Genomic DNA, 121,896 nt, shown 5'->3' with positions numbered 1-121,896 from the left:
CAGGGACAAAATTTTCTGTTTAAAAAGTATCTAGCTAAAGCATGCCTTTAGCTATCAGCTGTGCTCTTAAAAACCTGCAGCTACTACTACTGTATCATACAGCACCATACCAAATGACAAAAATCAACAATATGAATAATAATAATCATTTTTGAATATTCATTCGCTCACATTTTTCTTGCTCAGTAGTCATAGTTTATTACTCTGATTACTCAAAAGTCTTTGTTAATATTAATAATAACAACAATGATATTTTTTAGTTTCAACAAGATTCGTTTGGGCTACCTGGAAAGATCTTTACGATTTCACAGTCTCCGGTTGATTTGATTTATTTTGCTTTCTCGTTGTAGCGTTAGACTTCGACAATGACCTTACAGACTATGCATTTAGACGAGAGGGAGATGTTTTACTGCTTTTCTGTAATAACTCGTTTGCCTGTTATACACGCTAGACAGCACTTTGTGGGCTGTTTGAGCGGCGCCGCTCCGGGTTTTAATGGTGGAGCGACTTTCAGCACCCTGGATAGCCACCGGGCTCGGCTGTGGCACCAGCTGCATTCCCGGCCCCATTAACTCAGCGAAGCGACGCAGTTTGGAAATCTCAGCAAGTGCGTTCTAAACAGGCTTTAGATTCGTTACGCTGAGCTTTAATTTTCTTGGAAAAGCGCCGAATGAAAAGACGAGAATTAAATAATAACTTCAATAAATTGCACGTCAATATACTTGCAAAATATAAAGAGGACATGAATCATACCACGGCACCGTATTCCAGATGGGGATATTTGCAGTGAAAATGTAAAAATTAGGGAACTGATATAATGGCTTTATAATTGCACAACTTCTCCTCCCCTTTATGATTGCCAGGTCTAATTCGCTGCTCCTCTTAGTCCTGGAGTAGATGAAAGAATTGTAAGAGCTGAAACCAGCCTAAGTGTGACAAGGTTATTTGAACGTCTATCCAGTTTTATGCTGGAATGGCGTCATCCATCACCGACTCACCCAGGCTAAATGAGACAACATCGATTTTCAAATCTACTCCGAACAATCCAGTGGGGTCACTATGGAGAACGAGCAGATTAAATGAGTGTAAAATGTACAGAGAGAGAAAAGAAAACGGAGAGGAATGATAGAGCAGAACTAAGATTTAAAATGACATAATTTCCTTTATTGAAATAACACATTCTCTACAAAGATTGCATACTGTGTACAGATACACAAAACTTTGGTGGAATAAGTCCTTAAAGAACACAACTCTCGACAAAATAATTCTAGTAGGTGTAAGTGTGCTCAGAACAATAATGATGATTGTTGGTAGAAATCTGTGGTACAACAACCTTAGCTCTCACATATATAAACACACACACATATACACACAAACAGGGCCTGCAGTTCAGATTTCCCGGGTCAAACTAACACGTGGCCAACACGTCACACATAGATCAGCACCTCGGACAGCGGCGCCTGTCAATACGCAGCAAAACTGGCTATTTTTCCCTCACGGAAAGAAGGATAGGAAGAAATATATTCGTTATAAGTAAGAGCGAAAACAACGACTACATTTTAGAAACAGATCATTCTTAAATTAGCATGATATTCTGGAACAAGGAGCGGCATCGGTCCGCTCTCAAAGTCATCCATTTCAGCGAGGCAACAATACTATTGGTTTTGCTCTTAAATATTGTAACCACAATTAATATTCCTTTAATTGTCTTCAGTTTGAATGTAAGGCACATCGGCGTCATTATGCCGCTCTGATGTAGGAATTCGCTGCATTCCTTGTTTGGGTGCAACATCTTCCCATTGTATGTTGTGCAGGACCATTGCAGAACGAAAAAAAATCATGATGGATATTCGATGCAAAAGGGATATGCGTTTTTTTGCTCATTGTCTATGTCTCATCCGATCCGATTTAAAATGCGAACACGTTGGATTGTGAATCGGGTCTCGGCGGTGTTCGGAGAGGGGACGGTGTGGGACGGATACTCAGTAGATCCACCAGAAAAAAATACAGAAAGGAACAGAGAAGAATCACCATGATCTAATAGCCGGGATGCTACTCAGAGACAAACAAAGGAGAGACGATCTGAATTACGTTTAATTCCAACTCTATTTATTCCTCAACGCTTTGGAGTATGGTACTGGAAACGACACCCAGATATGGCTGTGTGGATCTACTGATAACGTGGTATTGTCTGTTTTTTAAGTGCCATTTTATATTTTCCTTGTTCCTCTGTCGCTCACTCTCTCACTTGCTCCCTCTCTCGCTGTCTTCTGGTTTGGATAGCAGAATACGGAACTGCCAATGCAAACCTAGGGCAGTGCATTCTAAAACCAATATTTAGAGCGTTACCGTGGGCAACAGGCTCTAAAATATTAGTAAGCTACTTTATGATTATCATTATTATTAGTGCATTGAGAACCTGAGATCGCGCCTCTGTGTTATTTTTGGGCAGTCGATTGATATTGAAAAAGAGTCTGTCCGTTCATGGGGTAAAAGCGTGTGCCCGTTCCTCCACACTGGTTTATACAAATGCCATCAGTTGAACTACCGAACGTGTTCCTTCCCTTATGACCTCTTTTTGAATATTTATTGACCGACTTTTTTCTTGCTCAGTAGTAATACTTTTCTATTACTCTTGATATTTTGTTCTTGCGATGATCCCGTAAGACAACAGCATCTACTTGTTCCCCTTTGGTAGTCGCCGTCGTCGTAATAATAATAATAATAATAATAATAATAATAATAATAATAATACCAATAATAATAGTCGAAAAAAACTGCATCTGAAATATTAAGATCATTTAACCCGTCTTGTCATTTTTTTTTCAGTCTAGCCCCTATATGCATATGTAGTCAATGATGTTTAAGTATCGGATCCGCATGTTTTTCAACGAACTGAAAGTACTGGTTTTGATGCGGTCCGGTACTAGACGGCCTGACACTGACATAGACCCAGATAGACGAACAACCATGAGAGGACTCGGTATGGGCGGCTGCGGATGGCCGCCTTTTAGTGACTGCTCTTCCCGGGACGATGAAGAGGAGTACTACGGGACAGACCCTCGGCCGCGGAGCCTAGCTTTCGAGGAGAAGGACCCGAAGCTGCAAGCTGGCCTAGATGCTGTATCGCTCACCAGCAGTACGGAGAGCAGCATTCGCACGCCTCAGTGCCGGATCTGTTTCCAGGGTCCCGAGCAGGTAATGTTCCTTTCCCTTGTTTACACCCGCGACTCCTCTATTCGCTGCTCCGCAAGACTACCCTCGTCACGATTCTCTGCAGTCTGTTTTCATGTCAATTGCATGCTATGTTTAGTGAAATTATATAGTATATTTAGTGTTTATTGAACACTCCAAATGACACGTCGGGTTATATGTATGTGCACACTTAAAGACAAAGACACGCGTAGCCACGTAGGCAAACCTGTACAGTTCAATCGGTCTCTGTGATGTCAATATGCTAACAACTGATACAAATGTACAGCAGGAGTAGACGACTGTTAAGCGCCTGATATAATCGCTTGAAACACAGACTCGTTATATTACTGTTTTGCTGAGCATTTTGTTTCGCGCTATTGTTTGTTTTGCCATTATTTCAACACACATTCTTGTGTTCTCATTTTATTCGAGCCCATGGTGACGGTGATCTGCATTGCAATCGAATAAGTCTACGTCTGTACGCACTATATAGGCTACTAACCAGACAGTTATTGGTGTGAAGACAATAGCTTTACTTGTTTTTATTAGGCTCTCGCTCAAACTAAGGGACCCTATTGTCGAACCTCTCCTGTCTGCCATAGCCTAGTCAGAGGCAGCAGCAGTGCAGTAGTGAACATCGGGAGAGGGATCCGTTTCCAGTTTAACTCCCTTCAGTTTGTCTTTTCATCCACGCCATACTGCCAGACACCCATTGCTTCCGACACCCACCCAGTCCCTTCGTTCCTGCTGTGGGTTGAATATGGATGAAATGTAATGCGCCGATCAGCTAAGTTGACAGGAGGCTAAACGCTGGCAGCTATAAGCATGTCAGTGGCGTTTATCGTCGCCGGCTTGAAAAAAAAAGAAAGAAAGAAAAACAAGAACAATGCCCACGAGACTAATCGGGCTCCGCGCGCTCCTCGTTTGCCCATTTGCCACAGTGGCTTCCCGATTGCGCGGGAAGGCTGATCTCTGCTGTAGTAGAAAAGCAGGCTATAGTCTAATCAATCGATAATAGAGCAAACGAGTCGTCGAAGGAATGGCTATCAGTAATGTTAGGTTGTTTTCAGCAGTTCTCTTTGTGGGTGAATGCCGGACTCATTAGTTTAATAATATGCGTTAGCTAGAGAGTCGCAGTTATCACTTCCAAAAATCCCAGTTTACTCTGAGGGTTCATCGTCTCTTGTATGCGAAAACATATGAGAGAACGCCCCACCCTGGTCTACTTATTTCATATTTTACGCTGTACACATTGTCAGTTGCTGGGCAATGCAGTGCAACTTCAACAGATTTTTGTATAGCTGTTCCATCATTTATAATGATAGCTGAGACCAGAGTTCAAATTTGTATCCAATTATACTGGTTAATTGTGTGTGTTCTTTTCAATGCACTCGCTTTTAGTGTTATCTATTATTTATCTGCTTAGCAAACACCCTTATCCAGAGAAGCTTTCATACCTCATATTTCACATACTTACCAGTTATACAGCATAACATTGAAGTAATTGGGGTTACATGCCGTGCTCAAAAGGGCCACCAGCAAACAGAACCTGCAACCTCACTACGAGTAGTTTGTTGATCCCTGCACCACATCACTGCCCCTTGGCATGATACCTATCCATTACAATTCATTGCTTTTGTTTCTTTGAATATACATTGTCATCGACTCCATGTGTTTACATCTGCAGTCCTCTGTGTGTTGTGATCTTTGTCTTATGCTTCTTCTTATTATTTTTTCTTTATAAATATAGTCTTATTGTTATCATTGCTTGTATTTAGCATTATTGTGTCCTGAAAACAAGTAATGTAGAAATGTTCACTCTTTCCTTAGTATACCCATCAAACTAATTTATCAGGTTACAAGCTCTGAGCCCTTAAAAACTCATAGCACTTTAGCACCATAGTTTACTATAAAATCTGTAAAACAACCATATACCTGTCCTATTTGTCTATGGAAGCAAGGATCTCCACACTTGTACCTCACGTAATATGCTGAAACACAAAAAGAGGACCATTGTGCCTACAAAATATGTCCTCATTCATGACTTTCGACCTTTGCTAAGGTGAAATTAGGAGCCATTAACTCTCTATTATTATAGCAGTGAAACTACAGGCAATTACTCTTGATACCGTAGAGGAAAAATCCATTCATGCATTCAATACTAATTTGTGCAGCAATAATGAAAATGCTTGCTCTTGGATTTTTGCTAGATATCCTTTTGACATCAACCACATTTTCTTTAGTTATTTTCTGTTATCCTGAGTTCTTAGCACAGCTGGTGTAAATGCACAGATACTGTGGAGACCTTTATTTGTGAAGTTCTTAATGAAAATGGGCTCTCAGATGTAAATAGGCTGACTCTCCTTTTGAATGTCCAGTGTTGACTGAGACACAGTCCCCTTCCATTGGCCCCTTCAAAATTTTGGTCAATATTCCCTGTTGATGTTCATCTCTATGTATTTAAAGAGTATTGTGCTGTCAACAGTCACATCTAGTAATTCCCTGGTTGCATTTACATTATATCTCAGGATAAATGGGGAAAAATAAGGTGTATGGTAACAGTGCAAAGCTCAGTTGCAATTACCAGTGCTTCCCTGAGGGTGTGTAGACTATTACATAGAACCAAAAAGCAAAGAAACAATTACAATGTAATGAAGTGATAATAGAGGTGTAAAGTAAATTGATACCGATTTCTTATAAGGAAATCAACCTTGTCCTGAAAAAAAAGCTTGTCAGCATTTTGTCCTGGCTGCCATTGGTATAGTAGTAGCAACACTGTGCCCCCATGTATTTGCATTACCATTACACATAAACAAGGATGCTGGAGTGAATGTATTCAGAGGGGCAATGTATACAGATATTTGCATTTGATTTAGAACATGAAAAAAATTCTACCTGCCCAAAGTGACCCTTACCTCAACATCTTATATCAGGCTCTAGACATAGCACCAATAGCATTGCATAAAAATCCTTAATTCAGAGGTACCCCCAGAGGGTACTTTAAAAGGTTGTGAGGGGTACTTGGAAGGGACAGACATCATAGTGGGGCACTGAAATCGAATCCGTAGGCAGAAAAGGGTACCACTCTACAACAAGTATGTAAACCTCCGCCTTGAAGTAATTTCTGCTTGAGTAACCTGGTGAAACAGCTTCTTTTCTGTCCTGCAAATGTTTCTCCACTTTATGCAAACTGACACCTGCTTGCACCCAGTCAAAGGACAAATCAGTATGTTGGCCACTACGTTCCACCCACTGTCCGCCCACACCGCTACTATTAATGAGAAACACCATGTGGCCTACATCATGTACCGAAGTCTGTGTTTTCAGATTGGCAAAATGCAAGGCTACATCTCGGTTGTTTTTGTGATTTCGTCTTACAAATTGAGTGACAGATGGTTTTGTTGCAATATAGAGTACATATTTCAATAATTGAAGATAAATAAATAAATAAATACATAAATAAATAAGGCTCAGGGAGTTTAAACTGCTCTGTCTAGTACTGGACAGAATTTCAGTCAATATACTCTTAAAGGAGAAAATCTGAAATATGTCTTGAATCTTCAGAACAATGATGTGAAACAGGCCTTTTCTGTGTAGCTGTCATGGATTTTAGCAGGCAGATTCAAAGCTCAGCTTTTTATGGTGTGATGTGCTCAGTGAGCAAACAAGTACAAGTCTTTTAGTTATTATTTATATGAGCACCAGATGCATTTGTCCAGGGCGTGCTTACATGTCTTACATCTTGCAAATTGTTCATTTGTACTTCTAGTTATGTACTGAAGCCATTCAGGTTAAGTGGTTTTCTTCCCTACCTGTGAATATAGCCTGCAATATAACAAGCACAGGCATTTACCATATTATTTTTTTCTCACTGTGAAAATAGTATTAGTTTGCAGAGCCGGGTTGGTTTTAGATATATAGTTGTCTATGGAATGTAAAGAAAGATGATGACAGGCATTCAGGCAGAAGTGCTTCAGATTCATTTTTTTCTTATTTCATGTCAGAGACTCTGACATGACTCTGACCATTCACCAAAGGGATGGATATCATTGGTTAGGTTCCTGTTGTTCTAGCTCCATTAGATGAGGAACACACAGATACTGTGTGCTGTCTACTCTTGTTCAATGTTTTGCAGAGATTTCTCTCCCTTCTCACCTAGGTGTCTGATAAATTCACCACATGTCAAATATCCACGATATCAACTGCACTTCGTAACTCTACCAAATAGCTTTTAGATATACAGAGTAACTACTTTAAAAAATGTCCGTACCACATATATGGTTTTATAGTATATATTGCATAGTTCAAAGCTGCAAACATACTCAACTGGGAGAATGGGAGGAGACAGAGGAGGGGGAGTGCTTCTATGAAAAACTGAGAATATTACAGAAATACCAGCCTCTAATCTATCTGTGAGTCTTTCGTAAGTGATTAAGGATGTACAATTCTGCTGTAGTAAAATTGATCATGACCCATGAAATAATTAATTCATTTGATGAATGTAATGAAAGTAATGGGCATGGTTTGCCTAATTGGTCTACATCGCAGTATCATTTTTGCTTGGGAGCAAATCTTTCAGTCAGCATTTCAATAAATTTGTCAGTAAGAGAGTGTGCTGGCGAAATGTTACACTCATTATTTGTGCAAGTAATGTACCCGTACAGGCGGGCAGAACAATGGCTAGGTCTTTGGTTGGGAGCCAAGCTCTAAAACAGCAGCTGTGCGACAGGACTTTACGGCAGGAACGGATCTGTTGGCTTGACTTGAGCTCATTAGGAAAAAGCTGTAAACGGTGTTGGAACACAGCTGGAAATGACCTTTCTGTCACAGTGAGGAAGCCAGGAATCACAGCGAGATGTTGCTGCCATTGTGTGTGAGTGCACGTTCGAGTATGTGTGTGCATGCGTGTGCACCCGCACGTGTGCTGTGCACGCGTGACTCACTTAAGACCGAAGCAAATGTATGCCAACTTCTTTGCACATTTTGACAGCACATTAGGTAGAAGGTCTGGTGTCCATAGCCATCAGAGAGCGTTCTGACCCAAGGGTCTCATGGAACACTTTGTTTGTGCACAAGATAACAAAGAAAGAGAGTGGAGGAGGGAGATTATGATTGTGCATCGAAGTGCTCAAGAGACAGGTGAGTTTTGAGCTGAAATACAACTTTGGTTTGCTATCAAGCACAGTAAAACCTGCATCAGCTTGTGGAGGCTCTGCTGAATCTTTACTTTTTGCTTTTATCAAGCCTCCACAAACCCACAGCACATCCTGACCCAGATTCTGTACTGTCATACTTTTTAGACTTAAGTAGCCATACTTCCCGCTAGTAGCCAGATGTTTTTTCCTGTCCCAATGAGAAGTTAATGAGGTTATTTTGTTGTCATTTATGAGTAGCATAGCTAAAAGAGTTCTGCTAAAAGTTCAGATGAAGTTCTCTCTAAATCATCCTTGTAGAGCTGCCCGTAGAGCTTTCACTCGAATACACCAACGACGGAAGTGCCCGAGTGGCGAAAGATGGGCGTCTTACCTTTGGCGGAACAAAATTCATTAAATATAACTGTTTTTAATGCATCTGACTCTAAATTTTGTAACTGTTAACGCATTTTAATTTAGTAACCGAATCACTCAAATGCCTCTCTGCTAATCGCTAAGACAGAATGCTTATATATGCAACCGAGGGACTGTAGCCTCTGATCTCGCGTAGTGTTGCTCTATACGGGTTGCAGTCTCTCAGAGATGCATACGTGCCTGTGGCCTGAGCCCGACCTAAAATGGCACTAGTTGTATAGGGGAGGGACTACGGAGTATACCAATAGCATAATGATTCTATAAGCACGTAAATAGCAGTTATCTTACGATATACAGTGATCAGCTGCAGCGAGTAAGACGGACGATGACCATCGAGTTACAATAAATGAATTTATTTGTTACAATGTATGATCATCCCAAATAATGAACAGTAGGCAATGTGATGGAAAAACAGAGTACAACGGAGAGGCAAAGAATAATGAATAGGCTATACGCAAAGTGCGCAGGAGGTCGTGTTAACGAGTCTCCCCGAACTATACCAGTTTCCCCCTTATATACCTGGACATCATGGGGGGGGGGGGGGGGGGGGGGTACGAAGGGGTGCTAGCGGGTGAGGAATGCAAAGATAAGTGCATTCCTCACTGTTAGCTTTTGTGCCACATGTTACAATCTTTATTACGAACCCATCGTACCTCCCTGCTACATACATCATTGACATGCATGTGAAATTAGCTTTCAAATGACGCCAAATATGATTATGTTGCACATGAGAATGACCATATTCAATACTTTTGACAAGAGATGAACAGAGTCCTGAGTGTGGCTGTGCTGTAGGTTGCCTGGCAGCAGACAGAGTCCAGGATGCAGCTGCCCTTAGCGTGACCTGCTGACCAGAGATTAGCGGCAAGGGTTGGACTGCCGCTACCCCCCCGGTTGAGTTGCTTAATAGTCACGCTTGGTGGGTGTTGCATGGTACCTGAGGTATCCAGATAACTATTGCACCCTCCTGACCTCCTGCAAGCCCAGGGGTAAACACTTACATTCCTTTGGGGGGTTTTGCAGGAGATGTGGCCCTGTAAATTGCCCTACATCCTTAACCCTACACTGACCCTAAGCTGGAAGAATTGTATACTATTGTGCAGTCTAAATCATAAATAACTTTCATAAACCCAATCAATTTCAGCACAGGTTGTGTGCAACACCTTGGTTTATAAATCTATTTCAACATGTGCATGTGGAAACAATAGGTTGCACTGGGTGCATGGAGCTGATCAATAATGTATTTGAATTGATTTAGATCAACTCCGGCAGCCACTGTATCAACAGTTATGAAGACCCTTTGCAAGACAATATTTCAACACACTGTCAGTATGTATTTCCTTGTGTTGAAGCATTTAAGCGTTCTTATTTATATATTTTCCAAGGTGTGGATTGTAGTAGTAGTTAGTGCCACGACAGGTGACTGTGTCATCTCCCTGCCGTTTGCTCAATTACCTCCACAAACACAATTAGCTCTTCAGGAGGCATAAAATATTAATCGTAATTAGCTGTCTGTCAAGTGTGTCAGGACCCTGGGGCAAACGCGCAACTCATCTCACAGTGACTCTGCTGGCAAATTGGGGGTCAGACATAGCCTTTGGAGACTCAGTTGAGATGTCCATGAACTGGACTGGGCATATTAGTGCACAGTAAGAAGGTTCATGGTTCATGGATCATTTACATAACTGCTTTTATCAAAACGTTTTAAGGTGCGGTTCCTCTTTTTTTGTTTCCACCATCATATTTTTCTTCCTTCTACAGAATACCTTAATAAAAATAAATTAAAGACATATTTTAGATACTAATAATTGTCTGTTTAGGAAAAACAGAACTAAGATCTTGTTAAACATTATTTTAAGATGATAAAATGACATATGTAATTGCTTTTCTTGTTTTGCTGTGTGTGTGCCTGTGTTCCTCCAAGTCTTGGAATACCTACGAGGGTGGTACGTGTGTTTTCTTACATGTTGTTCTCTCTGGGTTAGGTGTTTGTCAGTTAGTGAATTTATGCATTGGAAAGTGTGTGTGTTTGCTAATTAGTGTGCACATATGTGTTTGTCCTTCAGTAAGTTGTGTTTGCCAGTTAGTGCGTACACTGTATGTTTTGAACATGGAGCAATATCTAGACTTTATATGCACCTAAGAGAATTTATTCAATTTATAGAAATTGAAATCAGTCAAAGAACCATTACACAAAACCACGAGGGTACAGTACACTCTTAGCTAGATTAACAATTTTTGTGGTGATGTGTAAAGATGTATTACCATCTGAATTCCATTTATGTCGATCAATGGCTGTGTTGTCATTATAATCATGCTCCTAAATTTGGACCAAGAGAGGAGATCTGATCTCTTGAGCATGCTCTACAATTTTATTTAAGATCTATATATCCAACCCCTGCTATTACAACACAAGGTCTTCATGGCAGGGAGCTGCATTGTCAGGAGTTATTTCCCCCTTGACATAATGTTACAAGTAGTGGTTATTTTCCTGAACATGTGGTAGAAATGTATTTTTCCACAAAAAACGACTTAATAAATACTTAACTAAATATTCATGAGATGTTAACACTGTATTTGTACATTTTAATATACTCACACATGAAGTACCATATAAATATTCTATATGTGACACATACTGCATGATGGTTTGGGAATGAAATGACAGAGAGATCAGTAAGTAAATGCTCCTTTTCATCCCCTTTGGAACATAAGACCACAGAGAGATTCTGTTTTAGACAGGTGTTCACCAAAGGGCCAACTCCTCCTGAGTACACCACATGAAAACAATATACTGAAATAAGAAAGATGAAAAAAAAAAAACCTTTTTGTCTTTTTCCAAGATCTTGGCCTTACTCCCCCAGCCTCTCTCTCTCTAGTAGCAAATCAGGACTTAATGTCTAAAACACTTACGGCCAGCATTTTTGTGAATTACATAAACATGAATATGAAACCACATTTAAAACTGATATGGATGTTACACATTTCTTTGTTTGGTTTACAAAAAAAAAAAAATTCAGAAATGAAGAATGTATATGAATGTTCAAAAATATATCTAACAGCCAAAGCCTGGTAGCTAAACCTAATCTACTCCCTTTCACAGTCCTAGAAAAGCGAAACAAAAAAGGAAACAAATGCATTTGATGCTGGCTAAACAGGCACTTCAGTAAAGACGGTTCCTTGACAGCTCAACATGCAGACATGTCCATTTACCAGCCCCCATATTTAATTAGTATTTATGCTGATGAATAATAAGAAATTTACGGTATCCATCACAGCAGGTGATACTTTAATTAATCTCTGCCTGTCAGAATTTTAAGAGATACTTTGCCTATATTCTGCAAAATTAGGCACAAAAACGACATGGGTGTTGTTAAGGCTCATGCTGTGGTGTAAAATGAAATAAGAATCACAAGAGTGGACCTTAAACTCTATTTCACACTGCAATGTTGTGCATTTTTTATTTTTCTCTTTTGGATTTTTCAGTCAGCTTGAAATTGTTAACCAGGCCTTTTCATAATGTCTTTGCATCTTGTTTGGGAAGAACCCAAAATCTCAGCTTGCGCTGTCATTCGGATTCCACTAGCAATCCCTCTGAGATTCATTTCTGCTTTCCCAACCCTAGCAGCCAATAAGGAATTCAAATCTTTCAGCGTTTGTAATGATCAGCTGGTTAGTTTCCAACATGTCTGGTCCATCTTCTGCCTTCATCTTCTTCTGTTTTCAATAACATAATTTACATGATACTAAGGTAGTATACCTTTCCTGGCAGATGATTTCCCTCTGTGCTATATTGGTAGCCCACCATCAGAGTGCAAAGACCATCTTTGGATTTCCTCTTGGAGGAATATAATATCCTCTTTTTGATATATGCATGCATTCACATAGAGGATACTACTGCATTCTGCGCTGTACTTTTGAGCCAGAGGTTTAAAAGAGAGGGAGCAAGCAGAAGAGGTGTTGGCACATAGCCTTGATGGTATGCCCTAATGGCAATGGAAGGTACAGGAGGTGTAGGTCTTTGGATGAAACCGTAGCAGATGGCTCTATTTGTTTTAGGCATCTGAGATTCTCCTTCCATGAATAACTGCGGTGAATGCTCGAGGCATTGTCTCTGTGTAACGAGAGTGATATTATATAACTCCAGATACCAATATAATACTCATTGTCATCACCATTGTCAGTCTTTATTTAGCCATCTAGGTCAATGGTGAATAAGTTCTCACATTCCACAACATTGACAATAAAATACCACATACTACACAAAACATGAGCAAGTCAGACCACTGACGTAATGGTGATAATGTAGACGGGAGTTTCAGGTATAACACTGAAATGCTGCAGAGCAAGACTGCCCACTCTTGGGGGATTGGTTGAGCTTGGAGAAGACTGTACAGTTGTCAGGAAAAAGTAGAAAATTTTCCCCCCGAGCGCCACTTTGCCACGCTCGCCTGTGGTGGTCTCTGACGAATGCCACCATGTGGTGGCATTGAAAATCGTTATTTCCGGTGAGTTTCGCCGTGGCGTGTGCGGGAGTGTCTGTGTGTAGCCTCCCTGAGGGGTGCTGCGCTCAGCTGGGGGGGAGTGGCTCACCTCTTCCTCACCAGCCCCACTCCTGAAATCCCCCACACACCCCCACGTCCGCGCAGGAAGCTGAGCTGCTGGATACACCCGACTCACGTCAACCGGGCAGCGCCACGCTGTGCCCCCGCATCGATCTGCCAGCCGTTAATGAAAAACAAATAAAAATTTTGGCCTAGGAGCGAGTTACACTTGGTAATTACTGCACGTGAATGGAAATATATTCCTTTTTTCGTCTATCATAAAAGCAATCGGACCCCCAAAGCCCGTTATTATTTTCACAGCTTTCTTCTAGGGGTCTGGTCAATCAAGCAATAGCAAGCTTTGTTCTGAAATGAAGAAACTGTCACATTTTTTGTCTTTATTTCCTCAATATTTTTCATTGTTCACATCAGCCATCCAAACTCAAAATGTTGAGTCAATTCACCTAATTTTGTGACCAAAATTAATAACAGAGCGCTCCGTGGCTACACGGACTCTAGGCCCTAGCGTCAGTAATATACAACAGACCTTCAGGGTAACCATGTGTATATCTATTGCCCCCTTCTTAAGTAAGAAAAGCAGTGAGAGCTAAATCATGATTCTTGACTGTGGACTGCCATTAGTCAGAAAACTCACCTGTGACTATGCATATCCTATGAAAATATGGCGATGCCATGCCAATGGTGGAAACTTGTTCCTCTCTTGTCACTGGCGATGCAATGCTGACCTTTTGACAGCTGTATATTTGCTCTGCAAGCTGTCTGAAGGTCAGGATCTACATTATACATGACAGATCAGTGGATTGCCTTGCTCCTTAGCAGACAGGCGGTCCTGTGCTCTGCCTTGCTACGAGCCCCGCCCACTGCTCTCTTACATAATTTCCTCCTCAACAGTTCAGTGTCCAAAATGGGTACAAACAAACCCATACAGACACACAAAAGCACACGTATGTTACAGGCATAGAACTACACACAGAGAACTGCATGGAAGCATTCATACAGACATACACACAGGCACATACGCACAGAAATTCATAGACATATACAGACATTCATAGACATATACAGACAAACACATACACACAGAAAAGCACAGATACACATGCATTAAAGAGATGTCATCATCAAGGGAGCATCTGCCTGAATAAAAACAACAGAAAGTGGAGAGGAGGGTCATCAGCACTTTAAGGCACAAATAGGCCAGAATCTGTGGTCATTAGATTACAATAAAAGGGCATTTATTAAAATCCATGCACTTTCTCCTTCTCTCATTGTCAGTTTGCCATCTGATGAGATCAGCAAATTACAAACTCATCTTGCTGTCAGCGTCAAGACTCCCTATAAACTGTCATATCAAAGTCAGTCACCCAAATGTTGATCAAACAGGATTTCTGTAGCAATTTCAGCAAAAATAGAATGATTGAGAAATTATTTTATCTGTTGTTTCAATTTTCGTAAATAAAAAAGTGGTTGCCCAAAGCTGATTTTAATATTCTTTATCCGAACATCTCGGAGCAGGAAGTGGGGCAGAAGGGCTGATAGGAGGTGGAATCCGGAGCTCTTCAAACACTCCAAAATCGTAAGACTTCACCTGCCTGTATATCCCTGCGATGTTTCGTGAAAGAGTTCCCAAAATAAACATTTTGCGATAGTCTGGAGACTTCATCTCCTATCACCATCTCTGTGAAACACTTGTAATGATCTGCTAATTTGTCTAACGTGACCATTTAGCTGAGAAGAATTTGTACAAAAACGTTAATGAATTAATTCAGTAATCAAACAGAACTGGCTCCAACCAGACTGTAATTAATTTGACTGAACTTACCATTTTTAATGGTTCTTTGTAAAATCTCACCTGCTGGTTCGTACTGTGTGGACGCACGCACTTGCTTTTTGTTAATTGATTTGATGCGTAGGATTTGAATTTGTACAGTTAAAATTGGTCTTCAAGCATTTACGTTTTAAATCGAGCAACATTATAAAACACTGAAAGCACAACTGAAAGGTGCTGTGACATTATCTGATGTCACCCCACAACGCCTACAGTAGTCCTTGAATATATCCTTAATTAACTTGCGGCGAAGAAAGGCTGCTTTAATTGAAATGATCACTTCAATCACAAGTCAAATAACCTGTGGTTGCAGATTTAATACAGATTGGTACACGCATCCTTTTTCCTGGGATTGGGAACGCCTGTCGCTGCTGTGAGGGATGACTCACCCCTCGCTGTCATCAGACCCACGGAACAGCCGCGCGAGGTTTGGTGACCAAATAAAGCAGGAGGACGAAGCCCGCCTGCAGTGTCTGCACACACTGCCGTTAACGGAGCTCCCACGGATTCTCGCGGAGCGCCATCTCTACAAACGAGAGACGGACGGTGATGAGGCTTACGGCAAAGCCTGCTTGCAGGGATATACCGGCGAGCTAGCAGTCGTTTAAGACTGTGTGGTTGTAAGCGTGAGGTTTATTTGCAATTGCGGTGGCTTGTTGAGTCTATATCTTAAAAATAGATAAATAAATAATACAATGGGGATTCATTATCACGAGATCATTTCAGGACTTAGACATTATAAATTATTTTGGGATATATTCGAAATATTAAGTTATGTATCTCATAGCCTCAATGATACTGCAGTCTATGTGACAGCGCGAGGATCCGTGCCATCGACTTTATTTATGATGGCTATTAAAATATGGGGCGCCAGGTGTAACAGACCCTTTTCCGTAGACAGAATGCCGTCTGTGCTACGAAACCCATACATTCATTACGAAGCCATGTAACACCGTAACTCATTTTGTCCACGAAGAACACATACGCGTTAGCATTGTGTCCACGAAATATTGAAGAGAGCACACACTTTCGTGTACAGAAAACAAAACGGATGATTCCTGCCGTGCACTGAATTGACCGTTGTGCTTTTCATTTTGTGGACAAAAGGCTGAAGTTCTGTAACTGACGAAAGCAAAACACTGATGTCTACGAAAGTTGAAGCAGCCTTTGCTTTCGTGGACGGAATGCCTTCTATAATGAAAATGAAAAGCTCAACGGTCAATTCAGTGCACGACAAGAATCATCCGTTTTGTTTTCTGTGCACGAAAGTATGTGCTCTCTTCAATATTTCGTGGACACAATGTTTGTGTTTTTAGTGGACAAAACGCGTTACGGTGTTACATGGTTTCGTCATGAATTTATGCGTTTCGTAGCACAGAAGGTATTCTGTCTACGAAAAAAGGTCTGTTACACTTGGCGCCCCATATTAAAATAGGGTTAAGGCAGACTGTGCCCAGCTTATTGGTGCCAAACCAAAGGAAAAGTAGCTCCATATAAATAATCAGCCTTTTAACTTCATGTTTGGCACCAATTACACATAGTCTGTTTTAATTTACAACACACTATTAGAATGTAAGTTATGCCAGCTTTTAAATTTTGTGACTGGACAGATGGTATACCTGCTATTCCATTAATGACCCGGAGAAGGAAGACCTTACAAACCTACACTTCTGAAGAACCTCATCAAACCTTGTTTAAGCACAAATTTTGGATACAGATTCATGCTCCCTTGCAAGAAACAGCCAAACCTGGACCATTTTGTGCTTTCTTTCCTATCTTCCTCTTCTGTTTCTTTTCCATCATAATTTGCCTGCTGCATTACATCATCAAGTATTTCTGCTCACCATTTGTCCCTCCTCACATTTAGCCAATAGCCACATCTCTTCATTATGGCGAGTGAAATGTAACAATGGCACTTGGACTCTAGATATTTCCAAGTTCACAGCTAGTAAGGACGTACACATGTGGTGCTATTTCAGCCAGTGGAAGACCACAGTCTTTGTTACAAGCAAGTATGGACATATCCTGTCTGGCACACTCTATGTCATCAGCAGCATTTTACATTAGTTGAGAAGATTACACCCTGACATTTTTATATAGTTGAGACTTTTATGTGACAATTGGCAGACCACGCTCTGTTCATATATAAAAAGTGGGCCAAGTTACACTTGTTAGTTGAGTTTATGAATGTTGTGAAGCAGTGACTGCGTGGCAAGTGTGAGGTATTGTGGCTGAAATGGCTTTGCATAACTTGGCTTCATTTTTGCATTAGTAATTTTAATGACTCTTCGCTGCTTTGTGAGTAACTTCTTGTTTTCGTACACTAAAAGCATGTTTGTGGAGACTTAACCCTGAAGGAAACACAGTAGTGATCTCATGTTTGACGTGCTTCACACATGCAGAAATATTCCATGAGTGAGATCACCAGCGGATGGGCTGGTGAGCTCCTGAGAGCTGATAAGCTCCTGTATGAGAGTCAGTGAGTGTAAGGCACATAGGTTGTTGAACATTCAATCAAATATTAACTTCATTATTCTATCTCCTTTCTGGTCACAGATTTATTCTCTGCCATTTGTTCTCTTCACAATATACTATACAACCATCCCAGACAGCACAGTAACAGGCACGTGCTCAGGGAGGGGGTGCTAGCGGGGGCTTGAGCCCCTACCCTTTTCGTCCTTAAGTCAAAAGTGCCCTTTCCTGCCAGGTCGACCTTGCTCAGCCGTGCCCTTTTTAAATTTGAGCCCCTGCCCTCCAGAAAGTCTGCGCACAGCCCAGCACAGTAGTATAGTCATACGTGCAAGAAAAATCCATTTTGTTTTCCACGCAGCTCTGCATTCATAGTCCAGATTTCCAATCTATTTCAGCTGTTGCCAGGTTAGCACTCTGTGTAAGTAGATTAGCCATTGCTATATCAGAGAGTGAGGTTTTTAGCGTAACGCTTGCTGTGGAATATAGTTTTATTTGGTGCAATCTCACTCGTCATCACCAGCGCAGTAAAGTCACCTGAAATCCTGTGGACAGAAATGAATGCTAGGTCAACACAGCGTCATCATTCAGAATAAATGGAACTAATATAAGGGTTAACAAGATAAAAAACAAGTATTTTTGGCAGTTACAGCAATTTTATGCAATCCCTTTAGATACACACACAGCGGGGTGCGACATACTTTTCCGTATGCAGTCACAGAGCAGCTTGCTGGCAAGCTAACACAAAATTTTCAGTTATCCACCTATGGTGTGTGCGTACCTCAAAATAAATTATTAATATAGTCAATTTTCCCTCGTTTTTTAAAATGGCAGTGATATGCAGTATCAAGAATACTGGCACATCTTGTTAATACCACAAGATTCTGTGCAGCTTGGAGAGTGAGGGAGCTGCAGGTTTACAATTGAACAAAAAGTCTCACCTTATGAAGGACAGAGACCAAAACTAGCATAGAATGAACACACACATACACACACACACACACACACACATATATATATATATATACATATATATATATATATATATATATATATATATATATATATATATATAAAATGTTTATAAAAGGTCATATTTACAGTGCTCTTTTAGAGCCATTGCTCCATAGTGTTGAATGTCCAGCTATGCAAATTGCACTGGTGTCACTGGTATGGTGTCATTAGTTTACGCACAATGCTGTGGAGAGATGCAAAGCTTTTGTGACAAAAATGTGTTCCCTTTAGATTTTTTTACTGTCGAAACATTGCATTACAATTCCACAGATTTAGCCATTTTGGAAATTCTATTGAATTGTTCACTAAAATTCTTTTCAGTTGTCACTAGAAGTACATTTACCCACCATTTCCGGCACAGGCATCTGCGTTTACAATCATATCAATTCAGCCTGCATGCTTTCAACTGACAGTTGATGCAACTGATTGTCCTCTCCTGCAGGGGGAGCTGCTGAGCCCTTGCCGCTGTGACGGCTCAGTGCGTTGCACTCACCAGCCCTGCCTGATCCGCTGGATCAGTGAGCGTGGGTCCTGGAGTTGCGAGCTCTGCTACTTCAAGTATCAGGTTCTGGCTATTAGTACCAAGAACCCACTACAGGTAACTGACCTCAGCTCTACGGCACCCAACTCGGCACTTAGCCTCACATAAACAAACTGAACACAAACTCAACCAGTGTCTGTTGTGGAATATGACACTGTTGTTTCTGGACAGATTGTCTGTATAATGTATTGTTGTGTCACACCGCGCTTTTTTTGTTTCTACACAGATTGCACTGACACAAAGCATTCTGTCGTATTGACTACACTTGTCTGTGCACCCTACAGCAGCAGTCATCCACAAAAACACATCACTGTGCTGATGGTCCATCCTCTTCTTCCTCCCCCTCCTTCTCTTCCTCCTCCTCCTCCTCCCGGGTCTCAGTGGCAGGCCATCTCCCTCACAGTGATCGAGAAGGTCCAGATTGCCGCCATCATCCTCGGCTCCCTGTTCCTCATCGCCAGTATCTCCTGGCTGGTCTGGTCATCGCTCAGCCCCTCGGCCAAGTGGCAGCGCCAGGACCTGCTCTTCCAGATCTGCTACGGCATGTACGGTTTCATGGACATCGTGTGCATAGGTGAGGAGAAAGACCACATAAGCCCCCACACACATACACACACACATACACACAGGCCAAACACAGTGACCTTGGCACAACCAGGGTACGTCTGCTGCGGGTTCCAAACTAGGGTGCTGCCATCCACACCACACTAGAGTGTATATGATTAGCTTTTCAAGCTCATTAGCATTCAGAGCATTAAACCATTAAACTGTGCATTAGGAAAAGGTGTTACAAATTAAATACAGCTCAATGGCCAGATAGTCTAAACGCAAGGCTGAAACTCGCGTTTGGGTCTGTCCATTTGGCTTTGTGGGTCTGAAAAGTGCATGGATGTTGTTGAATGTTAATGTTCTTATTGCTAATGTTTTTAGCCTCACTCTGTATGGGAATCAGAGTCTCTCAATATTACAGTCTCACTTGAAACTAGAACTGGGGCTGTAATGTTATATTGTGTTATTGTCTACATAGCAATATTCAGTCCTTTCTCTTATATTTTATCATTATTGTCACATAATGTGTACATTTTGTAATCATTTTAGGCTTTTCTCTTTAGTGTCATCTGGGTATTGATTGTGTGAGTTTTTGATTATTTTGGTGTTTTGCTTGCTGCCCAGGGTATTGTCACAATTGCACAAGGCACAAAACAAAATCCGGTTTGATTGATTATTCATTTGCTTAGCCTTAACACTATCATCCAGGATTAAATCTTAAATATAGTTGTTTAGAAAGAGATCTCAGGTCAAACTCCATGTCTCCCTCCCCCCTTCTCTCTCTTTCTCTTTTTCCATCTACCTCTCTTTCTCTCTCTCCTTTCTACTCTCTCTCCCTCTCCCCTACTCCCTCGCTTATTCTACTCACCCTCCCACTCCTTTCACCCTTTTTTCTCTGTCCCTCTTTCTTTCTCCTTCTATCTCTCGCTCTATCTCTGTCTTCCTCATGTATCTTTTCTATCTCCATCTCCATCTCTTCTCAGGCCTTATAATCCATGAGGGTTCATCAGTGTACCGGATCTTCAAGCGCTGGCAAGCCGTCAATCAGCAGTGGAAAGTACTGAACTATGAAAAGGCCAAGGACCTGGGGGACCCAATCAGCTCTAGTGGCAAGGGTGGGGGGCGGGGCTCGCGGAACAACCCCCACAGCTCGGCCAGCGGCGACAGGGGAGGGGGACGAGGCCAGCGTGTTAGGACTATTCTCAACCACCACTGTGGCTATACCATCCTGCACATTCTGAGCCAGCTGCGGCCCAGCGACCACCGGATCAGTGCCACGTCCAACCGAGAGGTTGTCATGAGGGTCACCACCGTATGAGGCTGGGGGTGGAGGGAGTACACCCACGGACTGACAAGCCCAACGGCGCCCCACATTGGCTCCCCCTGTGACATTCATGGCCTGAAAAGTGCATGGAGCGGCAACAGTGAGTCCATAGATGGATATCCTGCTCCTTTTCTTAAAACAATCAGACAAAATGCACATTTTAAGTGCAGATACATGAACAGATTCAAATGAAGAACATAATAATGCTCACAAACAAACAAGCAAACTTCTTAACAAACTAAAGCGCGGGAGATTTTTTTGTCTCCCCACAAGCTAGAATACACAAAGCATTGTCATTTTCTCTTTTGTGCTTCTGTTTTTTTCTTTTATTTTTTATTTTGTACTGTTTTTTTTATTTTATAAGGGAAAACATGTTAAGGGAAATATGAATTGCCTGCCATTAACATAACCCATGTCTTCTGTTTCCTATGAAGCCCCTCCCACTCTCATTGTCCAATATTCTGAAAGTATTAGCAAGGAGAGAATAAACAGGAAGAGGGAGACAGACAGAAAGTGAGGGACTTGAATTATCCCCTGCTCAGAGCAGCTAGGGTGCCCATAAACCAGTACAAATGAAATAAAAAAAATAATTACAAGAGTGGAGCAGGAGGGGGGGTGCAATAAAAGAAATATGAACAATGATAATTGAAATACAAACACAACTAATCTTCTCGGCAATAAAGATTTCTGTACATTTCACAGTGAACCCTGCATGACGTTATAGTCTTATTCCCCTCGTCTTTCTCTCGCTCTCTCTCCCTCTCTGCCTCTTTCTCTCTGTCTCTCTCTCCCTCTCTTTTCTCTTCCTCCTCCTCTAGGGTTCACTCCAGATTTTTTCCATGCATAACTTGCCTGTTTGAATAAACTCTCTATTCCAATGCATGTCTGTGAAACAGGTATGAGAGCACTGGAGCGCAGAAGTGCCCATTGGCAATCACATGTCACATTGATCGAAGTTACTGTGTTTTCCATAACTTATCATCAGAAAAATACAGTTCTGTTGAGCATAAAAGGTATCTCCTTGCCAGACGTACAAAGTGTAACTGTTACCAAATGACACTCAACCAAAGGTGTTTCATGCAAATGGTAAATGATAATAAGTAAATATCAATGCTGTCTTTGGTGAAGTGAGTTCAAATATACATTATCTGCACATGGAGATTCTCTCTTCAGAGGCTGATCCATTGTGTCCAGTTCTTTTGCCATGTTGTGTCAAGTGGCAGCTGAGAAAAGAAAACGTCTATGCGATGTAAGGGGATTGCCTATCTGCATTTGGGCATTATTGGCTATTGAAAGGGCAACCCAAAGGCAAATGCTATGCCAAAGAACATATACATGTGTTTATATGCAAGTACTTTGTGTAGTTACTGTATGAACACACTGCTTTATATTAAGAAATGGCAGCATGCATTATTTTTTCTGTCAAAAGTCATAATTTTGAGGATCATTATTGGAGGTCATCAATGGGTACAAACCCAGGTGGTCATCACTGGGTTTATGAGTAACCCTAAAATTGAAAATGGCACCCAAGCAAACCTGACAGAGTGGACCAAGCCTTATGTTCTATAGTCTCTGTACTGAACCCTTTCCACAATAATTCCAGTACACATCCTGTATATGGCACAGATACAAGGAGTTAGACAGCTGTTGGCTCTATCCACTTAACAAGGTCATTTATTCCAATACCATGAAGTAAAATATCTCATTCAGAACTGCTCTCACAGCAATGTTTCCAAACACACAGAGGAGTGCAGAGACTCTGATGACCAGTAGAGGGGAGTAAAGTATATTCTTCATTTAGACAGGCGCTGTACTATTTCTTTTATTAATCTCTTGCAAACAATATACAGACAATAATATATCTTTTTACATTGAGTTGATTTTAGGGCCATTTCTGTGTTCATTTTCACCTGTGGTGCTTAATCTCTGTGAATAGACGACCATAGTAGACATGGCAAATGGTATTAAAACATATGCAATCCAACAGTTCATCTATCCTTGATAAATGAGTTTACAAGACGTGTTAAATGCTGCAAAACAGATACCTGGTACACTGCATTAAACTGAACAATTTCCATTATGTTGACCAGTACGACAAGAAGCAATGACTCACCTGATTATCTTTTGAGTATGACATAATCTTGCAAACGCTGGTCATTAATATTGATACTGAGCAGAGGTGGAAAACCCCGGCTTCAGAAAGTAAAAGTCCTACCATGTATTTATTCTAGCCATTCACTAAACAAGGTGATTTCACTAATTAGCCCCTCTACCTGGCTGAAGAGTTGTGCTAATTAAATTCAGCTGGTGTAGTGCATGGGTGGAACAAATACGTGGCAGGACTTTTACTTTCTGAAACCGGGGTTTTCCACCTCTGATACTGAGGACCATCACCACTGATACTTAAGCCAATTTATACTGAAAACCCAACTGTCACAACAGAAACCTACTGTGGCTTGTTGAGTACTTTTTCCAACAAGTAACTGACAGCCAAAATGCAACAAATTTCTACTTTTCGGATTAACCAGCCCAGATACTTAATTCACTCTCCATCATGTACAGCACATTGTCATTGTGTAAAATTTGGATTGGGCCAATGATGCATTCAAATTCATGAAGGGATTTTAGGATTCTTTTTATGTATTAAGCAGATTTTTAAAATTAACATAAAACTCATAAGGGATTTGAAATGTCATGTTACACTGTCATGTTGCTGTGGTTGCAGAGGATATGGAAATGTACTGTATATGAATGATCGTAATATGTTGTTTACTGAATGAATCACTGCCAGCATGCTGCATTGACTTGCCCTAAGTAGCATTCTAGAACATTACAGCAACATTTCAGCAAAGGTTGCAAAGGCAATGCTGCAGTGTCAAGTGAATGTTATGTGTTGGTCAAGTAGCAGGTGGTGATACTAAACACTAGCCTGTCAGACACCTGCAGTGGGTCAAAGTGACTAAATGTGAATATCAGCACACTTATTCAGGACTTCGGGCTGTAAATAGCAGTTGGCCAAACATCTGCCTGCTCAAAATAGCTGACCGTCTTCTAGCCGCTCTCTTCCTGCAGACCGCTTCAGGTCAATGGGAAAGAACAGGAAAGAACATCTTCCCACAAAAGGTATTGCAGTTAATCTAACTTGAATTTACATGTGCTTATCCCATTAGCAAAGGTTTGTTAACATGGGACATCATTTTACACCATGACTCATGGACAAGAAGATTTGGTCTGGCATCTTTATGTGCCCAGAATGACTCACCAGAATTTACTCATGAAAATTAATCTTCTGGGGCAGACTTCCCAGAGGTTCACCAGGATTCATATACCACCCTGACGACTGCCCTTGTAATGCAGACGTGCTTTCTCTGTCTCCTCACAGGTTATTTCTCTTTAACAAACCGCAATAATGAATGGCAATTATAATTGCAATTATGAGGCAATCCTTTCTTGGATCTGAAAGTGAGTCAGGGTAACCTGCCTCAACCACCACTACAGATGTGTGGCAGTCGCGGTGAAGCACAGCCATTTTGTGCCAGGATTCTCACCACACATAGCTGCCATCTCTTTCTGCCCTCCGCTTAAAAAAGGTGGTCTTTTTTTGACTGAACTTTAAATGTGGAGAATCATCAGCTAAGCATGGCCACACATGGGGAGCTGGATGAGAATCAACAGCATGGATGGGACGGGGCCCTCATATGCCCCCTCCAAGCTGCTGTGGGAGGTGAGGGAGCCGTGCTCTGTGCAGCGTTTTTACATCATTTGATATACATAATTTATTTGCTTTGCTGGCGCTCTTATCCAAGGAGTCTTGCATATTTTTACATATTGCCCATTTTGCACAGCATGATATTTACTGAAATTCAGGTCAGGCTCCCTACTCAAGAGTACAAAGACAACGTTCCCGTCTGAGATTCTGACCCATGATTCTCTGGTGACAAATCAGTATTATTAATCCCTGTGCCACACTGCCACCCTGCTCTGATACTCTAATGAACTGGTGAGTAATTGCATGAGTGAATTTAGACACACACACATGCACACAAACATGCAGATAAGCCATAGCAGGGGGCAAGGTGTCTGGATAGATAGATGTGAGATAATGGGAGGGGTGAGGATGCAGAGGGGCCTATATTTGTGAATGTAGGTTACTGATGTGCACTGGCTGCAAACTCAGCAGTAATCTGGAGCATGCTGCAGTGGGCTGGAGGGAAACGTATCGCAGAAAGACCCATGTGAAACAGGTAGTGAGTGTCATCACCCTCCCTCAGCTCCACACAGAAGTCCAGTGATGAGTGAATTTTGAGATAATCTGGAGATCATGTTCCCAGAAAGCGATTTCTCATGACAATGCTCCCTGCACAAGTAGCAACATCAGCTACAAATAAGCCAGCTATACTTTTTCAAAAGAGGAAAGTTTGTTGATGGATATTTATTGTTCTGTTCCAAATGAAATAGCATGGTGTACAAAACCTGTTAAAATTAGAGAGCGATTTAGAGTTTTATTCACACATTTCTTCATTTGAACATATATCTCTTTGGGACAATTTCCATCTTCCAAAACAGTGCCCTCTAATGATTTTAAGATTATTTATCTTTTCATGGTGACACTGTAAGATTAACTTCACCCATAAAAAGCTCACATTTTGTCCACAATGTTCATTGTATTCACTGTGTGCTGAATGTACAATGTTCACAATAACGATTTCTGTTTTGTTCTTCCTGCAAGGGACTACAATTTGTTATAAAAGCAATCTGGACCTTTTCTGATATATGTGTGGTTTTACACAAATAGTATAATAAGAGGAAGTAGCAAGAATGTCTTCTCATTTGTGGACAGATGTGACATCTTTTCTGGATAGTGCTTGCCTATGATGTTTGTAGCCAGACCTTGTTATGATGAGTGTAAAAAATATACTGCATGTCTGATGAGGACCAAGGCCAAAAACTACATGCACCTTGAGCTAGATGTTCAACTGCACAGTGGCACAAATTGCAAGGGGACACAGACATTGTCCACCATTGGCAGTCCAAGTGAGAGTTTAGGGAATGGACACTTAGAATGATAATGCTACTGAACACGTTTTGTATGCTTAATGCGCCTGCCTGTTTAATTAATGTTGACCTGTCCGCAGCTGAATCATTTAACTCGGTTGTGTCGTTTGTGGTTGTGCCTGTGCGCACCTCACATTTAAACAGATGCACGTTTGCTCTCGCCAGTGTTGTAGCTCAAATGGAACATGAACAGGGTTAAATGCGGCTGGCAGAATTTTCACCATAAACACCCGGAAACAATAGGTGACGCAGTGCCATGAGCGGTGAGTCAGAGCAATTGACCGAGAGAGACTTAACTGGGACATGAGAATACATGTGTCATGACTAGAAATCCACAGCCAGGGAACAAGATAGGGGTGCTGTATGTACTGACTTTTCTAACCTCTTGATGTTTTCTTCAAGCACAATAAAAAAGTTCCATATGGATAATACTTGAGACAAACCATTCATTGTTTCACACTAACGGCGTACGCAGTGGCGGAACAACTTTACAAAGGGCCCTGGGGCAGAAATTGGTCAAGGGCCTCCCGGCCCCAACCCCGCCTATGCCAGTGACAAGAGTGGAGTGCAAAACCATAGGCCAATATTAAACAGTTAATCATCTATTCTCATTATAGTTTAGGCTATAATTCCTAATGCCAACCCTCCCCATTAATCCGGGCTTGGGACCGGCACCTAGTTGAGCTGGCTTGCTCCCTAAGAGGCTGGGTTAGGCTAAACTATATACATTACAAAATTTTGAGCCCCACCCTGATGAAGTAGTATACCTGGCAAGAGCTATATAAATAGCGGATCACCGCTTATTGATTTGTCAGTGGGAGAAGAAAGAGCACTGATCGTAAGGACGCAGCCTGGAATGTGCATTAAAGGGGGCCCACATCGGGGCCATGAAGGGCCCCCCGCAACTCAGGAGGGGCCCGGGCCCAGGGGCAACTGCCCCGCCTGCCCCGCCTATAGCTCCGCCCCTGGGCGTACGTGTGTGCCCGTTTTAGATAAGCCGCTTTTAGTGATTACCAGTTCGCGAAGTTGGCAGGTTAACAAAAGAGCCAGTTCCTTCTCGTAACGGCTATGCCGAGCGTTACAAATCACTTCCTCTCCTAAAGTGACGCGGACGTCAGACCAGCTGTGCCGCAAATAAAGCTGGCATAATTAAGCACCAGCGAATTCTCCATACCTTTATACCCCCTCCATTCTGCGCTCGCACTTAGCGTTCAATCAGCTTCACCGCTCTGTTCCAGCCCTACTGCAGTGGTGTACTTGAACCGTTCTTTGACGAGCTACTGCAGGGTCTTTCATTATGTATGGGGACACAGTAAAGGAGATCTCAATTAGAAAGTTAATTGGAATGCCAACAAGAACAATGAGGGCAGTGTCGATAACTTCAGCTGTACTCACACAAGCTGGAGTTCTTTGCTGAACATGAATAAGAGTTCCGTCTGTGAGATAAAGTGACGTCTGAAGTTCTTAGTTTTCAGTGGAGCCTTCATACGCACTCATTGATGTCGTATTGATTGGCAGCTTGCCATAGACCATAACATCGGTGACAGAGTTACGCAAATGCTGTGGTCGTGTTTAACCGTGTCATTTCTGAGCAGATTCACTAAATCACAGATTCACAGTGTGTTTCTAGTGAATTGGCCGAGTTATCGGGTTGTGCCTATCCCGTGCAGAATGTTTCCCGAAAACACGTCCACTTCTGGCTTCTGAACGCGACGCTACCATGACACGTCACCTCTTGCTCTTCCAACTCCACTGATAGGAGAAGGTGTGGATCAGCTGTCCATGCTCATTCACGAAATCTTATACCATGGGTTGGGCCACATTATATTGAGGAGCTAGAGGCAATAACATCTCTGTTGCTTCATCCCACACAGTCTCTCTCCGCATTGTAGGGAAATTCATTTGCTTTTACTTGCTAATGGTGCTTTTCTCAGTCACGGAAATAGCTGTTCACCATCATATCTGAATAACAATTCTGCTCCACTGCACACCCCCACCCCCTACACGAGCCCATCTGTTTGTATATTAGTAACTCCGTGTGCCAAACTTTCGCCTTCCGCTTGGTCAGTCCAGAGAGAACGGCATGAAAATCAACAACTCCTCAGATTTTGCCCATTTCTATCCAGAACACACCAGGGAACAAACATTACGGATGTAGTCCTAAATTTACTCTGACGCTCTCTTATCTAGAATCAGGACTGTCACGAGAACACTAATGTGCGTGGAATCATTTTATCAGTTACAAAATAACGTTTTCGTTGATAGATGGTAGGGGCTATATTAGTTGCTATTTCGTGCAGGTATCAAGTGTCAGTATAATTATAACAAAAATGTACAAAAAGATGTATCGGAGTGCATTCTAGGTTGAGTGCATGCTGAACAATAATAACGACCACATCCACTACACGTAACTATTATTTTACCCATCGTTTTGAAATTCGAAGGATAATGCTCTGGCAATACGCCTATTCAGCTGGAGTGTCCAGAGTGCACTTTCTGCGGTCTGAGAGTGGAACGCTTGGAATTTACGAACGGCAATTCTGATAGCGCACAGAGCACACTCGGGCACTTAGAGGGTGTGGGTTTATAAAATTAAAAAGTGGGGTGATTACAATAACCTCACTCCATTCCCGCTTTCCTATCATATGAGAGTGCAGTTGATATAAGGATGTTATAAAGGACTCTTCTGAAAACTAATGCCATAGTCTCTCGATGTCATGTTATATATACATATATGTGTGTCTGTGTGTGTGTGTGTGTGTGTGTGTGTGTGTGTGTGTGAGAGAGAGAGAGAGAGAGAGAGAGCGCATTCAGCATAGTAATGACACATAAAAAGTGTCTCTGAGAAGTGAGGTTTACCTCCTAGCTCAGGCAGCTCTAAATGAAATTGTCACATGAAAGGATTTACACCAGTTGTTCTAATAGTAACAGAACAACATTAGAGGTAAGACATAGGACCTACAGGAATATAAGGAAATGGATAATCATGGGAATTATGATGTGATTATGAAAATATAACAATGATGGTCATGATCATAGGCTACTTAAGCCATTTTCTGTGGTCCAGATATATAATAATTACTACAGTAAGTATTCAATATAAAGAAACTGGTATCTAAGAATAAAACATTGCACCTTATTTAGCAAATCCTCAAAAAATGCTTTTATGTTAAGTGAATGAATCCGAAATTGAAAACTCTAAGTGCACACAGCAGGAAAATTAGAGGTCAGGAGAACTGGAGAGGTACAATTTGTTTAGTAGTGAGTCATCAGTATGCCATGGAAATAAGCATGCTCCTTCATTCTGCCACATTCTAACACTCACAGAACCGAGGAGCGATGCTAGACAGGTTCAATCAAGAAATGGTTTGATTGAATGAAGTGGCTGTGTGTCTAACTGAAACAAAAGCCTGCAAACTCTGTAGCCCTCCTGGACCAAGGCTAAGAGGCCCTGCAAAATCCGAAGCCCTCCAGGACCAGGGTTAAGCTGCCCTGGAGACACCGTGGCCCTCCAGGGCCAGGGCAGAGCAATCCTGCATTGGATTTAGAGACAGAGGGCGATGTCAGGGATGAGAATGAGATCATTGAGTTGATAGGAGATCAATCTTCCTCGTACATCTGCCTCGTTTTTACTACTGCTTTGAGGGGAGAGACAGGTTTGTAGGAGGGGTGGGGAAAAACAAGCAGTCAGATGTGAGAGGGATCACAGATTACTCTCTGAAAGACTTCAAGAAGCAAGGGAATATTATTTTGACAAAATGATTGGAGAAACCATGAGATGCAAATACATACCTAAAGTAGATATAGCAGACCTCAAATAGAACAAGGTGTCCCTCATCACACTGCTGGCACCATGTGACTTGCTGATGCACCTGCAAATTACTCAGATGCTGTTTGGAAGATGCACCTACTTTCGTGCCTGCCTCCTGGTGCATTGTGGGACTTGTAATGTGAAAAGCAATCACCTTGGCTTGCATACATTTTTGAAGGATTGCATGTCCTGCTTGTACACAAGTCCTGGGCTCAGCTGACCCCAGCTGTTGGTACACCTCTCATGGTTACAAAGGACACTGGGCAGACTGGACTCTCAAGCCTTAGTAGACAGTCAGCCTAGGAGAAGGACAACTCTGATGTAAAACCAGAAGTCCTCACCTGTAGACCAGGTGGATGAAGGAGGCTTACCCTTTAATGGCTGGGAGGGCTCTTGATGGCTACTACAGAAGGGAGACCCCAGTCATCTCAGACCCCCGTACCACTGCACACAGGCATTTCTTCCTCCAAGTCTGTGTGATCACTGGACAGTTGCAGTGTTGCAGTGAGCAGAGCTTGATGTTCAACTGGCATTCACAACTAGCTGGGTAGAAAAAGGGGGAAAAATTATAAAATAGAAAAAGGAAAAAGGAAATCTAAACTGTGTCCTCTTGTTAGGGGTTGTATGAGATCCAAACAAAAATGCTTTCAGAGTATAAAACAGAAAAATATTAAGTCTTGCAAATAAAGGGCTGCTATATTATTTATCTGAAAATGAAACCAATACGCATTTCTTGCTGGTTGATGCTGATGATGTTTGTATGCTGAAAGTGTTTTTGTTAAGGCATCACTTCTTTTGCACACCATGTGATTAAATGTTTATTCAGAATTAATGAACATTAATTGTTCATTGTTCATTAATTCTGTCTCTACTGTAAATTTAGCTGCTGTCACACAGCCAAAAGGCTAATCTCAAAAGATAGGAGCCCTCATCTCACAAATCTGGATGTGACTAAAAATATTGTGAAACCATGTGAAAACAGCTCTTTACAATTCAGATTTAAAGTACTTAATATTTATTTGTCTTAGTAAGAAATAAAAATTCATAATGCCACTTGTGAGATGTGAGGTAGTGAATATTTATATCACTTTATTAAAGGTGGCTTAATTCAGTTATATTTCAGTGTTTGTTTTGCAGATCAAATAAAAGAAACTCATCTTCTGAGATTAAGTGAAATTTTCTGGAAAACCGAGTTGTAGAGAATTAATGTTTAGGGAGAGAGTAGTTGAGTGTGGATGACAATTTGGAGTTCGGCTCAGGGCATATCTTTGCTACAAGGCTTCTCTCTCGTTTTCATCTTCAAAATCAACCCAAACCACAGTGTAATAAAAGTCTGCAGGTTTTGCTAGGTAACTCATATATCACCTGATGCATCTCACTTCCGTGGCATTGCAGGGGAAAAAATCACATGCACTTTCTGTCAGAACAACCTTTTAATGATGATTTATTGAATAAAAAGACGGGTCAACATACATCCACTAGGGGGCACGCTCGTGCAATTTAGTTCAGCACTGTTAGCCAGGTGCACCTCCAGTTGTCAAACATATATTCAAAAGAGCTTCACACAGATACAAGGGCAAGATTTTTTAATGTGTTGATGTGTTGTTTACCTCTACTGCATGATTCAAGAGGCATCTTGTTTTAAATATGATGCCTGCTTCACAGAGCTGCTTGAAGCTCAGAGGCAGTTTGTGTGAGCTGCATGAACATTTTGGAGGGACTGGAGCCCTTGGGAGATCCTATTTTTACTGTTATGTCATACTGATAATAAGCATGTGTGTATGCTCACATACTTAACATGTTATAGAGGGTGATGGTGGTGGGGGGGGGGGGGGGGGGGGGGGGCGCTGGTGTGTAGGTGGGGCTGGCTTTTAGAGGGAGGATTAGGTGCCTGCAGTTTAATTAAACTTAATTACAGAATTCCTGTGTCCTGCTTAGATTAGCAACTTTGGATTTTGGAATTGAGGAGGGAAACTGGTAGGGGCTGGAAGTGTAGGGAGTGGAAAATGCTGCCTGTTTTTAAATGAGCTTCTGTCCGCAGATTACGATTAACACCATTGTCTGCCTGACAGTGAAAGACATGAGACATTGATGCAATAGAGACCTGCTATCCTAAGGTACGTGACTGTTTCTTAACTTCACATAAAATGCATTTACTGAGATTGTCTCTTGGCCTTGGATGTAGTTGAAACTAGAAAGGAAATAGTTTCAGGATTGTATGCTGAAGTATGTCTTTAAAAATGTTAATATGAAAAAAGTTGAATAGCTTTATAATATATAAAATATTATGGCCATTAATTTATCATAGAATATGGCATTTCACAAAAGGTATTGAGTCAGTTGGTGTAGAGAACTAGCCAATTTATCACAGACAATTGCATCTTTTGAATAGTTTTTTAAAATATTTATTTAAAATATTTAAAATACTGCATCCTCTTTTGACTTATTATTGCATATTTGAGTTCACTAACTGCTGCCATATGCATTTCATAAATATGGTAATTATTTTAGAAAATTAGTACTTTGTAAATATGGTAATTATTTTAGTAAATAGTAATGTATATCTGTCTGCCTTTGTTGTCTGTATTGGCTATACTACTGCAAAGGGTAAAAATGTTGATTATAATTTGCCTTCCTACACTTCCTATGGAGGCCTAGTCTTAACTAAGATTAGAGTACATTTATACCAATATTAACAGTCATGTTTTTCAAAATGGACCAAATTGCTGTTGGTTTCATTTTAGCACACAAGTCCAATGACATTTCTGTGTTGTGATCTAGAACTGAGTACATATCTGAGCCCCCCACTCCTCCTCAATGGACAGCTGGTCAGGTCTAGGTCATGTTGCAGGGCAACAAAGTTCGCATCTGTAAGTACTCTCCAATTTTCTTATTAAAGACCATATGTCAGCTGAAAGAAAAAACTGTGATATTTCCATCATTTGAAGATGCAAAACACCAGTTTTTATTCTGTTAATCTTATTATCATCCTTCAATAATAATGTTATTTTTTCAACAATGCCGAGAGAGCAGATATAATGCTGCAGAATGCCTGTGCAGTGTGCACCTCTGATTCACTCTGGAGTGAAGCATGTATGTCATTCTGTATTGTCTTCATAGATAATTAATTCACAGTGAACAAGGGTTGATTTAAACCTAAAACCTTATGATGCTTTTGGACAGGAGGCTGTGATTTCAGACAGGAACAAGCTAATCTGATGTCCCCTCATTCTTTTTGCAGGTACCGAGAGAGGCAACACTCCCTGAATTCTCAGGACTACTGGTGTGAGAGAGACCAAGGCTGCAAGCTCAGCTGTGGGACAGTCCCAGGTTCTAGAAGCAGTGGAATTTTCCAGGGCCCCTGGAGTCAGTCTGATGACCCAATGAAAAATAATTTCCCTTTTTCTTTGGACAGCCGGCCTCGACCCCAGGGGACATCGGAATATCATGAGCGAGAGAGATGGGAGAGGGAAAGAGTAGAGGCAAAGATGAAGAGGTTGCAAAAGGAGTGGGGGAGCAAGGGGAGGGCACAGGTGGAGGAGTGGAGGAAGAGGTGGGAGCCACATGGCCCCTGTCGTCACAGGAAAGATGAAGGGAGGAGTCGGCGGGGAAATGTCGACCCAGGGCGGGAGATCTGGCGCGACCGCCATGAGTACTCATTACTCCAGAAGAGGCATTTGGAGGCTGGGCTGTGGGAGATGCAGGTGAGAGAGAGGGTCCCGCAGTGGGTGGACAGAGAGAGCAGTACGGAACAGCAGGGGGCGCTGTGCCCATCAGGATTGTATCATCGCTGCCACCGAGTTAGACAAGGGGATTGGAGACAGACTTTGACCTCCTACAGCCTGCCTGCAGCTATGACTCTAACTAAACCCTTGAGGAAAGAGGCCAACTGCCAGTGGATGAGGTGTGATCAGCCTCCATCATATGTGCCACCACCACCCTACAGTGCCCCCCATAAGATTCAACCGGGAATGCAGCAGTCTCAGAAATCCACCCTGAGGCGAGCATGAACATCACAGACCCATCATATGACGGTGCTGGGGAACATTGTGTAACTACATGTACTATACACTTTCAGCTGCTGTCATCTTGGAAATGTTTTAAAATAAGGTATATAAAGAATTCCTTTCTGGTGTTTAATGAGTGAATCATTCATTTACATAAAGTTCTATATGTGCCCCTCTGGGGGCATTTAATGAGCATTTAGTTATATTTTTAAATAATACAAAAGAAAAACAATGAACAAGAACAACAAACAGTTAATTACATTGCTCTTTGTCTCATTTCACAGTATCATGTAACACATGAATGGAAACTGAAATTTGAAGCTTGAAGATGCAGTCACTAAGCTACACAAACAAAATAAAAGTGACAGCTTAAAAAAAATCAAAAAATATTTTCAGATGTTCAGAAGGGTACTTTTCTGGAGCAGAAACTGGGAGCACATAAGACAAACCTTAGTATATGGTACAGTAACAGTATATCATACTGGAAGCGATGCCAGACTTGCAGGTTAAAGGTTCAGATAAGTGTAATACTAATGGTATATCCATAAACATGAATTATTTCATCAAATGACCAGATGTGAATAACATCTAAGCAGGATAAGCTGTCTTAAATCAGGACATTGTTCAAGTAACTATGCAATGCTGCTTCTGGTTTCATCACCGGTTTATCTCTGACCACCTTCCTAAAATTCACAGGAATAACAAATAGAAATTCCAGTTTACCCACAATACACTGAAAACCACTGAAAAATAGGAGCCACCCTATGCGACCATAACTTTTTTATACTCCTGAAGAGTGCTGTCAAGTCAGCTACAATCAATACACTGAATCTTCATATTAGCGTTTGCCACCCTGTAAAATGGGACTTTGCCCCCCTTCTGCCAAAACAGAACAGCATTTACAACCGCTCATACATCCTGTTTCAGCACATATGGCACCTAGGCGTTCTCGTGATACGAGAATCGGCTATAGGCTATTTAAATAAATCAGGTTTGTTGCGCTGCATTAAGAACCACGCCGATAAAAGACACCGTGGAGGCTAATTGATATACATTTTAAAATACTGTGGAAATGGAAGAACACAAGTCTTGCCTTATTCTTTAAGAGGATGAACCGTTTTAGGACACCAAGGATATTCACTATTTTCAGCCCAGGTGGGACGCTACACGATTGCTATGTGCTTTGGGTCAAAATAATTAGCGGCATTTCAAGTCTCTTTTACGGTTTTATTTTGAATAAATTGGCTGTTTTCAAACTGTTCTGAACATGCTAGCTTTGTATAAAAACCATACGTCCACTTTACTTGAATCCATTTACTTTTGGCTAGTTGTGAAACTGGAAATAATAATGATCGTACGAAATTCTCCTTATTACTATGATTATTGTAGACATTATCACAATTATTGCTGCATGAACTGTTACACTACTACTACTACTACTACTAGTAGTAGTAGTAGTAGTTACTACTACTGCTAGTAGTAGTAGTAGTACTATTACTACTACTACTAGTAGTAGTAGTAGTAATAATAACAATAATAATAATAATAATAATAATAATAATGGTGATGATGATGATGATTTGCCTATTGGAACCCCCTGCTTACATAGATGCTTAGCCTAGCCTACATGAGATGCTTCTCATTCCAGCTCTTAAAGCAGGTTTAGCGTGCCAAAAGAGGAAAGAGTGGGCTATTTTGACCAGTAGTGGTATTTGACCAACACCTGCTCTTGAGATCCGTCAAACCAACACTTGGATATCGTGTGGCAAATATTTCACATCAAGCAGGAACGAGCGATCATGCTTTCAAGCTCTTCATAATTACAGATCTCCGCACTGGGAACTTGTCAAACGGAAGTTAATAGCTGGCGCATACGCTCGTTTTAAAAAATGTTTAATAGATTTTCCTGCTTCATTTTTGATTGATGGTGAAAAATAACCAATAGACGCACGAATATCAGGATTATTAGCCAATACTTAGGGAGTGGAGGCGGTACTTTATGAAAAGATGAGCGTGAGCATGTGCTGTTGTAGGTTCCTACTGTAGCAAGCTAGTAAACCGGTTATACCCTAAAGTACTGTGACGAGGTTAGCATCTCCAAGCTAGCTAAGTTAACGCCATTTGAAATGAAACATCGTCTATTCATGCACAGAACGCATAGCTAGGTAAGAGGGTGTTCATTTTTATTTTCTTCGACAGTGTTTGAGGAAGTAATGAGTCTGAAAATGTTAGATTAAAGCGAGCTAGAAAGCTACCAGCTAGCTATAGCTACCACATGCGACAAGTGCAGTCGGGTTTGCCACCTTGACATTTGAGTAACGTCAAGACAATATTCTACTCCTTGATCATCTGTGTCAGTCTGCTTTAACAGTGTACCTCAATTGTTATCAAAATTGATAAGTTCGTCATTAATTTACCCAGCCGTTTTTCCGCCGAACTTTTGACCGAGTCGACCCTTAATTAGCTGATTTGCTAAGGTAAAGTGAGAAACATCCTACCAAGAAATAGGACGGAATATAGTATGACATGAAATGCTCTTAGGGTGTCTTGCGTTTGCTGTAGTTTTCTTGAATTTCCACTAATACCATCAGATGCATTTTGCCGTGAGGTGTGGCCAAGACATAGCCTGTATACCGTTCTGCTTGGATGCCAGAATCCCCTTTGTGGTGACACAAATGTCCAGCGTGTGGCAATTTACTTGCTACAAGTGAAGTACAGATAACTTAGATTTAGAATAGGAGATTGTCTGCTGTAGTAACAGGAAAAAAGAAGATCAAGAAGAACTGTTGGCTTGAGTTTTTCCAGAACACATTGGTGGTAAAGTGAGCTCTATCCAGGTGGACCAACTGACTCGGCAGCAGAGGACTTTGCCGCAATGAAAAAAGGAGAAAATAAAATGTTACCTGGTAGCCTATAGGCTACATTTGATGCCATGTAGGCCTAGCCCTTTTTAAAACAGGCTACAGGTTACAGGTTACAGATGTTTCGTAATAGCCTACATCAGTGGTTCTCAACCGGTGTGCCGTGGAATTTTGAGGAATCCGATGCGTTTTTATATAGGTGTGTGTGTGTGTGCGCGCGCGCACTTATACTCTGTGAAAAAGCTGATGTTTTATTTATGTTTTTTTTTTTATTGCCATTGACCCTTTCGTACGCAACTTATTTTTATGCTATGTAGGCTAGTACATGTGTTACGTTACATGGTTCGTTTTGTTTTCATTAGCGTTATTAAGCTTCTCATAGTTTTCAGTTAGCATTAACTATATTTTAACGTTAAATCGCTGTTTCCTCAAAGCTAAAATTAGCTAGAATTTTTCCAATCTAGTGTTCTAATCGCACCGGTTTTAGCATACGCACTAAACCGCAAATCACACCGGCGTGACCGTCTGTGCGAAAGGGTTAATGGAGTAATGTTTTGTTTTATTTTATTTATTTTATTTTAGTATGTTGCTGTCCATGATGCCGCACTATGTCGGACAAGTTCTTGCTTCGATGCACTTCAGTGCATTTTTAATAAATTATACGATTGCCTGTCTGATTTAACTATCTGTTTGATAATTATTTGACAGCTGTAGCGCGATATGGGTCAAATCTCGCTAATGAAATTATAGCATAATCATAATGTGTGTGACATTCTTCATAATTGATAACCAACTTTAAGTTGGAGTGCCTTGACGTTCTGGTTTGACCTTTGATGTGCCTTAGCCCCAAAAGGTTAAAAACCTAGCTCTGGCCTACATTTTAGCAACTAATGTTGAGGTTTTTCTCAGTCGTTACTGTTCGTTTTGCTCAATCGTTACTGTTCATAAAATAGTCAAACTGATTTGAGGTCATTGTCACAGACTGCTCTGAAAGTTCTTGGGGATCCAATAAGAGTAACTGCACAATGCAGTGGCAGTCATATTCTGTATGATCATATGATTCTGTATTACCCACACCTCATAATAGCATGGGCGATATCTGTAAACCAAGAAGTCTCAAGAGGACTCTGAAATTTGCTTGCTGTGCTCATTATCATATTTTTGAATTTGGAAAAAAATCATTATACATGATTAAGTGAATGTGTCTTTCAACACCACACCAGAGGCAAAAATGACTAAATCTGAGGGGGTCAAGCCAAAGTCAGTCCCGATTCACATGAAGTGACCCTAAGGTGAAGCATTGCTTGGTTTACGGTCACTGCAGTTAGGATTAAGATGAGCTTTGGACTGATCGCTAACTTATTGAGATCTGAGAGCCAGTGTGCTTTTCTCTGTCTGTTGGAATTGTTTCACAGTTCTTATATACCCAGTATCACCAGCTTGTGGAAGTGTATTACACTATTTGGCTGACCACAGCTAGAGGCTGAACAGTAAGTGCCATTGCTGTGTCATTGCTTTCATCTAGTCAGTGGGTGGCAAGATGGAAAAGAGTGTTTTGACAGCAGTGTTATGTAAACCCAATGCTTGTGTATTTTTCAAATGTCTGCTAATTATCTAAGATTAGCATTGTCTGTAGTATTTTTGTGTGTGAGAAAGGGCGAGAGTGGATGAAAGAGAGAGACTTCCAGCAGGTAGTGTGGAAATTAATGCCCTCATCAAACAGTTAAGTGGTCTGACCCATTTCAGATTTTGTTGTACGCAGAAAAGCTGATGTGAGCTTACTTGTGGAATAAAAATGATTCTCATAGTCACTATCCATTTTGTGTCCCATAATGTCAGTTAATTTGTGAGGTTATGTAGACTAAACAACTGTTGAATGAAGAGCATATGGAAATGGAAAGAAACATATTGTGCATTTGGGAAAATGCAACTGTCTTTGCAAGGCTCACCTGTTCATTTTCCCATTAGTTATCTGTACTGTCCGTGGCTACTCTAAACCTAGCTAACACATAATACACTATATGGACAAAAGTATTCGGACACCTGACCATTGTAATGACATTGTATTCAAATACATATACTTTAATATGGAATTGGTTCCCCTTTTGCAGCTATAACAGCTTCCACTCTTCTTGGAAGGCTTTCCACAAGATTTTGGAGTGTTTCTGTGGGAATTTGTGCCCATTCATTCTGTAGAGCATTTATGAGATCAGGCACTGATGTTGGATGAGAAGGCCTGGCTCGCAATCTCCGTTCCAGTTCAGCCCAAAGGTGCTCGATGGGGTTGAGGTCAGGGCTCTGTGCGGGCCAGTCAAGTTCTTCCACACCGAACTCATCAAACCATGTCTTTATAGTCCTTGCTTTGTGCACTGGGGCGCAGTCACATTGGAATAGAAAAGGGCCTTCCCCAAACTGTTTTGCCAAACTTCAGCATACCAATGTCTTGGTATGCTGAAGCATTAAGATTGCCCTTCACTGGAGATAAGGGGCCTAGCCCAAACCCTGAAAAACAGGTGTGGCCAAATACTTTTGTCCATATAGTGTATGATCACAGCTCTTTCTATGTTATGTATTACTTTTGCAACAAGCCCCGCTTTTCTGAGAGTTACGGGAAGTAAGCAGCCACTGGTATGCTGAGACTCCTATGTTTTCAGAGTAACTTGTTCGTGGCTCTCTCTCTTTCTCTTTGTCAGCTATTCTCTGGCATATTCTAATCTCTGTTTTGTGATGGTATCAAATCAGACTGGTTTTAGGTTCCTTTGTCTGGTGTGTTTTCCTTGTAGTCAGGGCAGCACTCTCAGTGGGGGGCAGCTTTGTGCAAGAATACAGGAACATTGAGGTTGCAGCAATGGGCGGGTTTCTCTGTTTGCCTTTGTCGTCCTGTTGTGTCCGGATGTTGTGAAATACAGAGCTCTGTGTTCTCTGCTGTCCCTCCAGGCAGGGTGTCTGCCCCGGAGGATACCAGCATCGTCCCCCTGCCTCCCAGCATTATGCCCACAGAGCAGGAAGCAGAGCTCTCAGAAGGTAACAGATGCAGGGACCTGCCATGGTCTGACTGCCTGCTAACAGCACATCCCCTGCATGATGCCGGATGAGCAACTGCCATGCCCTGCTTTCATCCCTGCCACACACACCTACACTACATTACATTACATTACATTGCATTCATTTAGCAGGTGCTCTTATTCCAGAGCCGCTTCCAGCACAAGAGAGCAGAAGTGTATCCATTCAGCCTGAATGAGCAACAGTGTCAGACCAGGCTAACAACACTCCCAGACCAGTGAATGTGAGCATAACACTATTCAAGCCTTACCGCAAGTTATGTTGTGCAACCTCAGTAGACAGCCTAGAAACTAAGGGAAGCCAAGTGTACACACTGCCACACATCACATTCACTAGATCACAAAACACATTGCAATACTAAACGTAAACAGCAAGTAACACAACTAACGCAAGTAATAAATGTGTTACTTACATGTATTACAAACTAATACATACACACACATCATGTACATTGAGCGCTCCAAATGCCTCTAAAGGCATAGTTTGAGTTTATTTAGAGCTCCTCAATGCAAGGGTGGACCTCTCCCCACCACTATCCTGTTTGTACCATAAATAGCTGGGTTAGCCTGCCAGTCACTCCTCAGACCTGTTTTTATCCACTGAATAGTCAGTATCTGTGACACAATGACTTTATATGTGAAATTCTGGACTCTGAGTCTAGGGGCCAGAAACTCAGTCTGTGTTACACCAAATGGTTTTCTCCTAAAAATTAATGCCTTCATAAAACATTTTACTGGGAGTGTATAGAAATGTATAGGCTAATATATAACTAATTACGAAACATTGTGACATAAACAGAGTGCTTTTCTTGGCATTTGGGAAGTGCAAATATGTGTTTTTGGAACTGCACAATTTCAAGCCTGTAATTTTACAACTGTAAAGTGAATTGTAAGAGTTCAACCAGTTCAATCAGTTTTATGAGTTACAGTGTTCCTGGACAGATGCCATTTTAATTGCCACAGAATTCCTTCCTGTTGACTTTATTATGAGAATATAAAGAATATAAAAGTGGATGTAAGGCTTCCTTGTTGACGTTTGCAAAAAGATGATTGAGCAATGAAGACTGTAAATTCTGAAAGCAATCTGTTATCTGCAGTCTGGAATTTGCTATGCGCTGTACTGTTGTTCAGAGTGTCAGTCACTGTAGCATAGGAAACTGTGTTTCCGGAGATCCCGTTTTTCCTGCATGGCCCATGTGTGGGGGAAAAATCCCGGGGACTGGCGTGATCCTCTTGATCCCTGCTAATTAAGGCAAACTCAATGGTGAAGATTTCCTTCTGCTTTTGTCTGCTCCCTGTCTCCTGTTGCAGGGAGCCCCACTCATGGGAACGGAGCTCTCTGGACCACCCACTCGCAGGACAGCCCTGACTGCGCCTCGCCCAGCTCGGAACTCCAGAACGAGCATTTCTCCACTTACTTTGAAGAGAAGGTCCCCATTCCAGACGATACCAGTCAGGTACTGGGCACAAATCCTTTGGGGAGTTTCGAATTTATTATCCTGAAGCCTGGAGTCATTCAGTTGAAAGAAAATGTATAATTAAAATGATTCACTTTTCTTTTAATATACACGGTATTTCTCGTTATGTTTTTCCCCTTTTTTGTAGAATTTACAGAATGTACAAAGTATGACAATTGCATTGTTGTGTGAGGTGTTTGTCCTTGCTGTATGCTGTCTTGTATTGTTCCCTTCCCTGCCATCTTTGGTAATTTGCAGCATTGGAGTGGTGCATACTGTCTCACGGTCACTTGTCTGTGTTGTTTGCAAAAGAGTTGCAAAAAAGTTGTTTGCATAAGAGTGTGAAAGAACAAATTTGATTCATTGATTGACAGTGCAAAGTCTGTGTGGTTTATATTCTTTGTCACCCTCGCTCCTGCCTTCAGGCATGTTTCAGTTTCAGAAAGCTCTGGGCCTTCACGGGACCTGGTTTCCTAATGAGCATCGCCTACCTTGATCCAGGGAACATTGAATCAGACCTGCAGTCCGGCGCCAAAGCGGAATTCAAGGTGCCAAATCAAACAGTCTTTGTAATCAAGACAATCAACTGTCTGAACATCTTTGCAGTTGTTGACTGGTCAGTGAGAACCAGTCTGAAGTGGTGGTTAGGGAACTGATTTTGTGAATAGGAAGTGATAGGTTTGAATCCCAGTTGGGACACACCCACTGCTCTCTTGTTGAGTTGTACATACGTCTACTTGCAGCAGCGCTGTGTAATGATTGGGGACCATGACCTGCTACCAGAATGTTGCAGGGTTAAATCCTGATCAAGACAATTGTACCCTTGAGCAAGACAGTTAATCTGAATTGTTTTAGTACATAACCACATTTATAAATATTTAAAATACAAGCTAAGTTTCCCTGGATGAGGCCATCTGCAAAGCAAACAAATAATATTTTGGCTTTGTTTTTATGTACACTGTGTTGCTCGAGGTAAGTGTGTCTGCCAAATAAATAAGCAAATAAAGAGACGCATACACACATACAGAGCATAAGGGAATAATAGAATAATGCGTAGCTTCTTGTCTCCAGCTATTGTGGGTTCTTTTGGGGGCCACCATCATCGGGCTCCTGCTTCAGAGGTTGGCAGCCCGCCTGGGGGTGGTGACTGGCATGCACCTGGCTGAGGTCTGCAACCGCCAGTACCCCACGGTGAGTCCAGTGTCTGTTGGTCACCCTTTACGAAACACTCCTTACTGGTGTGATTGTTTTTGGGGACTGCAAAATTTACATAAAAGAGACACGTGTTTTGTGCTCATGTTTTTTTGTTATATGCCCTGACCCCCCCCCACCCCCTTGTTTCCCAGGTGCCGCGTATTATCCTGTGGTTAATGGTGGAGCTGGCCATCATCGGCTCTGACATGCAGGAAGTCATTGGCTGTGCCATTGCATTTAACCTGCTCTCCGTCGGCAGGTACACCCACACGCCTCACACTGTGGCCGGTAATGTGAGAGCGAAAACCTCATCAACCCCAAGCCGTGTTCCTGGTGGCTCACTGGTCTGAGCCAATCACTGGCGATGCGGACAGTGCAGTCCTCTGATTGGCTCATACAAGTCAGCACATGCTGGCTTCACCTTTCGCAAAGCCTTGTTCGTTAAAACAAGCATTTTTTTGCATCTCTGCAGTATCCCGCTATGGGGAGGCGTTCTCATCACCATCGTGGACACCTTTGCTTTCCTCTTCCTGGACAAGTACGGTATGTGTCGCTCCGCCGCGCCTCTCTGAGAGGACCTGCTGCAGAGTGCAGTCGCATCAGTAACTCAATAATTTGACTGTAGGGTATTTCAATTGGTTGGATATTTGAATATTCCTGAGTTCCTGAGATTGGAAATCTGAATAACTGAACTTTGCATTTTCCCCATGCTTCATATAACATAGAAAAAAAATTCTAAAATTCTCATGTAAATAATTACTACAAAGAGCTCCCCATTCCTTCACCTTCTCAGACAGGAAGATTGATTGATTCTGTCTGTTGGTTAACTCTAGATTGTAGAGATTTCATTCTGTCTGTTGGTTTACTCTAGATTGTAGTGACTGTCACAGCTCTGAAATTAATTACATTGTCTTTTCTTCTCTGGTCCTAGGTCTGAGGAAACTTGAAGCCTTTTTTGGGTTTCTCATCACTGTCATGGCCATCACCTTTGGATATGAGGTAATTCCCTTGGGCTGGGCTTCTGTGCTTGATGTAGGCACTGTAACCCTTTCTTGAGACAGAGCACACCCCTTACCTGTGTCCTCCCTAGCACTGTATTTCTTTCTTCTGTCTGATTTGCTGTGGCAGAGAGGCATGTCTTCTGTCTGATTGGCTGTTGGTTATTAGATAGACGTCAGCACGACCCTCTCAGTTTTCTTAAAAGTTCTTTCATACATTAGTCATGTCGAGCTGTGGACATAAGCAACATTTTTACATTTTGCTAGGTCACTGCAGAGTCACTGCTTCTATGCTGTGTCCTTTATCTGATTAGCAGCACCGTGCAGGTGTATCCTGTGCCTGATAGGCTGTGCTGCAGGGACATGTCCTCTGATTGGGTCCTGGTCTGTGTGTTTTGCAGTATGTGAGGGTGAAGCCAGACCAGGGGAAGCTGCTGCAGGGCATGTTTGTGCCCTACTGTCAGGACTGCGGCCCGGTGCAGCTGGAGCAGGCTGTGGGCATCGTGGGCGCAGTCATTATGCCACACAACATCTACCTGCACTCCGCGCTCGTCAAGGTACTGGAGTGTGGGTTGTGAATGTGTAATTTCAAGAGTTCAAAGACCAGAAGATTCCTGGAACGGCACAGTAGTGATAAAAGAGAATTTTCTGATATGTGTTATCTCTTAATGTTTAACCCTTTTGACAAATATGGCAGTCAGCTGTTGAAGTGTGTTGTATTCTCTGTGTGGATCCCTTCCACCATCTGTGCTTGTTTATCCCTTCTACTGATCAGACGGAACAAGGCATTTGTGCAGGTAATGCAGGCATCTTAAGGGATGTCATTCTCAATCTACATCACTCTCGATCTGTTAGTCTCGGGAGATCGATCGCACCAACAAGAAGGAGGTGAAGGAAGCCAACAAGTACTTCTTCATCGAGTCGTCCATCGCTCTGTTTGTCTCTTTCCTCATCAACGTCTTTGTGGTGGCCATCTTCGCTGAGGCCTTCTATGGAAAGACAAACTTCGATGTGGTGAGCATACTCACTGGGGAGAATCAGGCGAATCACTGGAGCTCTTCCTTCTGTCCATTTCATCATTGCATTTGCATGTTAAGTGGACTTAATCTGTCTCTTAAATGGTCTGTTTGAATTTGGGTGTGACAGTGACTCCCTCCGCTTCCTCTTCCCCCTTCTCTCTTCCCCCCCCCCCCCCAAACTTCTTCTCCTCCCTTCTCCCTTGTCACTATGCTATGTCTCAGAATGAAGTCTGTAATGCAACAGGAAGCCCACACACAGACCTCTTCCCTCTGAACAATGACACACTGCAGGTGGACATCTACAAAGGGGTGAGTGTGCTTTTTTTTCCTGTTAAAGATTGAAGATGATATTATTCGGTGCATAAAATCATTCACATGTCACACGGCCTTATCCGGGGCAGCTTGTAGTGTTAACAAAATCTGCATGTTTTTAAATCCGTTTGCAAATTGACTTTGCTCCAAGTGGCTTCCACCCAAGATTCAAATTCATGAGCCTCCATCTGCTTAACACCTGACCTGGCTGTGTGTTCCATTTTTACCACAAACCCCTGGTTATAACTTTTTGTGCTTTGCCTTAATGACATGCAAAACAGAAATAGGGGTGCTTAGGTCAGGGTTGCTGTCAATGATGGCAAACACCAAAGCAGTTGGAAAAGCTCCAATGCTTGCATGTTCTAATAATGGTATCTTTGATCAGTTTTATGATTAAGTTTTTAGCATAACTACCATAAGTTGGGACAAAATATCAAATTATTGAGTAATATTAAATTTTTATTAAGTTTGCTTACCAATATTTTCCAGCCCAGAAATTACATTTAAATGGCGGCTCCTGTTCCTTTTCTGAAACACAAGACACAAAACTGAATTACAGCTTTTGCTGATCATTCTGCAACCTTAACTTTTGCAGAAACCAGGCCAGAACAAGTATTTTTAAGTGCCGTTTAACAGAGCATGTGAGCGTGTCACAAATATAGCAGTATCTGCTTTTGTGGAACAGGATATTGCGGCCATGTGCACAAACACAAAAACAAAGGAGGCTTTGGATTGTGTTGCTGGTGAGCCCCTGCAGTGTCATCTCTCTGATGACAGGAGATGTGAAATCAGCATTTAATCCAGAGCTGTGTCTCAGCATGCAGGAGGATCTGCCCGTTCAGTGTAGGCCACTTTCTGAAGGTTGCTTGTTTGGCACAAATATTTTTTTAGCAGTCATGAAGAAAATTGTTGTCATTGAGTCAGGGCAGATTGTCAACCATCATCTTGTCTCTTTCCTGTTCCTGAACAAAAGAAACTTGAGCTTGAGCTTGAGTGTGAGCTTTTCTAACTTTAAGTTTTCATTTCTGTTTCATTGTCATTGACAGACTTGTTCATAAGAGCACAGAATAAGCCTTCAATTGAATCACCTTCAGACTGTCTACTGTGTGACTTGTTTGTTTGCAAGGACTTCAGTAGTTTTTTTTTTCTCAAACATCAAAATGCATACAGGAAGTGTGCTGTTTGAGCCAAGTATATTTTGCAGCTGTGGACTCCAGCCATTGTTGGTGAATGACATTGCCCTGACTCAAACTGGCAGTTTCTTGGGCTGTAGCTCTCAGCCTGTGCTCAGAACAATTATCTTTACTGACTGAGCCACTCTGGAGCCTAGATATCCCTCCAAAGTTATTGATGTCTTTTTATTAAAAGTTCTGTTTAATATTTTCCATGTTGTGTGATACAGCCAAACTGCAAGCTTTATGTTGACCTTTCATGTTTATTAAAAAATATCGGTACTTTTACAGATGGTAGTCAATGATACATTGATATCACAAAATGGCTTGTCACCCCAGCAGTACATTTAAGCAGTTCCCTCTCATCTCTCGCCCAATAACAGGGGGTGGTGCTTGGCTGCTTCTTTGGCCCGGCGGCGCTCTACATCTGGGCAGTGGGGATTCTGGCGGCAGGACAAAGCTCCACAATGACTGGCACATACTCAGGCCAGTTCGTCATGGAGGTGTGTTATTGGTTTGCTGATCAGGTGCATTTTTTGAAGCAAACAGGCATATAGCACACTCTGTGGAGAAGCTGGCTGACATTTCTCACAAAAAATGAAACAGAAGGAACAAAGCTTAAAAACAGTAATTTTAAAAATCCACAAACAACAAGGAACCAGTCTGAGCACACAACCATACCAGCTCTCCTGGCAGTGCAATCTCACACCTGTATGTAACAATCTGATTAGGCAGCAGAGGATCATTAACCAATGGCTGGATAAGGACAAACAATTACAACCCAACAAGTAACAATGAAACTATTAACTGCTTAGATGTATTTGCTGTGAAATGAGCTCAATTATTGACAAGGTTGAACATTGAAAGATAAACTGTACATTTAAACAGTTAACAAACAATAAACAGTTTTGGGGATCAGGTGAAGGTTCTCCACACACACTACACATTATGCACTCCTTAAATGAAATGTTTAGGATCCAGGTTGAACTCAGCATTCCACCTGGGATTCTAACCAGCTGCATTCTAGTCAAATTTCCTCACTACTGCGCACAGCTGGTCTAGCCAGAGACTGACTACACAGTTTACTGTTTGCGCATTTTTCATTTTACAGAGGCAATTTGCCTTTGTGTTTATGCAATGTAGGAATTACATAACTGCATCTTGTTACATGGGTGTAACTGTAAGGAAAACCCCCAGCAACTGATAACATTATATTTGCATCGCACATGCTCTTATCCAGAGCGACTTACAAAACGTGCATTTTTTCCATTTTTTCCGCTAGATATTTGCTAAATATTATGCTGGATATTTACAGAGGCATATCATCCTTTCTAAAGGGTACAATGGCAGGGCCCCACTTGGGAACTGAACTGGGAATTTTCAGGTTACAAGCCCTGATCCTTAACTACAACACTACATTGTTGTCCACCTACACTTTACACGTCTCTGTGCTTACAAATACTGAGATGTAGCTCTGCAGGTGCAAGGCCAGCATGATGTAATGTGTGACCTGGATTCTTCTTTATGAATTATTCATGGTTTTTTCCCCTTCCCCCCTTCCCCAGGGCTTCCTAAATCTGCGCTGGTCGCGCTTTGCCCGCGTGCTCCTGACCCGCTCCATCGCCATCACCCCCACCCTGCTGGTGGCCATCTTCCAGGACACGCAGCACCTGACTGGCATGAACGACTTCCTCAATGTTCTGCAGAGCATGCAGGTGAGAGAAGGATGGGGGGAGCGGCGAGCTGCAATGTGATTTGAATAAGCAAAAAAGAGACTGTTCCAGTATACTGTTACATCTGGTCAGACTAAATTCAGTTTGTCCTCTGTAAGGACAAGAGAGACTTCACAGCAGAGGTCTAAGATTTATTTTTCTCGCTGTAACTGTCTTTTACTCTCTCTTTCTGTCTCTTCCTTTCTCTGTCATTCTGTCTGTTACACTCTTACTCCTCTTTTCCCCTATGCCCTTCTTTTTCTCCTCCTCTCTTCTTCCCCTCTCTGTTTCATTCTCTCTCTCAGCCTCTGTCTTCTTCCCACTCTCTCTCCCCCTTTATTTTGTTCTCCTTGGCTCTCCTCCCCCTCTCTCTAAGCAGTGCTCTGATGCGGTTACAACTTCTGATCATTTCCAGAAGTAAAATGCTTGCACAGTACTTGCTGGCAAACGACCCACTGAACTTTGATGCCAGATGGTAAATAAATGATTAGCAGCGCTCTGTGTTGGTAAAAGTGGTCCTAAATTTGTGAGTGCAGGGTAATGATGTGTTTGCTCTTATGTTTGTTTGATAGTGTAGCTTACTGTGAAGGAGCAGGGTTCACAACTAAAAGGTTGTTTGTTTCCCCGCTGGGGCACTATTTGTGTGTTTTTCAGTTCCAGCCTCATGCAATATTTGGATAAGACAAATGACAGAGCAGAATTTTGCCCTGTATTCATTAGTACAGAGAATTGAGGTTTGGAAAGTAAAAGATGTCTCTCTCTCTGTCTCTCTTTCCCTTTGGTCCACAGCTGCCGTTTGCATTGATCCCCATCCTCACCTTCACCAGCTTGTCCTCCATCATGAATGACTTTGCTAACGGACTGTAAGTGTGAAAAAGAGTGGGAAAGGTGTTAAGGTAGCGATGGAACAGTATCCATGTGTCTGTTCTCCCCCTTCCTGCAGAGCCTGGAAGATTGGAGGGGGGCTGCTCATCCTGGTGGTGTGCGCCATAAACATGTACTTCGTAGTGGTGTACGTCACCACGCTGAGCAGCGTCTGGCTCTACGTGCTGGCGTCCTTTCTCTGCTTCGCTTACCTGGGCTTCGTGGGCTACCTGGTGAGCACCCGTCCAGCATGGCGCACGCTAGATGCCACACAGGTCTCTCAAAAAGTGTTTCGTAAATAATTGGGGTCAGACAGGCAGATGTGTAGCCTAACAAGCATAATGACTTAATGAATTGTTTCCTACAGTGCTTGTAAGTCCCTGAAAACATTTTCACCTTGGACAGTCACTGCATAAAGACATGGAAAGTGGGCAAATATGCAACTTTCCTTTAAAAATAACAGACCATTCCCCATATCATTAAAACCTTAGCTGTCCTCTCTTTCCTTCAAGCAATTCCATCTTCAAAGTGGCCGGTTTCATGGGAGTTTCAATGTTGACGGAATAAAAAAATTAAAATTGGTGAATTTGCATAAAATACCATTGAAAAGTCATGGAAAATATGAATCAAATTTCAGTGGGAAGCCTATTTATTGTAGGGAATGAACAAATGACCAGTAAATGCTATGTTCAGTATTGGTAGGTAAGCTTTCTTAAGTGAAGCAGAAGATGGAAAGTGTGCCAGTTTGATTTAAAGGTCACTGGAAGTGCCCTCAGGTTCAAAATGTGGTTTATGCTAATCAGCACTGGCCCTTTCTGTCAGTAAAATAAAGTGAATTTTTAAAAGATGCCACAGGTTTAGAGATAGAAAAGGTTGTCAGCTTGCAAATGGTTAACATCATTGCAGGACTGAGCAACCCATGTTGCTATTTGTGTCCAATGAATTAAAATCGGTATATGACAAGTGCTGTGCATTGCATTATACCTGAGCGTTTTGTGTTTAATGTACATTTTCGTGGTGTGTGCGTCCACACACTATTTCTCTGTCTGCAGGCCTGGGTGTGCCTAATTGCCCTGGGTGTTTCCTGTCTGGACATCGGCGGCAGGGTAAGGAACAGCCCCATGGTCTTTATAGAGGAGGAGCCCGAGTTTGAGTCTTAAACAGCACTTTGTAGAAATCCCACAATCCTTTGCTTCATGGTTTTCAAAGTTAGTAAATTCTCAGAAATGGAGAAGAAGATTGGGCCATTGTAGAGACTGTTTTGGACTAATGGTTGATGGATCGGGCTAGTTATTGCCTCACGAGTATGTGCCCTTGCATTCACCTCCAAAACCAAATCGGATGCAAAATAGGTTTATTAACAAAGAATAGCTGCTAAACACGTGATTTCAGTGGTGCTATAATGATTTTGCATTTTCTGGAAGATGTATGTGTAATGATCAAAGTGTTTTTTAAAATGTTATACTGTGAACATTTATGTTTGGTGAATGAAAGCAAATCAGAAGATTCTTGATACCAGACCCTTTGTATGTGTAATATAGAAAATCAGGCATGTACTCACATCTCCAGGATCCAGTCAGTTAGTGACATCTCTGCCATTAACCTCACAACTCATTCCACCTGACTGATCTAAAAAATGTTTGGTGAATAGTATTAATGTACCTTTCATTAACTAGTATTTAACACATTGATAAAACATTATTGACATTTTGGGCAGCGCCTGTCCTAAAGGATATGTTACTCATTACACTTGAGAATTACTTCTGCTCAGGCACTACAAAACAATGATGTTAACTGATGTATGATTACTTAAGTCATTCTCAAGGGCTGAGAAGTGTCTAATTTAGGCACAGGCATTGCAAAACAGTTAATAACGAGCAGCAATGATAAATGTTAATGACGTTCACTTAACATTTATGAATGTCATTAACAGACTTTCATTAATGGGATCTAAATATATTGTGTGAACACATCCTTTTCACACTGCTTTACAATGAACTGTCAGTCATGTGTGAATCAGCTACCATTTCACAAATACAGAGCTTAAGTTTTACGTTTAATTTTAACACTCACCCCAACGCGAAACACTAACCATTCACTGAGCAGAGCTTGAAAATGAGCTTGAGCTTAAATTCCTCCCTTCCAAAAACAAGGTGAATTCGAGCGTCACTGAAAATCCCCCCTAATTCGGCCTTACAAAATGATCTTCCAGTTATTTCAGAATAACCTTAAAACCCCTTATAGGTTTGCTGACATGGTTCAGAACACAGAACTGCAAAGGTGCAGCCACAGGTAATGGTAAGACTGGTTGCCATTAGCAGGTTCTCCAATGCAAGACATTTACTATAGTTTTCACCTTGACAAGACTCGTCACACTGTACTGTATTGTTTGCTGCTAAGAATTTGGTAACTGGTTGTATATTTATTTTTTACCTCGGCATGATATTTAACTTTTTCTCCTCTGGAATATTAAGCTGTAGTTTAATGTTTTTGTAATTGTATGTAATGTATAATTTTACTTTTACTTACTATAATTTTACAATGATTCATTACAACAAAGCGAGACTTCTGATTGTCAGATATTTCTCCTTGCAGTGCTCAGGCAGAGAGGAGACACATGGCTCAGAATGTCAGAATTTTTGAAGCTTTTCACAGCAGCTGATAAGTATTTTCGTAGAGTACAAGACATTGTTATGCATTGCATAATTTTATTAGTCCTAGAATGCTGTAGCAGTTTAAAATGAGCTTGCTAATGGTCTTGTCCAGTTAAGCATTCCTGGCTGTGAGCTCATGAGCCACAGTGTTGTGACAGTTCAGCCTCCAGCATTGTGATGCTCTGTTGACAAGGGCATTGGTTGTTCTTTTGATAAAGGGAGGATATTGGTTTCCCTCTGTTTTCTTGATTTTTACCTGTCTTCCAAGTTCAACAGATTAAATCCCCTCATCACCTGTATCTAATCACCTTTCTGACCAATGAGGTGATGAGGTAGTGTTACTCAGTAGCCCGAGCCACTCAGGGGTATCACTGTCAGTCATGACTGAGCAATTAATGAAATTAACGCCAAAAAAATTGTAATCAATATCCATTTTATTAATTTTTCAAAAATCATATAATCCGAATAGAGTGATAAGTTGCTTTTGGTGCTGGACATATAGCAGTGGCCCTCTCACAAAAAGAAAGAGAAGTGTATGTTGGATACCTTCTTTGATAAGTATGGAAGGGCAGGGCCATAACAGTGACATATTGAAGGGTGGAATTGTCAACACACTTACTTTAAAATGACAGCCGCAAACTCGCAGTCCTCAGTAGTAATAAACCAGGGAGTGTGGTTTCATGTAATGTGCTTGTGATGTCATCACATGGAGACCGAACATAAATGAATGCATTCTTGTTTTGTTTTTTTTTTTTAAGTCATGTTGTGTGCTATATCACATTATGAATATTTTGTATGAAAATTTCCTTTGTACTTGAGTTTTAATTATCTTAAATTATTTCAGTGAATTTTGTGATCTAATTGATTGTAGTAGCAGTACAGTCTACTTTAAATGGTCTCCATGTAGCCAAGCCTGCAGAGTTTCTGGACTCGCATTGTATTTTCATGTAAGCAGATAAGGGCTTCCAGTACTGCTGAACAAGTATTTCCATCATTGGTCCTGGGGACTGTGAATAAAAAACATGGTTATATACAGTGCTGGCCAAAAGTATTGGCACCCCTGCAATTCTGTCAGATAATGCTCAATTTCTCCCAGAAAATGATTGCAATTACAAATGTTTTGGTAGTAATATCTTCATTTATTTTGCTTGCAATAAAAAAACACAAAAGAGAAAGAAAAAAAAGTCAAATCAAGTATCAATTTACACAAAACTCCAAAAATGGGCCGGACAAAAGTATTGGCACCCTTTGAAAAATCATGTGATGCTTCTCTAATTTGTGTAATTAACAGCACCTGTTACTTACCTGTGACACATAACAGGTGGTGGCAATCACTAAATCACACTTGCAGCCAGTTAAAATGGATTAAAGTTGACTCAACCTCTGTCCTGTGTCCTTGTGTGTACCACATTGAGTATGGAGAAAAGAAAGAAGACCAAAGAACTGTCTGAGGACTTGAGAAGCAAAATTGTGAGGAAGCATGGGCAATCTCAAGGCTACAAGTCCATCTCCAAAGACCTGAATGTTCCTGTGTCTACCGTGCGCAGTGTCATCAATAGGTTTAAAGCCCATGGCACTGTGGCTAACCTCCCTAGATGTGGACGGAAAAGAAAAATTGACGAGAGATTTCAACAAAAGATTGTGCGGATGGTGGATAAAGAACCTCGACTAACATCCAGACAAGTTCAAGCTGTCCTGCAGTCCGAGGGTACAACAGTGTCAACCCGTACTATTCGTCGGTGTCTGAATGAAAAGGGACTCTATGGTAGGATACCCAGGAAGACTCCACTTCTGACCCAGAGACATAAAAAAGCCAGGCTGGAGTTTGCTAAAACTTACCTGAGAAAGCCAAAAACATTTTGGAAGAATGTTCTCTGGTCAGATGAGACAAAAGTAGAGCTTTTTGGGAAAAGGCATCAACATAGAGTTTACAGGAAAAAAAACGAGGCCTTCAAAGAAAAGAACACGGTCCCCACAGTCAAACATGGCGGAGGTTCCCTGATGTTTTGGGGTTGTTTTGCTGCCTCTGGCACTGGACTGCTTGACCGTGTGCATGGCATTATGAAGTCTGAAGACTACCAACAAATTTTGCAGCGTAATGTAGGGCCCAGTGTGAGAAAGCTGGGTCTCCCTCAGAGGTCATGGGTCTTCCAGCAGGACAATGACCCAAAGCACACTTCAAAAAGCACTAGAAAATGGTTTGAGGGAAAGCACTGGAGACTTCTAAAGTGGCCAGCAATGAGTCCAGACCTGAATCCCATAGAACACTTGTGGAGAGATCTGAAAATGGCAGTTTGGAGAAGGCACCCTTCAAATCTCAGGGAGCTGGAGCAGTTTGCCAAAGAAGAATGGTCTAAAATTCCAGCAGAGCATTGTAAGAAACTCATTGATGGATACCGGAAGCGGTTGTTCGCAGTTATTTTGTCCAAAGGTTGTGCTACCAAGTATTAGGCTGAGGGTGCCAATACTTTTGTCCGGTCCATTTTTGGAGTTTTGTGTAAAATGATAATTGATTTAATTTTTTTTTCATTGTCTTTTGTGTTTTTTCATTGCAAGCAAAATAAATGAAGATATTACTACCAAAACATTTGTAATTGCAATCATTTTCTGGGAGAAATTGAGCATTATCTGACAGAATTGCAGGGGTGCCAATACTTTTGGCCAGCACTGTAGTCATATGTAAACCAGATAATTTTTGGTCTAATATATCATGATGTCATATCTGAATTGTCATTTCTATCATTTGTACAGAACACTATGTTTTATTCTTTAGTCCACCCTATTTATAGCCTATAGTGATACAAATATTAACTGAATGTGTCATCATTTGATTATCGCTAGATAGAGGGAGCTGTTGATCTCACTTTCTTTATTTACGGGAGTCTGCATTCATGAAAAGGTTCATCTAAAATGCAGCTGAATTATCATAACATTCTGTTAAGATTCTTGTCAGTGATGTAATTACTGTATGTGCTTTACTGTAAGTAATTTAATTTACTGTTTAACCCTAATATTTTGCCAATATTGCCATCTTGCTGGTAATGCCATTTGGACTATGTAATCTGACAGCATTTACGATGTACACTTTCACACATCAGTGTGTGCTCTAATTAGAGATGTTCATGCCTGGAATGAGAGGTCAGAGGTCCAGAAGCACTGAGGCAGCTTTCTGCGCATAAGCCATTCACTGTCACCATTCCAACAGCTGTGTGAGTGTTTTTTTTTTTTTTGAGTGAGATACACTCAGCCCCATTTACAAGCTCAATAAATTCACTAATTTCTCACTTCACAGCCTTCCTTCTCCTCCAATTTTGTTTGTCCATCGGCTTTACATTTCCGCTGCCCTAAGCTTGGATTGTGTGTGGTGCTTAACATGCAGGTCACGCTGCTAGCAGTCACTAACATTTGAACCTTTATACAAGGAAAATATTGCAAACTGTGGGAGAACCATAACATCAGAACGGGTAAAGTGTACAGCACTATTGTCTCTAACTACTGAAGGAGTCAGTGTGCTGAAAAATGGATAGGGTTTTTTTTTGCAGTGCTGTTGTTTCTTCTTACCTTCATAGTGACTTGATTTGCAGTGAAACAAGGCACAGACAATGACAAAGATAAAGGGTAGCAATGTGTCGATGGTGTTCTGTCTGTGTGAGCATGACACCAGCGGTACATTAATGTAGTTTAGCCTTGCATTGTACGCTGGCTCTTCATCATGAGCATTTTTTGAACCTCCTGTTCTGAAGGTGTTACTATGCACTTAGAATTTGCATTCCTCTTTTGTTAGTTTTGCAAGCTGCCTGTGCCTGTTGGACAGGATATCCACACAGTATGCAAATCCATCATTGTAATCCGATCACTAGGATGTTGGTTTAGGTCAAGGAATGTGTAGAGGTACATTGCCTGTAATTGTTCAGGAATACGTTATCCCCGTGTGATTAAACATTGTCACAGGTGGAGTATTTCCGCATTTTTCCCCATGAAACGCTGTGGAGTTTCCTTGAAATTCTGCAACAGGACCCCACAGAACAAACTGCCCCTTGAGTAGCAAAGGTTCTGTGGTGACCCCCCACCCCCCACCCCCACACCCCCATCCCCAGTCCCCCTGCAGGTGAGAATTTCACGTACTGTGCCTTCACTTATTATAATCACCACCAATCACTGTGCTTCATTTCTTATACACATCCAATACTGGCTGATTTGGAAATGCCTGTGTTATTGAAAGGATTTATAAAATTATTTTTTAATTTAGTTTGATTTTAACAGAGAAAATGAAATACATGAATGTGGAGGATTTCCATTGGTATTCCAGCCAGGCTAACCTGCTTTTTATTCTGTTATTAACACAGCAAGATCTTGCTAAATTAGAGTGCAGAGATCTGCCGAACTACCCCTTTGTTTTTATGAAAAGATACTTGTGTTAAACATTTATGTCCTTAAAAAAGAACCACTTTGGAAACATTTAACTGAACTTTTATCATTAAATAGTTTGAGTGAGAGGACCTAAGTCTGTGCAAGAGCAGATCTTGCTATGTTCATCTAAACAGCATCACTTCATTTGTCTGCAAGGTTAAAAGCAAGGTATATTTCATCAATATTGAAATCCTCCCATCCCTATTATAAACAAATTACCCATGAGGAAACTGGTTGATCTCACCTTCTGACCACATCTTTGTTGCAAATGGATGGAAATGGGCTCATAAATACAGTGAGAGATTTTTGAGAGAGCACTGCAGTAGTAAGGCTAATGGAAAGAGAGCTCTGGGATGCATGATAAAAGCAAAGATACTATATCAGCAGTAACCACGATGGTGGATTCTCTTTTAACACTGTTTTTCTTCCTGTCTTCTGAATCTAGTTTTCCAGAACTCCTTAATTTAATCATTTTAACAGTGACGGAACTCTTTTGCTGGATCAGGAAGGAACACAGTGTATGGTCTCTCCAGTGATATACAGCCTCTGTGTTATGTATGAATTGGAATGTGTACTTTTATCAAAGATCATATATAATGGGGAAGGGGGAATTACAATATTCAGAGGTGGACTTAAGCCGAGCAGAGAGCATTTCCTTGCTGTGATACACATATGGGATGGGCAGCCTTAAAGAGACAGTGTCTGTGTTTTTCCCAATGAAACTATGCAGTACTATGCATGCTCTGTGCTGATTCTCTGATGATGGTACCATTACAGTTGATCTGATGCCAAAATCAGATACATTGTGAATGCTGGCTAACAATCAAATGGCATTGTTCAGGGTGTTATAATCAGTTCATTTGAAACTGAAAAAGGGAAAGTGTTTTAGTTAGACATACCGAATGCACACCCAGTCAGCAGGCCTTATCAAGGCTGATTTATAAATTAGAAGTCTGGCCAACTGAACACTTTCCCTGGGTTTTTATTTGCTCATAGCAGGAGCCTCTGTGCCTTATTTTGAATATGCAGTGAAGCAGGTGAGGGGATCTGTTCCACTGTAAGTGATACTGAGACTTGAGTGAAGGTACTATAAAATAAGATCATATCTCCTGATATTGTTGTTTAGACTTTAACTGTCTCTCACTCTCTTTTGGTCTCTTGCAGATGTGCCTGGGTCTGAGGAGACGCTCAGACACAGTCCTGCTGAATGACATGGACAGTGGTGTAAGTGTGGAACGATAGAATGGAGATGAAGACAGCAGAGGAGAGAAATGGAGAAAGAAAGAGAGAAAAAGGGTGAGATACCACAGCTGAAAGGACTGATGGAGGTCCTCTGCTTGAGTACAGAACCCTGAGGACCCTTTGTCACCAGCCCAGGACAGTCTCTCTCCTTGTGCCTTACTGTAGGTGTAAAGGGACACTCCTTTTCCACTGTAAAGCTGGAACCAGGCTGGCTCATTACACTCCTTTTCCACTGTAGAGCTGGAACCACACTAGCATGAGCTGGGCGTGAGCTAGGTGACGCCATACAGCATGATTGCCTTTCCATTGCATTCACATGATTTCATTCCACGCGGAGTTGTGGAATCCACCCAGATTGAACTGACAGACCTGGACTACATCTGCAATTCAAGACTAACATTTCAAGTAGACTGTGTGTTAATTCTGCCTATCTCTGGTTGTTTGATGTCGTCAGCAATAACAGCCTTGAACATGGTACTTAACCTGAATCGCTCTGGTGAATTTCTAGTTTTGTAAATGGATGAGATGAAATTAAATGTAAACTATGCAAGACATTGTGGATATAATGCTATATGAAATATTTTTTTCATGGCAACATCAACAGCATACTTATGCAGCTTTCCAATTGCCCACAGTGTGCCTGGTTAAAGGCCAGTTAGACAGGTAGACCAGTAACACTAGTGGGTCTGAGATAGCCTGATTCAGACTCTACAGTGGCAAAGGCATGTATGCCTTCTACACAGTCACATTTTAATTCGATTCTAATACACATTTTAGTGCAAATATGACTGTTCATGCAACTGTATTTTTTTAACCGGGTTTAGTTGTGAGTATGTACAGATATACATGTATAGACACGACTGAAAGTACCCACTGTGAACCGCACAAAGGTGTGATGTGAAGTTTATGTCTCGCCTGTGATTAAGTACTGTTTCGGCAGTAGCCACTCACGGTATGTCTCTCCTAAACATTCCCTCAGGCAAAGTGAAATCTGATTAATTAGGAATTAAATGAAGACACCTGAGTTTTAGGATTCCAATGGATTTTTTTAAAACACATTTTTAAAGAATTCTTTTAAGTGTTTTACTTAAAAAATTGAATATGAAAACACTTACCTCTTCATTGCTGTGACAAGTATAAAACAATTTAAAATGCTCTGCAATACCTGACTAAAATGGTATTATTTGGTTCCTGGATTACAGAGCTTGTTGCACTAAAACATGGTGGTCATACCTACAATGCTGCCCCTGGACATTTTTCACATTATATGATGTTTCTGTTATTTTTAGAGTACTTCAATTGTTCATTACTGAACACAGGCATCATTAGCTCATCTAATGATCCATTATGTGCTGCTCTACACTGCCCTGTGTGGTTGTACTTGGAAATGACAGTACAGCATCTCTAGGCAGGAAGTGGAGGCTGTCTAGGCTGTATGGCTAAACATACTGGGGAGCCCTTGCACTACAGCTAGTAGGATCAGCTATGAACGTTTTCCCCTTTGCTTCATTTTACTAGTTGTATGTAGCTGCAACACACAAGGCCAGATTTAATTGAACGTTTTACCCTTACATTTGAGTGGGGAATTTGAAGAAGTGTTAAAACAAGTGTTTAAACCAGCTTTTTATTACAGTTAGCTTGGGCCACAGCTGCTAGTTTACTGCTCCAGGCATCACCGAGGCTTGTTATTATGCAATCTGCAACTATTTGATGCTCCACTTTCTTGAAAGAAAGTCCACATCGCCAGCAAAATTGAAGTTAGAGCCCTTTGTGCTGAGATTGTTGCAGCGTACAGTTAGAGACTACGCTCTTTGAGAAGCCACCTCTTGATGGACACCACAGAGTATGAGTCCATATCATAAAGAAGCACACATACTAATGAAACCTGTATACCAGGTTACTGTAGGTTATATACAATTTGTGGCATTTCAACTACAACATTGTCAATTTCATTTGACCAAGGAAAAAGTCAGCCTAGGGAAAACAGTGCCTTGGTAAAATGCAACTTATTTTTTTAAATAATTCTAAGTAAAGTGGCCTTGTTTTGTGAATAACTATTAATAATCACCATACAGAATTAATGTGTAGGATCCCCCTCAGGCACATATCTTTTGGTATCAGCAAGAACAAGCAGATGTTTCTTTTTAAATGGTGAGAATTCTTTTGTGCCCATGCATAAAACTGACGTGTATTAGATGTTTTGTTTTTAATGGGTATGTTTTGTCCATATGGTGTCATGTATTGTAAACAAACTATTTTCAATGAACAAATGTTATGGGTTTATTGTTGTAGCATCCTGTAGAGAGAGCATTGCCATGTTGGGATTGTGTTGTTTGTTTTATGAATCGACTTTGTTTCTGCATATTGTTTCATTAATACTATGATCATGGAAGTGAAACCAACAAAATGTGGTGTAAATATTTTAATTGTAGTTTAATATATTGTAATTGTAGTCATTTTAATAGTAACATGTATCTGTATTTGTTATGAACTAAGAGCAATGTATTTAACACACTTCAATCTGTAAATGTAATGCTGCCCAGGCCTTGTTCAGTTAAAGAGAACCAAAGTTTTAAAATTCTACTTTTGATGATGTTTTGAAATACCAAATATCAGATCTGTTCTAATTTACATCATGAACATATTCCAGTACTTGTATTAAATTAAAAACAAGGCTTTTATTTCTGACTTATTTCTTTTGCCTTTGCACTATAATAACTGTACCATTACAAAAGAAGTAATTTACAAAATAGAATGTTGTATCCTTCCAAAAATGTACATACACATACATAAGAGAAACAATTCCACAACTGGTCCATCCCACACTTTAGTTGGTTTAGAATCTTCACTGCTATTGAGCTTTTGAAATCAAATATCAGCCCAAAAAGGCTGAAAAGTAAGTAATCAGTCTCATTGTAATTTCAGTTATGATATAGGCATTGCCTGCTATTCTGTAACCTTTTTGTTGATGATTAACTGTCACAAATATTATCTTAAGTAAGTTTATTTTTTGAAAATAATATCTCAATATGCAATACGCATTTGTGGATACGGCAATTTGTGCCAAGTCTTAAGGAATACCAATTTTGCCAACAGCAGTTACCCACTGTGCTTACTTGTATGGATGCAGTTCACATTTTGCCCACAAGGCGGTGCACTAGACTTCTGCAACTCTTAAGCCCTCATGTTGAGCTAAAATAAAGGTGTGACTACATCAAGCTTTTGGGCAGGAACAAATGGAATGACAAGCATACTGCATCTCATCTGTGTTGTAACTTATGTAAAGCAGTTGGTTTAAGAAAATACTGGCTCCCTCTTTTTCAAAAGGAATTTTTCATGCCACTTGCTTACTATAAAGTTTTGCTAGGGCTCAAGTTAAGGTTTGACCCAGAGTTGTGTGTGGGGCTTGGGTAAGCTTACAGTGGGAATTACAAGCAATAATGCTCCCTCAGCCCTGAAGAGTAGACTTATTTTGTGTGTCAGAAAGATGAAAATGATAAATCGTTACGATGTCACGCTTAATTGTAGGCGAGAGTGTCCCAGTTTGTTTCATATGGGCTCCTTTTTGCGTTTGATACATATCCATGGTACCAAGTGTGCACAGGCAGGGCTTGATTTCACTGAACCCGCACAGTGAGTTCACAGAGAGGGCCACCGCAGGGAAGCGGAGCAGCCCAGGCCGATTTTGTGACGGGCGGCAGCAGGTTTTTTTCCCCTCTTGTTGAAGTTGAGACCAAAGGCGGGGGAAAGCACCGTTATGTAAGAAGGGAGTCTTCCCGCCTCCCCTTCATGTTTTTGTTTTTCTGAATGAGCTGCCCTCTCCCTGCGTAGGCCTCACAGCCTGTCCAGTAGGCCCCTTTCCTGGAAACGCAGCCCAGGAGAGGCCATTCAGGGGCAGGTCGGGATAGAAAGGGAAGGGGGGGGGGGCTTCTTCCTGTAAATCACATGACCCAAGACTCCCTTTAGTCCCTGTCCTACATGAACTCTGATGTAGAGGGACGAAGGCTGTTCTCTGGTCACTGTGTGCATGTGTGCTTGGCGCGTAAGTAAGTGCATGTGTTTAAAATTTTCCTTGGTTACATATAGTTGGAAGTTGTTTTTTTTTTTGGCCCTCTGTGCTGTCAGAGATTTTAGTCTATGCATTGTGAATGCAAATGATCATCAGAAAAGTAACTTTATGCACAGCTCCCAAGCATTGAGGCTTTAGAACTTCTAACAGCATTATGTACTCATATCACCTTAATGGTCTGAAGAATCTTCATCTGCCACCAGACTCTTTCTGATCTCTGCTAAAGGATGTGAAAATTACATATTAATGACCAATAATGTAATTATTTATAAGATATTGAAATTATCAGACTAAAAAGTCTAAAAATAATCTTTATTATTATTACTGTCAACTTATCCTTGCAGAAAAAGCATGCTCCCCGGTAAGAGCTTGTCACTGTTTTTGAAAAGATTTTGAATGTAGCTTTTTATATTAAAAAAGTAGTTTGGTGTTTGCTTGCATCTATAACATCAACCTCAAATAATTTAGAGCTTTTCTCTCCAAAAATTGGAAAGCTTGAAGGTCGAAAGGGTCTTGCTTGTTTTGCTCTTATTCCCCAGAATGTTGAGAGGACTGGAAAGATTTTCAAACCCTTGAAAAATAACCTGATCCAGCTTTTACTGAAAGCTGTACACAAGTAACAACAGTTATTTGACAATAATGATCATATTCCAATCTGTGCATTAATTTATTTCTGACCACCATAGCCTCTGATAAAGCTAATTAAATAGAAATGAAAGGTATGAAAATATTTTTAAGGCTGCTTTAACAAAGCCGAATGCTTGGTAAACTAATAAGCTAAAGTTTTGATACATTTTTCTATTGTCTGTATGAAGTAGTGCCATTTCACAAGCAAAGAAGACAAGTACCATTGTGATGATCAATTTGAATTGAGTTTTGATTTTTGGACTAATCCTGGTTTAAAAAGCTTATGTTTAAAAAGTAATGCAGGAAATGTAGATTTAATGCACTAAGAAATATTTTGCTATTAATACTGCGTATAATTTTGGATGTTGAAATACAGACAAGAAATTGTACCTATATAATCACAGATAGTGTTTTACAGTAGCTCAGGGAGGTTGAGTGTGGAGAACAAGTAACTGCATACGATGTATCATTCCAGAATTATTTCTAAACATTAATCTAACATCTGCTTACGTAAGAGATTTTTAGCTTAATGCTCACCAATAAGCTCATGTTTGGGTTACTGTGATGAAGAAGAGGTAAAATGGTCCCTATGTAACAATAACGCACCCACACACCATTCGCGAGTGCTACCTGAGCTTTAAGAATGGTGACTTGTTTTAGACTGAGCAATATCAGGAGAATTCTACAGTAAATCAAACAACAAATCAAACAAATCCCACCAGTGTTATTTACATTTATGCTGCAAACATGTGTGCGGTTCACTAAATACCAAAAGTCTGGAACCCAAAGCTTTGTACCCTCCTCATACTGGACCATCTGTCTGTCCAAATCATCTCCTTCCTATGTCCGTTGCACTTACACCAAGAAAATGCCAGATATTTGACTTAGGTTTGGGGGACACAAGCTGGACAAAGAGATTATGCAATTCAGGGGATCTTAAGTGCTCAGGTTGCATTCTGATACTGTTAACAGTGTCAGCCTGATAGTCCTGATCATCCAAATAGTGTTGTTGCATTTTATTTTTTATGCTTTTTTTCAGAAGTGGTTAGTAAACCACCAATGCCTGGGTTATTTTATTTACCAGCTTCTTTGTAAATGTGTGACATCTCGGTAAAAGCAGCCTCTCATGGCAACTCCATGCGATTGCTTTGATGTTTATTTTTTTATTATGGCAGTGTGAAATCTGAGCTTGCTTCTGCAATTCCTTAATCAATTCTCAAGGTCCATGTTCCAACAGTAGCTGCTCTGCTATCCAACACCATACTGTTTTTGGAAAAAGGAAGCGAGAGGAAGCAAAGTGTGTTACCAATGAGGTTAAAGGTGGGCTGGGCTCAGGGTATTAACCGAAGGAGATGTGCGCGTCCATCAAAACAGGACAATGCTATGAACAAATATACAGGGACAGGGAGGACAAACAGCACTGTGTAACCTGAGTCTGCGTTCGTGATGGAATCGTATTTTTGTACCCGTCTGTCTTGCAAGGTGTAGCTTTCCCCTTACACTTTAAGTTCTTATAAGTGCAACTTGAGAACATGACCTCCGATGAACTGGTTATGAGGAGTTATACCCCCTCCCTCCTCCCCCCACTCTCTGTTCTCAGTTGTGGTCTTCTCCCCTAGAATCTGTGCAGGGCCTCAACATACACAGCCTGCTCTGAGGCTCTGAGCTCCCTGGCATGGATGAGAAAGAGAGAGAGAATGAAGACAGGAATCAACAGAACACAAGCAGGAAAAGAAGAGGGAGACAGATGGTCATTGCGATTATAGTTCCAGATATTCACTACTGTTATGACATTTATAGTTAAGACACATGTGCATAACCCATTCCCCAAATGCATTAGTTTTATACATATTAAAATTGGACAAGTACACTGCATATTAGAAAACTAGTGTAAGTCAAAATCCTCAAAGCAATTGGTCAACCTCACCAACCTAGAGCCACAAGTCATAGAGCACTACTAATGCCTAAACTGTCACTGAGATTGCTAGTTATAAGAAAATATAATATTATATAATAAACCATATTTTTTGAGTTCTGAACACCCTTAAGCCTAGTTCACACCAGAGAGATCAACAATGTAACTAGCATTTTGCGGTAGTCTCCTTAAAATTTTGGAGAACATAATTTCATTACAAACCGCTAGGTACAATTAATCCCTACTGAAAAGAGTTGCTTTGGTGGCAGTCAATCTGATCCACTGAAGTCTCCCCAGTGGGGGGTCCATCACCATCTGCTTGCAATCAAGGACCACCAAAAAACCATAACTGGCTCAGCCAATCAGAAAGCAGAATACACAATGCCCTCCATATTTATTCATACCCTTGATTAAATATAAACAAATATGATTTATCAGAAAAATGTAGTTACTAGGTAAGAATTTCCTGCTTGAAAGAATTTGTAAATTATGCTATATATAAATTTTTATAACATTATACAGATTGGTCATATAGTTTGCACAGATTAATTTTATGAAAATATGAAGGGCCTTGTATGAAACATTTCGGCTACCTGAATCTTTATTTATTCATCCTATTTGACTGATGTTAGCTGTAGGCTGCACACATTTACACAATAGAACATTTTTTAGACCTGAGTGTGGGAGGATATTTTGGTTGGGATGCTGGAGGAGTAGAATCAATAATTCTCTTCATGCCTTGTAACCCAGTTAGCAAGCAACCACTGTTTAGTGTTTAATTCAATGTGAAAAAATAACTGCAGAAATAACTGCATGAAATATTACAAACAAGTATAGCAACTATAGTGCTCTTCCCCGTGTTGCTCATGCAGATTAAAAAAAATTACTTCAGCTTGATGATTACCATGTTGTTCCAGATTTTCAGATGTTTTTTTTAATGTGTATAATATCAAATATCTGTCTGTGTACCTACAGATTATGTATATTTAATATAGGCCTAACCTGCATTAGTTACCTCCCAAAACAACATTCCAAAAATCAATGTAATTGATAACATGTTGATGTATATACATTATCTGATTGCACCTTGACAGGTTCATTCTTAAAATATCATTGGAAATGACTTCGATACCCTGCTTAAAGACTATTGTACAAGTCTGAGTTACTCCAAACAGTAAAAAGTATTACAAGTATTAGCAGTATAAATTACAGATTTATTGTTTTTGAGTATAATATTGCTAGCTAGCGCAGCTGTCTTAATGAACTGACAGCCCATTGCATTGATGTGAAACACCACTTTGCTCAATGTTATCTTGTTCACCTTGAGAATTTCTCCTAGAGCTGCTTTGTAAATTCTCCCCCAGTATTTCTTGTCATGGCACTCAGTTCTATGCCACCCCATAGGAATGTAGCTAGGTTTAAACTTTCTGAAGCTATGTACCTAACCACTATGTATGGCTGTGGTTCTGAGGTACAGCACAGGACCAGACTGTGGCCAGAGCCAAGGAAAGAATGCATCCCTGTCCTTAGCTGTCATATTGTATTGTCCCATTCTCTGAAGTATCCCATTTCAGTAAGACCAGCAGCCAGATTAAATCATGTGACTGTGGTATAGGTTCACCACGAATTCCACACTATAAACCAATCACATTGCAATTCCCTTCCCTCACCCCTCCCACAACCTTATTTCCTCCTGTTTGTGTACATACTCCTCAGGAAGTAGTCTTATCTGCAGTCCCAGGCAGAATCGTTTTTTTATATATATTTACAATGCATAATTATCACTGCAAACCCACATCACACTCCTCCTTTCCCTCTCCTCACCTCATTCCACTGCCAACTAAGGCCAGCAACTGATTCAAATCTGTGTTGGTTTTGGAATCCTGGTTTTGGAAAGCTGCTGTCTCAACAGCACTGCTGCCACCTACTTCCAAACCTTCGCCCCTCCCTATAATCCTCTATCATCAAGCCTTAGTGCGGAAGCTATCCAACATGATCAGAATGGTTAGGTACTTTGCCACTTTCTTTCGCTGCCTGTTGATACGCTTTGGACTGTGTCCATTTTCCTCACATAGATCTTACTTGAAGGTAAACCTCTGTGTGCTTCGTACTGAGTACACAATTTTGGTTTAAAATATAGCCTCGATGTCTGAAAAAAAAAACAAGGATAATCATGTTCTCTAAATTCAGTCACATCTACTGACAGGATTGTGTTAAGGATGTTAACAAATAGTATTTGTTTAATATCTAAGCCTTTTGTACTTTTAGCGAACTTTGTATTTTGATTCTGTGTTTTTTCTTTGTGCCCAGTCCACCCTGGAAAGAATGTATGCTACATAAGTTTTAAAAACAATAATGATAATGGCCTATAGATATGACCAGGTAGATACTAGTCTCGGTATTGCAACGAAACAATTTCTCTATAAAGTCAAGTTAGTATGCAAAAAATGTGCAAAAAGAGGGGGTGACAATGGACGAGCACGATAACGTGTAACCTTAATAAAAATGCAATATATATTCTGAGGCAACCATTTCTGCCAGAGCAATGATAGGTAATAAAAGCTTTAGTTGTCTCACGACCATTTGCTGTGGTCTCGAGTGGCCCCACCCCCGAAACGGCTCCAAACGCAACCTGGACTGAAAACAGTGGCATCCATCTCTCAGGAATTAATCACTATGAAACCATCAGCATTTTTTACACTGCTGATAGAATTTAAACGCGCTGTGTGTAACAATCTGTACCTGTAAAGACAAGCATGGCGAAGAGAGCACAGATGGAAATTAACGGTGTTTATTTAATTTCAGAGGCGTGTTAAAAATCGTATCCAATTAATTTATTAGAGTTAATTTACAACAATAAGCGAAAATAACTGAGTCAGATTAATTATTAACTTACATTTAAAAGGTTACCTTTTGCATGGTCTCGCGGTTTTATAAATATAAAATAGTGATATTTAAACTGCAAATAGTTACTGTTATATGAAATTAGCGGAAGTAGCTTTATGCTTTTGGTAGGTAATATATTTCCAATATATAGAGTATAGAGTATAGAGTACATGTACTCTGTAATAATAGTAGTATGTTACAATCTCATGTAAATCAATACTTATCTACTTCAATCTTATTTTATTCTAGTCTCATAATCAAATTAGATTAGATCCAATTATATTTAATTGATTATGTAAAAACACAGGCAACATTTAATGGAACTGAATTTACAAAAGGACAACGCAGGTTCACATGCAATGTTTGTTTGTATGCTTAAAAGGAGCAAAACCTTCTGCATTTAAATTGCAAATGTAAAATAGACGAATAAAGATACCGTAATTTATTCCTTTGTCCTCTTTGCCGCAGACAAAATGGTGATCAGTATGTATGTCAATACACAATGCTGGCATTACGTCATGGCATTCTGGTTTCAAAGTGAAAAGGAGTGCGCCGTTTGTTTCGTATACCGTATGCACGGATACGCATAATCACAGCATTTATCAAAATTTAATAAATTTAATAATGCGAGGCTGTATTCTGACCGACAAAAACATTCAAACCACGTACAATAATGTAAGTATATATAATTATCCATCAAACTAAACTGTTGTTGTGACGTTATTTAACTTACTGATGCATCCATTGCAATTTTAAAAAAAATCATAATGAGATTTGATATGACAGCGACTGTGTACACTACTCCCTCTGCCTCACAACAAAGCCAGCACTGGAATGCATTCAGCACGGAGCGCGTAGCGTGGAGAAGAATGCCTCCGTTAACTCCCACTTCCCGGAGATCCAATCCGAGACCACGGGCTGTTTCAAGGCGCCCTTTACAGTCTCCGAGACGGCAAAACAAAGCGTTAAACGAGTCAAATATGATACAAATAACCCAAATTCTGGCACAGTATTTCTTTGTTCCTTTAACAGTCGTTAACTAGCACGTCCGTTCCCCGTTTCCTCTTTCGGAAATATCTCCGCGACGGGGTTGTTTATCTGTAGTAAGGGGAACTTGAAACCGCCCCGTGCCCCATTTCCTCGGTTGTTTTGCTTCTTTCGCCCGGATTCTCCATGTTGGAGCAATAGTGAGGTTTTCACGGAGACCGGAGGGGAGTGATCGGAAACACTGTTACAGCTAAGACGGATAAAGAAAACCGAGACGGGTAGCGAAGGGAGTAGCTAGCTAGCGATCAAGAGAAAATCCAAACACGCCGCCCCTCCCATGTGAACAAGTAGCTACAGAGAGGGGAAAGGAAAATGATAGCTAGCTAAAAACCTAGATGGTAAAACAAAACGAGATCGGATATTACCGACAGTTACCGTTAAGTTCGCCTGCAAGCTGGCTGACGTACCTGTGTTTGGGAAGACGGATTTGATATTTGGGGGGTGGGGTACATTTGTTAGATGGAAAGTTCTGTCATCACTCAAGTGCGGAAAGAAGACGCTCAACTGTCGTCAGAAACAGGTAGCTAGATGCTGAAATGCTCGTCTTAATTTAAAAATGTCGGGTGTAAAACTCCTTTTGACAAAATAACTCGAATAAGACATACTTTAAAACCATTGTTAGTCGTTGTTCTTTATTCGCTTGTTTTTGCTTGGCATGTTTTTCTGTCGGTGCATTAAGTTTGTGCGTGTTTACTTTAATGGCAGCAGTGTTTACGTTTCGCCTCGCCGATCCTGATCGCGACAGCGGGAAAGCCATTGAGAGAGTGAACACAGTTCGCCCTAGCTTGCTGTTGTCCGTTTGCGCTTGTGTGTGGTCAGCGAGGCTAAATCATTTTATGTGACCGTGGCTTTAACGTGCATGCTTTGGTGCACGTCTGCGTGTTGTTTAATTTGCATAATGTTGAAACCATCAGCCAGCTACAGAAATAGAAGCCTTTCTCTGCGTGCTAACAAGAGTAGTTCTTCGGAACAAATCTTTCAAAAAATAAACTTGGTTGCTAGCTGACAGTTCGGAATGTGCAAATCTTAGTTAGCCCGGCTGTTACGTCCAGTTTGAGGTTACTGCAGTATGTTGTTCGAATATATGAATAGTTAACTAGTTCGCTACAATAAGAATGTGTTGCTAACGTTTTAAATCGTGTGCCGTGGGGCTGTTGTTTTTCTGCGCGTTCGTGATTGGCTGCTCCACACGCCCAGATGGGTCACTGTTGTTGTTTATCAGAATTGACGCTACTGTAGCCTATGTATTACTTGTAATCAAGTGTCCCGTGTGTAGACAGCATGACATAGGATCCGTTTTCTTCGATGGATGGACATGCTGTACGTATTCTGATTTTGTAAAGCTAACTGGAAGAACGAGTGAAGCGTTTTGCGAGCTTAAATGGCTCCCGAAGTCGCTTGCATTTTCATTTTAGCAAAAGCTTGCGTTCCGTTCGCTTGCAAGAGCTTATTTCCACATCTGGCATCAGAACAGACACTCATTGCCGTTTCTTGCTACTCTTCTGTCTGAACAATCAGCGGTCGGATCTGGCCAAAAGATGTTTTTGCGACGTTACACAATCACGGTTCATGGGCTTTCAACGGTCACAAGTGGAGTAGCTAGCTAGCGCCTATTTTTTATATTTTGTTAACTCTCGAAGATGACAGTTTTCGTGTGCGGTTTCGTGGGATAGGCTGGTAATAAATATTGCTCTGTAATTGCAAAAAACATCCAGTAACCTAGAAAAAAGTTTTGTGAGCGGGTTTTTATAAGACTAACTAACCGTTCCCCTTCTCAGGAAATGTCTTGTTCCTGCTTCTTGGTCGATCGAAACACGAGAAACATAACTGTGAATGTGGCAGGTGCCTACAGTTGAATTCACAAACACACCCCTTCACCCGCACACGCCCTCCATCTGCCGCGTTTATGGTTTGTGCCAAAACGGCGCATATTTGAGTGCAGTGGTGTCGGGTGTGCTGTAGCCTTTGGCGCTCTTGTTCGAATTCCAAGCGGTTCAACGTGTTGTTAACATTACTGTATGTGCTCAAAGGTTTTATACATTTGAAGGTTATGAAGCATTTACTAGGGCCTCACCTGCTACAGTTTCTTGGGAGAAAAAAAGAAATGTCAGTTTACAGTGCTGCATTTTGGTGAGTCCTGAGGATTGATGTACCGGGGTAAAAGTATGCGGATTGAATTTTTTAGTCCTTGTTCTTTTCACCATTTTGATTCATGACATGATGTCAGTTGCCAGTTGTTTTCACTGTGTAGAATCAGGCTCCAATGCATTTGATCTCTCCGACTTTCATCCTGTGACATCTGGCACAGGTTACGTGTAAGAGTTAGACTATAATTTTGGGGGAATTTATTTAAAGCAACCGCCCATCTTGAAATCGTGGGGACTCAGATAATGGTAGCAGAAACATTCTAACCAACGGAGACAATCATTCAGTCAACTGCATGTCTAGTGCAGTTGCAGTTCTGCTATGACTGAGTATAAATTGGTAATAGATATGGTATATTGTAACTCATGTTGGTCAGTGACATGAGGAGAGAAAAGGATTTCTTTACTCCATTTACTTCCAGTACTCTTACACCATCTGCAACTGGATTTAGTGAAACTGAATTTCTGTATTTTTTCTCCCATGATGTATTAGATGTGTATTACAGTAATGTAATGTTTTTTACGTAACATTTTGCCAACGGTTATGATCGTGATGTTATACTCATACTCTCAGAGGTATTGTGAAAGGTGGTAACATAGGAATTTTAAATTAACATTGCCCAAATATCCAGTTGGTGTTTCGATCATTACACACAGCCAAATAGCAAAGTAAAATACCAAGTGGTGTCAGAGCCCTTGACACTAAGTGGTTTCAGAGCTGTAAGGGAAAATGTTACTGTTTTGCATTCATCTGACATTCAGAGTTGATGGAAGTTGTCCCTCACAAGCATTTAGTCTTTTAGGAGTCAAAGCAAAATAGGGAAATGTTCTGTTTATAATCGTGACATGAAATTGCTTGTCTCCTTTGCTTGCCGTATTGCACAACTGCAGTTATTTTGCAGAATATTGAATTGAAATATTGGGGATTTTGAATTCATGAAATAGGAACTGCACAGAATTGATGGAGTGGTGTTGGAATTTTATTGAAAGACTTGCTCTGGAAAAGTGGCCAACATTTTTACACTAGAGTAGCCAGCTATGTACCACTTCATGTCCAGACAAAATTGTTTTCTGGAAATGATTGTTGGTTCACCCCCATAAAACCTGTTTTGCACTGGAAATTTTGTGAGGGGTTCTGCTGCAGTGCAGCTAATCTGTGAAAACGGGGTACATAAAAAGATGTTGAGAAGCTCTTAGTTTCACAGACGAAAGACATCAGAGGTAGATAAATGTGCAAAGTCTGCATAGCACCTCCTCATGCAACACACCCAACTGCCATTCCCAAAATGGCACGCAAACGGGCTGTTTGCTCAGGACACACAAAGAGCATTTTGACCACACCCATCAAGTTTTTGTGATTTGTCCCTTTATCCCTAGCTACATGCCAGCAGATGCAGGTTCAAATGCAAATGGGATCAAATGTAAATGCTGTTTGCCAATTTTTAAGCAGTGTAATCTTGTATGAGAAGTTCTAAAGTAAAACAGCATGATGCAGGGTAGCCTGTTGCAGTCAGTAACCAAGTAGGTTGTCAGTGTTTCTGTATGAGTAGAGGGGGAAAACTAAACTGTAGGTTGGTAGCTGTAGCTGCAGATGTACTAGATTGCACTTTAGTTTTCCAGTTGCATGGCTTGATCTATTAATCACTCATGCATGGTCTCAGCCAGGTTTAGGTTTTATGAGCGGTAACCTGACACCACATAAACAAAACAGATGGAGGGAAGGCTGGTTATCAAATGGGAAAATTGCAAGGAGTTCCGAGGGGCATTCGCGGAAGGGATGATGTCATAGTTCATGCACATGAGGCACTCTTCAATGCTTTTCTGCTTCTCTTGTCAGGGGGTGTGGAGTTGATGGCTGTTTGTGTTGATGCTTGCCACACCCATAGGCTGTGTTCATCAGCTTCCCTCCTTAACGGGGGCTTCGGCCATTTCTCCCTCTCCCGGGAGTTGGTCGCGGTACTTACCTCTCGGCTGTGAGCACGGCAACCAGAAAGGAAGCAGGTCTTATTTCATAACATCTTTCCTTGCAGTGTGAAGGATTTTACAGTGAAAGCATGGTGCTGCTGAGATGGTAGGGGGACACCCAGGTCGCATGTCTTGACCTGTCTTTTGGTCTTTTCATCTCAGTTTTGATTCAGTAACCTTGCAACGAGGGCATAGGCACCCTTTGGTTCTGGTGGACTTGTTTACTGTTTGCGGGCTCATGCAAAACTGAAGACCATGGCTTTAGATGGAGCCCCTTGGTGACATAACACAGCCAGTAACACCTTAAATGTGTAATTTCATAGTGACATATACCAGTGGTAGGTTGTGTCATCGTGACCTCATGGGGTTACAGATGAGAGGTGGAATGGAGTCTCACCCAAATTCCAGATGGCTTGAGATGATGTCATCCGGACGGATCGTCACTCTTGGACTCTGTCACATTAGTCTGTTTGGTAAAGGGGTGTCACAGCTCAGGCCAGCCTTAGGTTTTGTGTATGTAAAACCTCTCAGCTATAAACAGAGCAAGCTTTTGGGTAAAGTCAACGGCAGAACATTACGTGTCATTACATTACATGCATGCTGTTTTCTAAGAGACCGCCGTATCTGGGTCGACTTATGTAACACACATTTACATATTACCGAGCTGGATGTCTCCTTAAGCAATTCCATTTCAAGCATAGAAACAGCAGGGGTTTCTACCTGCAATCGTGTGATTAGCAGTTCCATTTTCTGCCATCTGTATCATACTACTTCTCATTTCATGCTTGATAAAAACACAGCCAAGTGCAGATAAGTGAGTGTGTGGCAAGGGTAAGTCCCAGTTAACTTCTGAGGTTCCAGACAGCCATGGTGGGAGAGATGTATGAAGTTCCTGCAGGAAACATGGAATTTCGTTCAGATAAAAAAGAATTAGCTATTGACATATTTGTAGGCTTTTTGTGTGCTAAAAAAACAAAAATGTGTTGCTGTAAAACACTGCTGAGCTTGATGATGACAAATGTTTACGATTCCTCAGCTCTCAGTCTCAGTCTGTATTGATCAAGTGCAGTGATCTCCAGCATCTCTTGTTTAAAAATAAGCGATTAAGTGTTAACACACAGGTAACGGGGTTCAGATGAAATGCTGCCTCACCGAGCCCGATCACGCAATACATCAATCTGTGAAACGAGCAGTCAGCATTAGAGGGCTTTGATTCCACATCGGCTGCTGAAGAGTGCGGTGTCATCATTTTAAAATGACAAAGCAGAACACGCACATCAAACAGTGTTTATATAACTGCATGGTCATCAGAATACAAATGAGATTGTTTTTAACAGTGCATTCTGCTTATCAGAATTACACCTTTCCAGGACTATTTGATTCTTATGAGTGGTTGATTCTTAAGAGTTTAAAGTGAAGGGGTAATATGGATGCCTTTCTAATTAACAGAGAAAAGTCCTTCGCTTAGTATTTTCATTGTCTTTTATTAAATACAATTACTGAGACACATCATTCTTGAATTATTTCAGTGTCACCTGGATTTCTGTGTGAACTACAGTGCAGCACAGTTTCTCACATCATTGAAACATAATTTTTCTCAAGATAATTATTTTTGAGTGTCTTCATTATATTTGCTACTGCCTTGCCGATATGCAGTCATTTTCATAAGTTTCATCATTGGATCAAAAGTGTCGCCTCCTTAGTTCATTACAGAGCCTTAGACAGTGAAGGCTGTGGAATATCCCAGTTTCTCAGCTACATGTCTTTCATTTTAAGGTAATCATGTGATCCAAGAATGCAATGTTTTTGTCTGTCAAAAGCAATGCCAGTCGACTGGCATCTAGGAACTTAGCTAAACTGCTCAACTTTTTTATTAAAATATTTGAAGTGCTAGGCACTTTGGTAATTAGAGTGAGAGATAAGAGATACACTGTATTCAAATTACAAGAGCTTTTTTCATTAATTACGTGCTGTTGGACTCTGAGTACTGTATTACATGCTGTGAGTGAGCCCAAATTGATTCTTTTAAGCAGATTGCTTGATTGCTCACTATATGCAGTTGATTCTTATATCAGTATTTCTCATAAGCAGAGTGCACTATATATTTTTTAATCTTATAAAGTGATGCAGATGTATCATCAGAGTGATGGAAAAAGCTTCAGGCTTAAAAAAAATCTCTCGCACAACCCATGGGAGCTAGAATTGCAACCAGATTGCTGAGGCTCGTGTGGCATCGTTGCATGCGGCCGACCATTTGTGTGTTTTAGGAATGCAACCTAGTTGCGCAATCGTGTCACGTAACCGTTTGTCCAGCATGTGAGTGGGTGCGTTACTGACATGGGATGTGCTTCACCCCCACCCCTTCCTCAAGCAGTGTGGGAACCCTGCAGCTCTTTCTGTGTTAATGTTTCCTCCCAGCGGCCCGGTCTGTACTCTCTTACACTTTGAGGCAGGGAAATAACATGATGAGCATTACGCTGACGAAACACCAGTTATTAGTGCTAGAGAATTCTAGCATTTTGACTGAGCATAAGTCATTTCTGGTGAGGGATTTTGCTTCGCCCCTTTAATCATTTTCATGCACTCTGATCTTGATCTGAGGAGTATTCTTGTGGTTGACTCTTAGATTAATCAATCAGTAAATAAAAATCAACTTGATATCTGTAGAAACAAAAGTATTAGGTAAGATCTTCTCTGCAAAAAGTGTTCGCGGGTCGGACAATGGAATAACCAATTCCATTGTGGATCGCTAAATCTTTGTAATGTTTTGGAACAAGTGTAAACTGGTGTGTAAGCTTAATGTGCTCTGTCCTTTAAGTAACACACTTTAAGCAAATGTTCAAAATGGAAAAGGCTTACTTAAAACCATTACCTGAGGTTCACACATACTGTGCTGCCATCAGATTGAACCTGGGCCTTTGTTACCAGTTGGATATGTAGTTTTCTCACTTGAATAATATCCAAGCACCTGTATCTGGTGTAATAAGCAAAACTGAAAGAGGATTCCTTTCTCTTGCTGCCTCTGTGGTATGACCACAGTCAGGCCGATGTGACATTTCATAATCTGGCTTTCCTTTAGTACAACGTTCGGTTGTACTGTGGTGCAGTGAGAGGTGACATGTTCCTCATCCTCGGCGTGGGCCGTGGGTGCCAGGGCCCAAAAGAATCATTCAGAAATTGCTCCTTTCGTAATATTGTCTCGTAATGTTAAAATTTAGCAGCTCACAAATAGGCACTGAATTAGGCTGTGCTACTGAAAGCTGTAGGCTACTACTATGAAGGAGGGATTGTGAGTATGTGAGATGGAGGGAGTATCTGAGGTTTGTGTGCTAGAAGTGTGAGTGATGGAGTGATAGAATTCATTTGCAGTTGATTCACATCAGGCACACTCTCAAACTTGTTGTAGTTATACTCTCAAATCTGATTGTTTGATTTGACACTTGATTCACTTGATTCGACACTAGGAAAACGCAAAGAGAACCTAAGAAATTCATGTTTGTTTGTTGGGTCTGCTCGGTGCTCACAGAGCAGAATTCTGTGGCTTTCGCATTGCTTCTTCCCAGGTGAGATTACTTTGCTGGCAGAGGTCCTGTGGTGAATACACAGGTGTTGTGGAGAATACAGACACCCTGCTGTGCTCCTGCTTGTCCTTGGTGTTGTTTGGTTCTTTCATCAGTTAACTGCAGTAGGAACAGGGCGGTGGAAAAGTGTTCCATTACTAGAAGGAATTTCTTCCTGGAAATGAGTGGCACACAAGGTAAGCGGCTGAACGCGAGTGAAAACATTGCTCGAGGAGGCCCCAGTCTGGTGCCCTTTCTGAGCCGTTAGTTCCCAGCTGAGCCTGAACGTGTTTGTTTTCTTGCTGCGCAGATTTTCTTTCTGGTGGACTGAAATCAAATGCACCGCCTCCTGGTTCCAAAGGGCTGTGGTGTTCTCAGTTTGATTGTTTTAATACTCGTGGTGCGATCACGTCACCGTCTGGGTTTCGCGTGTCGCCATAGATGAAGTGAACCCCACTTCTCTTCAAGGCAAACAGTCAAAGGAACCGGGCATGAAAGTGCCCTTTGAGCTGGTAGGTATCTGAATCGGCCGCGCAAGCTACCTCTTAAATTCACAACTGAGAGCAAGCAGTCAGGTCACAGAGATGATTGGGATTTGGGCACTACTTCAAAGCCCACAGCCTTGTCTGGTTCTGCCTCTGGTGTCAGTGCAGGACTGACTGTTCTTCCAGGCGTCTCCTAATAGTTTTCGTATTTGAGAATTACCATCTCTTTGAGTGCACACCTGTAAACAAGAAGCGTTTGATCAAAAATGGAACAAATCAATATGAAAATGAAGCTTGGGCCTTGATCTTAAGCTTCAATGCATGGCTGAACCAGGGTTTCGCGCAACACTCCCAGCAGAGCCTAGAGATTTCGGGTCTCATCTGCACACGGGCTGCGGCTGGTGTCAGGGCGGAGGGGCCATTGTGGAAACAGGGTGGCTGGAATGTTCTCTTATGGAGTGGGTTCCCCCGTTCTCCGGGGCCGTGGGGCGGCTTCATTAAAAACAGATTACTCATTCCCCCTGCAATGCTGCTCCCGCAGAACACCTCGGGGAATGGCTTTACTGCACATGTATGTGTGGCAGCGGAGGCCTGACTCCAGCGCTGTTTCGTTTCGTTTGTTTGCCTCATTTTCAGGTTGCACCTACGCACAATAACACGCAGGGCTGTGCGATATGACAATACATATTCTGTGACGATTGAAAAACGTCTATCGTTTCATATTATGCTCTATCGTTTATTTCGTTGTTTCAGAAAATCACACACTTTATGGCAATATTTTTGTCATTTGGACGACGCTTCGCGTTCTTCCACAGGGCATGGATGCAAGCAGGAAATTTGCATGAGTGCGCGTGTGCAGAACGGATCAGGCAGCAGGCACAGATCGGGTAATGACAGCCAACACAAACAAACATGACACAGAACTATAGTTGAAATGTGTTTTCTGTTTACCTCTTTATATTTTATACATTAATATATATTTTGTTACATGCTTAACCGCACGTAACTTATTTTTATTATGCTAATGTTATGTTTCATGGTTCGTTATGATTTCATTAGCTTCTCAGCTATTAAGCTTCAGGTAGCATTTGCTATTTTTAACGTTAAATCGATGTTTCCCCAAAACTAAAATTAGCTAGAATTTTTCCAATGTAGTTTTTTAATCGCGCCGGTTTTAGCATACGCACTAAACGGCTAGTCACACCGGTGTGACCATACGCGCGAAAGGGTTCATTGAAAATTTGCGCAAAGGTTCTAAATAAAACGAGAAAAATAATCAAATATGAGTAAGTACCTTTTATTTGTCGAGTATATAATTCAAAATGTAATAACAAATAGGCCTTTCCATGTGGTCATTTTAGATAAATTATTTATTCGTTGAATTTATGGAAAATGTGCTATAACCTATATCGGGATATGAAATTTTGGTCATATCGCACAGCCCTAAATTAACAAGAGATTTAAACAATGCAATTTGTTTTCCTAGTTTTTTTGGGAGTATATGTTCAGGTGCACTGGTGTTGCTTTTTCAACACCAGTGCACCTGCATTAAAAATCGTATGTCCCCACTTATCAAACTGCTTAGCGGGTCTGTACACACAAGCACAACCAAATAAGATAATGGATGGATTTGTTTGTGTCTTTACTGTTATACCTGATGTATACTTATCAAAGCATGAATTGGGAATGTGCAAAAGAATGTGATAACGTGACATTACCATGCAACCGTGAGTTACTCCAGACCTCAAGGCACACAAGAATGCAGATTTTGTGCCAATCGATGTACAGTATCATGTTCCACTGGGTGGCAGTAGTTAAACATTTGATTTTTCTGTAGAGAAAACTGTCTATAAGTTCAGCCACAGTAGTAGCTTTATTTAGGCAGACAGGATGATCTACTTTTTCTGCATTTTCTTTGGTATAAGGACTGATAAATCAGTTCCTAGAAAACATTATGCTGGTCGGTATACCCCTACCACCCGATAGATCAGCCCATATAGAGAGTGCATCAACACTTTTGTAGTATGCCAGTGAAGTAAGAAAACTGTTCCGCAATGCTGTTGCTGCATGTTTTACAAGGTGATGACAGTGAGTGGGGTGGTCCTCTGCAGTGCATAAATCAGCTTTGTGTGTGTGTGTGCGCGCATGTGCATATGTGTGTGTGCGCGTGCGTATGCATATGTGTGTGTGTGTGTGCATGTGTGTTGTGTTCCTGCTGGCTTAAGTAAGTGCTTGTCTCCCTTTCTGTTCTCCCTGCAGCCCAGGAGAAGAAGGCGCCCTCCAAGAAGCCCCGAAGCCAGAAACTCCTCAAAGCACTTTTCTGTTGCCTGCAAGGACAGGATGCCCTGCAGCCACCACTCGCTGTCCAGGATGCCTTGCTGCAGCCTGAGGACAATTGGCCGGTTGCCAAGGTAACAGTCCCACACAGGTTGTTGTTAGTGGAATCACTTAACAGACATCCACAAGACAACTAACAATGAATATCACTTTAATTCCAATAAAAAAACAGTGTGTCAACAGATAAAATATAACTCTTTTAACAATGTGAATTTTAATAAAATTGAGAAAATGTATATTAAAAGAAGTGAAGAACACAGGAAGTGATTTGGGTTAGATATATGATATTGAGAGTTTCTCCTTCATATGAGAAATTTGTTAAATCCTGTTTTTTTCTGTAGATTGTGAGGAGTCTTTTCACAGCAAATGCTTTTTTTCAAACAGCCTGTCATGACAGAGAGACACTTCCATCAGAACTCATATTCATAGTGGGTGTGGTTAAATTTGGTCAAAATCGGAAATTGATTTTAAAGTGACGCCAGTCTACATAGAGCCCAGATATTAATGTGACACAGAAATAGGAATAGGGTCTAATGGAGTAACTGCCATCTGTCCTTTCCTTTTACCCAAAGCTGGCAGAATTCTTTAAGGTAAGATGTGAATGAAAAAAACGTGTTTGCACATGTACATCCTGATTCTTTTAGCTGAGTCTGTTGATGTGGCTTTTGCAGTGATGGTGTCCTGGTTCAAAAGCAGTTGTAAACCACCCAGTCATAATTTAATTATGGGTTTGCATAGGTTTACAGCATAATTCAGAATTCACCTGTTCCCTTTATAAGAATCTCAGAGTCTCGGTATGCCATCTGGAGTTAAACTGGATCTCTGGGAGTTACTCATAATGAAATGGAAGAACTCACAGTCGAAAGTCCTTTAAGAACCTGAACCCATTCCTAATTTCATGTATAGAATCATTCATCAGCTTCCTGGGAGGCCCATACAAGCCCACTTATTTGCTGTGTGGTTGGTGTGCAGCACAGGTAAGACCCACTAAAGCATATGCGCGCAGCTGCATTTTGGAGAAGGTTGGAAGGATCGTCACTGCCTGTGTGTGAGCAGTCTTGTTGATGTAGGCTGTAGGGTTAGGAGTGTAGTGTAGCTTCTTTTTGTTTTTAACCTCTTTGTTTAGAGGCTCACTTTTTGCCCTGGTCACACTGAAAAGGATAACGATGAACATGACAATGAACACATGTAAATGACTCAGGTTCAAATGAACGAAACTGGTCACACCAGAAGATAACTTAAAAAAGGCCTGAATGACAACCACAGCGATTCATTTTGAGCGACTTTTAGGTAATGTTCCAAGGATAAAATCGGTCTGATCAGTCATGGCTGTTTTAAAAGGGTGCAGTAGCAGAGGTCTAGAGGAATTGATTAAGATGACAGTTGAATTAAAACACCTTCTCAGATGTGTATGCTTGTTATTGTTCACCATGTGCCTGGGCCTTTGCATTGCGAGTTTTCAACACGATTTGTGTCACGATTAGGATATTTGCATGTGTATGCTTATGCATGTATACGCATGCACCAGTACAACCATCATGTCCTTTATACTGTAGCTTCTCTGCACCCACTACATGTACTGTGTAGATACAGTGAAAATGAATATTTGGTGGGTTTAATGGGTCATGATTCCGAAATTGTTGTAAGATATCAATAAACTGCTAGTGTAAAAAGAGCCAGAATGATTGTGCTCTTTGAAGCCAAATGTCCGTCCTTCAGTGGAGAGGGGGAGGAGTTAACAGGGTGCCTATGACATCACCTCTAGTTCAGAGCTCAGCATTAAAGAGTGAAGCCCATGGAGAGAGCTGTAGTCTCTTCTAACCAACCAGAGGATCAGAAATGATGCCCCAGCAGAGTGTTAGAATTTTCAAATCTGGGTGAAAAAAATAAAGCAATAATAGAATGTTCTTTCATTGCTCACATTTTAATTTATATTTTAGCTAGAAGGCAGTCTGTACTGGACATAGTGTGGGAATTGGATTAGAAGCATCCATATGCATAGGTAGGGGGGTGGATTAAGCACTACCAAATAAGCTTAACAGTGATGTTGTAACAACAAAAATAAATGCAAAATTTTTAGATTTGCCATGTTACACAGCTTCTTTACACGTAGTCGTGTGGGACTGGATGCAAGGTCCTGGCTCTCACACAAGCTTCACACTATCAAACTTCTCTGAGTCTGCTTATGAGGGTATCTATCCTGCCGCTGCACTTATGTGGGGAGCCCTTCCTGCCGCACGCGCTCAGCCTGGAATGCTAATGGCGCATTCTCCTCACTCTTCACATATGCCACAGAGTTGGAGGATGGGCGGGCCCTCGGCGCTGCCTGCAAGTTCTAGGTGTGTCTGTGAACACACCCTCCGTCTGCTGCATTTCCTGACCCTGTCCTTTGTGAAGCAGAAGTGTAGCTTTACAGCAGGTCTCCCCACAGCCTCGCAGTGTTAGGGTGGAGTACAGTCCACGCTCACGTTTTCAGTGAACGTGTACACGGATTTGCTATGCTGAACTCTTGTTAAGCGACATTGTATTTGGCCTGGAAAATGGGCAATGGAGCTAGCATTTTCTGTAAGGTCACAAGGTGTGATTCTTGTGCAGTTTGTACACCTTAACAGTCAGCACAAGTAAGCCTTTGAGCGGGAGTATATTAACCTGGGTGTGGTGTAGTACTGAGTCGTACATAAAGCCACACAAAGGAGCGAAAAAGTATATAAAAGGCTGTGTCTTGAACGGTGCGCGAAGTGCAAGTCAAAGTTGACCTGTAAAATAAGTAATTTTACATTGTTTTTGAAAGGGTATGCTGCTTTCCATTTAAGGGTTGAGGTTTATTGATATTTTACTAGCATAGTAGAATTTGCCACTAGGCTCATCCCCTTCTTTGTGCTAGGAAATCTTTTCCATAATTTTTCTACTTTTCTTTAGGGGAAGTGTTTCATCAAGGGTTAAACTGTTTCTGTAAATGTAAGCATAGTTTGCTTTATATTGTGTTGACTAGCCTTTGTTTTTAATTGGGTTAATGCAGATGGACTGTGGCTAATGCAAGCCAGTGAGCAAACCATTTACAGGAAACTGGCTGGTGAGGAGGGGTATGTTTAATTGATTGCTTTTGGGGTGTTTTCTCTTGTGTTTGGGTTTGACACTAATGGTATACCAGATAGCTGTAATTTTATGCCTAGTTCCCTTGCTAGAACAATCACAGTAACCACACTGACTTATTTTATAATCAACCAAGTGTTTAGGCGATTGACAGGCGATGACTAGCCAATCAGAGACAAGCGGAAGTCTGCCTTTAACTTTGAAAAGCAAGACAGTCTTACCCATTTGTGTGATGTCAGCATTGTGCGCTTGCCAAAGGTCATCATTAGCACGGTGGGACATTCACGCAGCCATTTGCTGTACCAGCTGTGATCAAAAAGCTTTGTGAAACACTGGGCATTATGGGGAAGCTTGGGTCATTTCTAAAATGAGTCCAACAGAAAGCCTGGAGCTTTATAGGGGTGTTTTGAAACACAACATCATTGAGTAACACATGTTGAATTTTAGAGGCAAAGCACTTTGTGAACATTCAGTTCAAAAAAAAAAATCTAGCAATCTGGTGATCACATAAGATAAATGGCCAGCTGGACTGTACATTTTCATTCAGTAATGGGGGGTAACCATCACTACCTGAATGTAAGGTCAAAATAAATCCACAGTTTAATTTTTAAATGCATTCAAATGAATTTGTTTGCAATAACTGTAAGCTCCAATGCAATAGAATAACAAATCCAATAACTACCAAAGCCAGCAAGGTTTTGGTGAGTCGTTTTTGCTCTAACTAACCATGGTGGCTGCTACTAATGCAGAGAAGGTGCCAGATCTGTTCCAGTGGGCACACTTGGTTGAATAGTTTCAGAAACCAGTTTGGCACCAGGCAGTTGGGTACGCTGGGCCTGAGAGAGGCGAGCTGGACAGGGCCAGATCACACAGGGTAACTCTGATCCATACTCTTCATTTCTGTAGGTCTTGGGAACCCGCTTGCTTCCTGAGGTGACCCCCGCGGACCAGGGCAAGATATGCGTGGTCATTGATCTGGATGAGACGCTGGTGCACAGCTCCTTCAAGGTATCTTTCTCTCTGTTTTTAAAGTTGAAATTGCTGCCAGAGATTCAGTAGGCACTGAAGAACTATCATCACAGAACATTGTAGTTTGTGGTGACCAATTGTGGCGTTGATGATGTGATTGTGCAGAAAACTTGAATGTTTTTGTCATTCTCTCATGTGTTCTGTCCTTCAGCCAATCAGCAATGCCGATTTTATTGTGCCTGTGGAGATTGAAGGGACCACTCACCAGGTAAAGTAGGCATGTTTGTGTGTGTCTGTGTGTGGTTACAGTCTGTTGTAACGTTAGTATATATGCATGTTGTCTGATCAGGGGCTGAATGTGTAGATTCCAGAGAATGTAGTGGGTTTAAGGGTTTGTGGAGGGTACTGTTTTTTGGCTGAGTTGATAGTGTCTTAAATTTCAGAAAACACCAGACTGTAAAAATGAGCAGTGGTTAAATTGCTCCTCCTACTGGCCAGATGTGAAATTTGTAGAACTGTTTCATAACTGTCTTTTCGGTTTTACTGGAAGGGTTGGGATTCAGAATAAAGCACATCAGGACTCAGTTAATACTTATTTGTTCAATTAGTGGCAGAAGTAATAATGAAGATGAAGGTGACACCGTGGTGTAGTGCCTAAGGATTCAGTTTCTAACCACAGGGCACAGGTTCTATTCCCAGGTGTAGTGTTACACCCTTGAGAAGGGTACTGAAGCTTATTGTGATTTGCTTCAGAAAATGGCCATATTTTTATTGATTTGTGACATGTTATGAAAAGTGATGAAAATGCTGGTTAAGAGAAGATGCTGCCCTTTTAAAAAAAGGTCTTTTGCTGTAAACCGGCATCTTAACTTTAGTGAGACAGCGTCAGCCCACAGGTCTTATTTCACGGTTTTAATATGGTTTCATCACTGAAAGGATGAACTGAGTAAGAGATCTTCAATGTATTTGCAATGACAATATCGTGCCAGGCCCTCTCCCAGGTGACAGATTTGCTATATAGAACTGGTTAAAAGTTCACAGGGGTTCACCTAGTTACAGCTTGTCATTTTTACATGCAGTGGCCACACACGCTAAAATCCCTGAAGGACATCCATCTGTTTAAGTAAAATGAGAGAGGGAGTTCTCACATGTGTATTCACTGTAAGTAAAGTAGCAACATGGACAGTTTTTTTTGACAGAAGGTCACAGCATGTTATGTAGTAGTGTTTTAATCCCGCAAGGGTGTATCTGTTCCGTGTATGTTGGAGAGTTGGTGGCACTGTGTTTTTGTCATCTTGAACGCTATAATCAATTTTCAAAGGCCATTCTGACTTTGTTCTGGATGGTGGTTACCTACATCTGTAATCCCCCACTATGTGAGGAGAAGCCAGCAAGCACTCCACCCATCATGCCACTGAATATTCAGAATATCCAGTCCCATGGAGGATGATCCTACTGGTTGCCCAGCACTTGGTTTTGTAGCATCCGCCCCCTTTTCTTAAGACCTAAAACTCTGAGGAGTCCTCCTTTGGCCCCGGTCTGATTCAAGTAATCCAGGATAGGCTGGTTCTCGCTACCACGGCCTATTCTCGATTACTTGTTTCAGGAAGCGGCTGCCAGCAGCTGAAACGGACATTGGGGCAACAGTTCTTCAACGACAGATCATCCAGTGAGGATGATCCAAAGGAAAAGAGGGAATGGGGGAGGGAACAGGGGGGATATTTTTTAACACCTGTTAATAAACAATGCATGGATGTTGATGTTGGGTGTATCTTTGGTTGTTAAATGAGCTGCTCTTGGCTGAAGAGGCAGATGTGGACTCACTCATGTGCTCACCCCTGCCACATTGAATGTTGCAGGTGTACGTGCTGAAGAGGCCGCATGTGGATGAGTTCTTGCGGCGCATGGGAGAGCTGTTCGAGTGTGTCCTTTTCACTGCGAGTCTAGCCAAGGTAACAGCAACACTGCAAGTCTCTCTGAGAGGGGAAATAGCCCAACTGTACGAAAAGTCACCACGCATTTTTTCTTTGGAAGGACAAAGCATTTATACATTGAACTTGTTAGGTATATTCAATTGATTTGTGTTTGTTATGTCTAGCTAAAGCACCCCGGGGTTGATTTGCAAATAGTCAGTAGTGTTTTGGAAAAAAAGTCATATCTATTATTGAGAATCTTACTTTACAGTTATAAAATATTCTTGTGTTTGTTGGTCTTTTTTGCTATTCTGTAATTAGCATCACACCTTATTTCATATAGAGATCCCCATGACTTCCTCTTCCATGTCCTGGCCCTGCTTTTGTGCTCTGTGTTTCCCATGGCTTTTACCATTGGGTATCTTTTGCAACACTTCCCAGAGTTCATTTCTCTCTCACTAAAGCGTGCAGTGATCTGAGCAGCCAGGTAGCATACAGATGAACAGCACCTTGTCATACTGCATGCTTACCTGTCAGCGTCTGCACAGCCTCTTGCCCCCGGATGTTGTTAACATGCAGCTCAGTAACTTTAATGTGAATATCTCTCACACATACACACACACACACACACACACACACATGCACACACCCCATACAGCATCTACCCAGTCTCCCTGCTGAACTTCTTTGCTCTCCCTGACTATAAATCTAGTCATCCCTATTCCTCCCTTTAACCGTGCCCGTCCCTCCCCTTCACTGACAACCCCCCCTCCTCCCACCACCCCCCAGTATGCAGACCCAGTGACCGATCTGCTGGACCACTGCGGGGTGTTTCGGGCACGGCTCTTCCGGGAGGCCTGCGTATTCCACCAGGGCTGCTACGTCAAGGACCTGAGCCTGCTGGGGCGTGAGCTGAGCAAGACGCTGATCCTGGACAACTCCCCGGCCTCGTACATCTTCCACCCGGAGAACGCTGTAAGCCAGCCTGACGTCATAGGCCCATGCAGCTGCAGTCACTGAAAGAGCTGCCATTGTCTACATGCTAACGAATGCTGACCAGTCGTTTACTTCCTGTGGCATTGCACGAGGCACCCGCTGGGGCTTTAGGTCTTGGTTCATGCCTCTCACTGAAGGGGTTTCCAGGTTGCGTAAGCTCCAGGGTCACCTGAAAAGTACCTTGCTCATATGAGCCGTCTCTATGAGTGGAGATACTGTATAGATAGAAGTACATCTATGATTGTACATAGACTCAAGGCTCAACATGCTTTTGAATCGGTACACTGGAGCCATAGTTCAGACTGCCTTCCTGCTTACCACATGCTGATGAGTCTGTGATGTTGTTTGCTTCCTGCAGGTGCCAGTTTTGTCCTGGTTTGACGACGTGGAAGACGTGGAGCTGCTCAACCTGCTGCCCGTCTTTGAGGAGCTGAGTCAGGCGGACGACGTCTGTGCCAAGCTGGGGCAAATGAGAGCTGAGCTTAGCAGAGATTTAGAGACATATGGGTACGTGGGGCCGTGCCCCACACGCTCAGAGTTAGCCCGACTCGGTCATGGTTAGACCAGCATGGTCAGGGTTAGCCTACTTCAGTCAGGGTTGGCCTGACACAGCCAAGGTCTGTCTTCGCTCTGAGTCCAAGCATTAGGGGTTAAGTGACTTGGCTGGGGTTGATATCTGACACCCCCCCCTCCCCCCCAAAAAAAACACTAGTGATCACAGGTAGACTGTACGCAAGCAAACTGTTTGTCAAGACTTCCTGTCAAGAATAAAAGGCTTAACAAAAAACTCAACGCTATTCCAAAGTCAGATGCAGGAGTCAAAAAGTGCTTTGAGAGATACTGATACAGACTCCAAATGCAGGGATCTGTGAAGCACTGGAAAGACTGAAACAAATATGATACCTTGTAACAAAAAATGCCTGTTTTGTTTCCTTTTTCAGAATTATATTTCCTACAAGTTAGTCTTAAGGTGTGCTGAGGAACCTATCAGACTGTACCAGAACCCCACCTGAACTAATGTAGCTGGGAGTGCTCAGGGTTGCTGTGCCTTTTAATGAAAATCTCAGTGAAATGGACATTTTTTTTCCTATTCCCAGTGGGTACCTTCCATGGTTATGGACAGAAAGCACGTATTTAAAACAGGTTTGTAAAAACTAGGGCGAGGAAGCATATTCACACAGAAAGTGTCTGTTTTTTGTAGAACTGTGTGGTTTACAGTGGTGGCAATTGTCACGTTGTCCATACTAGAACTGCATAGCTGAAGCTGTGTTACGGCAGCTCTGTCGGATGGCTCATGAGTGCTGAATGAATACCTACCGAAGTGGGTGGAAGTTGCCGAGCCCCACAACAGATGGGCGATCATGTAGCAACATCAGGAGGTGGGGGAGAGTACCAGTGACTATAATGGAATATAACTTCATGACTCTTGTTATAAAGGGTTGTTACAACTTGTTAGTCATTTAAGACTACTATGATTACAGGGTTCTAACATGGGCCCAGACTCAAGTGAACTGCAATACAGTGTGTTCTTAAGATTATAATTATCATTATTGCTCTCGTTTTTTTGTTAACTTTACAAATCTCTGACCGTGTGATGCTGTGTAAGTATCAACAAAGTATAATACTTGTAAAAGGCACTACTCTTTGCATTAAGAACAAAACGCATTTGCACAAAAAAATTTAAAACTGATTTTTTTAAGTTAGCTTTTACAGTGTTGCTAAATGTATCCTGTAGATGCACCTGGATTAAGCCTCACCCTCATGTGTTTCAAACCACGTGAAGGCTTGCATTGCTTTGCCTTAGTTTAAAAGACAAAGCACCTATTCAGGTAGAACATGCAAATTAAATACTGCAGGTGTTTCCTCCATTGTTTTTTTATTTTTTTCCCCCAGTTAGAGGACATTTCTGCCTGAAAATGGTCTTGTACCCATTTTAAGGAAGTGTCTTGTATTATATAAAAAGTGCTCTATTCTGCAATTCAAGATTGGCTGTGGGCAAACGGTACAGTCTCCAGGACTGTGAGTGATTGTATATTATCTTGTATTCTACCATCTGCTTTGAGGCACTTTCTGCAGATTTGCATTGATTTGAATACTTAATCACTGACTGTGGTGCAGTGCAGAACACGAGGTAAAACACAAATGTGTATTTATCCATGCTGCTCAGCATTTTCATTAGAAATTCAAAAACATATCGAAGAGAAATGGCCCTGGTCTTTTTTCCTGCAGCACAAGTCAGCAGTAGAGCAGTGGGATGGTCATGGCTCAAGTAAACGAAAGAATTAAAATGACAGATGCTGGAGCCACTGAAGCCCAAGGGAGCTTTCTGTGAGTGAAGCTGTCTGAAAGGCCCCTTTAGACATGCTCCTGAGCAAAGTTTTGAGTTTTTGCTTAAACAGATGCTGGAATGAAACCTTAAGTATGACTGGGAGGTCTTCTTTTCATGTCCCCAGTTGATGTATTGAGGGGTGACAGTTTCTCAGGACATCACTGTTGTAGAAGAGGAACGAAAGGGACCATGGGGTTGAATGAGCATGCCTGAGCTGGTCTCAGGACACCTGCTCTGCAGAATGCCTGTCTTGAGATTTTATTAACTGGTATTTGCAGTCTTTTAGAGGCTTTAGTTTATGAGAGCAAAATGTGAATGATTCACCCATTTCTCAGTTCAAAACTCGCATTCCTGTCTCAGATTGTCTTTTACTCTCTGAACCCATGTTACATCTGACTTCAAGATTTCAATATGTATTCAGTATGTAAACCCACTCCAGAGCAGAGTGGAACTCTGAGTCCAGGACTCCCGTTGGCCAGCACTGCACTGCATTGTCATTGCAGGTTGGAAGCCTCATTGCTGATGTGGAAACAGAAGATGCAAAGGGAAGCCTTTGATTTGCAACAGGTGTCTATTGGAGTAAGAATAAATATCATTATGCAGAAACGTGTGTTCCGCAGCTAGCACAAGTCGGTCAATGTTTTTGTGGTGGTACACTTGTACAGATACATTGAGACATGCTGATAAATGTCTTTTGTAATTGAAAGGTTGCTCTCTTGAATATTTGGTTATCTATGCTGCTTTTTTTGATCATCTGTATATTTCATTTTTCATATGCCTTTTTCAATACGATATTGTAGTAGTCCTTATGAAAGTGAAAGTATAGAGTGGATTTATGATAGTATGTCTGTTCTACAGATTCTATGCAGTATGTACAGAACAAAGATAGGATTCTCAGCCACCTTGACTTAGAGCGCACAGCTTTTTAAAAATGTTTTACTTTTTTAATGCATGCTTCGTCATGGCATAGAAATTTTGCCATTTAAGAAATGTTCAGTGAAAGAGGTTTGAAGTTTGTTGTAACCAAAGCCTTTTGTTGATATTCAGGGTGTGATGCCAATGAACACCACTGCCAGATGTAAGATGTAACTGTACATATTGGTAGGAATAAGTATGTACATGCAAAACGGCATGTATTACTTTTTCCTTTAGGTTCCAGTTTCTCTCAGGACAAAATACCGTTTGAATATTTGGAAAAAATAACTTCTACTTTAGAAATATGGTAAGAACTTGAAACAGTACCTAAGAATTCTATTTTGTATATTTGCAACTTTTGTAAAACAAACTGGAAAAAGGTGTCAAATAAAACAAGGACTCATCACAGTGTCTTTGTGTCTTTAATAAACATAAGATGGTGAACTGTTCCTATTATGGAGGAGCTACACGGGAACAATTTGCATCCAGCAAAAAAAAAAAGTGTCACATGACATTCAAATTTGGGTGATTATCGGTGACTGCAAACATCCAGTGTGTCAGCCTGGCTGATAGTGACACTGCTGAAAAAACACTGACACTGCTGCTTTATTGCAGTGCACAAGGAGAGGTTTTGTGGGTAAGTGGGACATGGAAAATTGTCACAGTCTGAGTTCTGTGATGATTTGCTTGTACATCATGGAAGGCATTTATAATACAGCGGTCTTTGCTTGTACTGTAGAGCAACAGCAACTGCAGGCCTGGAGGCTATATAGGCCTTTATACTGTAGTTAACTCTTTTCATTACCATTTTAGGTCCTTTTCCCCCATTGGAGCACAGATTAGAAGGCTTTTGTTCTGTACCTCTTCATGGAGAAACAGATAATGTGATGACATGCAGTGTATGTAAACACTGGATATGAGTCGCATTATACATTGTTCACACTTTAAATTTGATAGGTTCTCTTCAGTAATTTGCATGGGTTACTAAAAGAACAGCCAAATCATCCTGGGCACAATTCTTTTATGGTGACATTTATTGGATGAGGTTTCCTACAATTTGAAAGATAGATGATAGATAAATAAATACTCTATTCATCTCCCTGGGAAATTCAGGGAGGATCTACACAGAAACAATTTGCATCCAGCCAACTAACCAGCTATTGTGAATTCCTTTCAGGGAAGTGTAAATTTAACAAAATTAAGGCTGTGTTTTTTGGCATGCCAGTGCAATGAACTCAGTGAGGTGCCACAGCGCTCATGCCTTGTTCTTCTCTGATGTGCTGAATGGAGCTCCTGTCAAGTCTCAGTGGGAGGGTTATTCATCTGAAGCTGCACCTTGCTTATCTCCACCTAGTCTTGCCTTCTAGATGTGGGCCCGCCCTAGCTAACTGCTTGGGTGAAAACAGTACTCCAAACTGAGATAATTATATTAAAAATCGAACTGTGCTTACATTAAGGGGGAAACATGCAATGATATGCAAAATGGACTGAAGAAGATTGTACTGAAACAGCTGGTGAGCAAAGCTAGGCATAACCTACTCCACCTTGTAACCACACACCTCGCAAGGAGAAATAAAGCTGATTGAAGTACTCAGACTGATGTTACCAATGGCAAAAAGCATGCTAAAATTAGGATCAGGAGCATGTTGATTTTGAAGTCAGTTACAGAAAGGGAGAGATATTTGCTGTCTCCTGACAGCCCATATAAAAAAGGGGAGGGAAGCTGTTTATCTGTCGAATCACATTGTCACTTAAGAATAACCAATCAGAGTGAAATCAGAGTAATATATTTCATTTTTGTAAATAACTGCTATATATATATATATATATATACACATATAAATAGGTGGATTTCACCCTCAACAACTCATTCAGAGTCAAACACTTAATTGATAAGGGTCAAGTGGGTTTATTTTAGATCTTAGATATTTTAGATCTGGTAAAGGCCGCAATAATCAGCAGTCAGGTTGTGAAGAGGTGTTGTAGCTGCTGCCCTCTGCTGGGGTTTAAGATAATTGAAATATAACTAATAGTGTCACCTACTGATCGTATTACGTGGGGATTTGTCTAGCCGTTTCAGACAGAGGCGAAGAAGTCTAAATTTGCTGTATGAAATTTTCAGTTAGAGCATTGACCGCATTGTAGGGTATAGTAGGCTGTATTAGGGTATATATCGCTGGAATTTCTAAAACTAGAAAATTAAAAAACCTGGAAAATTTACAAAATAAAAGGTAGGAGAGGAATTGGTGTTTAGCAAGATAATTAAGTATGTATGAATTTAAAAAATGGTTTATAGCTGCTTTACATCTTGGATTAGGCAGTGCACGAAATGGACACACTACACTGCTACACTGAGCTGTCATTGAAAAAAAAAACACGAAGTGCGATTCGTGTGTTTGTCGTCGTAATTTACAGTATTTTTCTCAGAGAACAATATTTTGTTGGATGAACTGTTATCGTGATGAATTGTTATCCTTATGTTGACCAAAGTCAATAGTATTTCTACACAATACCCCATAATTTACTTGAAATTTAAACTTCGGTCACAATTCAAGATGCAGAAAAGTATTGCTTTGAGTGCACAGAACAGAAAAATAAAAAGCCCTAAGGCATGCGCGGAGAAACAAAAACGCACTCCGATGCTGCTGGCGGCGCTAATGCATTTTTTGAAATTTACTCTACTAAACACCATAGAAGAAAATTGAAATGAAAATAAATACAAATAACTAAATGCAAATCGAAACGACGTTAGCGATGTTATTTTCCTCCTCAGAGGAGGACGACTATGATTGAGAAACACCAAAAAGGCACATGTAACGTTCGCAGAATTACAAGAAATGAGACCAAAACAATAAGAATGTTCCAAGATAGGACCTTCAGGCCAAAGGAGAGTTATTTCTAAACCTCTGCCGAAAACTAGGGCCAGAAAACGATACGGACTTCGAGGACTTTGCTGGCCTTTTTACCAATGAGTTCCACAGACTGGAGAAGCTGATGATTCCACTGATAAGAAAACAGAATACTAATTATAAAGGCTGCATTGCACTAAATAAGTGTTATGACTTTACGCTTATAGGTATGGGTAATAAAATTAATTCTTAATACTGCTACAGGCGACAAGGCATGCGACTGCATCCTGTTTCTTGCACAAACTCCTCTGTGGCAAATACTTACAGGAGAGAGCTGCTAAAGGCACTGCTCATTCTGGGAACCTAGAGCCTAAAACCTCACCTTGTAATACTCCACTAACACCACCCTTGAACAGCATAGAGACTAATTCCACAGGAACTTCAGTTTGGATACTAGGGCCGTGTCTTAGCAATGGCATCAAATATAGCTGACTAACAGCAATAGACCAAAATATAGCTCAGACTGAAAAAGACTGGGTTTAAGGTCTGCCATGTTACATTGCCACATTTCACCTGTTCCAACTTTTTTGTACAAAAAGTTGGCAAGCTGGTCATAAGCATTATTTTAAAAAAAGAAAAAAGAAAAGCTGAAACACTAGTTGTCCATGTGTGAGAACATGGTCTTTACCCCATGCCTGTCTTGATCACTTGGCAAGACTAGCGCTGAAGGAGCCAGCTTTAGTTACATTGAGGAGTGTCCTCTAACTTTTCCTTCACCTCCTTCTCTAAAGAAAAAAAAACACACACACACACACCACTTCAGTGAATGGATCAGAACATGGGCTCATGAAGCATCACTCTTCCATTACAAGTTGGAGTACACCAGTACTGTTGTGTTGAATATTTACATGTTTTATATAAGCATTTGTCATTTAGAAAAGAGAAGGGAAAACAATGCCTAGAGCAAATCCTTTTGACTAAATTCCATTCTAAAACCAAGCAATTTTTAGAGTAACGTCTTTATTGTTTTCTATGCTACCTACGCCCCTTGGGCAATTTTAAAAAATTAGGGCATGAAGATGACTCAAATTGATGCACTGTAAAATAGGTTTAAGTAAAATTACCAGCGAATATTGCACATGCAGCACGATTACATCTCCATCAAATGTCAATTCTGACTAATCACAACGCATGCAAGATTGTATAAATGTCCAGTCCTGTTTGCAATCTGCTGAACAATGTTTACCATGTACTGATCTAATGACATCCAACACCAACCCCCCCCCCCCCCCCACAAAAAAAAAAATAAAATAAAATAAACGTAAAAAATGTATTGATTATGAACTTAAATTGCTTTACGTTCAGCACAGTTCCTGGCCCCGCGTACATCCTAGAGCATTGACAAATATCACACCTAGTCATTGTTGGTTAATTTTGTTAATTTAATGTTAGCCTCAAGCTCACCTGTAGTGAGTAAGCGTAGATGTCCATGCAGTTACCAAGGATATAGCCAACAAGATAAACATGCAACTTAGGCTACCCCTATGCCGCATCAAGCGAACTCCTTACTAATGTAGGCTACTGATTTATCATGCCATGTATGGGCATCTTGGAGACACATGAATACACGGCATAACTTAACCCGGTAAATTTACTACATAAACCCATTAAAAAAAACTTCCGTCATGAGTTATTACGGCTTCAATCTGCTTTGGCGCTTTACGGCGCGAATATGGTGGGAGTTACCTCCTAGCCTACTGCATTTCTCCTGTCAGTCAGGCCACGAAACCACCCGACATCGCAGGCTGTCAGTAGACTCACCGTGACGTCATTACGTAGATCACGGGAAACGACGTGTAACTACCAGCCGAGACCAGAAAGGAAGCGAAAGAGGACAAGACGGGCGCAGGCTAAAGAGAGATACGATAAAATACACGAACGTAGTGAGTAATTCTTGTCGTTTGCGATCCAGCTGAGTGTGATTATATGTTCAGTGATTAAATTTGGTTAGCTGATTATTGAACTAGGTCGCTACCTGGGTAGAAAATGCAGTATGTTTACCTTTGTTTTGAAGTTAGCGAAATTAGGTTCCGGTTATGAGGGGTGAAGTCGAGAGTGTTAGTTGGCTGGCTGACCATAGGAATGGTCATCATATTACAGAAACATAAGCTGTATGTGGCTCTGAATTATTAGCTGACGTTCATGTTTTTAGCAAGTAAAACATCTAGCCTATCATTTTGCCAGTTCACTTATTAGCTTGTTGCTAAGCTAGTTTCGAGCTGCTTGCAAACTGGCTAGCTCGCCGTACGTGACACCACTTGCCACTCACTAACTGAATGTTGTGCGCACGATAGCTAAATAACGTACTTAGCTAACCCTGTTAGCGATTGAACTAATTAACATCATCTCATGTCGCTAGGTAGCTACATATATTTTCAATAATTGACGAAGGTTACCTTGCTAGCTAACGACGACTTTTGGCGTCAGTCTAAGACTGATTTCTTAGTTAGTTAGCCAGTAGCAAGAACAAAGATATAGCGAGCTGGGCGGTTTTTAGCTTTGGGCCCGACTATACTGTTTTGGTTATCCAGACAACGCCCCCCTGATCTGCTCTGCTTTTGTCTCATTGGTCTGTTGCTATATAGCTGGCTCACGGCGTCGATAACAATAGTTAGCCTAGCTCATTCAGTGGGAATGTAGCCAGCATTAACAGTTAATTACTGACACTTGTCTTATTAAGATCTAACTGGTTAGTCTTGTGCGGAGAACATAACCTGCCATAAGCTAACGTGCAAACAGTGCCTAACAGTGATATCTGAGCGCAATACGAAATTAATGTAACTCTGTACAAACATAAGCAACATTTTCATTCATCTTTTGTATTCAGGTGTTAAAATGTTTTGCTTTCGGTTCGGAGGCAGCGATGGATAAGTTTTGTTCCAAACTGTTTTGGTATTGCATGTCATTTTCAAATCGCTAAACAGTGAGATGTCGTTCTGAGCGAGGGTGTACAGTAGTTTTATTTCCTCAGCATATGGTCATTTGAGATTTTCAGGCGATGGAATGAAGAAACAATTGTAGTTGCAATTCAGCAAATGGTAGAAGCATTAAGAATTTGTATAGTGATGATGAAGTATTGCCAGCCCTCATCCAACAGTCACATTGAATTACCACTCAGTGTGTTTAGGCAAACTGTCGCCAGATGCTCTCTTCTGCTGTCATCCAACACTCTTAAATCTGTCTGCCATTCCTCCTCCATCATCCTTGTGTGTTTCTCTCTTACCATCCAGTCACAAGCAATTTCAGACGTGTGTATTGGCGTGAATAACTTTTAGGTGACTTCTGTGGACAAATCATTGAAACCCAAAAATTGCTCTTTGGCAAAACTGTGTTTCTGAAAATTAATTAAAAAAAAACTGCAGGCAAAGCGAGAACATAAGAACCTATGGGAATAAGAGCTTTAGTGATGAGAGCAGGGTACAACTAAATTCATTTTGTATGTACTCAGGGGTACATCTAGCACTGTGAGTGGAAAAAGTGTTTGGGTCAGTGTGAATTTTACATGAAACTTTCACCTGTGTTGTCTTGTTCAATTCACTGGGCTCATCTTGTAATATCTTACAAATGCCCTCTTTTAATCCCTTTGAAAAAATTAAAAAACTCAGAGAAATGCCACAGTAAGTCTCCTGTTGTGAGTCCAAAGAAGTTAAGTGTTGAAAGTCTCTCTTCGTAACTAATAGGTTTATCTGAAACCTGCCGTTTTTGCCCCTCTGTACTTTTTCAAAAGACTCTCTGTCCTTCATGTTGTGTCATGCAAAGAACTGGACACTGTGCTTTAAATGTGTTCTGGCAGTGTGTAAGGGGAATGTAACCTCATTTTCATTGTAACTGATACCTTTTGCTGTATTTGCTTTGGCACAATATCTAGATCCAGATAGACTTAGGACAACTGTTATGCCATTTTCATATTGCACAGACTGTAACTTAGGACATCCCACAAAATGTCCTGCCTTAAATTGTTGTCCATATGTGGAACTTCACATCGGTGTTAAATTTCATTTGTCACATGTTAAGCTGGGTAATTCATCAAAGTAATTAATTCAAACTTCTAATGGACGTTGTATATCAACAGTTAAAATATTGCGCATCAGCATGTGTCATGCACAAATCTTGAGGGAAGCATTTGCATTGAATTGACTAGTGTGTAATACTGTGTGTCAATGCTAAACATCTTGGTAGCCTGTTTCATTATTTTCTGTGTTGGTTCATGTTGCAGCTGATATAAGCACAAATTCAAGGAGAGGTCTGTACAAGATCAGCAAGTCCATCTCAAGATGAACGTCTTTGACCGCAACATCAACTTTGACGCTCTGTTCAAATTCTCCCAAATGTAAGTACTTTTTTAGAGCAACTTAAGTAATTTCTATTCTTTGCATTTTGTCTGTGGAGCAACAGACCATCCATTATGCTTCTCTATTCCTGAGTAAAATAGTCATTAAAAAGTGCACTTTCATTTTCACTTTCAGATAAGGGGTTTAAATTCATAAATGGTCATTTGCATTGGAACTCTGACAAATTTAAGTGCTAGTAATAATTAATGAGAGAATGAGGCTATACTACACCACAGTGGGTGGAGCCAACATGTCATGTCAATTTATGAGCTGTCAGTGCTACTCCCCATAGCAAAATACTACGCTATGTTCAGATCAGTGAGTTCTTGACAGCTAGGGTAGGGACCCCATTTCCTCCCATTAAGTTTTCACCAGCTGGCGCACTTCCTTGACTTAAAAATATCCTTAACTCCATCATTGACTTTGTATTGCACTGAGCATGTTAACTCATAAATTCCCCTTCTGGGGTTATAATGACTTATGCCTGCAGCAGCAAACTAAAACGCATCATTATTTTAAATATCAGTGTGAATTAAATTGGGTGTTTTTTAATATCAGCACAGCTGGCAAGATTAATTCAGCTCTAAGGAACCCAGCGTTGTGGCATAAGGTGATCTCACCTGCTAATTAAGGATACACTGCTGAAAGTCAGATGTAATGGTTATCAGCTGTGCAGGGTTCTGGACTGCATCTGAGTACCTGGATCTGTGATTAATACAATTTAAAATTTGCATTATCAGAGGTCCTTAAAATGGGGAGTCCTGCTAATAAGACAGGAAGGATTTTGGTGGTTTATAAATCCTTAATCATTTGGCTTAAATCCATAAAGAATAGTAATAGTATGTTTACCTCTCAGAGATCAGACATTTGATGCCACTGCAAGATGCTCACATTATAAGTGGTAGTGGCCATATATTTTGGCATCTAATTAAATTCCAGCTGTACTGTCATCTTCATCCTCAGTTGTGGCTATCCAAAAACAGAATGACTGTTCCAGGAATAATTTGTTTCTTATGACTGAAAGGGAACCTAAACTGACCAGACTCCACTCTCATGTTCTGATAATGGAGAAACGGAAACGTTTTCCTGTTTCTCCACTGCGATCATCGTGCACTGTTTTGGCCAAGAGTTTACAGTCAGGATCACCTGTATAAAAACAGTTGGGGAGAAGCCTTCATTGCTGCGAGTTTCAGTTCGCTGATGTTTTGTCCATTGTGTGTGCTGTCTTTCCAGTTCTGCCTCCACCCAGCAGCACCTGAAGAATGTGTATGCCAGCCTTGCTGTGTGCATGCTGGTGGCAGCCACAGGCTCCTACGTTCATGTGGTCACACGGCTGTTCCAGGTAAGCACACCTGTGAGAATAACGCTAAGTGTCAGTTACCTGGTCTTCTTTTTCCTGTTGATTTACATTAGAGGGCAGACATTAGCTGTACACATGGTCCAAACAGCAGTTTGCCCTGACACCTTGTGGTCAATGGCCATGACTGTTACTTTGTGCTGCAGTGCCAGAATCTTGCAGCTTGTGTGAAGTTTGCTACTGGACAGATTCCTACCCTTTTAGGATAGAAATCACCAAACAACAAGACGGGAGTCACAATACCCTGGTTATTCACATGGAACGGAATAACTCGAGCAATGACGGGGCAGGGGAACCGGTGGAAGTGGAAGACACTGGGGACAGTAGTGGAAGATGACTGTATTTGTTTTTTATTCAGTTTTATTTCCAATTATTTAGACAGGTACACTGGAACGTGTTTGTGTCCGTGCAAGCTGCAAGCTGAATTTGGTGTGTTCCCCGTAACCCAGTTTGCGAGGTATGTAATAGGTTTCTTTGTGTCTCTCGCTGTCAGGGGGGTTTCCTGTCCCTGCTCGGCTCATTGGGAATGATGGCGTGGTTGGCCATGACGCCACACAGCCACGAGACGGAGAAGAAGAGGCTGGCCATCCTGGCGGGATTTGCCTTCTTTACAGGTGAAACTGCCTGGTACCTCCTTTCACATTCCTTCTGTGTGAACAGCTGCAACCGTTCAGAAGTACCAGTCACATTTCCCTGTAGAGGGGTTTGGGGCACATTCAGTCCAAAGGTTATGGTGTTGTCCCTCACAGTATTTTTTGGAAATGTCCTACAACCTGTAACATAACATGGTATTCTTATGTATTTCATCAGGTGTTGGTCTGGGGCCTGCCATGGACTTCGTCATTGCCATCAACCCAAGGTAAGAATCCTGTTTCTCAGAAATAAAGTTGTGAACACCCTATTCTGCAGGCAGTAGGCTATGTTATGAGTCTGACCATTTCTGTTTGAGGTAGCAGCATGGTGTAGTGTTAAGGTGCAGGGCTTATAACCGAAGGGTTGCTCATTCAATTCCCTGCTGGACCACTGCTGTTTTCCTCTTGGGCAAGGATACTGTCTTATTAAATATCCAGCTGTATAAATGGATAAAGTTGTATGCAAGTCAATCTGGATAAGAGCGTCTCCTAAATGACAATAATTTAATGTAATGCAATGTAACAGACATATTGATACATGTATGTTGTATTTTGGTTTGCATATTCAGAAGAGGATGAGTTAAGTCCTTTTCTTTGATGGGTATCTTTGTGTCTTTAAATTTTAAAATGTGTATCCTCTCCCTCTCTCTAGCATCATCCTGACTGCTTTCCTGAGCACGTCTGTCATCTTTGTGTGCTTCACTCTCAGCGCCCTCTATGCCCGCCGCAGGAGTTACCTCTTTCTGGGAGGTAAATGCTTGGCTCCCCCTTAACAAGCTCTGTACCCACCAAATCTGATAGGGTGGCAGGACTAGTGTTTATTCACCATATTTCTTTCAGTGGTTTTACAGCGTTGAGATGTTATTGCAAGAAACATTTTGTGAAGGTCTTTAATGAGTTTTTGTGTTAGTACAACGAGCACGGTGTATGATGCATGGCGCCCATGGAACTATTGTTAGTGTAAATGTCTTATATTTGAATTGATGCAAGAAAAATGTCTGAAAATAGAAAAATGCATTTCACAGAGCCTTATGTTAAAGTTCATTTTAAATGCAGTCTTGAAATGTGTGGTTCATAGGGCATTAATGAAAGTTTTTGTTTAATCTCCACCCACCCCGACCCCACCAGGGACACTGATGTCTGCACTGTCCATCCTGCTCCTGGTCTCTTTGGTCAACATATTCCTTGGATCAGTAATGCTTTTTAAGGTAAGGGATAAGACACTAAGAAGATAAGAAAGTTGACATTTGGGCTTGTAAGTGGCTCAGGTGGTTAAGGCACTTGTTCTGTGCAGGCCCATAGCTCACCTGGGTTCACCATTTGCCACAAATGACCAGGAGTCTGTTGCGGTGGAAATTGGGTTTCCACTCCTCTCGACACTGTGGCTAGTGAGTTGCTGAGTGGCTGCCAGTCGCTTGGACAACGTCAAGTGGAGTAGCATTTATTCTCCAATTGGTGTTCACTTCACTGTGCGCTGTAGAACTTGCTGTGCAAAACACAGCTGTTGGCTGTGAGCACATTCATCTCGCCTTAGCACTCCTGCATGGGGGAACGAGAGACGAGCATATAGCTGTACAATTGCAGATTCCAAAATTGGATGGAAAGTGTGGAAAAAGCATGCAAAAGTGTAAAGAAAATAATAAAAGGTAGGTACCAGTCATTGATGAGCAGTTATCGCAAACATTCTCTTGGCTGTGGCTCAGTAGTCTGGCAACCAGGTATGAGTTACATTTACTGAGAACCATGTACTGCTGCTACTACGTACATCTGCTGACAACACCACATTTATCCGAGAAAAGTACAGACAGACAGCAGCAAGAGGCATAGCATATAATGAGAAACGCTTCTGCTTGTTGACTGAGCAGATAAAACCCCCCTCTCCTTTTGAGTGCTTAGGCTCTGTGTGAACATTATCTCAGTTAAGAGCACTGTGGTTCCCAGATGTGTGGCCAGGCCTTAGGGCACGGCCAGCAGGTGATGGCAGAGGGTTGAGGTGGGTGTGGTTTTCTCTCCCACAGGCTCACCTGTACCTGGGGCTGGCTGTGATGTGCGGCTTTGTGCTGTTCGACACCCAGCTCATCATCGAGAAGGCAGAGATGGGAGACAAGGACTACATCTGGTGAGGGTCCCTTTTATTCGGCATTGTACATTTGAAAAGTTTAAAGCACCCAAAATTTCAAGGTGCTTATGCTCCTGGTAATAACCAAAGTAAAAAACTAAGGGATAGGACAGCACTGGCTTCATTGTACTTTCCAGCTTCCAGCAGTACGTACACTGAAGTTCCTGTAATTTTGCCTTTCCTATCATGTGAGTGGGATAGTGATGGGATCTCAACATTTGAATTAGTGTCAAGCCTTTCCAAGCCACTGGGTTATGAAGCAAAAGTTCAAGTGGTTGAATGAAGCATATTTTTACAGCATGCCTCTTCATGAATGGGGGTTTACCATATCCATACATTTTAATTTCTGGGTGTCACTCAATCAAAGTCAGTGAGTTCATTTCTGCTGTGCTCATTTCAGTTTTTCAAACTTGCATCTGACTGTAAAGATCTTTGTTCTAATCGCATGCTGGGCTCCATGAATCCAGCCATGTCACTTCCTGACAATTGCAGGGAGCTCACAGCGGCAGAATAAACTGGCTTTGTCCCTCTGGGGATAGGATAGGTCACACTGCTGGAACACTGCTGGCAAACTGGCTGCCAAAAAACAAGCAAATTTAGATCAAAGTTATCAATGACAAATTTGACATTCCAGAATTCGGGGAATTGGCCATTCCAAAATTGGGGAGAAAATGGAAATGGAAGGTTAGATCAAAGTTTTGATTATAACAGTCTAATACTCCTTTGACCAAAAATACAAATAGTAGCAGTAGCCTTTATAATTATCCATCTTTCTGTAATAATAAAGATGGCAAGTGTTGAGTGAAGGAATTCCCTCCATCACAGTTCTTGTAGAAATTGATCAAATCCAATAACTCTAAAATTAAACATTCTGCTCTTTCTGAACTGGAGGTTTGACTACTTTCACCTACTAGCAGATGTTGCTGTGGTGTGGGTTTTAGCATCACCAGACAGTGAATCTGTTTAGAAGCGAGGTTAGATACTTTCCCTGTCATTAAGGTGAAGATTGCCACTGAAAACACATTCTACAATGAATTGGAGAACATGCCCTTGTAAGCAGTTGGCAAGGTGGCCAACTTTATGTCAGTTTTGAATTTTTAAATAACATGTTGACCTGTCCTAAAATTTAAGCATTTTTAATTTAAGTAGACATTTAGAAGCATCCTCCTGAGAATCTGAATATGGGAATTTGGGTTTCATGTTTTACATATTTCTAACAGTTAACAAGACATTTGATTAAAGAACCCGTTAACTTTTCCCTTTATGATTCAGCAATAAATTGGGAGGTTGAACACTCAGACAAATCCTAAAAATACCAAAAAAATTGAATACCATTATTTTATTCAGAAGTGTATCAAGTGTGCGTGCCATTGATTATGATGTGGGGGAAGAGCCGGGATGTTAAGACCTTGATGGTGTACGTATGCACTCTCATGCAAAGCTGGGAATGTGGGCTTGGAGGCTACCTACCTCTGAAAGGAATTTCTGCTCAGTGTAATGCACGTTATTAATCTGTCAAGGTCTTGGTTTTTAGCTTTGTTATGTCTTGTTTTTTTACCTCAAGGCATTGTGTGGATCTCTTCCTGGACTTTGTGACTATCTTCAGAAAGCTTATGGTCATTCTCTCCATGAACGAAAGGGTAAGGCTCCCCCAGGTTTTTGATCTGCTTATTAGCAGTAAGAACTACAACGGAGTTTTCACAGCAGAAAAGTCTGAGTCTGAAAGCCCCATTGAAATTAGACATCACAGATGATTAAGCTTATTTGTGTCTTCTCTGCATTTACAGGTAGATTCAAAACGGGGGATTTGCAGGACTTTGTTGTTAAAAATGGCACAGTCTGTGTGCATTTGCGTTATTCTGAAATGTTCATAATATATATGTGTGTGTGTGTGTATATGTCTCAGCTGTATGTTCCTTTCTGTCATTTTCAGGACAAGAAGAAAGAAAAGAAATAGATGGGGATAGGTTCTACTTTCGGACGAAAACCAACCCATGACTGCGAATAGTATCTGAATTGCCTCTGGTGCTTTCACCCCTCCCCCTTATGATTATTATTATTAAACTGAGATTGTTTTAATCCTTTCCTTAGATTTAGCATTCTCATTATTTAAAAGTAGGATTTTTTTTGCTTCACAGAAAGGATTGCTGTTTGAGATTTGTAGTCAATACTGCAATGATAAAACCTGTCCAGTTGGGGGAGCTGTTGCTCTAGAATTTAGTCACAGATGAGCAGTGCAGCATCTCGAGCATGTTTGGTTTGACAGTGCTCGACACGTGCTATATAGGTCTCTCATTTGGATGGTTTGAAAGCTTTTGGATTCTCTGGCAGGTTTTCTGAGCAGTTCTCATTAACATCATTACTCTTTATGCCCATTGTCCCCCAAAAGCTCCATTCCTCTCTGTTGGTGTCTGGCTGCAGAGTGGAGCTTGAGCTCTTGCCATAGATGTACAACCCTTGAGCAGCTGTGTCTGTGATGTTCATATATGTTATCAGTGTGTTAAAAACAGGGAAGGATCATGTGAGCAGAACAAAGTAATTAGAGGGAGAGACTTTAAATACTGATAGCTAAAGTGGGTCGGAATAATAGGTTAATGTTAGTTAGCTAGCTGGTGACTTGCCAAGCAGTTTGTGTGTCACTTTTCAGAATCCAACCAACTAAAAGCCTCGACCAAATCCTTGTGTATTCAGACTACTAGCAAAGATTAAAAAAAATGACATGTCCCCACAGTGGGCTTGTTTTTGCCTCTTTGCGTGATCTGATATGAAGGCAGTGAAAATGTTGGGGACGTGTACTGAAGCTCCCAACCAAGCAGCCTGTGGCCTCAGGTGCCTATGGCACAAGCTTAACACCACCGTGTAGCCAGACAGAGACTTCACACACCCTACTACTTTCAGCAGATCTACAAAGAGGCATAATCTCTGCAGCTTTTCTCATGATTATAGCGTATCAGTTCCCAGATGATTTGAGATGAAATTCTATCTGCAAATGTTAAGGAAGGTCTACGTTCGAGAGTAGGAATTGGCTTGCTCAGTGTGTTTCTGTGTGTTTGCTGGCCCCACGTAGAGTATTGATCATTGCCACAAATTCATTGCAAAGGGAGGGTCTGCGCAAAAGAGATGACAAACTGATTGGAAACAGGCCCTTCACATCGAAGGAGTAGCTGGCATTGAGATAAATGCTTCTGAAGACCAGTGTCCCATTTGACAAATCATAGATAAGTAGTACCCATCAGTGCCAATTAATGAGAGTAAACTCCTGTAAGATTGACTCCTCTTCAGTTAGTCTGTTTAGTACCTATTCTTGGGATAAAATACGTTCTCCTCTGATCTGTGTAGAGAATCCACCCTTCTAATTATTATTAATTATTGTTTCTAATTGGTAGCAATCTATCGACAGTGTTTGTGACTATTGGTGACTTTTTGTCAGCTTTCGTATTGAGACAGTGACGTGTGTTGGTGAATTCATGAGAAAGACTCGTTTTCCTGATGTTCCTTGTTTCCCAAACCCAAAACCCCCTATCCTGTTTAGTCATGTCTGTCACTGCCAAGACACACCAATTGAAATAAGGGGGCTAGAGAGACAGACATCTTTTATGCCCTGGGTGTTGGCCATTTTCTTGCTTGAAGGCGTACACAAATTCTCACGCCTTGAGCGAGCCTCACCACACCAGCGCCAGGTTGCCAGCAAAGTGTCACCCATTCTTTTGTTTCCGCACTTACTGTTGCCAGACAGTGACGTGCATGGTTTGCCAACTGTGTAGAGCTGATGGCCTTCTGCGTCATATTGCCTTATGCACTTTAGGTTTGGGGGTGCTGATGTTATTACACCATTGCCAAATTAAAAAAAAAAAAAGTATTGAAGTCCCATTTCAGAGTCATGCACTATTCTTAATCTTGGCCTGAATAAGGGTCCGGATCAGCAAGGTCTGGCAATCCTTGTTCCTCTCAGAGGCAGTGGGGGCAAGCATAAAGTCACTGGAAGCTAAAATAAAAATGTTAGTGGAAGCAAAGTGTATGGTTCCATAACCATGAGCCCATAGTTTCATCAAGCTGCTTATTGAATATCAATCTGAATTTGACTCAACTCAAAGATTAAGTTCTTTCAGCTTTATTGAATAAAAGTAATCAGGTGTGCAGTGTGCCTTATGGCACATAATTGATTAACTAATTACGCTTGTTTGAGATGGCTGCCCGGTATGTGTCCGGCAAGCAGATATTAGTAAAATACAGTGAATGTCAACTTCACTGTGTGATTATGGCAGCACAAGCACATGTCCAACAGCGCATTTGTTTCACAGTTTACAGTGGATTAAATGTAGAGAGGGCAAATAAAGATGCATATTGTCTGAACAGCTCAATGGTCAACTGGAAGGAAAACCAGCATTCAGAGTGCCCCCAGAACCAGGGTTGGGAAAACAGTTTTGCCTTCAGCTGTGGAATGACCTCAGCCTAAACGGAGGCAAAATTTAAATGGGGCACACGAGAGCCAAGTCATCTTTTAATTTCCTCCAGGAAAAGTCCTTGTTTCCTTGGAAGTGCCAATTACATGACCAGTTTACCAAATATTCTTAGGGTATTGTTGAGAACCTGTGTCAGAATGAAAAATAAATGTTTCATTTGATACTGTGAAGATGCTTTTTTCCTCTTCCATGGATTGTTTTGATTTTGCTCAGTGTAATAAGTCAAAATTGTTCAAATAAAATGATCAATGCTTTGTCATTTGTGTTTGTGTAAATTATGTAGTTATATAGTTATGATAATTATAAATATAATTATAAATAAATAAAATGGCTTTAGGATATTCAGAAATGACACATCTTGCCTACATTAAGCAGATTATTTATTTCTTATGAGCTGTTGTGGGACCATTCATCCAATCATATGTCTTTGGCATGCAATCAGAGAGGTGTATTGAGGGAAACGTTTTAGATTGTTCACAACAGGAAATTTTATTCAGAAAACAAAGCAGATAAGAACAAATTACATATACATGAGGTTTGTTGCCAGTTGTTAAAACCAAAGCATCAATGTCAGTGTATCTAACTGGCATACATAATGGTTAGTGATTTTTTTTCACAGCTTTTTTAGTAGTGTTGAATACAGTCAGTACATCTACATTTAGTTTCTTAGTAGGTAGTATTATCCAGAGCAACTTATAAAGCAAGGGTGCCTCTAATAAAATCGCAACAAGCGTACATAAAACAACATCACAGACTGCATCTCAACATGTCAAACTATTACTGCAGGTGATGAATCTACAATGTAAAACTCAAAAGCAGTGACACATTCTTGCACTCAGTGAACCTAGGAACAATTTCATGGACGGATGGAACCAGATGGAAAACTGGCCCTGGATCAAATAATAAAAATTGGAAAAAATAAATGTCAGAAAGTTTGTTATTCTGAAAGTAATTTTGAGAATGTAAATCTATTTTTATCCTGCCTTGTTTTTGTCAATTTTTACCTTTTACACTAAAAAACATGTAATCTGAGAGTCATGATGTCTTTACAGATCTCTTCCTAATCAACTCAGGAGTAATTTGGGTCTGTGAAGCTATCATGCCATGTTCTTTATGTTAAAATGAATTGTTACAATTCAGCTGAAGTAACCTCAGAAAAATTCAAATACGTTATACACGTTATGCACATACACATTGTGTATCCACTGCACATCATCTGTCTCACAGTTCTTGTGTTTATTCTTATAGAACCATTTGAATATTGTTTTCACACCAATATGATTTTTATGAGTTTAACTATGTACAGATATAATCTGTGACCTTTAAGGTGTCTGGGACCACCATGACATTCTTACTGCGATTGGGACAGGGCTTTTTGTAATAGACCATTATGTTGTATTCAATGGGAACTGCCCTCAATGGACGACTGAGTCTGTCGTTTTGTTCCAATGATTTGCAAGTGTCATCCATGCAGTTGGCGTGTAAGATGAGGTCTGGTACTCTGGTGTTGTTGTAATCCACGCTGAAATGATGGAGGGGAGAGAGAAGGAAGAAAGACACAAAAGAGCAGAGAAAGAGAGAAATGCAGTGGGGTTTAATCCTGTTGATTGACCTATAAATGCAAATTCAAGTTTCTCATCCCGCAAAGACTTTAAATATGTTATTGGAAACACGAATTTCTCCTCCTGTGGATCAGAAGGTGTTGGTTTGGTATTGAAGGCAGACTCACCGGTATTCCCACGGAGTGACTGAACTAGTTGCAATGGGGTCCTTAGTGTTGTGAGCTGAGTAGTGAATTTGTTTCGTAGAGCAGTTGCGGTGGCAGTCAGAGCAGATTGGCAGAGAAAAGACCAGTGCCACCATGCTCAAAAGCAGGCACTATCAAAACAGACACAACAGTATACCTTTGAGACTCCTTAGCCCTGCCATCACTGTGCAGCAAGATTGCATAACCTACGAATTTTATTCAGCTGTTGTTTTCATTTTTCCACCTATTCAGGAGCAGTGAGCTGGTGAATTATAAATTCATAAGTTACAGAACTTATCTTTAATTTGGTAATGCTTCTGAACCCATGTTCTTAATAACAAGTATCCTTGGTATCCTAGCACATAGCGCAGCTAATAGGTACTCTCTTGACTTCCACTCACCAGAAGAGTTGAGAAGTTCATTCTTCAGTCTTTCCCTCTGGTTTTCAGCACAGCCTGGCCAGTCGTTTTCGCCAAGTGCTTTCGGTGAGCTTGTGTACCTCTCTGTTTCACATGCTTTTTATATAAGCATGGACTAGCCTGACGTAAGTAAGCCGTTGATCATCCCTTGCTGTAGTTACCAACCAACAGATTTGCATGAAGTGGAGTTTCAGTCAATGCTTCAAAGTGTGAATGTGGCTAGTGTTATTCGGCAGCTTGGTCAAACTGTTGAGAGACACAATGTGCAGAGCATGTGGGTAGGGAGATGACAAATTTCAGAATTTTTTTGGAAAATATTAATGTAGCTGTTCCTCACCTCTCCTCTTGACTTCATGGTACCTGCCACCTGGTTCTCAGGGGAACACACAAACAAACAACCAGATCTCATCCATTTATCCACACTCAAACACGATCCATCTTTATGTATATATACACTGAGCTGGAATTTTGTTAGGTACACCTGCCCATGAAACAGACTGCTCAATTAATGATAACATCAAATGATGACATGTTCAGACTATGCTATTTAATATAAGAAGGAGGTACCTACTTTGGACCATTCCTCCTGGGACAATTGCTATAGGTCTTCTAGTTTTCATTTATGAATGGCATTCTTCAGTTTGGAAACTGGAAATTGAGATGGCCACTTGAGAACATTTGTTCAGGTAATGATTTCTTTGTGGATTTGGATGAATACTTTTTTGCTCCTGGATTGCTTTAATTTTACTTAGTGTAATAAGTCAGATTTGTTCAAATAAAGTGATTAATGCATTATCATTTAATGGTATATTCTTATAAATGATCAACTAGTCTTCCCCCCTTTGAAAAGATGACATATTACCTATGAACTATTGATCTGATATGTTGTATCTGCTACAGAAAATAGCATTGAAATTGTGGGTGATGTTTTGTTGTTTTCACCAAAACAGGTCGTCTTGACCAAATGCTGACAGATGTTTTTCAGCTGTGTGTACTGAGCTGTGGTCAAGAATGCCTGTTGCACTAGGTGAGCTTGTGTACATCTTTGTTTCTCATACCTTTTTTATACAAGCATGGACCAGCTTGACATGAACAAGTGGCTGATCTTCTTTAGTCATCATGCCCAACCAATAGATTTGCATGAGGTGGAGATGTAGTCAATGCTTTAAAGTTACCATGTGATTACTGTTATTCGGCAGCTTGGTCAAACTGGAGGGAGACGCAATGTGGAGAGCATGTGGGTGGGGGAACCCTGGGAGATGACAAAGTTCAAAATGTTTCTGGAAAATATTTCTATGGGTATTCCTCACTTATCCTCATGACTCCATGGTACTTCTCACCTGGCTGTCAGGGGAACACACAAACAAACAATCAGACCATCCATTTACCCATACATAAACACATCTCAGCCACAGACCATTATCCCTACTGCACTGTGCATTCCGGCAGGTAGCACTCTCCTTGCATCCGCCAAGCCCAGATTTGTCCATCAGACTGCCAGATAGTGAAGTGCGATTCATCACTCCAGAGAACGCGTTTCCACTGCTCCACTGCTTGTGTGTAGCTGCTTGGCCATGGAAACCCATTTCATGAAGCTCCTGACATACAGTTCTTGTGCTGATGTTGCAGCCAGAGACAGTTTGGAACTGTGAGTGATTCAACAGAGGATAGGCGGTTGTTGAGCTGTTGTTGCTCCTAGATGGTTCCACTTGACAATAATAACACTTACAGTTGACTGGGGCAGATCTAGCAGGGCAGAAATTTTGTGAACTAATATATACACACATACACTATATGGCCAAAAGTATGCTTGATTTAATGCACCTGTTAACAATCGGTGTGGCTGAAACACCTGAACTCAATAATTAGGGTGTCCACATACTTTTGGCCATATACTGTATCTATATGTGTGATGTTATATATATATATATATATATATATATATAAGAACATATGATGATGAGAACAGGCCATTCGGCCCAACTAAGCTCGCCATTTCTTAATTAAAGAGTATCCAAAACTGCATCAAGTCTAGACTTGAACTCAGCAAGGGTCTCTGCCTCAGTTACATGACCTGGCAACCTATTCCATGTATTGATAACTCTTTGTGTAAAATAACATTTCCTTATATCAGTGCGGAACTTACTCTTAACTAGTTTCCATTTATGTCCTCTTGTTTTACAGACTGAACTCACCCTAAAGAATCTATTATAGTTAACCTTATTGATTCCTTTTATAAATTTAGATACCTCAATTAAATCACCCCTAAGCCTCTAGCCTCTTAGGCTAAATAGATTAAGTAACTTGAGTCTTTCCTCGTAGCTTTTATATTTCATGCTAGGAACTAATTTAGTTGCCCTTCTTTGAACCTTTTCTAGAGCTTCAATATCTTTTTTATAGTGCGGTGCCCAGAACTGCACACAGTATTCCAGGTGCGGTCTGACTAAGGCATTGTATAATTTCAATATAACTTCTTTATATTTATACTCAGTACTTTTGGCTATATATCCCAGCATCCTGTTGGCCTTTTTTACTGCTACAGCACACTGCCTAGATCCTGTTAAGCTTGGGTCAACTATTACTCCCAAGTCTTCTTCAAATTGAGCACATTCTAGTTTTTTTCCACCCATGAAGTAGTCTTGTCTAAGGTTCTTATTTCCCACATGCAAGACTTATCTTGCATGTATCTACCCACTTTTGGATGCTGTTTAGGTCTTCCTGTATTACCTTAGTTGATTCTATACTGTTGGCTAGACCCCCTAGTTTTGTGTCATTTGCAAATTTTACTATTTTACTACTAACCTCTGCATCAAGATCATTTATGTATATAAGAAATAGCAAAGGCCCCAACACTGATCCCTGCGGGACTCCACTTCGTACAGGACCCTGCTCTGATACAATTCCTCCCACCGTTACAGTCTGCTTTCTATTAGACAACCAACTTCGAACCCACTCAGTGATAGCTCCTGTAATTCCTGCAGATTTCATTTTCAATATGAGTTTCTCGTGCAGAACTTTGTCAAATGCCTTTTGAAAGTCCAAATAGATAATATCATAAGCTTGGTTTGAGTCCAGACATGCTGCAGTTTCCTCAAAGAAGTCCAGGAGGTTTGTTAAGCACGACCTCCCTCTGCGAAAACCGTGTTGGCTATCATTTAGAACACCATTTCGTTCCAGGAATAATTCCAAATTATCCCTAATGATGGATTCCAGTATTTTGCATGCGATACAAGTTAAGCTGACAGGCCTATAATTTCCTGGTTGTCCGGTCTCCTTTCTTGTAGATAGGTACTACACTGCCATGTTTCCAGTCATCTGGCATTTTTCCAGTTTTAAGGGATTGCTTAAAAATAACTGTCAGAGGCTTGTAAACCACCTCTGCTAGTTCTCTGAGAACTCTTGGATATATTCCATCAGGGCCAGCTGCCTTATTTGTTTTAAGTTTTTGAAGTTTATCTAGTACTTCTGCATCATTTAAATCAATTTCCTCTATAAGTCTCTGAGAACTGTCTGCACCTGAAGGCATATGCGAAAACACTTCACTAGTGAAACTCTCCACAAAGTAACTGTTTAGTGTATCAGCAATAGCTTTGTTATCGTAAACCATAACTCCATCCTTATTTTTTATACTTATTTCATCCTTAACTATCCTTTTTCGACCATAATATTGAAAAAAGCATTTAGAGTTGCTCTTTGCACCTAGAGCAATCTGTCTTTCAAAACACCTTTTAGCATTCCTTATTTCTTCCTTATTTATTACTGTATTCAGTCTTATTACTATCTGAGCTCTCCAACTTGTATTTTCTAAATAATTTCCTTTTTTGTTTCAAACTGTTCCGTAGCAATTTATTCATCCACTGTGGATGCTTCTTTTTCAGCTTCCCTTTTCTCACTTGTGGAATGAATTTACGCTGTACATCCAGAATAATCGTTTTAAATATGCACCACATTTCTTTCACAGTTTTACCACCTAGAAGAGGTACCCAGTTTATATTCCTTGTATAATCACGCATCTTAATAAAGTCAGCTTGCCTAAAGTTGAATACTCTAGCATTGGAGAATGCAGACTTAACTTGCCAAAAACTTCAAATGTAATTGAACTATGGTCACTTGTACCAAGTGGTTCCCCTACCTCAATACTGCCGATTCTATCAGGATTATTACACAAAACCAGATCTAGGATTGTGTTCTCTCTTGTGGGTTGAGTAACAGACTGTATCAAAAAACAGTCATTTACAACATCCAAAAACTCTTCCTCACATTTACCTTGACCTGACACAGCTTCCCAATTAATTGAAGGGTAATTAAAGTCCCCCAATACTATTGTCTCACCCTCCTGACATGCTAGTTTAATGTTATCAAAGAGCTACTATTGACACTGCTGTCTGAGGCTGGTGGCCTATAGCATATTCTAACATTCAAGCCTTTTTCATTTCCCCCCAATATTTTAATCCATATGTTTTCACTAACACCAAGGGGCTCCATTCCTGGTATTTCCTGAATATTAAGATTATCCTTTACATAGAGAGCTACGCCTCCTCCTCTTCTATTGATTCTCTTTTCTTAGCAGCTTGTATCCCTCTATGTTGTACTCATCCCCATCCCCTGCACCAAGCCACGTCTCTGTAATCCCAACAACATCATAATTACTATTACTCATAACGGTTTCCGGATCCAAAATTTTATTTTTTATGCTTCTAGCATTTAAACAGAGGAATTTCAGAGTACCACATGTGCATTTCTTGTCCTTCACCCCTGCCCCCAGCTGCTCAGAACCACCTCTATTACAGTGCTGCTCTGACTGATTTACAAGCATCGTTTCCTCACTACTAATAAAATATTTAGCCATGGTGTGTTCTATTCCGGCAGTCTGTCTATCCCTACCCATCTCACTGTATAAACTCCCTACCCCCCAGACCGTCGTTTAAATAACCCTCTGCTACCCTAAGCATATGCTGGCCCAGTGCAGCTGTACCCCTCCGGTTCAGGTGCAACCCGTCCCACTTCTTCAGGTCACCCCTGTTCCAAAAGGAGTCCCAGTGCCCCATGAACCTGTACCCCTCTTTCCTACACCAGGTTTGTAGCCACGTGTTAAACCTCCATATAAAGGCTTGCTTCCCTTTGCTTGCACGTGGTACTGGTAGAATTCCAGAGAAGACTACTGTGGAGGTTCTGCTCCTAATCTTCCCCACTAGCCCAATAAATTTTTCTTGCAGAACCCCAAACCTACCCTTTCCTATGTCATTGGCTCCAACATGGACCATGACCATTGGATCCTCCCCCGCTCTGGCCAGGAGCTTGTCTGCGCTCTCCAGGAGGTCTCCAACCTGGGCACCAGGCAGACAACAGACCATGCGAGACTCCTTGTCGTGCAAACACACTATGCTATCTACCCCTCTAATTATCCAGTCCCCCACTATTACCAACTCCCTTTTCTTGGAGGATGAGGCCGTCTGGGTGCCCTGGGGCTCTTCAGTCCTCTCACTCTCAGGATCGTGGGCCAGCTCGTCCTGCAGTGGCACAAAACGGTTGGTCACCGCAATCTCTGGAGATGCCGCCCCTCTTGGAATTTTGTGCTCCTTTCTACACCTACGCCCTGCTGTAACCCAGCTCTCTCACCCTATCTGGTCTGTATCTTCCCCCTACCTGGCTAAAGCACCGAGGTGGCTCAGAGCAGTCAAAGGCAGAAATCAAGCACAAGATGCCACTTAGCCTAATTACAATAAAATTACATTTACAGTTCAGCAGACGCGCTAACACAACCAAAATTAGTATATCCTAAAATCTGACGCTGAAAAATATTAGAAAAAAATTAAACAAGCGAACCGGCTAGCTAGCTAAACTACCCGATTAGCTAGCTAAAGTGTGCTAATTATTTAAAGATTTGCTCCTGAGAGGGCGAAAAACCACAAAAAACCTCTCGTTATATATATATTATATATATAAATTCCCTCTCTGTCCCCTAATGACAACAAAAGATTCAACTTTCGGAGCAGATCAGACCTACCTTATTTAATAGCTAGGTAAATATCCCCAATTTTTATTTTTATCCTATTGAATGTAATAGCACAGAGACCACTACACAAACACTGCAGGAACTTGTCCAGGCTAGAGCAATTGAGCAAGAGCAAGAGCAATCCAGCAAGCCCTTACACAAACACTACATGTCCAAAAGTATGTGGACACTCCTAATTATTGAGTTCAGGTGTTTCAGCCACACCGATTGTTAACAGGTGCATAAAATCAAGCATATAGCCATGCAATCTCCATAGACAAACCTTGGAAGTAGAATGGGGGGCAATATATAATTCTTAAGGAAAATGACAATGATCCAAAACACAGAAGCAAGTCCACATCTGAATGGCTAAAAAAAGCAAAATTAACATTTCGGAGTGGCATAATCAAAGTCCTGACTTGAATCCAATAGAGATGATGTGGCAGGACCTGAAAGCAGTTGAGAGTTAAAGCAGTTCTGCAAAGAAGAATGGGGCAAGATTGCTCCACAGAGATGCGCAAGGCTCATATCAAATTATAAGAAGCATTTAGTTGCAGTTATTGATGCTAGGTTTGTCCAACTAGATGTTAAGTTTAAGGGGGCATTTACTTTTCCACAGGGGTGATATGGGTGTATGTTAACTATTTTCACTGAAGGAACAAAATAAACATTAAAATACTGCATTTTGTGTTTACTCAGGTTCCCTTTGTGCAATATTACATTTTGTTTGAAAATCTGAAACCATTCAGTACTCTTAATAGACAATAATAGAAGCATTTATGTATTTATTTATTGATTTTTAGTTCAAAAAAACATTATGAATGAGTCAAAACACACATTAACAAAACATCTCGGCTCACAGACTCCCACGCCCAAACAGGCAAGTGACTCAGGAATAACATAAAATAAAAATAAGTAGCTAATTGTCAGGACTCAGGCACGGACTCAGACGCGGACCACGAGTGCTCCAATTACAGGCGTTTAATAGCAGAATCCACAAACAAGCAGGCAGTCCAAAAACAGGCAGGGTCAAAATACCAGGTAAGCAGTCCAAGGGCAAAACAGGGATCAAAAACGGAAACAGGCAGGGTCAAACCTTGAAGACAGGCAGATCAGGCAATCAGGACAGAAGGGCAGGCAAAAACGAAGTCGAGGAACAGGCGAGGCAAAAACCAGCAAAATCCAAACAGGGTAAACAGGCGGGAAACGAGACAGGCAGAAAACACTGAAACGATCTGGCAAACAACACAGAGACAAGCAGGGTAGATATAGGGCTGGGCTGATTAGGAGATGGGAAGCAGGTGTGCAGGCAGGCGGGTGGAGACAATCAGGTGGGCGGAGACAGGGCGGAGAGCGGGGCAGGGCTAGAACACAAGGAAAACAAAGGCACATGGACAGGGAAAAACAAAAAACACAACAGCTAGGGGGCGGGAGCCCTGACACTAATACACAGGTATCACACAGGTCAATTCTACATACACCCTCTTATAAGAATAGTAGAGATATCTAAACCAATATATGACATAAAAGGCTCCCATGTTCTGCGAAATATGTTGTCTTTGCAATGTAACATGCATGTCAATTAATCCAATGATACATGAAGTATGACATCAAGTATGACCTTATGCCAATATGTTTTAGATGAAACTGTCTGTTATTCAGTCCAGAAAAAAAGAATGTATTTTCTTGCACAGAATGTTAGCATTTTGTAGAGTTTCCCTTTTATTTCCCTTTTATTTATCAGTAATAAAGCCATTCGGTATCCCAGGTAACATGCATAGTGGATCAGATGAGTAGATCTTCTTATTAATTTCCTGCCCTATAATCTGTCAGAATTGTTGTATTTTCCTGCAAACACACAGGCAATGGGTGACACTACCTGTCTCTATTTTGTACTTGGGACACTGGGGGGAGGAGTCAGCGTTAAACTTATGATGTTGGGAGGCGGATATGTGGGCTCTGTGTTGAGTTGAATTGCTTTTACTCTGTTACAGACACTCAAGGTTCTCGCACTCTCCCAAGCATCATTCCATTCATCATCTGTGATCTCTACGTTGAGTTTCCTTTCTCATGTATCCTTTAAGTGAAAGGTGCTTATAGTACCATACTCTCTGAGCACACTGTAGAAGGAGCTTATGGAATTGCCCAACTGTAATAAGAAAAGCTGCCTTTCTGTGTGAGAGACACTTTGGTTGGCAAGGACTGTAGTGTCCCTCTTAACAAAATGCCTTATCTATACGTAATGGAAAAAGTCCTGTTTTTGAATATTATATTTCTCGGTTAATTGGCTAAAAGACATTAAAGTGGATCAATCTAATGTCATACAGATTAGAAACCCCTTTAGCTGCCCAAACCTGGAAACCATTGTCCATTATCACATATTGGAGTGAAGACAGAGGTGATTCCAGATCTACCCTCTAATCCTCTAATAGTCTGCCATGCTTTAACGGTGCAGACTGTAATCGGGTTATTGCAGGCAGACTTCAGAGATTTAAGCTTTTTAATAAATAAGTTTGTTAAGGGAAATTTGGTCATGGAGCTTTCTATATCAAACTATAGAGATGCAGGTTTATTATGCACCCAGTCAGCTATAATGCGCAGGTGAGCACATAGTTGATATTTTCAAAATGTCAGGGAGGTCAAGTGCTCCTTCTGAGGATGAGAGACATAACGTACTGAGGAACTGAGGTGTGGCTTCTTCTTAGCCCATATAAAGGAACTAAACCAACTGTTCAGGTTTTTTATAGTTTTATATAAGAAGATAACTGGAATCATCTGATTTGGATATAGCAACCTAGGGGGAAAGTTCATTTTTAAAAGAGCAACATGACCCAACCAAGAAATAGGGAGGACGTTCCATCTCCCTACATCTAGTGTAATGCATTCAAATAGGGGAACAAAATTTGTTTTGTACATTTGATCAAAAGTGGGTGTTATATACAGTATATTCCTAAGTATACGAAGCCTGCTGGGGACCATTTGAAAGGGAAGGGAGATGAAGTTTGAGATTTTTGTTTTAAACTACCCAAGGGCATTGCTTCTGACTTGTTGAAATTTATTCTGTAACCTGATAAAGCACTAAAGTTTGTTGATGGTCTCAATAAGAATGGAAATGGATACCTCAGGCTTAGTCAGAAAGATTAGAACGTCATCAGCATCTTATGTTGTAAGATGTAATCTTATGCTGTCTATCTGAAATGGTTAGGCTATGTATGTGAGGGTTTGTCCTATCTGCCACGGCGAGTGGCTCTATGGCTAGGGCAAACAGTAGAGGTGAGAGAGGACAGCCCTGTCTTGTATCTCTCCAAATGTGGAAATTGGGAGATCGTAAACTGTTGGTAAGTACTGCAGAAAAAGGATTATTATAGAGTAACTTGGTCCATCTAATAAACTTTTCACGTATTCATGTAACGTATGAAACAGATAGGGCCACAGAAACAGATCACCAATCAGACCATCTATTGACTGCTGATGAAAAAAATGGATTGTGTCCAGTAACCTGCACATGTTGTTACATGAATTACGACCTTTAATAAAACCAGTTTGGTCCTCATTAATAAGCAGAGGAAGTAAGCCATCCAATCGTGTCACAAGTATTTTTGAGAGGAGTTTCAGATCCACGTCTAGTAAAGATATTGGCCTGTAGGAGGCGCAGTCCTCTGACTGTTTATCCTTTTTCAAAATTAAGGAGATATTTGCCTCCCTCAAAGACATAGGTAGGACGCCCTTTTCAAAAGAATCATTAAACATATTCAGCAAAGGGTCAACTAAAATGTTCTGGAACTCATTACTGAACCCATCCGGCCTAGGCACTTTCTCAGACTGTAGCCCCTTAATAGCATCAAACACCTCTTCCCTAGATATAGGAGCATTAAGAGTAGGTCTCTGCTCATCTGACGAGCTGGGAAGGTTAAGACAGGAGAAAAAAGTATCCATTAACTCTGGGGCATCGGCATGTAGCTCTGATATATATAAATTTTCAGCTCTTAAATGTGTCATTAATGGTTGTCGGGTCAAAAAATTGCTTACCATAACCATCTGTAATTGAAGAGATAATTTGGGAGTCTGCTTTTTGTTTGTTAGATATGCTAAGTATTTCCCTGCTTTATCACCATGTTCATATAGCTTTTGTTTGGCAAATCTAATTTTGCCCTCTGCATGCTTTGTTAAGCGAGAGTCTAAAGCAGAGCGGAGTGCAGAAATTTCTTTAAGCCTCCATGAAGATGGGTTTTTAACATAATCTTTTTCAACCTGCTTAAGTTTGGATTCCAGGATCTCCCTTTGTTCAGCTTGTCTATGCCTCTTACTGGACATATGAGATATGTGATAAGACCTCTTGAAAAGTCTTTGGATGTTTCCTCTAGCAGTGATGTATCTTCTGTAGAGGTTGAATTAATAGATAAAATGATTTAAATTCTTCTGTGAAATAATTTATGAATTTATCATCCATTTGAATGTACGGGTTTAACCTCCAGTGTCTAGTCTGAGTAACCGGGTTCCTGAGGTTATATTGAATGAAGACAATAGCGTGGTCCGACACAACTACAGTATATTCCCTATGGAGCTAGAAGTAACTGATTGCAGCAATATTTTTGGAATAAAGAAATAATCTATTCCTGTATAGCATTTATGGACTTTTGAAAGAAAAGGTATACTCTTTATCTACCGGGTGCTGAGCCCTCCATATATCTACATAATCCAGGTCCTCACAAAGGGCAGTAACAATCTTTGCCTGGGGACAGGGAGATGGTTTGCTCAGGGGAGATTTGTCCATAATTGGGCTTAAATGGCAATTAAAATCTCTCTCTCTCAGGGGAACACACAGAGTTCAGCCAATTGGACGGCAACTCCACTGAGGAGCAGGATGCCACACATTAACACACAGAAAAACACAAACCGGGTACTCAAAGGTCCCACCCCTAGCAGAGGGTAGCATCATCTGGATATATACATATTGGCTTTTCCGCACCATTACAACAGTGCCATTCACATTTATTTAAAAACTTCATTAAATAAGAAAAAAACAAGATACAACAGAAAAAAATTAAGTATTGGATCATTTTCCTCGCTGAAAGAAGACTACAGTTTCACGATTCACTCTCAATTGTATTGAATAAAGTAACTTAAAATTTTTCCCAAATAATGAATTTTATTCCAGACAACATGAGGGTCACATCAATTTACATCCCAAGAGTTAGTGTTTTGTAAGTCTTCCCCTGGCATAAATCACAATGACCAGATGATTCTTGTAGCGTTCTGTGAGGTTCCAGCACTTCTTACTGGAATTTATTCAATTATTTTTTTTCTCCTTCACTCAAACCTGCTTGGAATTGTCAGTTGTACATTGGGCTCATCTCACTATGACACCTAGCCATTCATGCAGTAGCACTGAAGTGAGATGAATGCAATGCACATAGCCAGTGGCCATTTTTTTCCCAAGACAAGTCACACAATGCATTGTAGTGAAGTGGGTGCCAACTGGAGGATAGGCATAACTCCACTGACATCATCTGAGCAAATCTCAGAGACCATAAAAAGCTGTCTGTGAGTGGTGACACAAGAAAACCCTGAACAAAGCCAAATTGACGTCTTGGTTTGCACAGTTCAGTCTTCACTGAAGACATCATGGGAGCTTTTGGCCATTCCTTAAAGGAGAATTGCTCGAGGTCTTTCAGGTCTTTTGGGTTTCATTTATGAATTGCATTCCTCAGTCTGAAGTACAGATGCTTGATTGGATTGAGATGTGGAGATATGGATGGTCAGTTGAGAACATTTATTTTATGTTCAGTTAATTATGCAAAACAAAGATTAATAAATAATATATACATGAAAGTTGTTGCCAGTAGTAAAAAACTGAACATTAAAATAGAGACATTGTAAGTGTTTTATTACTTGATTTTTGTCTGTTTCACGATTTTCTTTTGAGCAATACTGAATCCTGTTGATACATCTACATCTACATTTAGCCACTTGGGAGACGCTTTAATCCAGAGCAATTAACAAAGCACAGGTGAAAAGTTGATCTAATAGAGTCACAAGAGCAAGGGTGCAAAAATAACATTACAGACATCATCTAAACACATCAAATCAGCCTAAAACTCAGAACAATGGCAAATGTTTGCATTTAGTAAAATAAGCAACATGTTTGTGACCTTAGGCAATCTCAGATGCAGAACTGGCCCTGGATAAATTGATCAAGATTGGAAAGGAATACATTTAAAAAAAAACCCTACATTTTTTTGGCAGTAATTTCGAGAAAAACTTTGAAATGATTCAGTTGAGCATTATGGTCTATGCTAAATTTGATACAATGGAATGTAAGGTTTGGTTTGCCTCTGTAAATCTGTTTTTGTCCTGCCTTGTTTTTGTCAAATTTTACCTTTTACACTAAAAAAACATATAATCTGAGAGTCATGATGTCTCTTCCTAATCAACTCAAGAGTAATTTGGGTCTGTGAAGCCACCATGCCATGTTCTTCATGTTAAAATGAATTGTTACAATTCAGCTGAAGTAACCTCAGAAAAATTCAAATAAGTTATACATATACACATTGTGTATCCACTGCACATCATCTGTCTCACAGTTCTTGTGTTTATTCTTACAGAATGATTTGAATATTGTTTTCACACCAATATGTTTTTTTTGAGTTTAACTATGAACAGATATAATCATGTATGTGTTATACAAACACAGAAAGTTGACAGGTAGCTTTACCTTTCACACACAATGCACACTCCTCTGATTGGTGAAGACACCCCATAAGGCGTATTTAAGCCAATCAGAGATGTGCGGCATTCTGTGGGAGGAGTAAAGCAACACACCCTTATGTTTAAATCAAGTCCTGATGCAGGTGCAGCCAACGGTGACCTTTAAGGTGTCTGGGACCACCATGACATTCTTACTGCGATTGGGACAGGGCTTTTTGTAATAGACCATTATGTTGTATTCAATGGGAACTGCCCTCAATGGACGACTGAGTCTGTCATTTTGTTCCAATGATTTGCAAGTGTCATCCATGCAGTTGGCGTGTAAGATGAGGCCTGGTACTCTGGTGTTGTTGTAATCCACGCTGAAATGATGGAGGGGAGAGAGAAGGAAGAAAGACACAAAAGAGCAGAGAAAGAGAGAAATGCAGTGGGGTTTAATCCTGTTGATTGACCTATAAATGCAAATTCAAGTTTCTCATCCCGCAAAGACTTTAAATATGTTATTGGAAACACTGTCATGTTGGGAAGTTCAAAAATGTCATTTTACCTGGTTGGTAAGTAGGAAATTACGGATACCTCACAAACTAACACTGGCAGAATGGCTGCCTGTTTATGTTATCACTTTAAGTCATTGTGTGATGAATTTCTCCTCCTGTGGATCAGAAGGTGTTGGTTTGGTACTGAAGGCAGACTCACCGGTATTCCCACGGAGTGACTGAACTAGTTGCAATGGGGTCCTTAGTGTTGTGAGCGGTGTAGCGAATTGGTTTCGTAGAGCAGTTGCGGTAGCAGTCAGAGCAGATTGGCAGAGAAAAGACCAGTGCCACCATGCTCAAAAGCAGGCACTATCAAAACAGACACAACAGTATACCTTTGAGACTCCTTAGCCCTGCCATCACTGTACAGCAAGATTTCATAACCCACAAATTTTATTCAGCTGTTGTTTTCATTTCTCCACCTATTCAGGAGCAGTGAGCTGGTGAATTATAAATTCATGATTTACAGAACTTATCTTTAAATTGGTAATGCTTCTGAACCCATTTTGTTAATTAAGTTTCCTTGGTATCCTAGCACATAGCGCAGCTAATAGGTACTCTCTTGACTTCCACTCACCAGAAGAGTTGAGAAGTTCATTCTTCGGTCTTTCCCTCTGGTTTTTAGCACAGCCTGGCCAGTCGTTTTTGCCAAGTGCTTTCGGTGCGCTTGTGTATCTCTCGGTCTCCCATGCTTTTTATATAAGCATGGACTAGCCTGACGTAAGTAAGCTGTTGATCATCCCTTGCCGTCATTCCCAACCAACAGATTTGCATGAAGTGGAGATGTAGCCAATGCTGTTGGCATGTGGCTAGTGTTATTCGGCAGCTTGGTCAAACTGGAGGGAGACACAATGTGAAGAGAACGTGGGTGGGGGAACCCTGGGAGATGACAAAGTTTTTTTGGAAAATATTAATGTGGCTGTTCTTCACCTCTCCTCTTGACTCCATGTTACTTCTCACTTGGGGAACTTATCCCAGGGGAACACACAAACAAACAATCAGAACTCATCCTTTTACCCACACACAAACACAACACATCTTTGTATTGGAAAAATTCTCCATGGTACCTCTCACCTTGTTCCTCGGTGAACATTCCACAAACAATTGGAAACCATATATATGTGTATATAATGTGTAAAATCTATAGTATTTGATCATTGTACATCTTAACATTTCATTTATCTTCTTGTTTTCATTTCTGAACTGTGTTCGTGAAATTGAACCACACATGTTTGATTGGATTGGGTTCTGAGAAGATCAGTTGACCTTTCTTTCTTCATAAATTGAGTGAGTTGGACAAATGCTTTGGGTCACTGTCATACTAGAATTTTCATGTTCTGCCCAGCTCAAGATTTTTGGCAGAGCCCCAAAAAACAATTTTCAACAATAGCCCTGGTGCATGTTCACAATGTCCTCTATCTTAACAGTCTCCAGTAGCTGTAACTCCCAATAGTGTGGTAGACTGGTAGATTCTACTTTTTGTCAATTCTAGGTGGTCAGGCTTAAAATCTTTGGATAGCTCTTTGACCTTATATAGACCTTAATGTGTGCTGGTGTAAACTTGTTGGGGTTCATTTAAAAGATTAACCATGGGATGGAAATAACATGATTGTTATGTTTTCTGAAAAATGTGCTTTTCACATTTTTAAACTTGAAAATGTTACACTTTGAACTTTTTTCTGTTATAGCAAGTTTTTCAGTCCTTTTTAATCAGGAGTATGAATACATATGGACTACATACATACATACATATGACAGATTTTGATTTTTACAGGATGAGACTTCATCTAGCTTTAGTGTTTTTCTGTAGTTTAATACGGTCTTCTGGTTCATAAATACAGAATATATTGTTCTCTGTATTTAGTAACCCATATTAGAGTTGTTTTTCCCCGTGGCAATGGGCTACAATTGTTTCCGTGGCAATGGGCTACAATTGTTGCCATTGGTAACAATTCAACAAAAACGGTCACCTTTGTTATTGTTATTGTTATATTTCTTCACCCATCTCTGGGGTCCCTCACACTGTGCTTCAACCATCTCTGGGGTCCCTCACACTGGGGTCAACCTAACCTGGGGGTCCCTCATACGGCTCACACACGGGGCACGCTTCTGATGGCCTCGCGGCCAGCCATCCCATGCCTCCATTCGGAGACCGAGCGGCAGGGAGCACGCCCGAAAACTAGTACTCCACAGCACGGGCCTCCCAGTCAAGAAGCAGCCCCTGAGGCAGACATGATGATGCTGCTGAGGGACATCCTCACTGCGCAGCAATGGTGGGAGGAAGGATTTCTGGAGGAGATCCGAGACCTGATGTGCCCCATCCACCTGACCGGACCCCAGTGATGACATTGACAACAGAATCGGAAAGTCCCCGATTGGCCCCCCCTACACCAATGCCACACCGACGTCCTGCTGCAACAGTTACCCAGCAGGACATCAGCCCTGTCCCATCGTCAGCTGAGAGGGTTTTCTGTAAGGAGCCAAAGATGCCCACCTACCAGCAGGGTGAGTACATCGAGAATTACCTCCTGTGGTTTGAGCGCATGGC

At 41.1% G+C, this 121,896-nt stretch overlaps 4 protein-coding genes across 5 annotated transcripts; all 4 read left to right on the top strand.

Moving 5' to 3' along the window:
* Positions 1 to 1,343: 1,343 nt before the first annotated feature.
* march9 (membrane-associated ring finger (C3HC4) 9) lies at positions 1,344 to 21,997 on the top strand. Its single transcript, XM_036533082.1, has 4 exons — positions 1,344 to 3,198; positions 19,081 to 19,236; positions 19,561 to 19,753; positions 20,712 to 21,997. Exons 1-4 carry the CDS (start codon positions 2,857 to 2,859, stop codon positions 21,044 to 21,046), a joined length of 1,026 nt encoding a protein of 341 aa, XP_036388975.1. The 5' UTR covers positions 1,344 to 2,856; the 3' UTR covers positions 21,047 to 21,997.
* Positions 21,998 to 35,979: 13,982 nt separating this feature from the next.
* Positions 35,980 to 59,420, top strand: LOC118780268 (natural resistance-associated macrophage protein 2-like). Its single transcript, XM_036532678.1, has 17 exons — positions 35,980 to 36,090; positions 39,724 to 39,810; positions 41,160 to 41,305; positions 41,731 to 41,853; positions 42,377 to 42,496; positions 42,652 to 42,758; positions 42,972 to 43,042; positions 43,431 to 43,498; positions 43,899 to 44,054; positions 44,353 to 44,511; positions 44,739 to 44,825; positions 46,384 to 46,503; positions 47,566 to 47,715; positions 48,502 to 48,575; positions 48,656 to 48,809; positions 49,629 to 49,682; positions 56,805 to 59,420. Exons 2-17 carry the CDS (start codon positions 39,777 to 39,779, stop codon positions 56,880 to 56,882), a joined length of 1,701 nt encoding a protein of 566 aa, XP_036388571.1. The 5' UTR covers positions 35,980 to 36,090; positions 39,724 to 39,776; the 3' UTR covers positions 56,883 to 59,420.
* Positions 59,421 to 67,353: 7,933 nt separating this feature from the next.
* LOC118780524 (carboxy-terminal domain RNA polymerase II polypeptide A small phosphatase 2-like) lies at positions 67,354 to 86,884 on the top strand. Of its 2 annotated transcripts, XM_036533067.1 has the most exons (8): positions 67,354 to 67,946; positions 77,840 to 77,991; positions 78,490 to 78,507; positions 81,917 to 82,018; positions 82,191 to 82,247; positions 83,839 to 83,931; positions 84,682 to 84,867; positions 85,247 to 86,884. In XM_036533067.1, the coding sequence occupies exons 1-8, from the start codon at positions 67,886 to 67,888 to the stop codon at positions 85,448 to 85,450; spliced, it is 873 nt and encodes a 290-aa protein (XP_036388960.1). In that variant the 5' UTR covers positions 67,354 to 67,885; the 3' UTR covers positions 85,451 to 86,884. The 2 variants fall into 2 exon arrangements, with proteins under 2 accessions (XP_036388960.1, XP_036388961.1); XM_036533068.1 differs by lacking the exon at positions 78,490 to 78,507 and having other exon boundaries at positions 67,356 to 67,946.
* Positions 86,885 to 92,892: 6,008 nt separating this feature from the next.
* LOC118781047 (probable Bax inhibitor 1) lies at positions 92,893 to 104,133 on the top strand. The gene is made up of 10 exons (XM_036533895.1): positions 92,893 to 92,924; positions 95,258 to 95,371; positions 96,606 to 96,714; positions 97,223 to 97,343; positions 97,540 to 97,588; positions 98,014 to 98,111; positions 98,490 to 98,569; positions 99,380 to 99,480; positions 101,045 to 101,120; positions 101,414 to 104,133. The coding sequence occupies exons 2-10, from the start codon at positions 95,316 to 95,318 to the stop codon at positions 101,435 to 101,437; spliced, it is 714 nt and encodes a 237-aa protein (XP_036389788.1). The 5' UTR covers positions 92,893 to 92,924; positions 95,258 to 95,315; the 3' UTR covers positions 101,438 to 104,133.
* Positions 104,134 to 121,896: the final 17,763 nt, after the last annotated feature.

Source organism: Megalops cyprinoides, chromosome 7 (assembly GCF_013368585.1).
Source record: "Megalops cyprinoides isolate fMegCyp1 chromosome 7, fMegCyp1.pri, whole genome shotgun sequence".
NCBI lineage: Eukaryota > Metazoa > Chordata > Actinopteri > Elopiformes > Megalopidae > Megalops > Megalops cyprinoides.
Note: the sequence above shows the minus strand (reverse complement) of the source record. Positions and strands in the feature narration are given on the sequence as shown.

Coding starts and splice junctions, on each gene's coding strand:
- march9 (XM_036533082.1), top strand. CDS start 2,857: ATGATGTTTAAGTATCGGATCCGCATGTTTTTCAACGAACTGAAAGTA. Junction 3,199..19,080: donor GTTTCCAGGGTCCCGAGCAG/GTAATGTTCCTT, acceptor CCTCTCCTGCAG/GGGGAGCTGCTGAGCCCTTG. Junction 19,754..20,711: donor CATGGACATCGTGTGCATAG/GTGAGGAGAAAG, acceptor ATCTCTTCTCAG/GCCTTATAATCCATGAGGGT.
- LOC118780268 (XM_036532678.1), top strand. CDS start 39,777: ATGCCCACAGAGCAGGAAGCAGAGCTCTCAGAAG. Junction 44,512..44,738: donor GAAAGACAAACTTCGATGTG/GTGAGCATACTC, acceptor GCTATGTCTCAG/AATGAAGTCTGTAATGCAAC. Junction 49,683..56,804: donor GTCTGGACATCGGCGGCAGG/GTAAGGAACAGC, acceptor GGTCTCTTGCAG/ATGTGCCTGGGTCTGAGGAG.
- LOC118780524 (XM_036533067.1), top strand. CDS start 67,886: ATGGAAAGTTCTGTCATCACTCAAGTGCGGAAAGAAGACGCTCAACTG. Junction 67,947..77,839: donor TCAACTGTCGTCAGAAACAG/GTAGCTAGATGC, acceptor TTCTCCCTGCAG/CCCAGGAGAAGAAGGCGCCC. Junction 82,019..82,190: donor TGGTGCACAGCTCCTTCAAG/GTATCTTTCTCT, acceptor TCTGTCCTTCAG/CCAATCAGCAATGCCGATTT.
- LOC118781047 (XM_036533895.1), top strand. CDS start 95,316: ATGAACGTCTTTGACCGCAACATCAACTTTGACGCTCTGTTCAAATTC. Junction 96,715..97,222: donor TGGTCACACGGCTGTTCCAG/GTAAGCACACCT, acceptor TCTCGCTGTCAG/GGGGGTTTCCTGTCCCTGCT. Junction 101,121..101,413: donor TTCTCTCCATGAACGAAAGG/GTAAGGCTCCCC, acceptor TGTCATTTTCAG/GACAAGAAGAAAGAAAAGAA.